Below are 116,619 nucleotides of genomic sequence, written 5' to 3' on the forward strand. Positions count from 1 at the left end.
GCCCCTTAAAAGTGTGGTGTAGCCCCCCCCCTTAAAAGTGTGTGGTGTGCAGCCGCCCCTTAAAAGTGTGGGGCAGAGTGTGTACCCTTCCTTAAAAGTGTGGGGCGGTGTGTGTGTGTGTGATCCAAGAAGTGTGGGGGGGGGGCGAGGAAGAGGAACAATTTCCCGGGGGTTGGCCCCGCGTGGGATCTTTCCCAACGCCCCCCCTTCCTTCCACACCCCCCGCCCGCGTCTCCCAATCCGGGCCCATCGCTCCACCTTCTCACCCCCCCTCGTCCAGCCTCCAGGATCTGGCCCCCCTTTTTTGGGGAGGGAGGGGCGGGAGCAGTTCGGGGAGGAGGAGCGACGCCCTGGTTCTGCCTCCGCGTTTGCTCCGGGGAGAAGCCACAGCTGGGCATGGTCGGAGTAGGGGAGTAGTTGGACAAGCGGAACCCCGGAGCAGCGGCGAAGGCCCCCCCAACTTCCCAGGCTCCCCCTCCCGATGCTGGTGAGTGAATTGCGGAGGGGGGGGTCCTTTCTCCCAAGAAAGAGACTTGGAATTTGAATGGGGGGGGGAGTTTTCTCTTGCTTCCTTTTGCAAAAAGTTCTCCTTAAAGGAACCGTCGCGTGGGTGGATTGGGGGGGGGGTCCACCCGGGTGGGGGGGTGGGTGAGTGAATTGCGGGGGGTGTTTGTTTCCTTTCTCCCAAGAGGGAGACTTGTAATTGCTTCCCAGGCTTTTAAATTGGGAAGGGGGAAGTCCGCGTGGATTGGGGTGCCCACGCGGGGAAGGCCCCGATCCCCGGGGAATGAATGGGGTGGGGGTCCTTTCTCCCAAGAAAGAGAGTTGGAATTTGAATTGGGGGGGGAGTTTTCTCTTGCTTCCTTTTGCAAAAAGTTCAAGGAACCGTCGCGTGGGTGGATTTAGGGGGGGGGGGGGGTCGGCGATCCCGTGTTTCTTCCCCCCCCGCAGGAAGTGATGACTCTTGGAGGAAGGATTTACTATCCTGTGGCGTGGGTGGAGGGTGGCTTTCCACGGGGCATAAATGTGGAGTGGGTGGGTGGGAGGGAAGCAAATCTCAACACCCCCCCCCCAAATTAAAAAACTTATTTTATTTATTAATTGGATTTGTATGACTTCTTGGAACAATTGTAGGTGGAAAAGTGGGTTGCGCCTTTTTTTGCACCCTATCCTAAGAAAGGAAGAAATCCAGAGCTTGTGTGTGTGTGTTATAGGGGGGTGCAAATTTTTCCCGGGAATATTTTTGGGCTGGGAAAAGTTTCAAGTTTCTTCCCCCTTTAAGGCTCAAGGCGGCTCACTGGCTGCGAAAGGTTTAATTAGCCCCCTTTAGGGGACTTTCTAATTAAAAACTCAGAGGCTGGCTGGGAAAAAAAAATTAAAAATCAAATCAAATCTCAAGCCAGAATGGCAGAACCTCCCACCACCACCTGGTTTATCCCAGTTTGGAAGTTTGTACTATTTTTACTATATGGTTTTTAATATTTTTACCACGGTATATAGTATTTTATATATTTACTATATAGTATATTTTTACTATAAAGTTTTTGTATAGGCTTTACTATATAGTATTTTATATTTTTACTATATAGAATTTTATGTTTTTACTTTGTACTTTTTCTATCTTTTACTATATAGTTTTGAATATTTTTACTATATAGTTCTTTATATTTTTTACTATATACTGTATACTGCTCAAAAAAATAAAGGGACCCCTCAAAGAACCCATCCTAGATGTGAATGAATGAAATATTCTCCATTGAATACTTTGTTCTGCACAAAGTTGAATGTGCTGACAACATGTGAAATTGTTTGTCAATCAGTGTTGCTTCCTAAGTGGACAGTTGGATTTCACAGAAGTTTGATTTACTTGGAGTTATATTGCGTTGTTTAAATGTTTCCTTTATTTTTTTGAGCAGTATATTTTTACTATATACTTTTAATATCCTTTACTATATCGGGTTTTATATTTTTACTTTATAGGGTTTTATATTTTTACTATATAGTATTTTATATTTTTATTATATAGCTTTTTATATTTTTACTATATAGTTATTTATATTTTTTACTATATACTGTAGTTCTTTACATTTGCTATATAGATTTAAAAAATACTGTATTACAGTATATATATGTTTGTCCGTGTTTTTCTGTATTTTTCATATACAGTATATATAATGTTTTTTCATTATCAGCAAAAATATGCTACATACATAGACAGGCAGACAGAGATAGGTAGGTAAGTAGGTATATAGAGAAAGATAGATAGGTAGGTAGGTAGGTAGATAGATTGACGAAAGATGGATAGATAGATAGATAGATAGATAGATAGATAGATAGATAGATAGAAATATTTATTGGCCCAGTGTGATTGGACACACTTGGAATTTGTCTTCTGTGCAGATGCTCTCAGTGTACATAAAAGAAAAGATGCATTTGTCAAGTATCATGAAATACAACACTTAATGATTGTCAAAGGATACAAATAAGCAATCAGGAAACAATATTAATATAAATGGTTAGGATACAAGCAACAAGTTACAGTCATAAGTGGGAGGAGATGGGTGAAGGGTTTTAAAAACAATGTTAAATACAAACCACACATTCAAAAACAACATAACGTAACATAAACACAACACCATATACTATGTATCTTCTATCTATCTTGCTGCAAAAATAATGATGAAATTGGATTTTTAAAAGAGAGGAGAGGTGGATTAAACAGAGGTTGGGGCGGAGGGGTTGCAATATTTTTTTTTCCTTTTAAAAAATTATCCAAACATGATTGATTTTGCTTTATCGACTGCAGAGTTGGCCAAGTCAACTGTTGGACTCTGTTGTCCTTACTTGGAGGGGGAAAAAAAATTATGGAACAAATGTGTAGCTTTCTTGTTCCCTCTCTTTCAGATGAGCTGGAATGGATAAAACCCCCTCCCTCTCTTCCTGTACTATCTATTTATATTTTAGGTGGCTTTTAAACCCTGCCAAATCTCTACTCTCCCTGCCTGTTTAAATGTGGAAGTTTTTTTCCGTGTACACAAAGCTCTCGTATTTTTCTTCCCGGCTTATCCTTCGCCAAGGCCCCAGCTGTAGGTAGCTTACTCGGCGGAGCAAAACAAACCCACCTTTTCCCCCAACCAGTAAAAACAAAATTAAAAAAAATACTGCAGTGTTTTCCTTTACAAGTGGAGTTGGGTGGGAGTAAAATAAAGAGAGGGTGACCCTTGGCTTTGAAGCTCCTGCCTCTTGTGGGTGTGGTGGTGGGGGTCTCACTTCATTCACGGTGGTCTTTAAACCTCTTTTGATGTTCCCAGGGGTGTGTGGAGGGAGGCAGGGGAACTTTGGAGTAGGGAAATCATAATAATGTTTGTTTGAATAACAGTTGTAACTTTTCCAGGCACCTAATGGAAGAGAACGTTAATAACTTTCGTGAACTTTAATGAGCTTTGTCTTGTTCAGACAAACCTCTATTAAAGAATAACAGAGTTGGAAGAGACCTTGGGGGTCTTATAATCATACCTCCTATAGCCGTGATGGTCTGCATGCCACAGATGGCACATGAAACATAGAAACATAGAAGATTGATGGCAGAAAAAGACCTCATGGTCCATCTAGTTTGCCCTTATACTATTTCCTGTATTTTATCTTAGGATGGATATATGTTTATCCCGGGCATGTTTAAATTCAGCTGCTGTGGATTTACCAACCATTTTATTTATTTATTTATTAATCAGATTTGTATGCCGCCCCTCTCCGCAGACTCGGGGCGGCTCACAGCAATAACAATACAATGTAAAACAAATCTAATATTTAAGTTAATTTAAAAAAACCCAATTTAAAACCAATCATACATACTAGCGTACCATGCATAAATTTTATAAGCCTAGGGGGAGGGAAAAAGTCAATTCCCCCATGCCTGATGACAGAGCTGGGTTTTAAAGAGTTTGTGAAAGGCTAGGAGGATGGGGGCAACTCTGAAATCTGGGGGGAGTTGGTTTCAAAGTGTCGGGGCCGCCACAGAGAAGGCTCTTCCCCTGGGTCCCGCCAAACGACATTGTTTAGTTGACGGGACCTGGAAAAGGCCAACTCTGTGGGACCTAACTGGTCGCTGGGATTCGTGCGGCAGAAGGCGGTCCTGGAGATATTCTGGTCCGGTGCCATGAAGGGCTTTATAGGTCATAACCAGCACTTTGTATTGTGACCGGAAACTGATCGGCAACCAATGCAGACTGCGGAGTGTTGGTGTAACATGGGCATGCCTTGGGAAGCCATGATTGCTCTCGCAGCTGCATTCTGCATGATCTGAAGTTTCCGAACACTTTTCAAAGGTAGCCCCATGTAGAGAGCATTACAGTAGTCGAGCCTCGAGGTGATGAGGGCACGAGTGACTGTGAGCAGTGAGTCCCGGTCCAGATAGGGCCGCAACTGGTGCACCAGGCGAACCTGGGCAAACGCCCCCCTCGCCACAGCTGAAAGATGTTTCTCTAATGTGAGCTGTGGATCGAGGAGGACGCCCAAGTTGCGAACCCTCTCTGAGGGGGTTAGTGACTCCCCCCCCAGGGTGATGGACGGACAGATGGAATTGTCCTTGGGAGGCAAAACCCACAGCCACTCCGTCTTATCCGGGTTGAGTTTGAGTCTGTTGACACCCATCAGCCTCCAGGCACCGGCACATCACTTCCACTGCTTCGCTGACTGGACAAGGGGTGGAGATGTGAAGCTGGGTATCATCTGCATATTGATGATACCTCACCCCATGCCCTTGGTTGATCTCGCCCAGCGGTTTCATGTAGATATTAAATAGCAGGGGGGAGAGGACCGACCCCTGAGGCACCCCGCAAGGGAGAAACCTAGAGGTCGACCTCTGACCCCCCACTAACACCGACTGCGACCGACCAGAGAGGTAGGAAGAGAACCACTGAAGGACAGTGCCTCCCACTCCCAACCCCTCCATGGTCGATGATATCGAAAGCCGCTGAGAGGTCAAGAAGCACCAGGACAGAGGATAAACCCCTGTCCCGGGCCCGCCAGAGATCATCCATCAGCATGACCAAAGCAAGCTGTTCCACCGAGGCTTGTTCTGAGTGATATTGCAACGAACTGTATTTTCAAATTGTGCTTTTTTCTCCTCCCAGTTCCGTTTGGGTTCAATCCATTCTAATAAGGGGCGTCCGTGGTGTGTTGCGTTGAACTTAAAATGGCATGCAGAGTTAGGCATTGCCATGGGTTAACCAGGATTGAGAGTTGGGTGTTGTGCCAACCAGCCCAGTTGTAGCCTGGGATGCAAACTGTGGCTTAGTTCATCGTATGATCCAGCTGTGGAGCGCTTCAGAAAGAGATATTTGTCCGCTGTGGGTTGGGTTTTTTTTTTAGTGCGTGTGTGAGAGAGCTGTGTGTTAGAGAAGACGGATTTAAAAAGATTTGACAATGGTTTCATTCTTTGTCTTTGGGTTTCCTGCCCAAAGAGCCTTCTTGTCTTTTCTCAAGTTGACCCCATAGCACAGGAACGGCGCAATTCCTTCCTTTATTCACCATTTATCCAAATTTACTGTCCAGACGGTGAAAAACAGTCATTTTATAAGTTGCGATTTGAAATGACTCGCAAATTCAAACATCTTTCTTTCTGTGCAAGAAACTGGCTCCTAAAAAGCCCAGGAATTCATTTTAGTAAAAATTAAAAAGGGTTGGAAGCTAGAAAAAAACAATATTTGTTTCCTTGTGCTAAATTTGCACAAGTGTGACTAGAACAAAAACTCACACTGCTCTAAAGATGGGATACTTGACCCATTCATCTTGTGTTGTGTTGACAACTCATTGAATATTATAGATGCATAAAATTAGATAGTTTCCTTGAGGGTTTGCTTGGATTTAGTGCAGGATTATTATCTCCATCACAATTCTGCTTATAAAATGCTACTAAGGTTTTAGATTAACTAGTTTTAAATTAATTGGATTGGGATAATTTGTAATCTTCGTTTGACAAATAAATGGCCAAATTCCTCATTCAGATTATGTCTTCTGCCACAAGTTTTCCTAATTAAAGGCACCACCAAATTATATTAATTAGGATGTCCTGGGTCCACTTGGTTTTCCATCTCTTTTGGATTACAACACCCGTTCACCGATTAAAATGAACAGGACTGAGGAGGAATTGTAGTCCGAAACAGCTGGAAAACCTCACACTGACAGCTGCAATTGTGATTTTACACATGTTCACTCTGTTAGTTACAGCAGGTGTCGAAAATGGATTATGGTATGTGTAGGACCGCATTTTTGGCTTTATTGCCCTTTTAATAAGTGTGGTACGAAGATTTGACGTAATGATTTTTAAAAATTTTGTTCTATTGTTTCATTGGAACACAGATAGCCCAACATTATTGTTTATGAAACATTTGTTGTTTCGTTGGATAAATCCAATTAATAAAAAATAAATAAATACATTTCTGCTGTTAAGTGAGACGGTTGTTAAGTGAGTTTTGCCCCATTTTACGACCGCTCTGCCCACCGTCGTTAAGGTAATCACCGCAGTTAAATTACTCACACGGTTCTTAAATGAATCTGACTTTGTCAGAAGGGGGCAAAAGGGAATTGGCAACCGTTGTAAATATGAACCATTTCATCAGGTGACCAGGGGGATAAATACTGCCATGGTTATAAGTGCAAAAAACGGTCATAAGTTGCTTTTTTCAGTTCTGTTATAACTTCGAATGGTCCCTGGGCAAAGTGTCGTAAGTTAAGTGTTAGTTATGACCTATAAAGCCCTACATGGCATCAGACCAGAATATCTCCGGGACCACCTTCTGCCGCACGAATCCCAGCGACCGATTAGCTCCCACAGAGTTGGCCTTCTCCGGGTCCCGTGGACAAAACAATGTCATCTGGCAGGTCCCAGGGGAAGAGTCTTCTCTGTGGTGGCCCCGACTCTCTGGAACCAGCTCCCCCCCCGGAGATTAGAACTGCCCCCACCCTCCTTGCCTTCCGTCAGGCAGGGGGGAATTGAGGCATTCCCCCCCCACTCTCCCACAGGCCTATACAATTTATGTATGGTATGTCCGTGTGTATGTCTGGTTTAATAATGGGGTTTTTAAATGTTTTTTTAAATCGTATTAGATTTGTCATGAATTGTTTTATTGTATGCTGTGAGCCGCCCCGAGTCTACGGAGAGGGGCGGCATACAAATCTAAATAATAATAATAATAATAATAATAATAATAATAATAATAATAATAATAATAATGACTTAGGTGTAAAGGACAAGAAATTGGGCTGAATAAAACTCAACAGGTCTAAGGTCTTAAAGAAAATGTGAGAGTCCTAACATTGTGACTTGCTCCATCCTTTTTCTTTTTTTTCTTTTTTTTCTTTTTAAAGCTTAGCATTTAAATTCATTCTTGTCCGAACAGCAAACTGTGATTCACCCATTAATGTTCCATGTCTCTTTTGGCTTAAAAAAAAAGATTACTGATTTTTTTTATAGCATCTATCCAGTAGAAAAATTTTGAATTTTTTTCCTGTTTTTCCCTTTTGGGCTTTGGGTATGTTTTTCCTATTGTAGTAAATCTATCTATCTATCTATCTATCTATCTATCTATCTATCTATCTATCTATCTATCTATCTATCTATCTATCTATCTATTCTATCTGATTGATTGATTGATTTTTATGCCACCCTTCTCCTTAGACTCAGGGCGGCTTAAACATGTTAGCAATAGCACTTTTCAACAGAGCCAGCCTATTGCCCCCACAATCTGGGTCCTCATTTGACCCACCTCGGAAGGATAGAAGGCTGAGTCAACCTTGAGCCGGTGATGAGATTTGAACGGCTGACCTTCAGATCTACAGCCAGCTTCAGTGGCCTGCATTACAGCACTCTACCTGCTGCGCCACCCGGGCTCAAATGAGGTTGGATGTGTATAATTTTAGAAGAGCTGTGCTTTATATAGTAGATAATATACTTTATACAGTAGATAATGTATATTTTTATGTGCTTGCGTGTAATATGTATGTACACATAGGGTATATATACATAGAATTAAACAGTACATTTTGGATGTTCGGTAATAGTAAATAGATAGGGAAATTGTATCCTAACCCTAACCCTTGATGTGAGTGACATCAAGTTGGCCACCTTTAAGCCAGTCACATGGCCTTTAAGCCATCCCCCAGTCACATGACCATCAAGCCACTCCTACCTGGTCACATGGCCAGCAAGCCAGGCCCACAAAATAAGCCGCAGCCACAGTGTGGTAGTAAAAAAAATTGCAGCCTTTCACTGCACGGATCAAGAGTCATCCAACTACTCTACTACTTGTGCCAAAGTGAGAGTACCGAGGAAAGGCTAGGCTCAGTGATGACGGAGTAGAAGGAGGTGGTGAATTAATGGACGTTTAACATTCTGGTCCAGGCAGTTAAATGTAGGTTAATGGTGCATCATTTGCAAACTTGCAACCTTCGCAGGGATTTCCATATGCATGAATGATGTCATTCTTTCGGGCTCCCTGAGCTTGGTGGGTTTTTTGAGGACCTTTCATTACCCAGCTAGGTAACATCATCAGCAGTATCGGGTTGCTACCAGAACGGGGGGGACGGCGTTCCGGTAGCAGAAATAGAGCTGTGCGCGCAGCTCCCGGTGATCGGTAGGCGGACGCATGTGTTGGAGCGAGATTTGGCATCTGCGTATGCACAGGAAGCAAAATCTTGTGAGATGATGCGTAGGTGCATGAAATTTCAGTGATTTTAGGGAATTTTTTGGTTCCGTACATGCACGGAAGCAAAAAAATAGCGGAAATCTCATGCGCCCGTGTGTCTTCTCACAAGATTTATAATAATAGTAATAGTAGTGTTGTGGTTAGCTCTGGCCCAGCTCCTGCCCCAAGGACTGTGGATGTGGGGGAGACATCCACATGCTGCAGGCCGGTTTTGCCCCTGGTGGAATCTGCTGATGAAGGCTCCTCTGACCAAGAAGACATGAGTGACAGGGAGGAGGAGAGTGTGGCAGACAGCTCAGAAGGAGATCAATTCTCTTGCTCCTCCTTGGATTCAGAACAAGAGTTAATGATACAGCCACGTATGCGGAGAGCGATGCATAGGCAGCAACAACTGAGAGATTATTATCAAAGAAAATGAGGCCACCTGTGGTTGGGGGGGCTGTGGTCATTAGTGAGGCTGCTATAAATAGCAGCCTGTGGATTTGGCCATTGTGGAGGAATATCTGATCGTTGTGTTTCGTGACTGCTTTACTGACTTTGACCTTTTGTGTGCTGATTTTTCCCCGCTTTGAAACTAAACCAGAGCAAAGTGTGTTTCACTTTGTGAAAGAAGAAGGACTGTGAATTGCCTCACAGCTGCAAGCTAAGTATCACAGAACTGATAAGGGACTTGTACAAATTACCAGTTTGTTTGGAGACCAGTGCTCTTTGCTATACCAAAAGAGGGCTTAGGTCAAGTGAATTTTCATTATAAAGAACATTGTGTTGAATTTTCAAACGTGTGTGTGTCTGAAATTTGTACCTGTGAATTTTTGGGAGGAGTCTACCAGAGAGCCCGACAGAACAAGTAGTAGTAGTAGTAACAGTAACAGTAACAGTAATAGTAATAGTAACAGTAATAATTTATTAGATTTGTATGCCACCCCTCTCCGCATGCGCAGAAGCCAAACCATGCTCCGATGCGCCATGCGCCTTTCTGTCCACCAGAGCTGTGCACGGCAAGCAGAAATCCCCGCCTGATTATTAATGTTAGGAGTGAGTGAGATGTACGAGGAGGAGGAGGAGGAGGAGGAGGGAAAGGAGGAAGAAGAGGAAGAGCAGGAAGTCTGAGGGGAGGGGAGGGCTTGGTGCTCGCTGAGCTTGGCTTATTTTCTTCAAGACATTTCATTACTAATCTAAGTAACACCATCAGTTCTAGAAGGGAGTGGGGTTTGTTCTTTTTATATACAATGGGGTTGTCTTGTCATAGTTGGTGGAAGTGGCCCTGGTAGTTTCTTCATTAGGCTGTGGTTTACTCTTAGCTGGGTTGCCTGAGTAGGTTGTTGTTTCATTAGGGTATTGTTTACTTCTTGATTGTTGGTCTCGAGTAAACCTGGATCTTAATTCTACCGCTTATCTGTGTGTTGATTGCTGGCCAGGAACTGCTTTGTTTCCTTTTGATTGTCTCTTTTGAATGGTGTGCGGATGTTGTTTATCTCTCTGTGTCCGTTGATGGCCGATTGGTCTGAACGCCGTGGCCTCCAGGAATTCTCTAGCATTTTTTGGACATAAAGGTGCTCATTTTGAAACTGGTGGAGTCTATCCCTGTACAGATAATCCTTGACTTAACCACGGTTCACTTAGTGACCAAAGTTACAACTGCATGGAAAATTGTTATTTCTTTTCCTTTTTTAAAAATGATTTTTATTTACATATAAACAATTGCACAGATAAACATTTACAGTGCCTTACTTACAGTACAGACAAAAAATTAAAAGATGAGTATGTAATATATCTCCTCTCCCCTGCTGAGGCTGGCTTAATTGACAGCCTCCTTAATTTAATTCTTAGCGGTATTGTGACCAGTGGTCAATAGTATATAGTATGCAATATTACATTCTTTGGGTTTTGTTTTACTATTTGAAATCTTATATTCCTTTAACTGAACATAGAAAAGAGTTATATTAAGGTTTAATTCTTAAGTTGTTTGTGTTTATTTGTAACGTTTATTGTCACGCAGCGCTACTAGTAGTTATTCTTTTATTCAACCATGTATAAAAGTCATTCCATATTTGATAGTATTTTGAGTTATCTTGTTCTTTTAGCTCCATTGTGAGCTTGTCTGATTCAGCACAGTCCAACATTTTTTTAAATTAAGTTGCTATTTGTTATTTCTGACATATTTTTCAGATACGACCTTTGTAGGTTGTGTAACTGCAAACTAGTTCACATACAGGAGGTGGACAAAAAGATGGAAACATTTTGCTTTTTGGCATCATAATGTTTGAACATGTTCAAATCAATCAAAACTTGACATATTTTAATGTTTTTAAAAAAATCTGTTATTATGTTTTTTAAGCAACCTTTTTTTTTAAACAGAAATTTAAGGAAATTGGTTATAACCTTCTAGAAATGGCATACCTGTCAGACTTTCAAAGAGGCCCAATTGTTGGTGCTCGAATGGCAGGCGCTAGTGTAACAGAAAGTGCCCGGATGTTTGGCGTTTCAAGAGGTCATGTCTCTGCTTTTGAAAGAGAAGGGAAAACGTCCTCAGCCAAGCACAGGTCTGGTCTAAAGTCGAAGTTGTCTGAGAGAGACCGTTCGGACTCTAAAGCGAATGGTTAGAGCAGATCGCAAGACCGCAGCTCCTAAAATCACTGCAGAGCTCAATAGAGACGTACAGAACCCGGTTTCCACAAAAACTGTTTGAAGGGAGCTTCACAAATCTGGATTCCACGGAAGAGCTGCAAGGTGTTTCCATTTTATTGTCCACCCCCTGTATATGACAGTTGCAGTGTCTTCTGTGTGTATGCGCGCGTGTGTGTGTTTGATGTGATCCCCTTTTGCAACCTTCTGACGAGCAAAGTCTATTGGGAAGCCACTAAACAACACGGTTACTCACTTATCAACCGCAGTGATCCACTTAATAACCATGGCCAGAAAGGTCGTAAAATGAGGCGGGCAAAACTCACTTAACAAATGTCTCGCTTAAAATCTAATTTGTATAACATTGGGTGAGAGGCGTGTATGATATGTATGCTATGATTGATCCATTACATTTAGGATTGTGGGGTGGGGTTGGAGAAGCGGAGAGGAAATTGCCAAAATCATCATTTTCCAAACGTTTTATATTCCGGCCACATGATTCCTCATCCTCACAATAAGCTTTCCGCTCCAAAAGGATGAAATTAATTTTTAAAGGCTCCCGTGATTTGATCATCAATTTTTGGATTGGAGACTCTATGGAAAATCGTTCGTTGGTTTGTGTAAATAGGATTTCTAAACCATCCGTCCCACCCAAGTATCTCTAGACCAGTGGTTCTCAATCTTTCTAATGCCGTGACCCCTTAATACACAGAAACACAGAAACATAGAAGACTGACGGCAGAAAAAGACCTCATGGTCCATCTAGTCTGCCCTTATACTATTTCCTGTATTTTATCTTAGGATGGATCTATGTTTATCCCAGGCATGTTTACATTCAGTTACTGTGGATTTACCAACCACGTCTGCTGGAAGTTTGTTCCAAGGATCTACTACTCTTTCAGTGAAATAATATTTTCTCATGTTGTTTTGATCTTTCCCACAACTAACTTCAGATTGTGTCCCCTTGTTCTTGTGTTCACTTGCCTATTAAAAACACTTCCCTCCTGAACCTTATTTAACCCTTTAACATATTTAAATGTTTCCATCATGTCCCCCCTTTTCCTTCTGTCCTCCAGACTATACAGATTGAGTTCATGAAGTCTTTCCTGATATGTTTTATGCTTAAGACCTTCCACCATTCTTGTAGCCCGTCTTTGGACCCGTTCAATTTTGTCAATATCTTTTTGTAGGTGTGGTCTCCAGAACTGAAGACAGTATTCCAAATGTGGTCTCACCAGCGCTCTATATAAGGGGTTCACAATCTCCCTCTTCCTGCTTGTTATACCTCTAGCTATGCAGCCAAGCATCCTACTTGCTTTTCCTACTGCCCGACCACACTGCTCACCCATTTTGAGTCAGAAATCACTACCCCTAAATCCTTTTCTTCTGAAGTTTTTGCTAACACAGAACTGCCAATGCAATACTCAGATTGAGGATTCCTTTTCCCCAAGTGCATTATTTTACATTTGGAAGCATTAAACTGCAGTTTCCATTGCTTTGACCATTTATCTAGTAAAGCTAAATCATTTGCCATATTACAGACCCCTCCAGGAATATCAACCCTATTGCACACTTTAGAGTCATCGGCAAATAGGCAAACCTTCCCTACCAAACCTTCCCCTATGTCACTCACAAATATATTAAAAAGAATAGGACCCAGAACAGATCCTTGTGGCACACCGCTTGTCACCTGACTCTGCTCAGAATACTCGCCATTAACAATAACTCTCTGATGTCTACGCTTCAGCCAGCTGCAAATCCATTGAACTATCCAGGGATTAAGTCCAATCTTCACTAATTTATCTATCAGCTCTTTATGTGGAACCGTATCAAAGGCTTTGCTGAAGTCCAGGTAGGCAATATCCACGGCACCACCTTGATCCAACACCTTTGTGACATAGTCAAAGAAATATAGTTCCTCATGTCTAGTGCCAATTCTCCCAACAGAGCTTTAAGCTGATTGGCAGGAAGGTCAAAGGGACGTCCCCACTGTAAACGCCTGATTGTAGGGGGTCAGATTGTAAAAATATGTTCCAAGGCACCAGAATAGTATCTTTAGTTCCTAACACCATGGGAATTTTGTCTTTTCCCGTGGTCTTAGGCGACCCCTGTGAAATGGTTATTTGACCCCCAAAGAGGTCCCGACCCCCAGGTTGAGAACCACTGCTCTAGACAGTTTACAACATCATAATAAAAACGTATAAATAAAGTAAATCGAAACGTAGGTAAAGAACCGGATGAAAAAAAAGAAATTCAAACTTAGGAGTAAAAAATAAAAAGGAGCTAAGATTAACGCCGCAGTCCTGCAGTTGGAAGGGCAACGTTGCTACCTATATTGTGTAAAAGATTAGTAGTAGTAATAATCCCTTGCAAGGTTGGGCCCCAAATTTTGTAAAATGTTAGTCCGTAGCTGTTGAGGTTAGTGTGTCGTTAGGAAGGGCTGTTATGGTACAAAAAAAATAAAATAATATTATGCATTTGAGAGGCAGAGTCATAAAACCGAAAGGATAAAACTCCCCACTTTGACTTTTTAAACACCAACCCTGAAAATATGGTGGTTTTTCTTAAAAAAAACAACTGGATAAGCTGCAGTACTTTGGCCTGGTTTCTACTCTATTCCCTAAGTAGCTTTTCTGATTTTTAAAGATGAACGTCAAACCCTTTTTTGAAAAAAAAAAACCCATGGAGAGGGAGCAGCTAATCCGAAGGAATCTCATATTTTAATTCAAAAAGAGATTTTAAGGTTTTTTTTAAAAAAAGCAGGCTGTTGGAATTGGGTTTTCTTTCGGCTTTGCTGGGGAGTTTGACAGTAAATTGGTTAGGAAAGCAGGTGGAAGAAGCAATGAAGCCAATTTTCGTGCTCCGCCCTGCGCATACTTGAGAATAAAGACATTTTGCCAAAGAGCTTTGCTATGCACCGGCATGTGTAAATGTCTATACAGTATTTTCTCTTTCTTTATGGGCATACCCTGCAGGAATAATTAAATAACTGTTTCCAATAGATTTCCATAACTTTGTGTTCCCGATATAATATTAAGCCTGAGTTTGAAAAGCAGGAAGTATGGAGTGCTGGGGGCTCACTGCGTTTGGTGGTTTTCATTACTCAAGTAGGTAACATCGTCAGCTTTAGAGGGGAGGAGGATGACGACGACTGTGAGGTCCTTGGTGCTCTCTAAGCTGGATAGTTTTCATGCCAGCATTTCATTATCTGACTAGGTAACATCATCAGTTCTAGAAGGGAGTGGGTTTTGCAAAGAGGAGGAGAAGGATGAGGAAGAAGAGGACCAGGAGAAGGAGGAGGAGGAGAGGGGGGAGGACTATGAGATGGAGGAGGGGAAGGAGGAGAAGGAGGAATAGGACCAGGAGAAGGAGGAGGAGAGGGAGGGGGAAGAGGAGGAGGAGGAGAACCAGGAGGAGGAGGAGGAGAGGGAGGGGGAAGAGGAGGAGGTGGAGATAGAGGAGAAAGGAGGAGGAGGAGGAAGAGGACCAGGAGAAGGAGGAGGAGAGGGAGGGGGAAGAGGAGGAGGAGGAGAACCAGGAGGAGGAGGAGGAGAGGGAGGGGGAAGAGGAGGAGGTGGAGATAGAGGAGAAAGGAGGAGAAGGAGGAAGAGGACCAGGAGGAGGAGAGGGAGGGGGAAGAGGAGGAGGAGGAGAACCAGGAGGAGGAGGAGGAGAGGGAGGGGGAAGAGGAGGAGGTGGAGATAGAGGAGAAAGGAGGAGAAGGAGGAAGAGGACCAGGAGAAGGAGGAGGAGAGGGAGGGGGAAGAGGAGGAGGAGGAGAACCAGGAGGAGGAGGAGGAGAGGGAGGGGGAAGAGGAGGAGGTGGAGATAGAGGAGAAAGGAGGAGGAGGAGGAAGAGGACCAGGAGAAGGAGGCGGAGATGGAGGAGGAGGAAGAGAACCAGGAGGAGGAGGAGGAGGAGAGGGTGGAGGACTATGAGATGGAGGAGGGGAAGGAGGAGAAGGAGATGGAGGAGGAGGAGGAGGAGGACCAGGAGAAGGAGGAGGAGAGGTAGGGGGAAGAGGAGGAGGAGGAGGAAGAGGACCAGGAGAAGGAGGCGGTGATGGAGGAGGAGGAAGAGAACCAGGAGGAGGAGAGGGAGGGGGAAGAGGACCAGGAGAAGGAGGCGGTGATGGAGGAGGAGGAAGAGAACCAGGAGGAGGAGAGGGAGGGGGAAGAGGAGGAGGAGGACTAGAGGAAGGAGGAGAAGGAGATGGAGGAGGAGGAGGAGGAGGAGGACCAGGAGGAGGAGGAGATGGAGGAAGAGAAGGAGGAAGAGAAGGAGGAGGAGGAGGAAGAGAAGGAGGAGGAGAGGAATCACCAGGAGGAGGAGGAGATGGAGGAAGAGAAGGAGGAGGAGGAAGAGAAGGAGGAGGAGGGGAATCACCAGGAGGAGGAGGAGGAAGAGGAAAACAACCGTGGGGTCCTTGGTGATCTCTGAGCTTGGTGGTTTTCTTGCAGACATTTCATTACCCAACTAGCTAACATCATCAGTGAGTGAGGTTGGCATTCTATCATCTGTAGGATAACATTAATCCAGATATCAGACCCTAAAAATGTTTAGATCCCACACAAAAGGGAACTTGTACCATTTCCGTGTGTAGAGAAAGGAGTCTTCCAACTCCTAGTAAACCCACCTTAATTGCAGCAAGAGTCTGTATCTGAGCTCATCTTTAACCTTTTTTCCAGAAGCCTTGTGGTATGTAAATATTCCTCAATGCTGTTGGCGTGTTGCCTTAGTTTTGGGGCCAAACTAGGATCGCAAATACGGCTTCTTGAAAGCAAACCAGCAGTCTTTTTGGCAAGGCTGGGCAGCCAATGGGTGGGACAGGCTTGGGAATTTGTTGATCGGGCTGCTTTAATGAGTGGGGACACAGCAGCTTCCCCCTTGTGCCTTTCTGGAATTGAGTCTGGAGGATTTGCCCAAACCCTGCTCCTTCTCGGAATTGAATCTGGAGGATTGGCACACCCCTGTTCCTCTCTGGAATCGGATCTGCAGGATTTGCAAAAATGTTTTCCTTCTCGGAATTGAATCTGGAGGATTTGCAAATCCCTGTTCCTCTCTGGAATTGAATTTGGAGGATTTGCACAACTCTGTTCCTTTCTGGAATTGGATTTACAGAATTTGCACAACCGTGTTCCTTTCTGGAATTGAACCTGGAGGATTTTCACAACTTTGTTCCTTTCTGGAATTGGATTTACAGAATTTGCACAACTTTGTTCCTTTCTGGAATTGGATCTGCAGGATTTGCACAACCTTGTTCCTTCTCAGAATTGAATCTGGAGGATTTGAACATCTTTGTTCCTTTCTGGAATTAAATCTGGAGAATTTGCACAACATTGTTTCTCTCTGGAATTTAATCTGGAGCATTCACACAATGTTGTTCCTTTCTGGAATTGAATCTGGAGGATTTGCACAACTTTGTTCCTTTCTGGAATTGAATCTGGAGGATTTGCACAACTTTGTTCCTTTCTTGAATTGAATCTGGAGGATTTGCAAAAATGTTTTCCTTCTCGGAATTGAATCTGGAGGATTTGCACAACTTTGTTCCTCTCTGGAATTGAACCTGGAGCATTCACACAACGTTGTTCCTTTCTGGAATTGAACCTGGAGTATTCGCACAACTTTGTTCCTTTCTGGAACTGAATCTGGAGGATTTGCACAACCACATTCCTTAAATGTTGCGCATGCTACAATGGGGCGCTTCTGCAAGGAATTTTCTAGCTGCTGTACTGAAGATAATATTTTGGGAAAGATGACTGTAAAATCAATGGTATCTACAGCAAATAGGAAGTGTCTCTGTTAGCCCAGCACTACTTAGGGCCACAAGTCTCAAGACATTTTTTTCTGGATCCTGTACTCTGGATAAGGAACCCTTGCTGTGCATGATAGCTTCGTAAACACCATCTAAACATCACCCTCTTGCTGCGCACGTCAAGCCACAGAAGTCCAGGCGCATGGACAACAAAATGCTTAGGGAACGGCCAAGGCAGCTGTTGAATTCTAGTTCACATCTAGAAATTGTGCAGCTTGGAAAGAACAGCACTAAGGAGAAGCAAAGCTCACAAAATTATGAGGGCTTCTTTGTTGATCTCGGAGTAGGAAAATTCCAAAACGGTTGGAAAGTTGGTGAGCTGAGAATAGAAAGAGGGTTGCACGCTTGGCGAACAAACAGGGAAACGTTGGAAGAGTTGCGGTTGAGTTGCATTAGGTAAGCTCTACCCTTCTTAAGAAAACACGGTGGAGAACTTACTCGGACGCACGAGTTCTTGTTGAAACGTCCACCTCCGATCCGAGATTTGAAACATAGAAACATAGAAGACTGACGGCAGAAAAAGACCTCCTGGTCCATCTAGTCTGCCCTTATACTATTTTCTGTATTTTATCTTAGGATGGATCTATGTTTATCCCAGGCATGTTTCAATTCAGTTACTGTGGATTTACCAACCACGTCTACTGGAAGTTTGTTCCAAGCATCTACTACTCTTTCAGTGAAATAATATTTTCTTATGTTGCTTTTGATCTTTCCCCCAACTAACTTCAGATTGTGTCCCCTTGTTCTTGTGTTCACTTTCCTATTAAAAACACTTCCCTCCTGAACCTTATTTAACCCTTTAACATATTTAAATGTTTCGATCATGTCCCCCCTTTCCCTTCTGTCCTCCAGACTCTACAGATGGAGTCCATGGAGTCTTTCCTGATACGTTTTATGCTTAAGACCTTCCACCATTCTTGTAGCCCGTCTTTGGACCCGTTCAATTTTGTCAATATCTTTTTGTAGGTGAGGTCTCCAGAACTGAACACAGTATTCCAAATGTGGTCTTACCAGCGCTCTATATAGCGGGATCCCAATCTCCCTCTTCCTGCTTGTTATACCTCTAGCTATGCAGCCAAGCATCCTACTTGCTTTTCCTACCGCCCGACCACACTGCTCACCCATTTTGAGACTGTCAGAAATCACGACCCCTAAATCCTTCTCTTCTGAAGTTTTTGCTAACACAGAACTGCCAATACAATACTCAGATTGATCTACATCCTTAACTGCTTTAAGCCTTGAGCGATGAGGGGTGAATCAAACCTTAGGGCAGGAATTTTGTAATGCAAGGGAAGGGAAAACACACGGATCATAAATCTCCGAAGACTCGGAGTGGCTCACAACATAATAAAAAGAACAGAATACAATATCAAACCTAGAATCCAGTTAATATAACTTAACTACGATTACTGCAACGCTCTCTACATGGGGCTACCTCTGAAAAGTGTTCGGAAACTTCCGATCGTGCAGAACGCAGCTGCGAGAGCCATCGTGGGGCTTCCAAGATTCGCCCACGTCTTTTCAACACTCCGTGGCCTGCATTGGCTGCCGATCAGTTTCCGGTCACAATTCAAGTGTTGGTCATGACCTTTAAAGCCCTACATGGCATTGGACCAGAATACCTCCGGAACCGCCTCCTACCGCACGAATCCCAGCGACCGATAAGGTCCCACAGAGTTGGCCTTCTCCGGGTCCCATCGACTAAACAATGTTGTTTGGTGGGCCCCAGGGGAAGAACCTTCTCTGTGGCGGCCCCGGCCCTCTGGAACCAACTCCCCCCGGAGATTAGAACTGCCCCCACCCTCCCTGTCTTTCATAAACTACTTAAGACTCATTTATACCGCCAGGCATGGGGCAGTTGAGATATTCCTTCCCCCTAGGCTATTACAAGTTATGCATGGTATGTTTGTGTGTATGTTTGGTTTTATAATAGGGGTTTTTAGTTGTTTTTTATTATTGGATTGTACATGTTGTGTTTATTATTGTTGTTAGCTGTCCCGAGTCTGCGGAGAGGGGCAGCATACAAATCCAATTAATGATAATAATAATAATAATAATAATAATAATAATAATAATAATAATCATAATAATTATTATTATTATTACTTTAAAGCCCCGAAACATTAAAATCATTCATTTACATTACATGCATCACATTTATTGGCCGGAAACTGGGGTCTAGGGACCTCAAGCCTGGCAGTATAGATGGGTTTTCAAGATCCTACGGAAGGCGTGGAGGGTGGGAGCAGTGCGAATCTCTGCGGGGAACTGATTCGAGAGGGCCGGGGCCCCCACAGAAAAGGCTCTTCCTCTAGGTCCCGCCAAGTGACATTGTCTAGTTGACGGGACCTGGAAAAGGCCGAATCTGTGGGACCTAACCGGTCGCTGAGACTCATGCGACAGGAGGTTGCTTCTAGGTTGTTTTTCTCCTTGATTAGTGGCAGCAGATTTGGACAGTTAGGAGATTGCGGGGAGGAACATGGGCCAGTCCTGGAGTCTGGGGAAGGCTTGGACGAGTGCTCTGCATTTGAGGCAGAGCCAGAGCCAGGGCTGTCTGACAGTTATAAGCTGCCTCGTGAATCAGACATCAGTGAGGCAGACGGACAGCTGGAGCCTGTTCTCAATATGCGCATGCACGGAGCTGCCAGATGAAGGGAACAGCTAAAGAAGGAGGGTCCACTTGGGGGTAAGGCCACAAGTGGATGGTAAATGGCCCCTCCCATAGTAAATAAAAGAAGAGCGAAAGGAGAGGGGTGTTTGCAGGAGAAAATCAGTTCGCTTAACTGGCTTGTGACTCTCCAAGTTTTGAAGATCTCTGCCTGGCAGCTCCTCCAAGCCAAATAAGGTCTACGACTCAATTCGCCCTTGGATGTAAATGAGAAGAATTCGTGGTAACTTTATATATATAAAAAGGGGTTTTGTCGGGACAAGGAGTATGCTTTGTGGTTTGACAGATTATTAAAGTTGCAAGGGACCTTCCCACCCAGTTGGAAGTTCACATCCCTTTGTCAACAACCCACAAACCTATCACATTGCCCACTCAGATTGTGCCAGTGTGTCCAGTCCTCCTCCTGCTTCCGCCCAGATGGCTGGATGTCCTTGAACCTCCCAAAAGGATGCTTTGTGGCTGCAAAATCACTCCTCCCAAGTTCCCATAAACATCAGGCCTTCTAATAGATAGTGTGGGAAGCCGTTAATTTATCATGTTAATTCTGCACCAGCTTGAGAGAGGAGAGAAAGAGAGAGAGAGAGAGAGGGAGAGAGAGAGAGTAGATAGAGAGAGAGAGAGAGAGAGAGTAGATAGATAGGGAGAGAGAGAGAGAGAGATATGATAGATAGAGAGATAGAGAGATAGAGAGATAGATAGAGATATGATGGATAGATAGATAGATAGAGAGATGATAGATAGATAGAGAGAGAGAGAGAGAGAGATAGATATGATAGATAGAGAGAGAGAGAGATAGCGAGCGAGCGAGAGAGAGAGAGAGAGATAGATAGAGATATGATGGATATATAGATAGATAGAGATATGATAGATAGAGAGAGAGATAGCGAGAGATAGATAGATAGATAGAGAGAGATATATATGATAGATAGATAGATAGATAGAGATATGATAGAGAGAGAGATAGATAGAGAGAGAGAGATATGATAGATAGATAAATAGAGAGAGATATATATGATAGATAGAGATAGTGAGAGATAGATAGAGAGAGATGATAGAGAGAAAGATAGAGATAGAGATATGATGGATAGATAGATAGATAGAGAGAGAGATATGATAGATAGATAGATAGATAGAGATATGATGGATAGATAGATAGATAGATAGAGAGAGATGATAGATAGATAGATAGAGAGAGAGAGAGATATGATAGAGAGAGAGAGAGATAGCGAGCGAGAGAGATATATATATATATATAGATAGATAGGGATATAGATAGAGAGAGAGAGATAGAGAGAGAGAGATATGATAGATAGATAGATAGATAGAGATATGATGGATAGATAGATAGAGAGATGATAGATAGAGAGAGAGATAGCGATATATATATATATATATATATATATATATATATATATATATATGATAGATAGATAGAGATATGAGAGAGAGATAGAGAGAGAGAGAGATATGATAGATAGATAAATAGAGAGAGATATATATGATAGATAGAGAGAGAGATAGATAGATAGAGAGAGATGATAGAGAGATAGAGATAGATAGATAGAGATATGATGGATAGATAGATAGAGAGATATGATAGATAGATAGATAGATAGATAGAGATATGATGGATAGATAGATAGATAGAGAGAGAGTAGATAGATAGATAGAGAGAGATGATAGATAGATAGAGAGAGAGATATGATAGATAGATAGATAGATAGATAGATAGATAGATAGGGATATAGATAGATGATAGATAGATAGATAGAGAGAGAGATATGATAGATAGAGAGATAGCGAGAGATAGATAGATAGATAGAGAGAGATATATATATATGATAGAGAGAGAGAGATGATAGAGAGAGAGAGGGAGAGGGAGAGGAGAAAGCCATGTCAAAAGATGGAAGGAAAAACCTTCCAGAAATCTCCCACCACCTCTGGAGTTGCTGACACCAGCCTCCTCCAAGTCGAATTGAAGAGTTTGCGGCTGCTTTAAGGAGAGACAATTGCACAGGCTGACCTCATTCTGTCTTGCGGTTTTATGAAACGGGGACATGAGGTTGTCCTTCTCCCCCCCCCAACACTTTCCTCCCATCCCTTGGAGAACAAGCCATGATTACTTCCAGGGTGACAAGTGGATGTCACCTGCTGTCTATCTCATGCTCGGTGGCGGGAATGCGCCAGAAGATGCTTTGCTTTGTTTGCGCTCTGCCAACACCTCCGTATCCGGTTTTGAGTGATGTAACAACCTGAGCGGGAGTTTTGTTGTTGTTGAACGTCTTAATGAATTGGGTGCTTTGTGTGTGTTCAGGCATGAGGATAAGGATGATGATAATAGCAACAACTCCATATAATATCTATTATATTATACGGTATATAATTGATGTAATATAATAATTGCATTAGTGATATCTGGCGTTTTGTCGATTGTCATTTGGAACCCAACACCTCAAGAAGTTGCAGCTTCCTGCAATAACACCAGTGGAAGGGTAAAAAAACTGCTTCCCTGTTGACTTTGCTTATAGGAAGATCGCAATATTATGTGATCCCGGGATACTACAAGCGTCATAAATACGGGTCATAGTTCAGTTCAATTCAATTTATTAGATTTGTATGCCACCCCTCTCCGAAGACTCGGGGCGGCTCACAACAACAATAAAAACAGTATAACAATGGAACAAATCTAATAATAAAATTACATTAAAAAACCCCAACAGTTTAAAAACCATACAACACATACATACCAAACATAAAATATAAGAAAGCTTGGGGGAGATGTCTTAATTCCCCCATGCCTGGCGATATAGGTGGGTCTTGAGTAACTTGTGAAAGACAAGGAGGGTGGGGACCGTTCTAATCTCCGGGGGGAGTTGATTCCAGAGGGCCGGGGCCGCCACAGAGAAGGCTCTTCCCCTGGGGCCCGCCAAACAACATTGTTTGGTCGACGGGACCCGGAGAAGGCCAATTCTGTGGGACCTTATCGGCCGCTGGGATTCGTGCGGTAGAAGGCGGTTCCGGAGGTATTCTGGTCCAATGCCATGAAGGGCTTTAAAGGTCATTACCAACACTTTGAATTGTGACCAGAAACCGATCGGCAGCCAGTGCAGACTGCAGAGTGTTGGAGTAACATGGGCATATTTGAGAAAGCCCATGATTGCTCTCGCAGCTGCATTCTGCACGATCTGAAGTTTCCGAACACTTTTCAAAGGGAGCCCCATGTATAGAGCATTACAGTAGTCGAATCTCGAGGTGATGAGGGCATGAGTGACTGTGAGCAATGACTCCCTGTCCAAATAGGGCCGCAACTGGTGCACCAGGCGAACCTGGGCAAACGCCCCCCTCGCCACAGCTGAAAGATGATGTTGCAATGTGAGCTGTGGATCGAGGAGGACGCCCAAGTTGCGGACCCTCTCTGAGGGGGTCAGTAATTCTCCCCCAGGGTGATGGGTGGACAGGTGGAATTGTCCTTGGGAGGCAAAACCCACAGCCACTCCGTCTTGTCTGGGTTGAGTCACTAAGTGAATTATTGTAAGAGGTGGGCTGCCTTTATGCCCATTTGATATTTCCTGAAATCTTAAATCTTGAACATGGTGGTAATATGTTTTTTTAAATTGCCTGAGCTGGGTTCCATTCTCCCCTGAACATCTCCCTAGTAAATGTCTTTCATTCCTTTACTGAGTTGAGGCCCTGCGGTGTTTGCCTAGCAATTTTTTCTTTCTAAATTCCTCCTCCTACGTCGCTGAGGACCTACAGTACTATGTCCACGTGGATTTTTTTCTTTGCCGTTGCTGCTTTTCAGTTTGGCCTGGAGAAGATCGGACGTGATGGATGTAGGCGAAGCGAATTCAAGCAGAAGTGATTCTATTCTGCTGGTGCGTGGAACAGAATCGGAAATAGTATCGGATCTGTTGAACTCTCGCCGCCCTTTGTCATAAGACACTTGGGAATAAAAACTTGAAATACATAATGCATAATAGACATATACACACACACAACGCACATGCACATTTTTGGTGTATGTATATACACACTGTATATACACGTTGTGCATGTATATACACACACACAACGCACATACACATTCCACCTTTTTTGACTGTAATATATGAGAATGCTGTGATTGTGTAGTAATGATTGTTTTTAATATTAATGGGTTTTTAATTCATTTTAGAAAAACTTATATTGGATTTGTACTTTGCATATTGTATTGTTGTTGTTGTTGTGAGCCGCCCCAAGTCTTCGGAGAGGGGCGGCATACAAATCTAATAAATTAAATAAAATATGTGTATACAGTATACTGTATGTATGTATGTATGCATGTATTCATGTATGCATGTATGCATGTGTGTGCGTTTGCTTATTTATTTAATATTTATGAAAAAATATTATTTGACTGAAAGAGTCGTAGATCCTTGGAACAAACTTCCAGCAGACATGGTTGGTAAATCCACAGGAACTGAATTGAAACATGCCTGGGATAAACATAGATCCATCCTAAGATAAAATACAGGCAATAGTATAAGGGCAGACTAGATGGACCAGGAGGTCTTTTTCTGCTGTCAATCTTCCGTCCTTCCTTCCTTCCTTCCTTCCTTCCTTCCTTCCTTCCTTCCTTCCTTCCTTCCTTCCTTCCTTCCTTCCTTCCTTCCTTCCTCCCTTTTACTCCCTCCCTCCCTCCTCCTTCCTTCCTTCCTTTCACTCCCTCCCTCCCACCCTCCCTCCCTTCCTTACTTCCTTCTTTCCTCCCTCTCTCTCTCTTTCTTTATCTATCCATCCATCCACCCGCCCAGCAGCGACATTTATTTCTAAATCAATCCATTTAGAACTATGGTTCTCTGTAAGTACATTCGGAAAGCCTATTTAAGTCTATGTTTGTTTGCTGGTTTGGATATTTTGTGATCCATTTTCCAAAGCTTTGAAAGACAACAACAGAATGGAAAAGTTGGTTAATTAAACTATACACACAGAAAGACAGCAAGCAGGGTTTTTTTTTTTTTAAAAAAACAGTCCATAAAGGAGGTTATGCTTTAAAAAAAACCCAGAACACGGAAAGCGATTTCCTGTGTATATTTAGGAAGGTATGTCTGAACTCAACGCCTCTTTGTTGCCGAAAACATAAACAAAGACTTTGAATTTTGGAAGCAATTTAATTTTTCCTCCAAGCTTTATCAGGGTAGAGTATTTTTCTAAGCATGGGGAGAAAACTGTAGGTCTCTTTTTCCAATAAAGCTCTGACTTTCTCCACTATACTTCCACACACACACAAACAAACAAACACACACAACCTAGGCAATTTGCTTTGTTGCTAATTAAATAAGGCCTGCCTGAACAATTCCCAGCGTGTCATGGTTGGCTAGGTGGTAGAGATTGTGCCTAATTTTTGGTTTCAGTTTTCTGAAAATGAAACTGATTGAAATAATAGGTTACCCATCTAAGCTGGAAGCTGGTGCTTTTGCAAAAAAATAAATGCTTTATTTTGCAGTAGCTTTTATAGTAATGAGATTTCCCCAAGCACAACAGCATATGGAAAGTTTCTCAGTTGATATAGATATATATACAGTATATCTACGGGGAACAAAAACACACACCCACGAAACAGGAATAATCAAAAGCCTTTGGAACATTTCTAACTGGTGAAATCGTAGCCAGAAACTGGAAAGAAATCTGTTTTAAGTCAGAAATTTTTTGGAGAAGGTATCGTCGTTCTAGTTCCCTCTAAGCTGAGCAGTGAGCAATCGCTCACTTAAAAATCATCATCAACTCAGAGTTTTCCAAACCTGCCCAGAAGCCGAGAGGGAAAGAGTGAGAGGGAAGGAGAGAGAGAGGAAGAGAGGAAGAGAGAGAAACAGACAGAAAAAAGAGAGGAAGGAAAAGAGAAAGAAAAAGAATGGGAGTAAGGAAGAGAGAAAGAAAATCAAAATCTAGTTTGAAACTAGCTCAACTATTTAAGTGGCATTTTGATATTGATAGAGTTGCCCTATTATGAGTTCACTGTTATAGACACACAGTACAGTGTTTTATTTTGAAATTCTCTGAGGCAAAACAGGGTGGGTTTTTTATTTATTTGTTTGTTTGCCGCTCAGACACTATACTTTTCCGCCCCCCCAAAAAAAAAATTAGAGGGAACACTGGTCGTTATTATTTATTTTTTTAAAAAATGCTGATTAAAATATACCCTGTTGCATTAAGGACCGGAAATTGAAATATTGACATGCAAAAGCGTGAGAGTATTGTGGTGCAGGGATGGATGAGTTAGCTACTTCTTTACTATCTTGGGGAAAAGGAATCCTCAATCTGAGTATTGCATTGGCAGTTCTGTGTTAGCAAAAACTTCAGAAGAGAAGGATTTAGGGATCGTGATTTCTGACAGTCTCAAAATGGGTGAGCAGTGTGGTTGGGCGGTAGGGAAAGCAAGTAGGATGCTTGGCTGCATAGCTAGAGGTATAACAAGCAGGAAGAGGGAGATTGTGATCCCACTGTATAGAGCGCTGGTGAGACCACATTTGGAGTAGTACTGTGTTCAGTTCTGGAGACCTCACCTACAAAAAGATATTGACAAAATTGAACGGGTCCAAAGACGGGCTACAAGAATGGTGGAAGGTCTTAAGCATAAAACGTATCAGGAAAGACTTCATGAACTCAATCTGTAGAGTCTGGAGGACAGAAGGAAAAGGGGGGACATGATCGAAACATTTAAATATGTCAAAAGGTTAAATAAGGTCCAGGAGGGAAGTGTTTTTAATAGGAAAGTGAACACAAGAACAAGGGGACACAATCTGAAGTTAGTTGGGGGAAAGATCAGAAGCAACATGAGAAAATATTATTTGACTGAAAGAGTAGTAGATCCTTGGAACAAACTTCCAGCAGACGTGGTTGGTAAATCCTCAGTAACTGAATGTAAACATGCCTGGGATAAACATATATCCATTGTAAGATAAAATACAGGAAATAGTATAAGGGCAGATGAGATGGACCATGAGGTCTTTTTCTGCCGTCAGTCTTCTAGGTTTCTATGTTTCTATCAAGTTTCTGGAAGCTACGTGGATTTATTTTCCTCGCTTAACCGGTTTTTCCTATTTCTGTCTTGTCGTTCTGGCAAGTTTACGGCATGTGAAGTTGCAGTTCCCTGGCAAAATTGTCGGGGGGGGAATCGTGAGTTTCTGGTTTTATCTGCTCGTGTATATCCGAAGAGAGCCCACTTAAGATGAAATGGAGAAAGAAGCCCACTTTCACAAGATCTTCTTGTAAATGGAACCTCTTCGTTTGTTTCTGAGACGGGCGTCGGTAGTTAAACCTGCTCATCTTGTTTGATTACAATGTGTAGTTAGAATTCTGAGAATCTTCCGTCCTGAAGAGGAGGAGTTGTGCAAATAACTGATCTTTTTTTGAAAAACAAAATCTAGGCTTGCAATCCTAGGTTTAGAAAGCTTAGAACTACGTCGCCTTAAACACGATCTAAGCATAGCCCATAAAATCATCTGCTACAACGTCCTTCCTGTCAACGACTACTCTACTTCAGCTTCAACCGCAGCAACACACGAGCACACAACAGATACAAACTTTAAAGTAAACCGCTCCAAACTCAACTGCAGGAAATACGACTTTAGTAACCGAGTAGTTGATGCATGGAACTCACTACCAGACTCTGTAGGATCACCTAACCCCCTCCCCAAACTTTGCCCTTAGACTATCTACTGTTGACCTCTCCATAAGTCCTCCTTACGTAAAATCGGTCCATTGTTTTTAAAAGGAGAAGGGATTTTAAGTTTCGCTCCACTGATAACATATTTTTCATGGGTGGTGCATAAAAAGAGGCTGTAGGAAGCTACCTCCCCTCCCCACATTGAAATATTCTTTATTCTTAATATTAAGAGAGGCAGGATAGAAGATTTCCCATTGTTCTTTTTTTAACTTTTTTATTTATTTATTAAATTAATAAAAAAGGGGAGTACAAACAGGAAGAGAAAAAGGGTAAGGGGAAAGGATGCAATATCAAGTGATTTAGGAAAATGATAGTATTATACATAGTAATACATATAAAAATTTTCTATAGATAATGTATTTCTCAGACTATGTAAGTAAAAGATATCCTTATTGTTACCATTTATATCTTATGTTATATTTGTAATTCATACATTTAATTTCCAATTTCTAATACGTATATTTATATATATATATTAGTAGAAAGTGATTTGTGAAAAGGGAAAATGAGTAAAGAAGAATATAGGTAAGGAAAGATAGTGTATTGATATTCAACTGGAATAGTTAAGGAAATTTAAAGTTTATTTAAAGAAAAAGTATTTAGGAAATATTGAGGGGGGTAAATCTGCGTGTGACGCATTGTTCTTAAAGGCAGAAAGCAGCCTCAGTCTTTCTTAACGTCCTCAATCAGAAACCTCAAGACTTTAGAGATGGATGCTTGGTACCTATTAAGAAAATTGACTATTGACTGGGACAATCTATTTGTAAACAAAACACACCCTATTGCACACTCTAAAGTGTGCAATAGGGTTGATATTCCTGGAGGCGTCTGTAATATGGTAAATGATTTAGCTTTACTAGATAAATGGTCAAAGCAATGGAAACTGCAGTTTAATGTTTCCAAATGTAAAATAATGCACTTGGGGAAAAGGAATCCTCAATCTGAGTATTGCATTGGCAGTTCTGTGTTAGCAAATACTTCAAAAGAAAAGGATTTAGGGGTAGTGATTTCTGACAGTCTCAAAATGGGTGAACAGTGCAGTCAGGCGGTAGGGAAAGCAAGTAGGATACTTGGCTGCATAGCTAGAGGTATAACAAGCAGGAAGAGGGAGATTATGATCCCGCTATATAGAGTGCTGGTGAGACCACATTTGGAATACTGTGTTCAGTTCTGGAGACCTCACCTACAAAAAGATATTGACAAAATTGAACGGGTCCAAAGACGGGCTACAAGAATGGTGGAAGGTCTTAAGCATAAAACGTATCAGGAAAGACTTCATGAACTCAATCTGTATAGTCTGGAGGACAGAAGGAAAAGGGGGGACATGATCGAAACATTTAAATATATTAAAGGGTTAAATAAGGTCCAGGAGGGAAGTGTTTTTAATAGGAAAGTGAACACAAGAACAAGGGGACACAATCTGAAGTTAGTTGGGGGAAAGATCAAAAGCAACATGAGAAAATATTATTTTACTGAAAGAATAGTAGATCCTTGGAACAAACTTCCAGCAGACATGGTAGATAAATCCACAGTAACTGAATTTAAACATGCCTGGGATAAACATATATCCATCCTAAGATAAAATACAGAAAATGGTATAAGGGCAGACTAGATGGACCATGAGGTCTTTTTCTGCCGTCAGACTTCTATGTTTCTATGTTTCTAAGGTTGGAGCTGACGGGATTAAAATCTACATACCCCCACCAAAATTCTAAGGACAGAACTGGACCTTTAGGACATAATAGGAATTACCCACCACCATTGAAATAGTAAAAGTCACAAGGCTCATTAGCTTGCACAACCCCCCTGGAGCATCTCAAACACAAAACCGTAGAACCCTATAAAAAAGCCATCTACACACTCAGCCATTTGCTCAGCCATCCCGGAAACTTTTGTTGCTGTCATTGAGGTTTCTTGGAAACCACATAAACCTTCTTTCCGAACCAGATCGGATTTCCCCCCCCCCCATAAAGACCATTGTTTGTTGCTTTGGAATAACAATTTGACACCGCGCACTGAAAAAATGTCAGTGGAAAGACAGACAGGTGAGATTGTCCTCACCCAGGCTTTCTAGCTTTTAACCAAGATCCTCTCAACTAACCAGTTTCTCCTTTAAAAAAAGAAGGAGCTTTTATAGCAATTAAAAAATAAAAGTCATTGCCCGGGAGAAGGGAGGAGCTATCAAGAAAATAGAGGCTTCTGTGCTAAAATTGCAAAAGTCTTTTCTATAATGTTAGGGCAGAGTATTTTTCCTGCGGGACAGATTGCAAAGGCGATTAAGAAGATATGGGTTTGCATCTTCAGAGTAGAGTTACATTTGCACTCAGAAGTTCCTAGTCTGTCTCTCTATCTCTCTGTCTCGCTCTCTGTGTCTCTGTCTCTCTCCATTTCTCTCTCTCTCTCTCTCCCTCTCTGTCTCTCTCCCTCTTTCTCTGTCTTTTTTTCTCTCTCTTGCAATTTTCCTAAAATTTTTCAAACCAGGCTCTCATTCATACCCAAGGAACCCCTCCTTATCCCCAGCGTTTGATATTCTGCAGCCCCCTAGTTTTTACGTAGAAAGGAGTGACCTCATCAGTTTTGACGTTGGCTCTTGAACGGTGTTTTGGGATTGATAACCTTGGGTTTAACATTTCAAGAGCTGCCCTGTTTTATTTCAAGCGGCTGAACGTCACCACCGAGTCCAAACTCGGCTTTTACACTGGGTTCCAAGAGCAGATTTGGGAAGTGACCGAATTATTATCCTGGTTTTGGAACGAGACACGATGAGAAAGCTATCTTTGTGGCTTGTCTAGACGGCCCCAACCCCAATGCCTCCCAATAAATCAGGCACTATTTCTTAGCTATGTTGACAGAGAATTTGGGGGCGGAGGAGTTTTAGCCCAGCACGTTGGTTGATTGAATGTCTTCCAAGGGTTTAGCGGAGTTTATAATTACATTACGAGTGTTTCAGGCTTGCAAAAAACAAGTGTTTTTGCCAGTAAATTCCCTGGCATCTCATGTTTGGCTTTGCTACGGGTCAGAAATTTGGACGCCCCTCATCCAAAGGAGGGCGAATACATTCCTAGATTGCAGGAACAGATGGATAGTTTTAAGATCACGAGAAGCGATAATGCCGTTTTATTCCATGCTTGGAAGACTGGGTCTACCGTATTTTTCGGTGTATAAGATGCACCTTTTCCCTCTCTGTTCTGTCGGGCTCTCTGGTAGAATCCTCCCAAAAATTCACAGGTACAAATTTCAGACACACACACACACACGTTTGAAAATTCAAAACAATGTTCTTTATAATGAAAATTCACTTAAACTAAGCCCTCTTTTGGTATAGCAAAGAGCACTCGTCTCCAAACAAACTGGTAATTTGTACAAGCCCCTTATCAGTTCTGTGATACTTAGCTTGCAGTTGTGAGGCAATTCACAGTCCTTCTTTCACAAAGTGAAACACACTTTGCTCTGGTTTAGTTTCAAAGCAGGGAAAAAGCACACAAAAGGTCAAAGTCAGTAAAGCAGTCATGAAACACAACGATCAGATAATCCTCCACAATGGCCAAACCCACAGGCTGCTATTTATAGCAGCCTCACTAATGACCACAGCCCCACCCAACCACAGGTGGCCTCATTTTCTCTGATAATAATCTCTCAGTTGTTGTTGCCTATGCATCGCTCTCCGCATGCGTGGCTGTATCATTAACGCTTGTTCTGAATCCAAGGAGGAGCTAGAGAATTGATCTCCTTCTGAGCTGTCTGCCACACCCTCCTCCTCCCTGTCACTCATGTCTTCTTGGTCAGAGGAGCCTTCATCATCAGATTCCACCGGGGGCAAAAGAGGCCTGCAGCATGTGGATGTCTCCCCCACATCCACAGTCCTTGGGGCAGGAGCTGGGCCAGAGCTAACCACAACACTCTCTAAGAGATGCTGATAATTTGGGTGCATCTTATACTTTATATAACTTTATATAGCTTCCCCCCGCCCAGTCCTAACTAGTTGCTAACGATCTTCCCAGCTCTTACCTTGCAGGCTGTTTCATTGTTTCTCTCTGTGAAGAATCTTTTCCAAGCCCTAAGTCATTGCAGGGGGTTTTTTCCATTACTTTAACTTGCTCTGAGTAAGTTTCTTTCCAGCCCTAACCAGGTGCCAATGATGTTCCCAGCTCTTACCGGCTTGCAAGCTCTTTCATTGTTACTCTCTGCACAGAATGTTTTCCAAACCCTGTCTTTGTAGGGGGTTTTTTCATTGTTTTACTTGCTCCGAATAAGATTCTTTCCAGGTGCTAATAATGTTTCCAGCTCTTATTGGTTTGCAAGTTCTTTCATTGTTACTCTCTCTGAATAAAGTTTTTTTAAAAAGCCCTTAACCAGGGGATAAAATAATCTGCTGAATCTGACCAGACTAAGGACGCTGGCCAGATGAATACCTGGTAAACAGATTCTTTTTCCTATTTTCCTCCCAAAAAACTAAAGTGTGTCTTATACTCTGAAAAATATGGTAATTATGGTCACCAATGGTACAAAAAATGTGTTGAGATCCTACAAAGTCTGCAGAGAAAACCCAAGGGTGCCATTTTTCAAGACACAATTGGATTTCTTGATTTTTCCTTGAAGACATTTCGCTTCTCATCCAATCAGCTTCTTCAGCTCTTCTCTGTGTCTTTGGTATAAATTCCATGACCTGTTCCAATACTTGCTGTGGGTAGAAGCGATTTGAGGCTCTTTTTAGGTCTAATTTAAGTCTAGTTTTGTGGAAAACAGTGTTGAGTTTGTGCACAGCGGGTGCATTTGAAGTGCAAGGTTTTTTTTTTTTTTTAAAGTGCTTAAAACAGTATAATTTATCACACTTCCTTGCCATATTCTATTTGGGGAATTTTTTTTTAATTAGTTGGCAAGCCGGCATTAAGTTTGCTACAACTGTGGGCCCTGTAAACACAATTTAAAATTAAAATCTGACACTTCCTGGAATAGCTGATTAGACGTGTTGGACAATATAATTGCTATCCAATAGTTAGTTGATTATTTATTTTAATTTATTTGGTTGGTAAAACTTATAGGAGAAAACAATTATAAGTATGAACATACATTAAAAGATCAAGTACAGTGATCCCTCGTTTTTCACGGGGATGCGTTCCAAGACCACCCGTGAAAATTCCGTGAAGTAGAAGAAAGATATTTTTTTTATGTATTTAACAAGTATTTGGACTTTTAAAACCCACCCTTTGCATTAAACAGTCATTCTATAATGTTTCTCAGCTGGAACTACATGTGATATCCTACCAGTTTCTTTAATAGAGTACAGTAGTACTGTAGAAGAATGCTATGAATTTTTAATGGATTTAATGGATTTAAGCCCCCTTTGAAAACCCGTGAAATAGCGAATCTGTGAAAGATGAACCGTGAAGTAGCGAGGGATTACTGTATATGCATAAGAAATGAGTACGAATAATGGGAACAGTAGGACCGGGACGGTAGGCACAATGGTACGCTTACCGTGTTTCCCCGAAAATAAGACACTGTCTTATATTAATTTTTGCTCCAAAAGTTGTGCTACGTCTTATTTTCGGGGGGTGCCTTATATTTCTCAAATAAGACAAATTCCCAGGCATAAAAGCTGATACCCCCAAAGAAAGTGTACCGTAGGGTACACTGATTATGGTACGGTACCTGTCAGTATGGCACACACACACACAAGCGACGGCACTTATATGGCACAACAGTATACTCCCGCTATTGCAGCTTCCGGGCACCAGAGGAGCTACAGTCTACGCACTGTAGTGGAGACTGTAATGGCGGTGAGACAGCAGCAGACTGTGTCTGCTGTACTGGACGGTACAAAGCGATGGAAGGGGCCAGCAGGGGACGCCACTTTATTACGGTACCGCTATGAACAGCTTTGAATGGTACCATATGTTTTTCCACCGTACCTTATGTAAACTTGACTACGCCTTATTTTCGGGGGGTGCCTTATATTAGCAAATTCTGCAAAACCTCTGACATGCCTTACTTTTGGGGTACGTCTTATTTTCGGGGAAACAGGGTACATATGCCCCTTACAGACCTCTTAGGAATGGGGTGAGGTCGACAGTAGACAGTCTAAGATTAAAGTTTTGGGGGTATGGGGATGAAACCACAGGATCAGGTAGTGCATTCCAGGCATTGACCACTTTGCTGCTAAAGTTGTAGTTTTTGCAATTGAGTTTGGAGCAGGTTACTTTGAGTTTGTATCTATTGTTCACACGTTTATTATTGTGATTGAAGCTGAAGTAGTCATAAACAGGTAGGATGTTGTACGAGGGTCGCCCAGAAAGTAATGCACCACATTTTTTTCCTTCAACAATTATTTATTGAACACAGTGAAATTTGCACACAAGAAAGAATGATGTTTCTTCTACACTCCCTATTTTTCCACGTAATCTCCGTCCCGTTCTATGGCCTTGTTGTTACTAGTCAACGAAGCAGTGGAAGTGATGTGCCGGTGCCTGGAGGCTGTTGGGGTCTGGATGGGTGTCAACAGACTCAAACTCAACCCAGATAAGACGGAGTGGCTGTGGGTTCTGCCTCCCAGAGACAATTCCATCTGTCCGTCCATCACCCTGGGGGGGGAACTGTTGACCCCCTCAGAGAGGGTCCGCAACTTGGGCGTCCTCCTCGATCCACAGCTCACATTAGAGAAACATCTTTCAGCTGTGACGAGGGGGACATTTGCCCAGGTTCGCCTGGTGCACCAGTTGCGGCCCTATCTGGACCGGGACTCACTACACATAGACACTCATGCCCTCATCACCTGGAGGTTCGACTACTGTAACGCTCTCTACATGGGGCTACCTTTGAAAAGTGTTTGGAAACTTCAGATCGTGCAGAATGCAGCCGCGAGAGCAGTCATGGGCTTCCCAAGGTATGCCCATGTTACTCCAACACTCTGCAGTCTGCATTGGTTTCCAGTCACAATTCAAAGTGTTGGTTATGACCTATAAAGCCCTTCATGGCATCGGACCAGAATATCTCCGAGACCGCCTTTTGCTGCACGAATCCCAGCGACCGATTAGGTCCCACAGAGTTGGCCTTCTCCGGGTCCCATCGACTAAACAATGTTGGTTGGTGGGCCCCAGGGGAAGAGCCTTCTCTGTGGCGGCCCCGACTCTCTGGAACTAGCTCCCCCCAGAGTTTAGAACTGCCCCCACCCTCCTTGCCTTTGTCGTCAGGTTTGGGGGAACTGAGATATCTCCCCCGGGCCTATACAATTTATGTCTGGTATGTTTGTACGTATGTCTGCTAATGAGGTTTTAAAAATATTTTAAATTATTAATTATTAGATTTGTTATGAACTGTTTTATCGTGTTGTGAGCCGCCCCGGGTCTACGGAGAGGGGCGGCATACAAATCTAATAAATAAATAAAATAAATAAACGTGGTTGCATTCTGTCCCAGGGTTGAGCCACCCCAGAAATGGGATGCACACCACCGACACTGTTGGACATTTTTGTACGGGAGCTTTTTAAATTCTGCTGTTGTTCAGACTCTTTGCTTTTTTTTTGTGGTCTGCCTTCTGGGAACCATTTATTTGCCAATTATGTGCTTTTCTTAAAAACTGTGATTTAGAAGGCAGCCTTTAAACCCCCACAATCATGTATTGTGTCAAGGTGCACAGAAATAAAAATAGCCACCTTGTGTTATATAAGCAGGTCGGGATGGAAGAGTGACGGAGAAATCTGAATTTCATTAAAGGACATAAACTCCTAGATCCATATATTGTGCTTAAAAACTGTTGTGGTTAGCTCTGTCCCAGCTCCTGCCCCAAGGACTGTGGATGTGGGGGAGACATCCACATGCTGCAGGCCTGTTTTGCGCCCGGTGGAATCTGATGATGAAGGCTCCTCTGACCAAGAAGACATGAGTGACAGGGAGGAGGAGAGTGTGGCAGACAGCTCAGAAGGAGATCAATTATCTAGCTCCTCCTTGGATTCAGAACAAGAGTTAATGATACAGCCACGCATGCGGAGAGCGATGCATAGGCAGCAACAACTGAGAGATTTTTATCAAAGAAAATGAGGCCACCTGTGGTTGGGTGGAGCTGTGGTCATTAGTGAGGCTGCTATAAAGAGCAGCCTGTGGGTTTGGCCATTGTGGAGGATTATCTGATCATGGTGTTTCGTGACTGCTTTACTGACTTTGACTTTTTGTGTGCCGATTTTTCCCCGCTTTGAAACTAAACCAGAGCAAAGTGTGTTTCACTTTGTGAAAGAAGAAGGACTGTGAATTGCCTCACAGCTGCAAGCTAAGTATCACAGAACTGATAAGGGACTTGTACAAATTACCAGTTTGTTTGGAGACGAGTGCTCTTTGCTATACCAAAAGAGGGCTTGGTTTAAGTGAATTCTCATTATAAAGAACATTGTTTTGAATTTTCAAACGTGTGTGTGTCTGAAATTTGTACCTGTGAATTTTTGGGAGGAGTCTACCAGAGAGCCCGACAGAACAAAAACAATGGCATTTTTTAGAAAAAATGGTTTTTGATTTCTGTGACTTTTATTTTTATACTGACGGGCAGTGTTGAAACTCCAAAGCATGAATTATTCCTTCAGAACTGGGTGTTACAGGGGTGGGGTTAGAAAAGGAATACAGTGAACCCTCGAGTTTCGCGTGTTCGCTATTTCGCGAGTTTTCAACCAGGAAGTAAACTCCACCATCTGCGCATGCGTGCCCTTCCACGCATGCATAGATGGTGGAGTTTCCCCGCCGGGCAGAGGCTTCCCTGGGTCTTCCCCCTCTTGCCCCCGTAAGACCCCAGCGGCGGCGCGAGCAACGGCGTGGGCGGGCGGGCGGCACGCGCTTGGGGACATCCCAGCTCCGCTCCCCAGCTGGGGAAAGCGCACGCGTTTGGGGACTCCCTAGATCCGCTCCCCAGCTGGGGAGCGGATCTAGGGAGTCCCCAAACGTGCGCGCTTTCCCCAGCAACGCGCGCGCGATGGGGACTCCCTAGATCCGCTCCCCAGCTGGGGAGCGGATCTAGGGAGTCCCCAAACGCGCGCGCTTTCCCCAGCAACGCGCGCGCGGTGGGGACTCCCTAGATCCGCTCCCCAGCTGGGGAGCGGATCTAGGGAGTCCCCAAACGCGCGCGCTTTCCCCAGCAACGCGCGCGCTTTCCCCAGCAACGCGCGCGGGGTGGGGACTCCCTAGATCCGCTCCCCAGCTGGGGAGCGGATCTAGGGAGTCCCCAAACGCGCGCGCTTTCCCCAGCAACGCGCGCGCGGTGGGGACTCCCTAGATCCGCTCCCCAGCTGGGGAGCGGATCTAGGGAGTCCCCAAACGCGCGCGCTTTCCCCAGCAACGCGCGCGCTTTCCCCAGCAACGCGCGCGGGGTGGGGACTCCCTAGATCCGCTCCCCAGCTGGGGAGCGGATCTAGGGAGTCCCCAAACGCGCGCGCTTTCCCCAGCAACTATTTTTTCAGTACAAATCCAACTATTTTTTCCGTAAAGTACGTAAAATACTAGAATACAGGTGTAGACAAATATCTTTATAGCATATGGATAAGAAGAAATTAGTTGGATGTCAACTTACTTACTAAGCCCCTGGATTTTGATCACGTAACATGTAACACCTCCTTTTCCTTCCCTTCCTCCTCTTCCCACCTTCATACAAGGGTCAACAATTTCATAATCTCTTAGTTTAGGAACTGTTCTGTCGGGCTCTCTGGTAGACTTCTCTCAAAAATTCACAGGTACAAATTTCAGACACACACACGTTTGAAAATTCAAAACAATGTTCTTTATAATGAAAAGTCACTTAAACTAAGCCCTCTTTTGGTATAGCAAAGAGCCCTCGTCTCCAAACAAACTGGTAATTTGTACAAGTCCCTTATCAGTTCTGTGATACTTAGCTTGCAGCTGTGAGGTAATTCACAGTCCTTCTTCTTTCACAAAGTGAAACACACTTTGCTCTGGTTTAGTTTCAAAGCGGGGAAAAATCAGCACACAAAAAGTCAAAGTTAGTAAAGCAGTCACGAAACACAAGGATCAGATAATCCTCCACAATGGCCAAACCCACAGGCTGCTCTTTATAGCAGCCTCACTAATGACCACAGCCCCACCCAACCACAGGTGGCCTCATTTTCTTTGATAATAATCTCTCAGTTGTTGCCTATGCATCACTCTCCGCAAGCGTGGCTGTATCATTAAGTCTTGTTCTGAATCCAAGGAGGAGCTAGAGAATTGATCTCCTTCTGAGCTGTCTGCCCCACTCTCCTCCTCCCTGTCACTCATGTCTTCTGGGTCAGAGGAGCCTTCATCACCAGATTCCACCAGGGGCAAAACAGGCCTGCAGCATGTGGATGTCTCCCCCACATCCACAGTCCTTGGGGCAGGAGCTGAGCCAGAGCTGACCACAACAGGAATAGACAACTCTCCCTTCTCTAACCCACTTCTTAACAGCAGGCAAATCAAATAAGGAAACATCTCCCCCAATCTTGGTGGCAGAAATCTTTCTCTTCTGAAATATCGGCGTTGATCAACACCATCCTTCCTATTTTTTAATATTTCCTTCCGGTCGAGGAGAAGGCAATCCCAATAGACCTGTGATTTACGGTTTCTTCCCTCTAACCTCGGATGGTTTCGGGAAAGAAATGTTCTCTTGTGGTCAGTCTCTTCTTGGACGCTGTTATTAAAGCCCTATAATGAATGTCTGAAATGGGCAGATGGAGGAAATGAGAAACGCCAGACCTTCTTGGGGGCGGTTGAAGATCAAAAGGGAATCTCGCTAAAGGCAAACTGTTTATCGAGGCCAAAGCTCATCCCAGCTACATAACTTTGGTCAGCGCCAAGTCAATGAAAATATTGCTTCGTAATAATCTTCAAAGAGAATCAAAGCCAACGGGAAACTGCTGGGCAGCGCCCTGTGGCTACAGATGTTGGGGCCGTGAAACTGACACTAAATTTCCTTATTGAAAAAATTATGATTCCCACCTCGGCAGGGTGGAATCAGTGATGGGCTGCCAAATATTTTACTGCCACACTGTGGGCGTGGCTTATTTTGTGGGCGTGGCTTGATGATGATAATAATAATGTAATAACAACAACAATAACAATGATAATAATAATAATAATAATAATAATAATAATAATAATAATAATAAATTATTAGATTTGTATGCCGCCCCTCTCCTGAAGCCCTGGAGTGCAAAAAACAGCCAATGGATAAACCAGAAGTGTGTTTTCTGAACTTCTGCTTTGGCCATTGTGCTGATTTTTGTACTTGCATATTTCAGGAAGCTGCCTTCCCCCCTTCCTTCTCTTTACCCTTTTCCCTTGTCTCTCTCACCCCCACTGCTTCCTCCCTCCCTGCCTCCTTCCTTCGTTTGTTCATTCGTTCATTCCTTCCTTCCTTCCTTCCTCCCTTCCTTCTTTCTCTTTACCTTTTTTCCTTGTCTGCCTCTCACACTCACTGCCTCCTTCCTTCCTTCCTTCCTTCCTTCTTTCCTTCCCTTTACCTTTTTTCCTTGCCTGCCTATCACCCCCTCTGCCTCCTCCCTCCCTGCCTCCTTCCTTCGTTCCTTCGTTTGTTCCTTCGTTCGTTCGTTCGTTCGTTCCTTCTTTCTCTTTACCTTTTTTCCTTGTCTGCCTCTCACACTCACTGCCTCCTTCCTTCCTTCCTTCCTTCCTTCCTTCCTTCCTTCCTTCCTTCCTTCCTTCCTTCCTTCTTTCCTTCCCTTTACCTTTTTTCCTTGCCTGCCTATCACCCCCTCTGCCTCCTCCCTCCCTGCCTCCTTCCTTCCTTCCCTTTACCTTTTTTCCTTGTCTGCCTATCACACTCCCTGCCTCCTTCCTTCCTTCCTTCCTTCCTTCCTTCCCTTTACCTTTTTTCCTTGTCTGCCTCTCACACTCCCTGCCTCCTTCCTTCGTTCCTTCCTTCCTTCGTTCCTTCCTTCCTTCTTTCCTTCCCTTTACCTTTTTTCCTTGCCTGCCTCTCACACTCCCTGCCTCCTTCCTTCCTTCCTTCCTTCCTTCCTTCCTTCCTTCCTTCCTTCCTTCCTTCCCTTTACCTTTTTTCCTTGTCTGCCTCTCAAACTCCCTGCCTCCTTCCTTCCTTCCTTCCTTCTTTCCTTCCCTTTACCTTTTTTCCTTGCCTGCCTCTCACACTCCCTGCCTCCTTCCTTCCTTCCTTCCTTCCTTCCTTCCTTCCTTCCTTCCTTCCTTCCTTCCTTCCTTCCTTCCTTCCTTCCTTCCTCCCCTTTACCTTTTTTCCTTGCCTGCCTATCACCCCCTCTGCCTCCTCCCTCCCTGCCTCCTTCCTTCCTTCCTTCCCTTTACCTTTTTTCCTTGTCTGCCTATCACACTCCCTGCCTCCTTCCTTCCTTCCTTCCTTCCTTCCTTCCTTCCTTCCTTCCTTCCTTCCTTCCTTCCTTCCTTCCTTCTTTCTTTCTCTTTACCTTTTTTCCTTGTCTGTCTCTCACACTCCCTGCCTCCTTCCTCTGTCCCTTCCTTCCTCCATCCCTTCCTCTCTTCCTTCCTTCCTCCCTCCCTTCCTTCCTCTACCTTTTTTCCTTGTCTTCCTCCCTCCCTCCCATCTTTGTGAAAGCCAAAAACTCTTGTTGACCTCATGGATTGAGAAATCTTGATTTCTAAGTTCTGATGACTTGTTTTTCCCTCATTTGGGAGTTTTATGGATATCTCTCTGAAGTTAACGTTACTTATTTTAGGACCCGAGGGATTGCATTGTGGTTGATGATGATGCTTAGGGGTTTCTTCTCCTTGGTTGTTAAGTCCCCTTGTTTCTGCTTTGCGTTCATTCATTTATTCAAGTCTTCAGAACTAATCTGTTCCGTGCATGACACAACCAGGGGTTGTGTACATCAGCTGGCTGTCACAGAGGCTGACACTGATTTGAGCAGAGAGGGGAATGGCTGTCCCAAGGTCACCAGATGGCTTCCAAGCCTAAGGCAGAACCTCCTTCTCTGCTTTCTCTGAAAATTGTATGCTTAGCCCGATTCACATCTAACTTTCTGTTTTATTTTTTACTAGTAGCTGGATATACGTGCTACGAAACTGGGCTTGATAAATTGACAGTTAAAGCTTGAAAATTAATGAGTAGTTACAATGGGACATCAATATATTGACTCTTAAAGCTTGAAAATTTATGTAGAAGGTGTAATTCCTTAGTATCAGAGCGTGTTCATATAAGGCAGCTGGCAGTTGGAACAGAGTTCTTTTCCGGTGGGGAGGGGGAGTATAACGTCTAACTTCTTAGCATCACAGCGTGTTCATATAAGGCAACTGGCAGCTGGAACAGAGTTCTTTTCAGGTGGGGGTGGGGAGTAGAACATCTAACTACTTAACATCAGAGTGTGTTAACATAATAATACCGTGTATATATATATATATATATATATATATATATATATATATATATATATATATATGTTTTATTTATTAGATTTGTATGCCGTCTCTCTCGTAGATCCTGGGCGGCTAACAACAATAGTGAAACAACATATAACAAATCTAATATTTAAAATAGTTTAAAAGACCCTAATTTAAAAACCAAACATACACACAAACATACCATGCATAAATTGTATAGGCCTAGGGGGAAGAGAATATCTCAGTTCCCCCATGCCTGACGTTCCTCTTGGCTTCTAGGTTCTCGCTAAGAAAGGATTTTTAAAAAAATGACCAGTTAGCAACCAGTTAGGTTCCACGGAGTTGGCCTTCTCCAGGTCCCGTCAACTAAACAATGTCGTTTGGCGGGACCCAGGGAAAGAGCCTTCTCTGTGGCGGCCCCGACCCTCTGGAACCAACTCCCCCCAGAGATCAGAATTCATCTGACTAGCATCCTTAGCCTGCACATTATTTTATCCCCTGGTTAGGGCTTTAAAAAAACTTTATTCGGAGAGAGTAACCATGAAAGAACTTGCAAACCAGTAAGAGCTGGGAACATCATTAGCACCAGGAAAGAAACATTTGGAGCAAGTAGAACAATGGAAAAAACCTTGCAAAGACTTTTAGGGCTTGGAAAACATTCTTTGCAGAGAGAGTAACAATGAAAGAGCTTGCAAACCAGTAAGAGCTGGGAACATCATTAGCACCGGGAAAGAAACATTTGGAGCAAGTAGAACAATGGAAAAAACCTTGCAAAGACTTTTAGGGCTTGGAAAACATTCTTTGCAGAGAGAGTAACAATGAAAGAGCTTGCAAACCAGTAAGAGCTGGGAACATGATTAGCACCAGGAAAGAAACATTTGGAGCAAGTAGAACAATGGAAAAAACCTTGCAAAGACTCTTAGGGCTTGGAAAACATTCTTCGCAGAGAGTAATAATGCTTGCGAGCTAGTAAGAGCAGGGAACAATTTTAGTACCTGGTTAGGGCTGGAAAGAAACATTCAGATGAAGTAAAGAAATGAAAAAACCTACAAAGTCTTAGGGCTTGGAAAACATTATATGCAGAGAGTAACAATGAAAGAGCTCGCAAGCCAGTAAGAGCTGGGAATATCGTTGGCACCTGTTAGGGTTGGAAAGAAACTTATTCAGAGCAAGTTAGAGCAAGCTGGTAAGAACTGAGAACCTTGTTAGTAGCTGGTTAGGGCTGGAAAGAAACATTCAGCAATGAAAAAACCCTGCAAAGGGCTTGGAAAACGTTCTTCGCAGAGAGAAACAAGGGAAGAGCTTGCAAGGTGGGAAGATTGTTAGCCGATCGTTAGGGCTGAGGGAAAAAAAGCTACAGCCTTTTTTAGGGGAGGGAAAAGGTGCGTGTTATACAGTGATACCTCGTCTTACAAACGCCTCATCATACAAACTTTTCGAGATCCAAACCCGGGGTTTAAGATTTTTTTGCCTCATCTTACAAACTATTTTCACCTTACAAACCCACTGCTGCCGCTGGGATGCCCCGCCTCCAGACCTCTGTTGCCAGCGAGGCACCCGTTTTTGCACTGCTGGGATTCCACTAAGGCTCCCCTCCATGGGGAACCCCGTCTCCAGACTTCCGTGCTTTTGTGATGCTGCAGGAGAATCCCAGCAGTGCAAAAACGGGTGCTTTGCTGGCAACGGAAGTCCGGAGGTGGGGTTTCCCAGCGAGGGAAGCCTCAGTGAAATTACAGCATCACAAAAACACAGAAATCCGGAGGTGGGGTTTCCCATGGAGGGAGCCTCAGGGGAATCCCAGCAGCGCAAAAGCGGGTGCTTCAGTTGGCAAAAGGGGTGAATTTTGGGCTTGCACACATTAATCGCTTTTCCATTGATTCCTATGGAAAACATTGTTTCGTCTTACAAACTTTTCACCTTAAGAACCTCGTCCCGGAACCAATTAAGTTTGTAAGACAAGGTATCACTGTACTCCGAAAATTATGGTAGGCTGCCCCCACTTTTATTTGCTTCACTGAGACTAATTTGCCTCTGCAGCCAGTTGTCATTGTTTCGTTCTGAGGAGGGAGCGAGGAAGAAAAAACCCACCAGTGTGGTAATTTTAACCATGGAAACCAAAGCGGAGATAATTTTAGGACTAAATATAAACATCGCATGAAAAACAATGATTCTATTTCGAATATGAATCTTCAAGAACCCCGTCTCTAAAGATACAGACTAGTATGGATTTATTAGCGTCGGAGGGAACCTTGTGGGTCGTCACCATGTGCCGCTTTCTGTTGCACGAATCCCAGTGACCAGTTAGGTCCCACAGAGTGGGCCTTCTCCGGGTCCCGTCAACTAAGCAATGTCGCCTGGCGGGACCCAGGGGAAGAGCCTTCTCTGTGGCGGCCCCAGCCCTCTGGAACCAACTCCCCCCAGAGATTAGAACTGCCCCCACCCTCCTTGCCTTTCGTAAACAACTTAAAACCCACCTCTGCCGCCAGGCATGGGGGAATTAAGATCCTCTTTCCCCCTAGGCCTTTACAATTCTATGCATGGTATGTATGTATGTATGTTTGGTTTTTATATTAATGGATTTTTAATCATTTCTAATACCAAATTACTATTGTATCCTGTTTTATTGTCGCTGTTAGCCGCCCCGAGTTTCCGGAGAGGGGCGGCATACAAGTCCAATAAATAAATAAATAAATAAATAAATAAATAAATAAATAAGCAAGCAACCAACCCACCAACCTACCCACCCAGCCACCCACCAACCCAGCCACCCACCAACCAACCAACCAACCAACCCAACAACCAACCAACCCACCCACCCACCCACCCACCCACCAACCAAGCAACCAAACTAGGGGTGGATTCCACTTAGGTCCATTACCGGTGTGCTTCCCGGAGAGCTCTGTGACCCCGGCACGTTCCCGCATGCGTCTGAACGAGATTTAGCCTCTGCACATGCACAGGAAGCAAAGTCTCGTGAGGGGGTGCGCGTGAGAGATTTTGGCGGGGGTTCTTTTGCTTCTGTGCATGTGCAAAAAAAAAATATTGCTGAAATCTTGCTTGTGCACACAGTCCCCTCACGAGATTTTGTTTCCTGCGCATGTACAGAAGCAAAAATCTCGCTTGGACATGCATGCTCGTGCGCCGGGGACACAGAGCGTTGGCTTCTGTGCATGCGTGGGAAGCTGAACCTTGCTCCCGGATGCACCCGCCGCTAGGAGCGCAACAGTATTGCCAGCGGTGGGCAGCTCTTTGCTGATGGGCATGTGCATGCCCAGTGCTGAAAACCCAGCTTCTGCACATGCGCAGAAGCAAGAAACAGCTTCTGCACATGCGCAGAAGCGGAAAACAAGATGGCGCCACCTGTGGCGCTGCTGAGAGAGCAGGTTAGGGGGCGTGTCCAAACCAGCTATCGCTGGTTGATCCCCTCTTCTTGGTGACAGCCCCTCAAATATTGGAACACTATTGGAATCCTGCAAAAGGTTGTAAGTGTGAAAAAAGGTCCCGTGGCTCTCTTTTTTCAGGACCCTATCTCTGAATGGTCACTAAATGAGTCGTCGTAAGTCAAGAACCGCCTGTTTGGGAAAGCTGTGAAAGTTATAACACGCGGCGACAGCTGAGGCTAAAATGTTTCGCATTTGTAGCCTTCTGTGAAGCTCTTAAACTGTTGATACTTGAACCACTTGGCCTTTGGAACTCGGTGGTACAAAGAGGTTTGATAAGGATTTTCCGGTCCTGCTTTGTGTAAACCGACCTCTGATCTCATTTTGCACGCAGGAGGTTGATGGTTCTTGTCACCCTTTCATCTCTTCCTTTTTCTTTTTGGCAATTCATTTTTATTTTTTCAACAATCCATACATTAATCCATGTACCTTTAAATGGTACAATATTGTAAACCCATGCTTATACAGTAATACCTCGTCTTACGAACCTAATTGGCTCCGGAAGTAGGTTCGTAAGGCGAAACGTTCGTAAGACGAAACATTGTTTTCCATAGGAAACAATGTAAAAGCGATTAATCCATGCAGAAAAAAAAATCGCAAAATGGCGCTCTGCTGCCGCCGCCGCCCGGCTGCCACCTTCTGAAACAGCTGGGGGGCTTCTCGGTGTTCTCCCGAACCTGAACCTGAACCCGAACTTTCGTCTTCATGACGTCAAAGCTCCGCCTATGGAATTCCCTTTTGGGATTCCCCACCTTCTTTCTAGCCTCCAGATTGGCCGAAAACGCCGCCGCCAATTGCAAAAACGGCGCCGCCCAGCTGTAACCTTCTGAAACAGCCAGGCGCTTCTCGGCGGTCTCCGGAACCCGAACCTGAACTTCCGGGTTCGGCATTTGGGAGAACGCCGAGAAGCCCCCGGGCTGTTTCAGAAGGTGACAGCCGGGCGGCGGCGCCCAGCGGAATGCCATTTTGCGATCTGCGGTGGGTTCGTAAGTAGAAAAAAGTTCGTAAGAAGAGGCAAAAAATTTCCGAACCCCGGGTTTGTATCATGAGGTACCACTGTATTTATTTTTTAATCAATCATTCATATATTCTTGATATGTAAACCAATTTATTTCAGGTATATTTTCATGAAATTATTGTGTTTCTAAAAAAAAGAAAAAATAAATAAATCTAGTTTTGTCTTCCGGGCTATCTACCAATTGATTTCAAACAATCCCCCTCCCCAAATTAACCGCTATTAGCTGCAGGAGGCCGCCTAGGTCGAAAATACGGTCCTCGGCCTCCTCATGCCCTGTTTTGGCTGCCAGAGGCACTACGGCCCTGTCGTTTGCTATTTCCAGGTCAGACCCCACGGCCCAGATTTAAGTACCCTGCGGGCCGGGTCTGGCCCATGGGCCTTGATTTTGACAACCCTAATCTAGGATGACCCGCAATTATTACACACTAAGCTCAGTCCGTTGTAATGATTGTGAAAGGGGCAAGGAGAATTTTTTTGTGTGACCAAGAGGCACCTTCAAAGCTTTCCAGCAACATCTCGATCACTTTTCCACACACACTTCACCCCAAGCAATTTTGGTCCACAAAAGCCACCTGATTAAAAAATGTACTAATTTATATACTTGAGACAAATTGTAGAAACATAAAAACATAGATAGATGTAGATAAAAATAGATACAGTGATACCTTGTCTTAAAAACTTAATTGGTTCCAGGAGGAGGTTCACAAGGCGAAAAGTCCACGTTTCGGCCGGTCAGGAAGGACGTCTCCATGACGTCAAAGTTCCACCCGTGGAATTCCCTATTGGAATGCCCCTCCTCCGTTTGAGCCTCCCGACCTGCTGACAGCTCCGTGGCTTTTTTGAAAAGGTGACAGCCGGGCGGCGGCGCTTCTCGACGGCCTCCCGAACGCCGAACCCAAATTTTTGTCGAACTTCCGCGTTCAGCATTCAGGGGAACGCCGAGAAGCCCCCCGGCTGTTTCAAAAGGTGACAGCTGGCCAGCGGCGCTTCTCGGCGGCCTTATGAACCCGAACGGCCAACCCGGATTTTTGCTGAACTTCCGGGTTCGCCGTTTGAGGCGGCGGGTTCATAAGGCGAAAAAAGTTTGTAAGAAGAGGCACAAAAATCCCAAACGCTGGGTTCGTATCTCAAAAAGTTCGTAAGACGAGGGGTTCTTATCACGAGGTACTACTGTATAGTCTGGTGTATAATTAATATAATATAAATATAGTGACTTTAATGCTAATATAGCGCTAATATCTTTACAATTAATTTAATTTTCTTTCATTTTCCTCTGTACTTACTATTGTGTTTTCTTTTTTTAAAAGTGGAAAATTAATAAAAATATTTTAAAGAGAAAAAAATATTTCCCAACTCCTCTTTTTTAACCATAGATTCCTTGCTTGGAAACGAACTCTTAATTGAAGTGTTTAATTAATTAAAAGTTCAGCTTTTTGGGAAAGGATGGTAATTTTGGCGCCAATAAATAATCGTAGCACCCCACATTCGAACACCGGGAGAATTTAGGTTTGATTGTAGCCCTCTGCTTCTAAGTCTTGTGGCGGGCGGAGAATCACCCCCTTCCCAGTCGTCTGCTATTTTTTAAAAAATGAAGGTGGTTGTGGTTTTTTTATTTTTTTCCCCCTCTCGACAACTTCGGAAAATAGCACTGAGCCGTAGCAACAAGATTGCATAGAAACCAGGGCAGAAGTGGCATTTTCAAAATGTGTGCATGACAAAATCCGTCTCGCGTCGCGCAGTTAAGACATCAGCCGATATAAGGTGAGCTGGGTGGAAAATTGGGGGAAATTAACTGCGGTTTGGCATCGGCTGTGATTGTTTATAGCTTTGATTACAACTACGTTTACAACCAGGAGTGAAATGCTACCGGTCCGGTAGCAGAATTACAACAAATAATACCGATAGCGGCCGCCGCTGGTGGTTCGGAGAACCGGTGGCGGCAGCACAAAGCTCCACCCACCCGCCTGGATGTCGCCATTTTCTTTGTTTTAACCCTCTGCGTATACGCAGAAGGCCTTGAAAAAGCAAGCGTGAAGTTGGCGCACGAGCGAAGTGAGGGTCTGCGTGCAAATAGTGCGCTTCCGAACCTGTAGGAGAAGGTAAGTAGATTTCACCTCCGCTTACAACTATGTGTACACCAGACATTCCCCTGGGCAGTTTGGAAAATATAACATATGGGAGTAAAATTTCTGCAAAATGTCCTTTCGGGCGTTTTCGAATAAAGCTGGTGAGCCGTGAACCAAAATGCCCCCTCGATAGACCGGAGGGCGAGACGCGGCGCATGAAAAGTTTTCCTGCTGCCATCGTGCCCTTCTCTATTTGTATTTTTGTGTATGTGTGTGTGGTTTTCTATTTATATATCTGGGAGCATGTTTTTCTCCTTCTGCTTCTAGGTTGGGGTTGTTTTTTTTGGCGTTGAAAATAGCGTAGGCTTATTTGGATTCTTTTAACCCTCCCTCCCTCTCTGTCCTCCGGCCGCAAGAATGAAAATTCACATTTGTGTCTACGTGTGTGAGAGATATATCATCATCTGGTCCTTCTCCTCCTTTTCCTCCTCCTCTTCTTCCTTCTCCTCCTCCCCTCCTCCTCTTCTCCTCCTCCTTCTTCCTCTTCCTCTTTTACTCCTCCTCTTCTTCCTCCTTCTCCCCCAACTCCCCTTTTTTCTCTTTTTCTTCCTCTTCCTCCTCCTCCTCCTCTTCTTCTTCCTCTTCTTCTTCTTCCTCTTCTTTTCTTCCTGCTACGCTTCCTCTTCCTCCTTTTCCTCCCCTCTTCTTTTCCTTTTTGTTCTCCTCCTCCTCCCTCTTCCTTTCCTCCTCTTCCTCTTTCTCCTCCCCCTCCTCCCCTTCTTCTTCTTTTCCTCCTCTTCCTCCTTCCTCTTCTTCCTTTTCCCCTCCTCCTCCTCCTCCTTGAAAGATGGCGTTGAAGGGGGGACTTGATCGAAGGGTATAAAATCCTGCATGGGATGGAAAAGGTGGATAGAGAAAAAATATTTTCTCTATCCCACAATCCTAGGACGAGGGGTCCCTCCCTGAAGCTCATGGGTAAGAAAGTGAGGACAAATCAAGGGAAATATTTCTTCACCCAGAGGGTCCTTGGTTGATGGAAATCCCTTCCAGAAGAGGTCGTGACACCTGTCAGTCTGGAGAGTTTCAAGGCAGGATTAGACAGATTCATGGATGCCAAGTGTATCATAGGTGGTTATTGAAATGGATATCCATGTGCCGCCTCTATGTTGGTTGAGGCAGGCAGGGTTCCCTTGAGTACCACTTGTTGGGGGTGAAGGGAAAGGGAGGGTCTTGCCTTCTCTTTCTGCTCAAGATCCCCATGGACAATTGGTGGGACACCGTGGGACACAGCATGCTGGACTCGATGGGCTTTGGCCTGATTCAGCAGGGCTCTTCTTCGGTCCTTAGGTTCTTAACCGTCTCGCTTAGCAAGAGGAATTTGGGGCTGAACTGCATTCATAAACCGAGGATTACCTTTAATCGGCAGATAGATGTCGGTTTTAAATTCTTGGCTGTTTTCCCTGTACAGAATCTCTCTCCGCCTCGTAGAGTCCAAGTGCAATATTTTGTCTACCTGGAGAAAGTTCTGACCATCTCTTTCTGGGTATGAAGCTCCTTGAACGGAATGTGCAGTTTGTGGTTTGCTTTCGTGCGGTGCCAGGTAGAAGAGCAATTTGTGTTTGGAGTGGATTAGCGCTTTCTGTATAATTAAAATGGTTGACGCTGGAAATGTGCAAAGCCAGGCAGAGTTGGAATGGGCTGGTCTCAGAAGGCTTGGGGAAGAGCTGCAACCTGACCATTAGTCTTCCAACACCCAGCAAAAAAGTTTTCAAACAATTCCCTTCCCTCTTCTCCAGCCCCGGTCATAAGTAGGTTACCAACAACTTATATATATCCTTTCCTTCCTTTTTCTTTCCCTTTTTCCTTTTCTTTCCCTTTTCTTCCTTTCCTTTCCTTCCTTTCCCTTCCTTTTCCTTTTACCTTTCCCTTTCCTTTCTTTTTTCCTCCTTCCCTTCCCATCCTTTCCCCATTCCTTTCCTTCCTTTTCCTTTTCACTTTCCTTTCCTGTCCTCCCCTTCCTTTCCCTCCCTTTCCCTCCCCTTCCCTTCCTTTTTCTACCTTCCCCTTCCTTCCTTCCCTCCTTCCCTTTTCCTTTTCCTTTCCCTTCTTTTTTCCTCCTTCCCTTCTTTTCCCTTTCTTTCCTCCCTTTTCCTTTTCGCTTTCCTTTCCTGTCCTCCCCTTCCTTTCCCTCCCCTCCCCTTCCTTTTTCCACCTTCCTTCCTTCCTTCCTTCCTTCCTTCCCTTTTCCTTTTACCTTTCCTTTCCCTTTTCCTCCTTCCCTTCCTTTCTTCCCTTCCCTTCCCTTCCCTTTCTTTCATTTCCTTCCCTTTCCTTCCTTCTTTCCTTCCTTCCTTTCCTTCCTTTTCCTTTTCACTTTCCTTTCCCTTTCTCTCCTTCCCTTCCCTCTTCTCCATCCCTGGTCATAAGTAGGTTACCAACAACTTATATATTATTCTATAAAGCTTTCCTCCCTCATGTTATTAAAATGTTACGTTATTATTATGAATTAACCATGTCCATTCTTGATGCCTGGAGCTCATGAGATCCCTGCCAGCATTTTGTAACACCTTGAAGATGTTGGCTTGTGCGTGGGGGCTGGAAGTCGTCACATGCTGGTTCGTTCTTGGATGATGCCCGTGACATGCTATTTATAATTTGAGCTATATTGTGTTTATTTTAGGTTTGGCTAACCATCCAGAGCCATGTATTTTTAGACGAGGGGCAGAATTAAGTTTATTAAAAAACAATAATCAAAATAGTTAGGTCAGCCTTGTCTCTGAGTTTGTTTGTCTTACGATTTAAGACGGGTTTTCATTACTCAAAGGTGATTTCTCTCTTTTTTCTTTTTTAACCCTATGTGTGCTGCCAGAGTTGTGTCTGTGAAGTGTTTGTGTGTATATATACTGCTCAAAACAAATAAAGGTGTTGTGATTCAGCCTGAGGCTCCTCAGGGACCGGCTGGATCTCTGCCGGATCCATGCCCAGAGGAGGAGGACAGTGAACAGGAGGGGGAGGACCAGGCAGACGGGGGAGAGGAATGTCAGGAAGAGGAGGAGGGAGAGCAGCCTGAGACCCTGGGGGAGGGGGGGCTCTCCCCAGCTAGTAGCCTGGATTCATTGGATGAAGACGCACAGGCTATAATAGACATGAGGCAGAGACGTGCAGCTCAAAGATGGGGCCAATTAGAAAGGTATTTCCATCCCTGAATTGGCAACAGCTGGGTTTGGGTGTGGTTCTCCTCAGCAGGGTTGAAAAGGCAGGCCCGCCCTTACAGTCTTGTGGAGAGTTATCAACTAGGAGTCCTGTGACCTTGCTTCGATTCTCTGCATCTCTGATCTTTGCTTGTGGCCTAGAAGCCTGGAAGACTTGGGGGAGGCGTGGGTTTTATTATCTCCAGTGTTGTTTTTGCCAGCAAGAATCCTGTTTTATTGCCTGGCCTTCGTGAAACCTCTGTGAAGCTTCATCGTGTTCCTGTCTGTAAGAACAGTTTTTGTTACCTGTGTTTGCTTTGAATTATATAAACTGCCTTTGCTTTTTACCAGTGTGTCTGGCTACTCTTTTTGGTTGGTGTTGGCGTCTGGGGGGACCCAGACAGAACAAAAGGGAACCTTCAAAGAACCCATCCTAGATCTGAATGAATGAAATATTCTTATGGAATACTTTGTTCTATACAAAGTTATTATTATTAATAATATTATATTATTATTAATAAATATATTATTATTATTGTTGTTGTTGTTGTTGTTATACGCTGAAAGGCATACCTCTGATCCATGCTGGGTTCCTGGTCCTTTTTTTCCTTTTGCCTTTGTTTGCCAGTGTTTCAAAAATCTTATTTAGAAATGGAGAGCACTGAATTGAGAAGACTCGCCTCAGGTGGCTCTTCAGATCGGTGGCAACACGGTTATTCACTGACATTTACACTGATGGGCTTACGTGTCCGTGAAATACGCATGTGAACAAAATGTAGCGTAAAATATCAGATTTATTTCTGGGCAAATTCATGTTTTGAGAAATCGTAAGGAGTTGGCCTTTCCTCAGATGACCAAAGGAGATTGGGGAGTGGGTGGGTGGATTCATTTATTACACTTACTTATTTAATTAAAATCTATCTATCTATCTATCTATCTATCTATCTATCTATCTATCTATCTATCTATCTATCATCATTCTGTCTGTCTGTCTGTCTGTCTGTCTACCTACCTAATCTACCTATACCTACCTACCTACCTACCTACCTTAGAGTCTCAATTATCCGTCCTTCGGTTATCCAACATTTATTTGTTTGTTTGTTTGTTTATTTATTGGATTTGTATGCTGCCCCTCTCCGCAGACTCGGGGCGGCTAACAACAGCAATAAAACAGCGTATAATAATAATCCAATACTAAAAACAGTTAAAAATCCTTATTATAAAACCAAACATACGTACAGACATACCATGCATAAAATTGTAAAGGCCTAGGGGGAAAGAGTATCTCAATTCCCCCATGCCTGGCGGCAGAGGTAGGTTTTAAGTAGCTTACGAAAGGCAAGGAGGGTGGGGGCAATTCTAATCTCTGGGGGGAGTTGGTTCCAGAGGGCCGGGGCCGCCACAGAGAAGGCTCTTCCCCTGGGTCCCGCCAAGCGACATTGTTTAGTTGACGGGACCCGGAGAAGACCCACTCTGGGACCTAACTGGTCGCTGGGATTCGTGCAGCAGAAGGCGGTCCCTGAGATAACATTTTGGATTATCCAACGCTGCTTGGGAGCCGCGATGGGGAAGGTGACATACAGGCCCCCAAACATCATAATGAAAAGGAAGAAGGTTGTTGTATCAATGGAGTAGAAACTTGTAATAAAACTTCAATACGTTTGCAATTCATAGTGATTTCAAGGCTTTTTTAAGACTCCGGATTATCCAACATTTTCGGCTATCCAACTATCAGCCCGTCCGTTTATGTCGGATAATCGAGATTCTACTGTTAATTTATTTAAATTTGTATGCCGCTCATTCCTGAAGGACTGAGGCCGGATTACAACAATAGAATGAATTGGAAACTAATGACCTACTATATTAACTACAGGATGACCAGCAAACCTGAGAAATCTGGGAATTATCAGGGAAATTTGGCGATTTGGGAAATATCAGGGAATTCGTGAAAAAAACAGAATAAATCAGGGAAAAAAGCCCAAACAGTGTTAAAATGTTTAAAAGTCAGGGAACAATCATATATATAAAAAACCCCAATGGATCGCGCTGCCTGGCAGAGTCTAGCAAAAATGAGCATAACTGGCAACAACTTGCTTCCTCAGCTACCAATATTTCTCCACGGCTTAGCCGTTTGTTATGACGTCATCTACAACTGCGCCTTAACTAGATCGCAAGTTACAGAGAAATGCCAGGGAAATATCAGGGAATTTCAAAATGCCTTTCCTCGTCGACACCCTGTAATTAAAAACTAATAAAACTTGCAACAGTAGAATTAACTGCAATCTAATTACATCTGGACTTTATTGAAAAGGTAGACCGAGTGAGGGTCTTGAGAGGAGGGGGATCAGGTGTGTGTCCATCAGAGGAGGTCATATCAGGTGAGATAAACAGAGAGCGATAGGAAAAAAAACCCTTGCTCTTTCTGGTGAAGATGATTGAAGGTGAGGAAAGCGAGCTCTCTGTTTTCTCACCTTCAATCACCTTCATTTTTATTTCATTAGAAAGAACATGTTTTTGTCTATCCTGTGTGTTGTTTTTGTGATGGTTTCTGTTCAAATAAGGCTGCAAAAATCAATCAAGTGGACACCCGGTCCACTTGACAAAGAATGACCCCTACTTCAGTGAGCTGAGGTTGCCCAGCGTGGATTCTAAATCCGTTGTTATCTCCTCCAAAGTTCCAAAATGGAACTTATTTATTTTATTTTATTTTATTTATTCATTCATTTGTCCAATACACAAATACATAGGAAGAAAAATAGACATGAAGTAATATATATAAGGGTAAAAGTGAACTTAGAGGAGAGGATATATGAAAGGAAGAGAATATATATGATAAGTGAAAGAAAGGAAAGACCATTGGACAGGGGACGAAAGGCACACCAGTGCACTTATGGACGCCCCTTACTGGCCTCTTAGGAACCTGGAGAGGTCAATCGTGGAGAGTCTAAGGGAGAAGTGATGGGGGTTAGGGGTTGACACAATTGAATCCGGTAATGAGTTCCACGTTTTGACAACTCGATAGTTGAAATCATATTTTTTTCAGTCAAGTTTGGAGCGGTTTGTATTAAGTTTGAATCTGTTGCGTGCTCTTGTGTTGTTGCGGTTGAAGCTGAAGTAGTCATTGACCGGTAGGACGTTGCAGCATATGATCTTGTGGGCAATACTCAGATCGTGTCTTAGGCGCCGTAGTTCTAGGCTTTCTAGGCCCAGGATTGTTAGTCTATTTTCGTAGGATATTCTGTTTCGAGTGGAGGAGTGAAGGGCTCTTCTGGTGAAATATCTTTGGACGTTTTCAAGGGTGTTAATGTCTGAGAGATGGTATGGGTTCCAGACAGATGAGCAGTAGTCTAGGATGGGTCTGGCAAAAGTTTTGTAGGCTCTGGTGAGTAGTGTGAGATTGCCTGAGCAGAAGCTGCGTAGGATCAGGTTAACAACTCTAAAATGAGCAGGACTCTCTTAAAAACAGCATTTGTGAAGCTCCCGCTCACTATGTTGGAAGAGGCTGGTTCCTTTTAATGAAGCGCTTTCAGTCTCGCGAGGATTATTTCGACATCTGCTCGTTCTGGAAAGAAACAGATGTTCTGCAAAGCAGACAGATGATGAGCTCTGCGGGAGTTTTTTTCGGAAAATAAGTTTCCCAGCAGGAATGCAAATCCCTTTTTGACATACATACGCGCCACCCCACTGCCCTGATTACTGCGATTGTTACAGCCCAAGCTATTATCTATATCCGTCTGTCTGTCTATCCATTCATATCTCTCACCTGCCTGTCTGTCTACCCTGTTTCCCCCAAAATAAGACCTCCCCTGATTTTGGGCTTTTGAGTGCATGGCAATAAAGCCAACCGCTTATTTCAAGGTTCAAAAATATATAAGACAGGGTCTTATTTTGGGGGAAGCTTTCTCTCCCTCCCTCTCTCTCTCTCCATCACTATTGCCTTATCTATCTATCCATTCATCCATCCATCCATCCACCCCCCCTGTCCGTCTGTCTATCTATCTATCTATCTATCTATCTATCTATCTATCTATCTATCTATCTATCTATCTATCTATCTATCTATCCGTCTATCTATCATATCACTATCTCTATATCTATCTATCTATCTATCTATCTATCTATCTATCTATCTATCATCTATCTATCTATCTATCTATCTATCTATCTATCTATCTATCTATCTATCATCCATCTATCTCTGTCTCTGTCCATCCATATCTATCCCATCTCTGTCCGTCCATCCATTTGTCCATCTTCTCTTCCCTTTCTCTCTCTCCATCCACATCTATTGTCTGTCTGTCTGTCTGTCTGTCTGTCTGTCTGTCTGTCTGTCTGTCTGTCTATCTATCTATCATCCATCTCTCTCTGTCTCTGTCCATCCATATATATGCCATCTCTGTCCGTCCGTCCGTCCGTCCATCGATTTGTCCATCTACTCTTCTCTCTCTCTCTCTCTCCATCCATGTCTGTCTGTCTGTCTATCTTCTATCCATCCATCTCCTCTCTTCTCTCTTCTCTCCCTCCCTCCTTTCCTCTAAATCTAAATAGAGCTGGAAGTGACCCTGGAGATCTTCTTGACTACTCTAGTTCTAGAGCAGCCACAACATCTGGAGTCAAGCTGTGTTAAGTGTCCTCCCTCTTAGGAGCTTTCTCATAACTCCCTTCTCCTGAAATGCTTTTCTCCTCGATTAGTTTCCACCTATGGTTCCTTGCTTTGCCTTCCGGTGTTGGATAGCAAGAGCAAGGCTGGATAATATGCGTTTTGTGAAAAGGGGTCTCTTAACCCAAGACACAAGACACCCCGGTATTCGGCGAACACGGAGGTGAATTTGCAGATTGTTCCAGATTGGCTTCTGAAATAGACAACTCCGACGTAACTCTTTGTTGCTTCCTTGTTTCAGGTATTAGCGGTGACTACCCTACAGAAGGATGACCATGATGGGAGACGCAAGTGAGATGCTGGCTGCAGCCTTGGAACAGATGGATGGCATTATTGCAGGTAGACTGTCCATCACATGCTTCCTTATCTCTTACGTTTTGGGATTCAAATATATTGTAACAATCAGTTCTTTGCCCAAATGACCGGCTGTGTGGGCATGGTCATGGTAAGTGTGGCCAGGGTGTATGACATGCGGCACTTGGACTTCTGCACCCCTCTGGGAGCAAAAATGGGATGCGGGGGAATGCTCCATTTTGGGCCTAGCAGGCCTCCCTGCAACCTCCTGGGAGCAAAAACGGGCTGTAGGGGGAGAGACGTCATCCACTGTGCTCCGGTTTGGGCCTAGTAGGCCTCCCTGCAACCTCCTGGGAGCAAAAACGGGCTGTAGGGGGAGAGACGTCATCCATTGTGCTCCGGTTTGGGCCTAGTAGGCCTCCCTGCAGCCTCCTAGGAGCAAAAACGGGCTGTAGGGGAGAGACTCATCCACTGTGCTCCGGTTTGGGCCTAGCAGGCCTCCCTGCAACCTCCTGGGAGCAAAAACGGGCTGTAGGGGGAGAGACGTCATCCACTGTGCTCCGGTTTGGGCCTAGTAGGCCTCCCTGCAGCCTCCTAGGAGCAAAAACGGGCTGTAGGGGGAGAGACGTCATCCACTGTGCTCCGGTTTGGGCCTAGTAGGCCTCCCTGCAACCTCCTGGGAGCAAAAACGGGCTGTAGGGGGAGAGACGTCATCCACTGTGCTCCGGTTTGGGGCCTAGTAGGCCTCCCTGCAGCCTCCTGGGAGCAAAAACGGGCTGTAGGGGGAGAGACGTCATCCACTGTGCTCCGGTTTGGGCCTAGCAGGCCTCCCTGCAACCTCCTGGAGCAAAAACGGGCTGTAGGGGGAGAGACGTCATCCACTGTGCTCCGGTTTGGGCCTAGTAGGCCTCCCTGCAGCCTCCTAGGAGCAAAAACGGGCTGTAGGGGGAGAGGCGTCATCCACTGCGCTCCGGTTTGGGCCTAGTAGGCCTCCCTGCAACCTCCTGGGAGCAAAAACAGGCTGTGGAAAGCACCGCACCTGTGCCCCGTTTTGGGCCTCGTAGGCCTCCCTGCAGCCTCCTGGGAGCAAAAACGGGGACCCCCTTGAGAATTTGAGCTTCAGCCTGCAGGTTTAATGGTCTTATTCTCACCCAGGGTCGAAAGCGCTGGAATACTCCAATGGCTTGTTTGATTGCCAGTCCCCAACGTCGCCGTTCATGGAAGTTTGCGTGTTCTACACCTGGTGGAGGACCTCCGGGGTCTGTTGGAGATGATGGAAATAGATGAGAAAGAAGGACTGCGGTGTCAGGTGCCCGATTCGACCGCCGAGATTTGATGGAATGGCTGCAAAACCAAATGGTGAGACCGAGCGGGGTGGGCGATTGTACATAGTGGGGAGACAATAACACCGGGCTTGGCTAAAAACAACAACAACAACGACAGGATTTTGAACATATGTACTTGTGAATGGAAGGAAGGAAGGGAAAAAAAGAAAAGAGAGAGAGGAAGAAAGGAAGGAAGGAAAAAAGAGGGAGAGACAAAGAGACAGGGAGGGAAGAGAAAGGAAGGAAGGAAGGAAAAGAAAGAAAGGGAAGGAAGGGAAAAGGAAAGAATGAGGAAGGATAAAAGTGAGAATGAAGATGGAAGGAAGGAAGGAAGGAAGGAAAAGAAAGAAAAGAGAGAGAGAAAGAAGAAAGCAAGGAAGGAAAAAAGAGGGAGAGACGGGAAAGACAGAGAGAGGGAGGGAAGAGGAAGGAAGGAAGGAAGGAAGAACGAATGAATTTTCCCATTTTCCAGATTAATGGACATTTGCCCTCTAATGGAGATGTCTACCAGGAACGGCTGACCCGGCTAGAAAGCGATAAGGAATCCCTGGTTCTGCAAGTGAGTATGAAGAAAGCACATTCTCTGGTTGGCATGCTCAGAGACCGGGAGTGGCAACATTTACTTTCATTATCCTTCCTTCCTTCCTTCCTTCCTTCCTTCCTTCCTTCCTTCCTTCCTTCCTTCCTTCCTTCCTTCCTTCCCTCCCTCCCTCCCTCCTTCCTTCTTTCCCTCCCTCCTTCCTTCCTTCCTTCTTTCCCTCCCTCCCTCCTTCCTAACTTCTTTCCTTCCTTCCTTCCTTCCTTCCTTCTTTCCCTCCCTCCCTCCTTCCTTCCTTCTTTCCCTCCCTCCCTCCTTCCTTCTTCTTTCCCTCCCTCCCTCCTTCCTAACTTCCTTCCTTCCTTCCTTCTTTCCCTCCCCTCCTTCCTTCCTTCTTTCCCTCCCTCCTTCCTTCCTTCCCTCCCTCCCCTCCTTCCTAACTTCTTTCTTTCTTTCCTTCCTTCCTTCCTTCTTTCCCTCCCTCCTTCCTTCCTTCCTTCCCTCCCTCCCTCCCTCCTTCCTTCCTTCCTTCTCTCCCTCCCTCCCTCCTTCCTAACTTCTTTCTTTCTTTCCTTCCTTCCTTCCTCCCTTCCTTCCTTCCTTCCTATTCCCTCCTCCCTCCTTCTCTCTCTCTCTGTCTTTCTTTCTTTCTTTCTTTCTTTCTTTCTCTCTTTCTTTTCTTTCTTTCTTTCACAGGTGAGTGTCCTCACTGACCAAGTGGATGCCCAGGGAGAGAAGATCCGAGATCTGGAGTTGTGCCTGGAGGAAAACAGAGAGAAGCTGAATTCAACGGAAGAAATGCTACAACAGGTACCACCCTCTTCTCCGCCTGTGAATTTAAAGGGTTTCCTTGGGTTGATTCTCCTCTGTTTTTGACGTGTTACTTGCCCACCTATCCACACCGAGGGGTCCCCAGAGGTCTCTCAGCTTGGTGGTTTTCTTGAAGACATTTTATGACCCAACTAGGTAACATTTTCAGTGCTAGAAGGGAGTGGGATTTCTGGAAAGGAGGAGGAGAAGGACTTGGTGCTACCAGGGCTTGGTTGCTTTCTTGCAGATGTTTCATGAACATTGATAATGTTACCTAATTGGGTCATGAAACATCTGCAAGAAGACTACCAGGCTCAAAGAGCACCAAGGACCCCACAGTTGTTCTCCTCTTCCTCCCCCCTCCTCCTTTTCTCCTCCTCTTCCTCCTTCTCCTTCTCTTCTTCTCCTCTTCTTCTTCCTCCTCCTCCTCCTTTTCTTCTCCTTTTCTTCTCCTCCTCTTCCCCTTCTCTTCTTCTCCTTCTCCTACGCCTTCTCCTGCTCTTCTTCTCCTCCTCTTCCTCCCCCCTCCTCCTTTTCTCCTCCTCTTCCTCCTTCTCCTTCTCCTTCTCTTCTTCTCTTCTTCTTCCTCCTCCTCCTCCTCCTTTTCTTCTCCTTTTCTTCTTCTCCTCTCCTCCTCTTCCTCTTCCCTTCTCTTCTTCTCCTCCTCCTACGCCTTCTGCTCTTCTCCTCCTCTTCTTCCTCCTTCTTTTCTCTTCTCCTCCTCCTCTTCCCTTCTCCTCCTCTTCTCCTCCTCCTCTTCCTCCTCCATTCTTGATAGAACTTTCAGAGACAAAAGCCTCCATTCTCTCCTCGTCTTTTTCCCGCAGGAGCTCCTAAGCAGAACATCTCTCGAAACCCAGAAGTTAGATCTCATGGCCGAGGTCTCCAACCTGAAGCTGAAGTTGGCTGCAGTGGAAAAGGACAGGATGGATTACGAAGACCGGTTCGGAGATGCAGATGTGAGTCAAACAAGTGGGGAAAATGTTTTTGGGGAAATGCCATGGACAATTTCTCCAGTATTTTGCTAAGCATGGCATTCAACATCCATGTTGAAGTCAAGATAGCAGTAGCAGTAACACTTAGCGGTGGCATTATAGCATTTAGATTTATATACAGTGAAGGGCTACAGCCCTCTCTAAGAGGTTTACAGAGAGTCCCCAACAATCTGGGTCCTCATTTTACCACACTTGGAAGGATGGAAGGCTTCAATTCAATTCAAGGATTGAACTCCTGGAAGAGAGAGGAAGGAAGGAAGGAAGGAAGGAAGGGGAGGGGAAGGGAAGGCAAGGAGGGAGGGAGGGAAGGAAGGAAGGAAAGGAAGGAAGGGGAAGGTAAGGGAAGGTGGGAGGGAAGGAAGGGAAGGAGGGAGGGAAGGAAGGAAGGGAAAGGAAGGGAAGGGAAGGTGGGAGGGAGGGAAGGGAAGGAGGGAAGGGAAGGAAGGAAGGAAGGAGTCAGCCTATTTCTCCCAACAAACTGGGTCCTCATTTTACCCCACTCGGAAGTACGAAAGGCTTCAATTCAATTCAAAGATTGAATTCCTGGAAGAGGAAGGAAGGAAGGAAAGTGGGAAGGGAGGGAAGGAAGGAAGGAAGAAAGAAAGAAAGAAAGAAGGGTAGAAGGCTGAGTCAACCTTGAGCCGGTCAGAATCAAACTCCTGGCAGTGAGCAGAGTCAATGCAACGCAGTCGTTTTAAAATTGCGTTGCGTTGACAGAAGAAGGCGGCTGGCTCAGGTGTCCCACGCATTTTTCTCCTCATTTTCTTGACTTTCAAATCTTTTGGTGTTCACGTCTTTTCTTTCAAAACAGGATTTGACGCAGGAAGTGAAGGATTTGCGCTTGAAAGTAGGAGAAATGGACAGGGAAAGACTCCAGTATGAGAAAAAGCTCAAGTCTACCAAAGTAAGTCCATGTTACAGATAAGGAAATACTTCTTTGGCCGCCTTTATCTTATGACTTATGTATCTATATTCACGTCTCTCTTTCTCTCTTCTTCTTTTTACCTAAGATCGATCCATAGCTATGGCAGCCAGGATTGCCTTAAACCTGGATTTAAGTTGGTACATCCAGATGTTGAATAGAAGCTGTTTCTATGAAACTGTCTTTAGGAATGGCTAGTATATACCGTACTATTTTTCAGAGTATAAGATGCACCAGAGTATAAGACGCAGCTTAGTTTTTGGGGAGGAAAATAGGGGGAAAAATCTGCCTACCAAATATTCATCTGACCAGCGTCCTTAGTCTGGTCAGCTTCAGCACATTATTTTATCCCCTGGTTTGTGCTTTAAAAAAAACCCTTATTTGGAGAGAGTAACAATGAAAGAGCTTGCAAGCTGGTAAGAGCTCGGAACATCATTAGCACCTGGAGGGAAACATCGGAGCAAGAAGAGTAATTTTTAAAAAATCTGCAAAGACTTGAGGCTTGGAAAACATTTTTTGCAAAGAGTAACAATGAAAGAGTTTGCAAGCTGTTAAGATCTGGGAAATTGTTAGCACCTGGTTAGAGCTGGAAAGAAATATTTGGAGCAAGTAGAGCAATAAAAAACATTGGAAAACATTAATGACAGAGAGTAACAATGAAAGAGCTTGCAAGTGGCTAAGACCTGGGAATATTGTTAGCACCTGGTTAGGGCTGGAAAGAAACATTTGGAGCAAGAAGAGTAATTTTAAAAAATCTGCAAAGACTTGAGGCTTGGAAAACATTCTTTGCAAAGAGTAACAATGAAAGAGTTTGCAAGCTGCTAAGATCTGGGAAATTGTTAGCACCTGCTTAGAGCTGGAAAGAAATATTTGGAGCAAGTAGAGCAATAAAAAACATTGGAAAACATTAATGACAGAGAGTAACAATGAAAGAGTTTGCAAGTGGCTAAGATCTGGGAATATTGTTAGCACCTGGTTAGGGCTGGAAATAAATATTTGGAGCAAGTAGAGCAATAAAAATCATTGGAAAACATTAATGACAGAGAGTAACTATGAAAGAGCTTGCAAGTGGCTAAGACCTGGGAATATTGTTAGCACCTGGTTAGGGCTGGAAAGAAACATTTGGAGCAAGTAGAGCAATGGAAAAAAAACTGCAAAGACTTAGGGCTTGGAAAACATTATTTGCAGAGAGTAATAATGAAAGAGCTTGTAAAGTAAGAGCTGGGAAGATTGTTAGCTAGTTAGGGCTGAAAAAAATGCTTCGGAAAAAAAGCTACATTCAGAGTATAAGAGGCACCCGAATTTATAGCCTCGTTTAGAGAGGAAAAAGGTTTGTCTTATACTCTGAAAAATAGGGTAAATGTTTCCTTCTTCACATCACTAATGGAAAATTGAGGAACTGTAGAAAGCTAGCTAGACTTTAAGCTAGAAACACTGCTTCCCCTTCCTGTGCTTATAGCCCTTAAGGGTGTAATTCACAGAACGTAAGAGCAAAATATCACACTTGCCAAGGAGAAATTAGCGTGTGCTTAATTTAAAATGCCTAATTATCTTGCTGCTGCAGAAAAAGAAGATGGTGGCTAGATAACTTTTCTTTGAAAGAGAAAGTTACATAGTTGGGTATATAATTTCACGCTAATCAGAAGACCACATTAGAGAATGACATGGAAAGTTAGTTTCTAGAACTGTTTAAGAAGACCAACGATAGAGTCGAGAATCACTTAAAATTTGACGAGCCCAAACAGTACAGTAATACCTCGTCTTACGAACTTAATTGGTTCCGGAAGTAGGTTCGTAAGGCGAAAAGTTCATAAGATGAAACATTGTTTAAAAGGTGACAGCCGGGCAGCGGCGCCCAGCGGAGCGCCATTTTGCGATCTGCGGTGGGTTCGTAAGCCGAAAAAAGTTTGTAAGAAGAAGCAAAAAAAATTTCCGAACCCCGAGTTCGTATCACGAGGGGTTTGTGTCACGAGGGGTTCGTATCGTGAGGTACCACTGGATCTGTCTACAGCAGTGGGGAACAATGGCCACTTTATGACTTGTGGACTTCAACTCCCAGAATTCCAGAGCCAGCCATGATTCAGGAATTCTGGGAGTTGAAGTCCACAAGTCATAAAAGGGGCGCCATCAGTGATGGGCTACTGCTTATATGCTCCGGTGCTCCGTCCTGGTGGGAATGCGCTCGTTCAAGTGAGATTTCCACCGATATTTTTGCTTCTGAGGATGCGCGGAAGAAAAAATATTGGCGAAAATTGCCAAATTCTTGCTCTCATGCACGTCGTCACACAAGACTTCGCTTGCTGTGCATGCGCATCGTCACATCTCATGCTGACGGGCGCACGCATGCCCGCATCGGTCTTGGAAACCATACCGCTAGCGCCGAAGAAGAGCGGCTCTTCACTAAGCGCTATTGTTCCCCACTTTGGGTCTACAGATTATGAAGGCAGCCACATCATTTCCCAAGCTTGCAACCTACCAATCTTTTCTTACAGTCCAAAGCCAAAGATTTGAAACTATAACTAAAATCAGTGTAAAAATGATTAAAAGCAGAATTGATATAAAAATTATTGTGATCATTGATATAAAAGGCACATCACAGCTGTGGTAGAACTTTTTATCAATTCATGCTTCATTTTTTTTACCGCCGCTGTTCAATTTTGGCCCATAATCTAATTGATTTGCCATCTGCAAAAAAAGTTTGAACCTACAAGATTGATGTAAGAGGGGCAGGTTATGGGAATTACAAATATCTTTATAGAAGCTTTAGTAAAGTACAGTGGTACCTCTACCTAAGAACGGCTCTACTTACAAACTTTTCTAGATAAGAAGCGGGTGTCCAAGATTTTTTTGCCTCTTCTCAAGAACCATTTTCCACTTACAAACCCAAGCCTCTGAAACTGTAACCAGAAAAGGCAGGGAGAAGCCTCCGTGGGGCCTCTCTAGGAATATCCTAGGATGAAACAGGGACGGAAAAGGCGGGGAGAAGCCTCCGTGGGGCCTCTTTAGGAATCTCCTGGGAGGACACAGGGCCGGAAAAGGTGGGGAGAAGCCTCCATGGGGCCTCTCTAGGAATCTCCTAGGATGAAACAGGGCCGGAGAAGGCGGGGAGAAGCTTCCGTGGGGCCTCTCTAGGAATCTCCTGGAAGGAAAAATGGCCGGAAAAGGCGAGGCGAAGCCTCCATGGGACCTCTCTAGGAATCTCCTGGGAGGACACAGGGCCGGAAAAGGTGGGGAGAAGCCTCCATGGGGCCTAACTAGGAATCTTCTAGGATGAAACAGGGACGGAGAAGGCGGGGAGAAGCTTCTGTAGGGCCTCTCTAGGAATCTCCTGGGAGGAAACAAGGCCGGAAAAGGCATGGAGAAGCCTCTGTGGGGCCTCTCTAGGAGTCTCCTGGCAGGAAACAAGGCCAGAAAAGGCATGGAGAAGCCTCTGTGGGGCCTCTCTAGGAGTCTCCTGGGAGGAAACAAGGCCGGAAAAGGCATGGAGAAGCCTCTGTGGGGCCTCTCTAGGAATCTCCTGAGAGGAAACAGGGCCTCCCCCCTCCCTGTGGTTTCCCCAATCGCACGCATTATTTGCTTTTACAATGACACCTATGGGAAAAATTGCTTCTACTTACAAACTTTTCTACTTAAGAACCTGGTCACGGAACGAATTAAGTTCGTAAGTACAGGTATCACTGTAGACCCGTCCTTCAAAACAGCTAACGTAAGGTCTTCTGCTTCAAAGAGTTGGTGTCTTTTGATAGGCGTTATCTTTCACCGATGGTCAGCTGTCCTGGTTTTATTACTCTCGTTATTTCGCCTTTTCTCTTCCGACCTCTTCACTTCTCTTTTCCCACCCTCTGTCCCTCTCGCCAGTCTTTAATGGCCAAGCTTTCTAGCATGAAAATCAAAGTGAGCCAGATGCAGTACGAAAAGCAGCGGATGGAGCAAAAATGTCAGATGTTGAAGGTCTGGTAGATTGGTGGATTTCCGTGGCTTTTTGTAAAACCCTCTTTTTACCATCTTGTTTGTCTGTATTTTAAAGCTTTTTTTCTTTTCTTTCTATTTGGCGTGGTGCATGTATGGATTTCCCCCCTCCTCTCCTGTTCCAATGTCAATACCTCCAAAGTGCATCTCCAACTACAGTAGTACCTCTAGATACGAGCTGCTCCACATGCGAGTATTCCAAGATACGAGCCACGAGGGGAGAGAAATTTCTTTTCGAGACCCGAGCTCAAATTCGGGATACGAGCCGAGCGTCCACTAGGTGGCGCAAGAATCCTTGCTTCTGGTTATCTCGGAGGGGAAAACAAAGTCTAAAGCCATTTGTTCCAGATACGAGTTGTTCGACATACAAGCTCCCTTCTGGAACGAATTAAACTCGTATCTAGAGGTACTACTGTAATGCGAAATATCTGTATGCGTTTACTATTTTTTAAACATTTTGATTTTGATTTAGCCTAACGCAGAAAACTATCGCCTACTGCTATCTTCCTTGAAATGCGTTAAGCGGAGCTTTAAAAACACATACACACCCATCCTGGGGCGGATTGCCATTACCGCCAGGGAAGGCCTGCTGTCTTCGGTGCTACCAGTGCCCCCTCCGATGCTGTCATGGGCACGCAAGGAACCAGCGTGCGTGCGTGCCCATCGGCACAATATTTCGCTTCTGTGCATGCACAGCAAGCGACATCTCTTGTGAAGACGTCACGCGAGCGAAATTTTGGCGATTTTCGCCAATATTTTTGCTACCGCGCATGCGCAGAAGGAAAAAATAAGTGAAAATCGCCAAAATCTCGCTCGCATGAGCGTCTTCACACAGGATTTTGCTTGCTACACATGTTCAGAAGTGAAATTTTATGTGGGGCGTGTGTGAGCGCATTGGCAGCCTGCAGCTGCGCCCGCAGACCCAAAATCGCTACCAGAATGGAGCACCTTACTGTTCCAGGAGCAGGCCTTCAAAGCTTTGGTTCTCTTGGCGTGCGCGCCTCTGATATATGTGCGTCCCAGTGTGTTTCTGCTTTTGCGCATGTGCCAGAAGCAAAAACACATTGAAATCTCAGGGGATGCGCGTGAGTGATACATCGGTGACTTTTTTGCTTTCGCGTATGCGCAGAAACAAAAGTCAAAATCTTTCTCACACACACATGCGCTCCCCTAACAAAATTTTGCTTCTGTGCATGCGCAGGAAGCAAAAATACAAAAAAAGGATGGCAGCACCCATAAGGATACATCATAGTGGTTCCGCGCAAATTGCGCCCTCTGGTGGCCACTACCAGTACACAGTCCCCTGCCGTACAGGTAACAACCCATCCCAAATTTCCTTATTGTAAACCAACATTCCATATAATTCTTTTGGCTCTTACGTCGATTAAAAATTTTAAAAAGTTAAACTGGATTACTCGATCCTTCTGGCATTTTTAATTTGAAAAAGGGAGGATCCCAATTAACTCCTTCTCCGAAGAACTGAAAAAGCTTATTGGAGGAGAAGCAAAATGTCTTCTAGGAAAAAAAAAAATCAAAAACTTTTTCCAAGTTTTGAAAAAGCACCTTTGGGTTTATCCTAATTCAACCTTTTATCCGTGTCTCTATTTGTATTTATTTATTTATTAAATTTGTATGCCGTCCCTCTCTGTAGACTCAGGGCGGCTCACAGCAGTAATAGAAAAACAATATACTGTACAAATCTAATAATTAAAACTAAAAACCCATAATTTAAAAAACATGCACACAACATACCATATAGGCCTGGGGAAGTTATCTCAGTTCCCCCATGCCTGACGACAGAGGTGGGTTTTAAGGAGCTTACGAAAGGCGAGGAGGGTGGGGGCAATTCTGATCTCTGGGGGGGAGTTGATTCCAGAGAGTCGGGGCCGCCACAGAGAAGGCTCTTCCCCTGGGTCCCGCCAAACGACATTGTTTAGTCGACGGGACCTAACTGGTCGCTGGGATTCATGCGGCAGAAGGCGGTCCCGGAGATATTCTGGTCCGAATATTCCCTATGAATAAATGTACAGGGCACAGTTACGTTCCTATCTATACATGATTCATTTTTATGATTTTAAGCATCAAAGCATGCTGAAGCGTTTTGTGTTGGTGAAAGACTTTGTTGTAAAAACTTTCGGCCTGGACTCACTGCCACTGAAAGCAGCGAGTGTGGAATTGTGCTGTCACGTACTGTATACTTTTACCGTATTTTCCGGAGTATAAGATGCACCAGAGTATAAGAAGCACCTTACTTTTTGGGGAGGAAAATAAGGAAAAGAATCTGCTTACTGGATATTCATCTGGCTAGTGGCCTTAGTCTGGTCAGTTTCAGCATATTATTGTATCCCCCGGTTAGGGATTTTAAAAAACCTTATTTGGAGAGAGTAACAACCAAAGAGCTGGCAAACCAGTAAGAGCTGGGAACATTGTTAGCCCCTGGAAAGAAACATTTGGAACAAGTTAGAGCAATGAAAAAAATACCTGCAAAGACTTAGGGCTTGGAAAACATTCTTAGCAGAGAGTAACAGTGAAAAAGCTTGCAAGCCGGTAAAAGCTGGGAACATCATTATAACCTGGTTAGGGCTGGAAAGAAACTTACTCAGGGCAAGTTAGAGCAATGAAAAAAACCCTGCAATGACTTAGGGCTTGGAAAACATTCTTAGCAGAGAGTAACAATGAAAGAACCTGCAATGTAAGAGCTGGGGAGATTGTTAGCACCTAGTTAGGGCTGGGGGGAAAAAGCTCCGAAAAAAAGCTGCAATCAGAGTGTAAGATGCACCTGAATTTTCAACCTCTTAGGGAGGAAAAAGGTGTGTATTATACTCCAAAAATACGGTAATGTTTGGTGAAAATGTGTCGTGCATGACCAAACGGTAACCAAGATCCTTTTAGGATATCGCGTTTCAGTTCAACGCAGGATATTGAATGTTTAAATCAGAGATGAAGGGCTTTTTGGCTTGAAAGCAGGTTTATTTTTATATTTGCCACGGGTAAACTTCAACTTTATAACCATTTGTTTGATGGCCATTTCCATTGCAGCATCCTTGTGGTTGTGTGATCCAAATTCATACAGTTGGCAACTGATTCGTCTTTATGACGGTTGCAGCTCTTGTGGATTCATTTAACAACCGAGCAAGTCGCTCAACAGCTGCAGTGGTTTGCTTAAATCTGGCGAAAAAATGTTTCGTAAAAAGATCAGCTGCGGCTCACTTGACCAGCGCTTTGTTTATCCTTAGACATCCTGGTCCCAATTATTGGGTTAGGTTGAGGACCGCTTGTGATATAATTGATGGTTGCATACGATTAATTTCAAAATAAATGAACACCATCTCTGCTTTAAACAGCCAACGTTGGTTTAAACCTATCCCTTTTAAAAAAGCGAAAACCAAAATAACATTGATTCTTCTTCTTCTTCTTCTTCTTCTTCTTCTTCTTCTTCTTCTTCTTCTCCTTCTCCTTCTCCTTCTCCTCCTCCTCCTTCTCCTTCTTCCTCCTCCTTCTTTTCCTCCTCTTCTTCTTTCTCTTCCTCCTCTTCTTCTTCTTCCTCCTCCTCTTCTTCTTCCTTCTTCCTCCTCTTCTTCTTCCTTCTTCCTCCTCCTCTTCTTCTTCTTCCTCCTCCTCTTCCTCTTTCTTCTTCTTCTTCCTCCTCCTCTTCTTCTCCTCCTCTTCTTCTTCTCCTCCTCCTCCTCCTTCTCTTCTTCTTCATCTCCTCCTCCTCTTCTTCTTCTTCTTCTTCTCCTTCTCCTCCTTCTCCTTCTCCTCCTCCTTCTCCTTCTTCCTCCTCCTTCTTTTCCTCCTCTTCTTCTTCTTCTTTCTCTTCCTCCTCTTCTTCTTCCTCCTCCTCTTCCTCTTCCTCCTCCTCTTCTTCTTCCTCCTCCTCCTCCTCCTCTTCTTCTTCTTCTTCCTTCTTCCTCCTCCTCTTCTTCTTCTTCCTCCTCCTCCTCCTCCTCTTCTTCTTTCTTCTTCTTCCTCCTCATCTTCTTCTTCTTCTCCTCCTCTTCTCCTCCTCCTCCTCCTTCTCTTCTTCTTCATCTCCTTCTCTTCTTCTTCATCTCCTCCTCCTCTTCTTCTCCTCCTCTTCCTTCTTCATCTCCTCCTCTTCCTCCCCACCTCTTCCACCACCACCACTACTACTACTACTATTACCTGCCCCAGGAAGAACTATCGTCTTTAAAAGAGAAGTTAGAACAGAAAGAATCGGAGATCAAACGATTGCATGAGAAACTGATCCTGCAGGTGAAAGAAGACATGGACATCAATGACAAAGGTGAGAGGTGAAAAATTGTCAATGCCGTTTTTGTGATGCTGGCTGCGGGGCATTCTGGGAGTCGAAGTCCGTACACTCAAAGCTGAAGTCCACAGATCTTAAAGCTGCTTAGGTTGAGAAATTCGGGGCTAGATCGTTAATATATATTTTTTAAACAAGTCAGAAACCAGTCGGTTGTTAGTTAGTTAGTTAGTTTATTAGATTTGTATGCCGCCCCTCTCCAAAGAGCCTAGCCGTAATACAATACATTACAAACCTAATAATAAAAAAATAAATCCATTTAAAAAGACATTAATAACATAATAAAACCCCTAACTATGCAGCCACACACATTCAACCTAATCTATCATGCAGTAAGTCCAAAAATATAATAAAAAGGGGGAAAGATGGTAATTATCCCCACGCCTGGCGACAAAAGTGGGTCTTCAGCATTTTATGGAAGGCTACTCGAATCTCTGGAGGGAGTTGATTCCAGAGGGCCGGGGCCGCCACAGAGAAGGCTCTTCCCCTGGGTCCCGCCAGCCGACGTCCTCCTCCTCCTCTAAGTCAGACTCTACTGTCATTGGTATATCTGCTACCTCTGGTGCTTCTTCAGGTTCATCCCGGTCTGTTTCTCCCTCGCTCTCACACTCAGCAGGAAAAACCACGTCATGTCATGTTTGGGGAGTTGGGTCAGAACAATTTGTAAATAAATGTAGTCACAAAGGTGCTACAGGGGGTTTGACTTTAATCTGTCTTGCAATCTCATTTTTTTCCCATCTCGTGGGTCTTTCTGCACAGACGACAATTGTAAAAAGAAGCTGAAAGACAAAAGTAAGGGTGTGGTTTTTTTGGTGTCCTCTCCCCGACACATTGCTCGCATCGTGTTCCTGCATGCATCACGTTGAAACCATATTAACAAAACCCTCAACGCCTCATCTTCACCTTTTGTCTCTAGTTCAGCGAGAGAAACCTTAGTTTTTAAATGCTCTACAGATGGTCCTTGAACTCGCTACCACAATCGATGTTGTTAAGTATCGTATTTTTCAGAGTATAAGACGTTTGGAGTATAAGACGCACCTTAGTTTTCGGGGAGGAAAATAGAAAAAAAAGTCTGCTTATCAGGTATTCATCTAGCTAGTGTCCTTAGTCTGGTCAGTTTCATTATTTTATCCCCTGGTTAGGGCTTTAAAAAAACATTATTTGGAGAGAGTAACACTGAAAGATCTTGCAAGCTGGTAAGACCTGGGAACCTTATTAGCACCTGGTTAGGGCTGGACAGAAACATTTGGAGCAAGTAGAACAATAAAAAAACCTACAGTGATAGGGTTTGGAAAACATTATTCCCAGAGAGTAATACTGAAAGACCTTGCAAGTGGGTAAGAGCTGGGAACCTTGTTAGCACCTGGTTAGGGCTGGACAGAAACATTTGGAGCAAGTAGAACAATAAAAAAACCTACAGTGATAGGGTTTGGAAAACATTATTCCCAGAGAGTAACACTGAAAGACCTTGCAAGTGGGTAAGAGCTGGGAACCTTGTTAGCACCTGGTTAGGGCTGGACAGAAACATTTGGAGCAAGTAGAACAATAAAAAAACCTACAGTGATAGGGTTTGGAAAACATTATTCCCAGAGAGTAACACTGAAAGACCTTGCAAGTGGGTAAGAGCTGGGAACCTTGTTAGCACCTGGTTAGGGCTGGAAAGAAACATTTGGAGCAAGTAGAACAATAAAAAAACCTACAGTGATAGGGTTTGGAAAACATTATTCCCAGAGAGTAACACTGAAAGACCTTGCAAGTGGGTAAGAGCTGGGAACCTTGTTAGCACCTGGTTAGGGCTGGAAAGAAACATTTGGAGCAAGTAGAACAATAAAAAAACCTACAGTGACAGGGTTTGGAAAACATTATTTACAGAGAGTAACAGTGAAAGAGCTTGCAAGAGCTGGGAACATCCTTAGCACCTGGTTAGGGCTGGAAAGAAACATTTGGAGCAAGTAGAACAATAAAAAAACCTACAGTGACAGCATTTGGAAAAACATTATTTACAGAGAGTAACAGCGAAAGAGCTTGCAAGAGCTGGGAACATCCTTAGCACCTGGTTAGGGCTGGAAAGAAACTTACTTGGAGCAAGTTAGAGCAATGAAAAAAAAATCTGCAGAGACAGGGCTTGGAAAACATTCTGCGCTCTAACCACCGTTCCACCAGGAAGGGAAGGAAGGAAAGAAGGAAGGAAAGAAGGAAGGAAGAGGAAAGGAAAGGAAGAGCAATCACACTTCGATTTATATACTGCTTTATAGAGCTTTCCAACTCTATAAGTGGCTTAGAGAGTCAGCCTACTGCCCCCAACAATCTGAGTCCTCATTTTACTGACCTCGGAAGGTCGGAGTCAACCTGGAGCCAGTCAGGATCGAACTGCTAGCGGCGGGCAGAGTCAACCTGCAATACTGCATTCTAACCACTGCGCCACCACATATTGGCACGACTTTTTATTGCAGTAGAGATAGCCACCTTCTTATCACCAACCTCTCATTTCACAACCGCTTCTAAACATTCGACACTGTCCCTTATTGTTGTTATTTGTACGTTTCTTCATCTGTTCAGTTTCCTTCTTGTTTTGGTTTGGTGTGTGTGGGCGTGTGTGTTGATGTTACAGTCATTTGTTATTTCATCATTATCTGGGACTGTTTTAATCTCCGGAAGCTTGTAAAGTTAATGATGAATGAATGAGATTGAGCCTTGCAAGTTGTATTTTGCAGAGCTACAATTGCGTGGTGGCTTAGAGCAATGTTTCCCAACCTTGGCAACTTGAAGATATTTGGAATTCTGGGTGTTGAAGTCCAAATATCTTCAAGTAGCCAAGGTTGGGAAACACTGACTTAGAAACATAGAAACATAGAAGATTGACGGCAGAAAAAGACCTCCTGGTCCATCTAGTCTGCCCTTATGCTATTTCCTGTATTTTATCTTAGGATGGATATATATAATTTAATAATAATAATAATGATAATAATATAAATAATAATAATAATAATAATAATAATAATAATAATAATAATAATAATTTATTAGATTTGTATGCCGCCCCTCTCCGAAGACTCGGGGCGGCTCACAACAATAACAAAAACAATAAAAAAGTAATACAAAAAAAAATGGGTGAGCAGTGTGGTCGGACAGTAGGAAAAGCAAGTAGGATGCTTGGTTGCATAGCTAGAGGTATAACAAGCAGGAAGAGGGAGATTGTGATCCCCTTCCATAGAGCGCTGGTGAGACCACATTTGGAATACTGTGTTCAGTTCTGGAGACCTCACCTACAAAAAGATATTGACAAAATTGAACGGGTCCAAAGACGGGCTACAAGAATGGTGGAAGGTCTTAAGCATAAAACATATCAGGAAAGACTTCATGAACTCCATCTGTGTAGTCTGGAGGACAGAAGGAAAAGAGGGGACATCATCGAAACATTTAAATATGTTAAAGGGTTAAATAAGGTTCAGGAGGGAAGTGTTTTTAATAGGAAAGTGAACACAAGAACAAGGGGACACAATCTGAAGTTAGTTGGGGGAAAGATCAAAAGCAATGTGAGAAAATATTATTTCACTGGTTGGTCAATCCACAGTAACTGAATTGAAACATGCCTGGGATAAACACAGATCCATCCTAAGATAAAATACAGGAAATAGTATAAGGGCAGACTAGATGGACCGTTAGGTCTTTTTCTGCCGTCAGTCTTCTATGTTTCTATACAAATCTAATATTAAAAAAAAGTATATATAAAACCCCAACAATTAAAACCATACAACACATGCATACCAAACATAAAATATAAAAGCCTGGGGGGTGGGGGTGGGGTGTCTCAGTATATACTTCGAGCGAGTCAAAAAATCAGAAATCCATCTTTTTTAAGATTTCCCATTTCACCTCGATTTTGGATCCTTCACACATTTTGTCCTCCCTGGCTTAAAATTTGTCACTTTGGTTAGCGCTGTGGCTTTGTGTCGACTTCAACTCACACATTGGCTTGCGGTGTTTTTCAAGGCTGTCAGGGCTGTGATGGATGAGAAATGTGAAAGGAATGACGGTTATTAATCTTGAACGTGCATGATCATCACCGGCTCCTCTCTCCATTTAAAAAAACTAATTTGATTTTTTTAAATTCCTGTTTAAATTTGGGGGTTTGCTGAAAGGAATCTAGCTGTACTTCTCCTGGTTTGTGCTAAAGTGTAGAGTGGGTCAAGATTGGTTTTCTTTCTAACCTTGCACTGGGAATGTAAGTGGTAGTTTTTTATCTTTTAGGTGTTGAGGTTCAAAAGATGAAAAAGGCTGTGGAGTCTCTACTGGCAGCCAATGAAGGAAAGGTAGGTAGCAAAGGGAGGGAGGTATTATTTTTTGTGAAAATATTTTTTATTAAATATATTAAAAAAGAACATTTAAGAGATTGAAATACAAACTTTAAAGAATAGAATAGAATAGAATTCTTTATTGGCTGATTATGATTGGAGACACAAGGAATTTGTCTTTGGTGCATAAAAGAAAATACAGTGACACCTCGTCTTACAAACGCCTCGTCATACAAACTTTTCGAGATACAAACCCAGGGTTTAAGATTTTCCCCCCTCTTCTTACAAACTATTTTCACCTTACAAAGCCACCACCGCTGCTGGGATGCCCTGCCAGCGAAGCGCCCGTTTTTGCGCTGCTGGGATTGCCCTGAGGCTCCCCTCCATGGGAAACCCCACCTCCAGACTTCCGTGTTTTTGTGATGCTGCAGGGGAATCCCAGCAGCGCAAAAACGGGCATTTCGCTGGCAACAGAAGTCGGGAGGTGGGGTTTCCCAGCGAGGGGAGCCTCAATGAAATCGCAGCATCGCAAAAACACAGATGTCCGGAAGTGGGGTTTCGAGGACTTCGGTGTTTTTGCGATGCTGCAATTTCACTGATGCTCCCTTCGCTGGGAATCCCCACCCCCGGACTTCTGTTGCCAGCGAAGCGCTCGTTTTTGTGCTGCTGGGAATTCCCCTGCTGGGATTCCCCTGCAGCATCACAAAAACACAGAAGTCCGGAGGTGGGGTTTCCCATGGAGGGGAGCCTCAGGGGAATCCCAGCAGCGCAAAAATGGGCGCTTCGGCTGGCAAAAGGGGTGAATTTTGGGCTTGCGCGCATTAATTGCTTTTTCATTGATTCCTATGGGAAACATTGTTTCGTCTTACAAACATTTTACCTTAAGAACCTCGTCCCGGAACCAATTAAGTTTGTAAGACAAGGTATCACTGTACCACATTTTTCAGAGGATAAGATGCGCTGGAGTATAAGACACATCATAGTTTTTGGGGAGGAAAATAGGGAAAAGAATCTGCTTGCCAGGTATTCATCTGGCTAGTGTCCTTAGCCAGCATATTATTTTATCCCCTGGTTAGGGCTTTAAAAAAAACTATTCGGAGAGAGTAACAATGAAAGAGCTTGCAAGCCAGTAACGGCTGGGAACATCATTAGCACCTGGAAAGAAACATTTGGAGCAAGTAGAGCAATGAAAACAAACCTGAAAGACTTAGGGCTTGGAAAACATTCTTCTTTGCAGAGAGTAACAAGGAAAGAGCTTGCAAGCCGGTAAGAGCTGGGAACATCGTTAGCACCTGGTTAGGGCTGGAAAGAAGCTTACTCAGAGCAAGTTAAAGTAATGAAACCCCCTCTGCAAAGATTTAGAGCTTGGAAAACATTCTTCGCAGAGAGTAACAATGAAAGAACCTGCAAGGTAACCTGCTGGGAAGACCATTAGCAGCTTAGTTAGGGCTGAAAAAACAAAACCAAACCCTACATTTAGGGTATAAGACGCACCCAAATTATCAGCCTCTTTTAGGGAGGAAAAAGGTACGTCTTATACTCCGAAAAATACGGTATTTTATTCCAGAATTTCTTTATTATCTGGCTGGTCCAAAGGGAGATATGAAGTTGGTGGGGTCAAGGGGCCAACGCTGGGATTTATGAATCCTGCTGGGATTTTTAAGATCAGTAAAGGAGAATACTTATAGCTCCGAGTTGTGATGTTGTTTTCTAGCAGATGTTTCGTGACCCAGCTAGGTAACATCATCAGGGGAGGAGGAGGAGGAGGAGGAAAAAAAGGAGAATGGAAGGTGAATGCAAAAGAGGTGGCAGATGGAAAGAAGGAGGATGAAGAAGGAGATGGAGAAGGAGAAAGAGAGGGATGGAAGGGAAGAGGAAGGAAGAAAGAGAGAGAGAGAAATGAAGAAAGAAGGAAGGAAGGAAGAGGAAGAAAGAAGGAAGGAAGGAAGAGGAAAGGAGGAAGGAAGGAAGCAAGGGAGAGGAAAATGAAGAAAGAAGGAAGGAAGGAAAGAAGGAAGGAAGAGGAAGAAGGAAGGAAGGAAGGAAGGAAAGAAGGAAGAGGAAGAAGGAAGGAAGAGGAAGAAGGAAGGAAGAGGAAGAAGGAAGGAAGAGGAAGAAGGAAGGAAGGAAGAGGAAGAAGGAAGGAAGGAAGAGGAAGAGGAAGAAGGAAGGAAGGAAGAGGAAGAAGGAAGGAAGGAAGAGGAAGAAGGGAGGAAGGAAGAGGAAGAAGGGAGGAAGGAAGAGGAAGAAGGGAGGAAGGAAGAGGAAGAAGGAAGAAGGAAGGAAGGAAGGTCCGTCCTTGGTTCTCTCTCAGCTTGGTTCTTTTCTTGCATACATTTCATTACCCAAATTAGGTAACATCAAACACTTTCACTTAATGATGCTACCTAATTTGGGTCATGAAATGTGTGCCAGAGACCAGATGGAGGCATTTTGCTTCCCACTCAACCCTGGATGCCTTCAGGCATTTTGATTTCTAAATCAGTTTGATGCTCAGCTAGGATCTCCTGCTTTTGGCCAAGGGGGCTGGACTAGAAGACCTCCAAGGACCCTTTTGAACTCTCTTATTCTGTGGCTCAAGTGATTCCAACAGAGGGATTTCTTTCTTTTAGGATCGGAAGATCGAGGAGCTTCGCCAGTCCCTCAATCGCTACAAGAAGGTGCAGGATATGGTCATTTTGGCTCAAGGGAAGAAAGGTATAGAATGCCATGCCATGCTTTCCATTCCATTCCACGTGATTCCATTCCATATTTTCCATTCAATTTCATTCCATATGTTCCATTCCATATTTTGCATTCCATTCCATATTTTCCATTCCATTTCACATTTTCCATTCCACATGATTCCATTTCATATGTTCCATTCCATTCCACGTGATTTCATTCCATATTTTCCATTCCATTTCATTCCACATGTTCCATTCCATTCCATAATTCTCTTCCATTCCATATTTTATCCCATTCCATATTTTCCATTCCATTTCACATTTTCCATTCCACATGATTCCATTTCATATGTTCCATTCCATTCCATGTGATTCCATTCCATATTTTCCATTCCATTCCATTTCACATGTTTTATTCCATTCCATATGTTCCATTCCATATTTTTCCTTCCATTCCATATTTATTATTTTTTATTAATTGGATTTGTATGCCGCCCCTCTCTGAGTACTTGGGGTGGCTTACAATATATAAAAGGGAACAATAAAATACAATGGCTAAATCCAATTAATTAAAGCTAGCTGAACTAATCTATTCCATTCCATATTTTTCATTCCCTTCCATATTTTCCATCTATGTTCCATTCCATTCCATTCCATGTGTTCTATTCCAGTCCATATTTTCCTTTCCATTCCAGTCCATATTTTCCATTCCATTCCATATTTTCCATTCCATTCCATATTTTCCTTTCCACTCCATTCCACTCCCCTCTACTTGCAGAACGACAAAGCGTGATCTCAAATAAGATATTTGATCTATAAATTTCCGATTTTCCGCTCTTAGGCAAGGATGACGAAAGCGAGGAATCTGGGAGCCCAGCATCGGTTTCCTCAATTTTATTAGAACCACAGAACTTAAGCGAAGGGGAGAAAAGTCCCTCTTCTTCTTCTCCGCTTTCAAGTTCTCTAAACTATGAAGACTTGAGGACAACAGATTCCGAAGAGGTATGTCCATTATCTCCTCCATTAGCTTTCCTTCTGAGATCTTCTGGGTGTCCTGGCCCCCAATTACGAACGTCCCAAAACACACTGTTTGAACAAACTTAATTTAATCAGTAACTGGCTTAGCAGTGGAGATGCACACACAAATCAAAAAGCAATCCTTTCTTGCAAAAAGGTCAGCTGCTAATTAACCTTTTTTATTATTTATTATTTATTAGATTTGTATGCCGCCCCTCTCCGCAGACTCTTATTTTAGCAGCTGGTATAAGTTCAAATGGTCTTAAACTCAAAGCAGCCCAATTAGTTCTGCTATCTCATATAGCACAATCTGAGGTTAGTTGGGGGAAAGATCAGAAGCAACATGAGAAAGTATTATTTTACTGAAAGAGTCGTAGATGCTTGGAACAAACTTCCAGCAGAGGTGGTTGGTAAATCCACAGTCACTGAATTTAAACATGCCTGGGATAAACATCCATCCATTCTAAGATAAAATAGAGTAAATAGTATAAGGGCAGTCTAGATGGACCATGAGGTCTTTTTCTGCCGTCAATCTTCTATGTTTCTACATATAGATATTAAACCAATTCAGGTTTCTCCCTATCAACGCTACAGCTCACAGTTAACAATCATTGTAAAGTTGCTTTGCATTTTGTAAATCTCTGGTCCAATCAGATTGCAGTTTACACCCAATGACTCAGCATTCAACATACTTACAACCTTTCTTTTACCTTATATGGTAATATAATGGAATATCACCTAGGATTGAGCAAATCCATGACAGTCTGTACTAGGGACCTTAAATTTTATATTATTTATTATTATTATTATTATTATTATTATTATTATTATTATTATTATTATTATTATGTCAGTACAACACAGCAAACGAGATCATTATGCTGGATTTCGTATTTCATCACCAGTTGGGCGCTTCCCAAGCACCTAGGACTGCGTGATGTAGCGGCGAATTATGTTTGCCGATCCCAGTCAAGCGGCCTTTTGCAATTGACAGGTGGAGATGTTGTCAATTCCGATGGTTTTCAAATATCTGCTGAGATCCTTTGGCCCTGCGCCCAGCGTGCCAAGCACCACTGGGACCACTTTCACGGGCTTATGCCAGAGTCGTTGCAGCTCGGTTTTTAGATCTTCGTATTTCACTAATTTCTCTAGCTGCTTCTCCTCAATTCTGCTGTCTCCTGATTATTATTATTATTATTATTATTATTATTATTATTATTATTATTATTTATTAGATTTGTATGCTGCCTCTCTCCGCAGACTCGGGGCGGCTCACAGCAATGATAAAAACAATATACAGTAACAAATCTAATATTAAAGTTTAAAATAACAATTTTACATTAAAAAGCCTAAAAAAACCCAATATATAAAAAAGCATACACACAAACATATCATACATACAGCTACATAGGCAAGGGGTGGGGGGGATGTCTCAGTTCCCCCATGCCTGACGACAGAGGTGGGTTTTAAGAAGTTTAGGAAAGGCAAGGAGGGTGGGGGCAGTCCTGATCCCTGGGGGGAGCTGGTTCCAGAGGGTCGGGGCCGCCACAGAGAAGGCTCTTCCCCTGGGTCCCACCAGGCGACATTGTTTCATCGACGGGACCTGGAGAAGGCCAACTCTGTGGGACCTAATTGGTCGCTGGGATTCGTACGGCAGAAGGCGGTCCCAGAGATAATCTGGTCCGGTGCCATGAAGGGCTTTATAGGTCATAACCAACACTTTGAATTGTGACCGGAAACTGATCGGCAACCAAGGCAGACTGCGGAGTGTTGGTGTGACATGGGCATATTTGGGAAAGCCCATGATTGCTCTCGCAGCTGCATTCTGCACAATCTGAAGTTTCCGAACACTTTTCAAAGGTCGCCCCATGTAGAGAGCGTTACAGTAGTCGAGCCTCAAGGTGATGAGGGAGGATACTTGAAGGTTTCAGGTTATGGAGCTTCTGTTATGCTTCCTTTATTTGATTAATAAATACAGTAAGTATCTGTTGTCGCTTAATGCAACATACAATGTGTTTTCTTTTTGTAGAATTCCATCCAGTTCCACACCAGCGTCCTGCAAGTTTCCATCCCTTCTTTTCCACAGTTGCTCAGAGGTCCAGAAGAACAGACCGAAAGAGGAAACAGTCCATCCACGATGGAAATTGAAAGCGAAAGCAGGTAAGGCCTTAAGTTTTCCATGAAGAACAAAAGTCATTAGCTGAGATGAGACAGAGATGAGAACGTTCCTACAATATTTTTGTGGACTGCTCATAATTTCTCTTAAAAATTCCTCTGGAAATTTTGTTCCAATTCAACTCGCAGATTGCCGTCCAAATTAATTTTAGAAGAATGACCCCTAACTATGTTTGTTCATGTATGAGCAGAGTAATCCTTGTTTACCAAGGTTGTGCACGCACAGGAATGTTTAGATTGAGATTAATTGTGAAAAACTACTCAGCCACATACAGTTACACTAACTTGAATTGAAGTTTACTTTGAGAAATAACAAATCCAGATAAACAGTCTAACGTCATATGCATAATAAGTCAGAATAACAACCCGAATATTACCAAGTACTGTGGTACCTCCACCTAAGAACGCCTCTACTTGGGAACTTTTCTAGATAAGAAGATATTTTTGCCTCTTCTCAAGAACCATTTTCCACTTACAAACCCGAGCTTCTGAAACTGTAACCGGAAAAAGCAGGGAGAAGCCTCCGTGGGGCCTCTCCAGGAATCTCCTGGGAGGAAACAGGGCCGGAAAAGGTGGGAGAAGCCTCCATGTGGGCCTTTCTAGGAATCTTCTGGGAGGAAACAGGAGGAAAAGGCAGGAAGAAACTACCATGGGGCCTCTGTAGGAATCTCCTGGGAGGAAACAGGGCCAAAAAGGTGGGAAAAGCCTCCGTGGGGCCTCTCTAGGAATCTCCTGGGAGGAAACAGGGCCAGAAAACGCATGGAGAAGTCTCCATGGGGCCTCTCTAGGAATCTCCTGGGAGGAAACGGGGCCGGAAAAGGGGGGAGAAGCCTCTGTGGGGCCTCTCTAGGAATCTCCTGGGAGGAAACAGGGCCGGAAAAGGTGGGAGAAGCCTCCATGTGGGCCTTTCTAGGAATCTTCTGGGAGGAAACAGGAGGAAAAGGCAGGAAGAAACTACCATGGGGCCTCTGTAGGAATCTCCTGGGAGGAAACAGGGCCAAAAAGGTGGGAAAAGCCTCCGTGGGGCCTCTCTAGGAATCTCCTGGGAGGAAACAGGGCCAGAAAACGCATGGAGAAGTCTCCATGGGGCCTCTCTAGGAATCTCCTGGGAGGAAACGGGGCCGGAAAAGGCGGGAGAAGCCTCCGTGGGGCCTCTCTAGGAATCTCCTGGGAGGAAACAGGGCCGGAAAAGGTGGGAGAAGCCTCCATGTGGGCCTTTCTAGGAATCTTCTGGGAGGAAACAGGGCCGGAAAAGGCAGGAAGAAACCACCATGGGGCCTCTATAGGAATCTCCTGGGAGGAAACAGGGTCTCCACCCTCCCTGTGGTTTCCCCAATCGCACACATTATTTGCTTTTACATTGATTCCTATGGGAAAAATAGCTTCTTCTTATAAACTTTTCTACTTAAGAACCTGGTCAGGGAATGAATTAAATTCGTAAGTAGAGGGACCACTGTACATAGTCTTTTTTACCAGTTGTTTTTGTCCTAATCAGCAAACAAAGATATGAAGCCTAAACACATTTTATTTATTTATTATTTATTTATTACTTAGATTTGTATGCCGCCCCTCTCCGAAGACTTTTAGCTATAATACATGACTACAATACAGAGAGATTGCAGAGCTAACCTAGCAGTGAGTAGCCAGACAAAGAGGGTGACTCAGAGAAATAAGCTATAAACTCTAACTCCCTCTAACTCCCTCCGAATCTTCGGAGAGGGGCGGCATACAAATCTAATTAATAATAATAATAATAATAATAATAATAATAATAATAATAATAATAATAATAATAATATTACTCACCCAACAGTTATGGTCAGAGTTCTAACAATGTTTCTTTCCTTTCTAGGACAAATAAATATTTTATGAGAAATAATGTCTTTATTGGTAAAAAAAATACTATTTATTAGATGAGGCGGGATTAATTAAGTCTCTATTTTCTTTTAACTTTTTGTTTTGCAGCGAGAATCGCCCAGCGATGGTTTCGATAGAAACCCAGCTAAGTGATTCAAAAATGTAAGTATCCCATTGAAATCGAAATCTCGACTCAGCTAAACCCAAAAACTAATTAAATTCTTCGACATCAATGCCGTTGTGTTGTTGATAGGAGGCTGGACTCAAAAGGATGGTGGCCATTTTGACTTTTCTGCCCCTTCCGGGGGTCTGCTTCTCGATTCTTTTCATGCTCTTGTTTTCCTTCTGCTCTTCCAGTTATTCTAGTTTAGTTTCCCTTTTCTGTTACAGCATGAAACATCTCCAAGCAAGCTGCATAGCGCCGGGGATTTATCGAATTTTGTAATATATATATATATATTCTCAAAACGATTTCTAGCTAGTTTTTTTCCTGCAAGGCAAAAAAAAAAAAAGTGATTGAATTCAGGCACCCCTAAATTAATCCTTAGCACTTGTGCTTCAATTAACAAAGTTATTACATACACTGCTCAAAAAAAATAAAGGGAGCACTAAAACAACACAATGTAACTCCAAGTAAATCAAACGTCTGCAGAATCGAACTGTCCACTTAGGAAGCAACACTGATTGATCATCAATTTCACATGCTGTTGTACCAATTCAACTTTGGACAGAACAAATGAGAATATTTCATTCATTCAAATATAGAATGTGTAACTTATTTTTTTTTTGAGCAGTATAGTTTTTGCTGGACCGAGATGCGTATTTTTGCAGTCGTTTCTAACCCAATAATTATTTCATAGTGAGTATATGACACAATATTCTCCCCACAAGTTTAATTGAAGAGAAATGGCAGGCTGAGAAGGGGATATCACACTAAATTCTGAACTCTCCATGGCACTCAGTGGTTAATATATAGAGCCTACAAGGCAGAGGCTGCTGGATCAAATCCCAGTGAGGGTATGGCTAGCTGATGAGGCCAAAATAAGGCCGAAATAGATCTATCCTAGTCTCCCTTAATTTTAAAAATTCAGCAAAAAAACGTGATACATACATACATATACATACATACATACATACATATAAATATATATCACATATTTTGCTGAATATTTAAAATTAATTAATTAAAATTAATATATACAGTCATACCTCGTCTTACGAACCTAATTGGTTCCAGGGGGAGGTTCGTAAGACGAAAGGTTCGTAAGTCAATTAATCCGTGCAACCAAACCCCCCCCCCCCCGCAAAAAACCCGCTGCCATCTGGCTGTGACCTTTTAAAACAGCCACGCGGCTTCCCAGCCGTCTCCCGAAGCCGAACGCCAAACCCAAACTTCCGCGTTTGGCGTTCGGAGGCTGCTTGAAAGCCGCACGGCTGTTTTAAAAGGTGACAGCCGGGCTGGGGGGCTTCCCAGCAGCCTCCGAACGCCAAACGCGGAGGTTCGGGTTTGGCGTTCGTAACACGAAAAAAGTTCGTAAGAAGAGGCAAATTTTTTCTGAACCCCGGGTTCGTATCTTGTGTTGTTCGTAAGACGAGGGGTTCGTATCTTGAGGTACCACTGTATATTAATTATACATGTGTGTCACATGTTTTTGCCGAATTTGAAAATTAAGGGAGACTAGGATAGATCTATTTCGGCCTTATTCTGGCCTCATCAGCTAGCCATACCCTCACTGGGACTTGAACCTGCAACCTTGGCCTTGTAAGGCAGAGAATGAACCTGTAGGCTACGGTATCCAATCCCTTCAGCTCTGTACCAGGGAAGGGTTACATGTTTTTGTGTCAAATCACCCTGGTGCATTGAAGGAACATCACAGCCGACATATATATATATATATGTATGTATGTTTTTTCTGTTGGATCAGTAAAACATGTGATACATACATATATATATTTGATTGATTTCTAGGCCGCCCTTCTCAAGACGATTCAGGGTGGTGTGATGGCGAACCTTTTCTGATTTGCGTACATGCCCACACCCATTTCCTCCCCCCACTCGTGCGTCCCCCGCGCTTACCCTGCGCATGCCCACAATTCCCCTGTCCTCGCGCACTCATTGAAGCCTGGGATGGTGAAAAACCGGCCAAACGGGCAAACAGGAAGTTCAGAAAAACAGACTTCCGGTTTGCCTGTTGTGCTGTTTTTCGCACTCTGGAGCCTTCAAGGAAGCTTCCTGAAACTCTGTAGTACAAAAAACCCAGCACATTTGGCAAAACGGAAGTGCGTTTTTGTACTTCCGGTTTGCTCGTTGGGACGTTTTTTTCACTCTGGGGTTTCAGAAAGCTTCCCTGAAGACTCTGGAGGGCAAAATAGCCTTCCCCAAGGCCGAAAACTGGCATGTGAGCTGGAGCTGACATAGGGCAGTGCCTCGCGTACCCTTCAATATGGCTCTATGTACCATAGATTCGCCATCATGGGTATAGGTCAGGGATGGCAAACCTACGGCACGGGGGCCACAGGTGGCACACAGAGCCATATCTGCTGGTACATGAGTCATTGCCCTAGACCAGGGGTAGGCAGAGTTGACTCTTCTAGGACTTGTGGATTTCAACTCCCAGAATTCCTGAGCCAATCATGCTAGCTCAGGAATTCTGGGAGTTGAAGTCCACATGTCACAGAAGAGACAACCTTGCCTATCCCTGCCCTAGATCAGCTCCAATATGCGTGTGTATGCCGGCCAGCTGATTTTTGGCTTGCACAGAGGCTCTGGGAGGGCGTTTTAGGCTGGCAGAGAGCCTCCGGAGGGATGTGGGGAGCATTTTTACCTTCTTTCAGCTCCAGGGAAGCCTTTGGAGCCTGGGGAGGGCAAAATACAAGTCTACTGGGCCCACCAGAAGTTGGGAAACAGGCCATTTTCAGCCTCTGGGGTGCAGGGGAAGCTGTTTTCAACCCCCCCCCCCCCACGGTTTGAATGATGGGTGTGGGCACTTGTGAATGCGCGATAGTGCGCTCATATACTCTTTCAGCACCTGAGGGAATAAAGTTTAGTTTAGTTTAGTTTATTTAGATTTGTACGCCGCCCCTCTCCGAAGTTTCGGGACGGCTAACAACAATAAAAAACAATGTAACAAATCTAATATTAAAAAAGTAATCTAAAAAACCCCAATTTAACAGACCAATCATACCAACAAACATACCATGTTTGGTATAAGTAGTTCTCAACTTACGACAGTTCGTTTAGTGACATTTCAAAATTACAAGGGCACCGAAAAGATTAAAGTCTTCGGAGAGGTGCGGCATACAAATCTAATAAATAATAATAATAATAATTAACCTCAGCAAAGGGTTTCATTATCTTAAAGTCTCTTTTGCACAGATAACCATTCTAGGAGCGCTTATTTCTCTGTGGACGCATGGCTTTTCAAGCAACTGGTCCTTTATCTGTGTGGCAAATCAGTTCGGAAATTAAATCTGAAAATTGAGCTTAAATGAAAGAGAGCATGCTCATTTTGTGCACGACTGGCGCATTGAATCGGTTTATTCGTTACATATTGTCATTTAAATCTCACACGCAAAAAAAAAGGCATGCGGTTTGATCTCCTGTGTGTCTGGCTTTGGAAACTTAGTTTGAAAAATTGCAGGAGAATGAATTTTGACAGCTGATGCGCATTTGCAAAGTTTTCGGTTGTGGCAGCTTGAGTATAATTGATTCAGATGTGTGATTCATGTTCATGAACACATTCATTGAACATATTCACGGCCTTTTCAAATTTTTAGTCCCATAATCTCAAATTAGTTTTAGAGGAAAAAAAATCTTCAGGAACAATTAAATTGGAGTTTATCAGGTGATTCCTTGCCCTATTTAATCTTTATTATTTATTTATTACAGTGGTACCTCTACCTAAGAATGCCTCTACTTAAGAACTTTTCTAGATAAGAACCGGGTGTTCAAGATTTTTTTGCCTCTTCTCAAGAACCATTTTCTACTTAAGAACCCGAGCCCTGAAAAATTCCCCAGGAAATTTGAGAGCGGCACGAAGGCCCAGCCGGTTTCCTGCCATTCCCCCTGGGTTTCTCTCTCTGGCGCACTGTATGGGAGACAGCCTCGCGCCGGGTGTATGGGAGGCACATGCTCCTTCTTGGCGGCTCAGAGTCCCTCTTTTTTTTTTAAGCCTTAAAGTTTTGGATTTTTTTTATTCCCCTCCCCTCCCCTTCTTCCTTCGGCAGTGACTGTCCTCCTCCTCTTCTTCCTCCTCCTCCTCCTCCTCCTCCTCCCACCCAAATTCCGAGCTTTTATTTCTTTCCTAATGGGTTTGCACGCATTATTTGCTTTTACATTGATTCCCATGGGAAAAATAGCTTCTACTTACAAACTTTTCTACTTAAGAACCTGGACACGGAACAAATTAAGTTTGTAAGTAGAGGGACCACTGTACTTCGATTTATAGGTCACTCTTCTCCTCGTGGGCTCGTGCGGCTTACAAGAATAAAATTCAATCCAACAATAAAAATAATTAATTATGAATAATTAGAAAATTTAAAAGGTAAAAACCCTGTGTAACACAATCAATCATCCATCCTTCTTGTTTCAACTAATGTAATAAAAAGCACCAGGAGAAATATTTCTCTTGTTCTGTTGACTCTGAAATGTATTGACCGACCCATGTCTCCTTGGGTTCCTCAGAGCTCTCTGGGTTTGCTGGTTTTGTGGTAGTTCCAGATGTGGGTTCGGACCAGTTCTATAGAACTGGTAGTGGAAATTTGTCCCCGCTCCCCAAACTGGTAGCGATGGCCGACTGGCCACGCCCCCAAACTAGAGCGTTTAGTGCTGCCATCTTGTTTTTCACTCCTGCGCATGCACAGAAGCAGCATTTTGCACTAGCTCCGAAGTCTCCGAACGTTCTTCAAGGGTAGCCCCATGTGGAGTGCATTGCAATAGTCAAGGGAGTATTTTAGTAGTACGTTCAATAGCTCCACCAGTTTGAAGATTGATTCATGTCTATGGGTTCTTTCTTTCTTTCTTTCTTTCTTTCTTTCTTTCTTTCTTTCTTTCTATCTTTCTATCTTTCTCTCTCTCTTTCCTTCTTTCTTTCTCTCTTTCCTTCTTTCTTTCTATCTTTCTCTTTTTCCTTTTTTCTATCTATCTTTCTTTCTTTCTCTCTTTCTTTCTTTCTCTCTTTCCTTCTTTCTATATTTCTTTATCTCTTTCTCTCTTTCTTTCTTTCTATCTCTCTTTCTTTCTCTCTCTCCTTCTTTCTTTCTTTCTTTCTTTCCTTCTTTCTTTCTATCTATCTCTCTCTCTTTCTTTCTCTCTTTCCTTCTATCTTTCTTTCTTTCTATTTCTTTCTTCCTTCCTTCCTTCCTTCCTTTCTTGTCATACAAATATAGTATTTTATTGTAGTCTGTTTAACATAAGTATAAAGTAGAGATATAAAAGATAAAAAGACATTAGGACAGGAACCCCGTGCATATCAGAGCTTTCCTTTAATTAGTGCAACCAATTTTGTTTTTCTGAATTGGGGAAAAAAAGACACTTATGGGCTAAGTTTTCAAAGAATAAGATTTGGAAAACTATTGTGTTTTCTCCCGCTTCCTGGTTCTTTCGGATATCAGTTAGAGAACTTCCTCTACTAAGTTTTACATTGTTTGTGCTTCATGTCATCCTGGCTTAAAAGATGATGTAATCTGTTCTAATTTTTACCTTGCTAATTGAATATCTGAGCCCCAAATTTGAAGTTCTGATTGCTTATTTTTCTTATAATTTGTTCCCAAAGTTCAGCTCTACAAAAATCTAGCAGTCTTGGAAACTTGAAGAAAGACACATCAGAGGTGGGTCATCTTACTTATTTTTAATTTCTTTTTAAATATTCTTATGAATGATTGACGTGCTATTATTAACTCATACTGTTCTTTTCAGTCCTGTATTTTATGGTTTTGGATTGCCTGTGAATGTTAATTACTTAAAAGTAATTTACGTGCTGGAAGCTTCATTTGTATGATAGCAAATCAGAGAAGGTTTAAACCTTTCTGATCAAACACATTCTAGCTAGACTTATTTCTAAAAAAAGAATGGTTGCAATTACCTATATTAGAAACAAGGTTTTCATTGTCTTTTTAAAACAAATATGTAAAGGCTCTAAACATAATAAAAGTTTGTTTTATAAGATATAATCGGGATTTTTTATTCAGTTGTCTGTCATAGATGACCTGAACATATTTTAGTTACAATTAAACGAAGAGTGAGTCAATGAAGTAGCAATTTACGTGACATATTTAATATGTCCAATTCTTCTCCACAGGATAAAGGGTCCAGAGACAAGCTAGAAGAGGTAATGGGATATAATATAGAGCTGGTTGTTTTTTCTATCTAACCTATTCCTTTCTTTTTAACCAATGTTATCCTCTTTCGTGATTAGAAACATAAAAGATTGATGGCAGAAAAAGACCTCGTGGTCCATCTAATCTGCCCTTATACTATTTCCTTTATTTTATCTTAGAATGGATATATGTTTATCCCAGGCAGGTTTAAATTCAGTTGCTGTGGATTTACCAACCACATCTGCTGGAAGTTTGTTCCAAGCGTCTACTATTTACAGGCCAATTATGTGCACGCAGTACAAAATTCAGAGAAATGTAAAAACTGAATGAGAATTGTCTTGGGGATAAAAAATATAGTGCCATTGTAACATTGTCGTTTCAGAAAGTTTGTAGTCTTTTAAAAGTTCTTCATTTATAGTCTTTTAGAATAGAACAGAACAGAATAGAATAGAATTTTATTGGCCAAGTGTGATTGGACACGCAAGGAATTTGTCTTGGTGCATATGCTCTCAGCGTACATAAAATAAAGCTAATCTTTTTAAAGCTAATTTTAATCTAATCCAATCCAGTTCACCAGGTTCCCCAAAAATACAGCCTAAGCCAGTCTTTATCAGTCCAAATAGCATTGTTTTTGAGTTTCTTTTCAACTCCAAAATAATACTTTCTGTTCAAGGTTAGTCTCAGCTGTCAACCTGAATAGGTTCCCACAGTCTGATGCAATTATTCTTCCAACCTGTAGATGGCATTATCTATTCCAAAGAACACAGCTCCATTTTTTCCCTTACAAAATATATTCTTGGTATATTAAAATTCACCACTGAAACTTTGAACGGTTACTAAACGAATTGTTGTCATCCAACGACTATTTGGAAAAGTGTCCATGTACATTTTGAGCATGCCATCTTCATTTGACCTTTGATCTTTCTGACTTCAATGTTCTTGTGTCCAGTGATGTCACTGACCGTGACTGCAAAGTTGACTTTTTCCCCCTTTGGTTTTTTCCTCCAACCAATCAGACGAAATCACCGGTGGATAATAGCAAATACGTCACCCTCCCTTGCAAGTCTCCGGGCGAAGAAGACGCTTTTGGATCTCGCAAAGCCAGGTCGTCCTTCGGCCGAGGTTTTTTCAAGATCAAAAGCAACAAAAGGACGGCGAGTGCACCTAATTTGGGTAGGTCCAGACGTGGCATTCAACTTTTCAACACTTGTAATTAACAGCTGGGAGAGGAGGGGAACTACTCCACTCTTACTATAAGTATGTTTCCATTTGCAAAATGCAGGAATTTGTCTTTGGCGCAGATGCTCTCAATGTGCATAAAAGAAAAGTGACATTTGTCAAGAATCTGGATAGTCAGAGGCTACAAATAAGCAATCAAATCATATTAGGAATGGAGTAGAGTAGGGTAGAGTAGTGCAGAGTAGAGTTAGAGAAGATTAGAGAATAGAATTCTTTATTGGCCAAGTGTGATTGGACACACAAGGAATTTGTCTTTGGTGCAGAGGCTCTCAGTGTACATAAAATAAAAGATATGTTTATCAAGAATCGTAAGGTACAACACTTAATGTAGAGACTAGAGTCGAGTCGAATAGAATAGTATAGAATAGAATAGAATTCTTTATTGGCCAAGTGTGATGGGACACACAAGGAATTTGTCTTTGGTGCAGAGGCTCTCAGTGTACATAAAATAAAAGATAGGTTCATCAAGAATCGTAAGGTACAACACTTAATGTAGAGACTCGAGTTGAATAGAATAGTATAGAATAGAATAGAATTCTCTATTGGCCAAGTGTGATGGGACACACAAGGAATTTGTCTTTGGTGCAGAGGCTCTCAGTGTACATAAAATAAAAGATATGTTCATCAAGAATCGTAAGGTACAACACTTAATGTAGAGACTCGAGTCGAATAGAATAGTATAGAATAGAATAGAATTCTTTATTGGCCAAGTGTGATGGGATACACAAGGAATTTGTCTTTGGTGCAGATGCTCTCAGTGTGCATAAAAGAAAATATATGTTCATCAAGAATCGTAAGGTACAATATTTAATGTAGAGACTAGACTAGAATTGAATAGAGCAGAACAGAATAGAATAGAATCCTTTTATTGGCCAAGTGCGATTGGACACACAAGGAATTTGTCTTTGGTGCAGATGCTCTCAGTGTACATAAATAAAAGATACATTTGTCAAGAATCCTAAGTTATGTGGAGGGCTGCCTCATTTAGGAGACCCTACTCACTTTAAATCCACGTAATAGCAACTGTTTTTTCTTGGTTGTGAGCAAGTGAATGTTTGAACCTTCTAATATAAATGCACCAGCATGCACTGAGGGTTTTTTTATTTTATTTTGGCCTTCCTGTCTGACTTGAAAGTGTTTAAGTTTTCCTATGTCTTATCTTGTTGCCCTTGGCCTATATTCTTGTGCGCCTGGTTTTTTGCGTTGTTTGGATGCCTGAAGACCGCAGTCGAAGTGCCAGTGCGCCCGTCTTAGGTACAGTAGAACACGCATGCCTTACCTGTGCCCCGTTTGAAGAGCCGCTAATAACTCCCAGCCGTCAGTCATGCATGGCCCTCCCTTGACCACGCCTTCTCCTGGCCTACAGCCTTCATCCTTCTCCCTTGTCGTTGAGCCCTCCCGCTTGGATTACTTTATGGAGATTCTTTATAGAAGCGCGCGGAATATTTTGAAGTTGGAACAGCCTGACTTTTGAGATGTTCTCCTCAGTGCTTTCTTGGCAAGGCTGAATTTCAAAGAGACACCAGAAATAATAATAATAATAATAATAATAATAATAATAATAATAATAATAATAATAATAATTTATTGGATTTGTATGCCGCCCCTCTCCGTAGACTCGGGGCGGCTAACAACAATGATAAAAAACAGCATGTGACAATCCAATAATAAAACAGCTAAAAACCCTTATTTATAAAAACCAAACATACACACAAACATACCATGCATAACTTGTAATGGCCTAGGGGGAAGAAATATCTCAACTCCCCCATGCCTGGCGGTATAAATGGGTCTTGAGTAATTTACGAAAGACAGGGAGGGTGGGGGCAATTCTAATCTCTGGGGGGAGTTGGTTCCAGAGGGCTGGGGCCGCCACAGAGACGGCTCTTCCCCTGGGGCCCGCCAAACGACATTGTTTAGTTGACGGGACCCGGAGAAGGCCAACTCTGTGGGACCTTATTGGTCGCTGGGATTCGTGCGGTAGCAGGTGGTTATGGAGGTAATCTGGTCCAATTCCATGTAGGGCCTTAAAGGTCATGACCAACACTTTGAATTGTGACCGGAAACTGATCGGCAGCCAATGCAAGAAAGGCATCTATGGAGTGGTGCCGTGTCTTAGAGGAGGCTATGGGTTCAATCCTACGTAGAGACAGATATTTTTCTCTTCTGGGCACGCTGAGATTGTATCTGCTGGACAAAACAAAGCCGCCCCGAGTCTTTGGAGAAGGGCGGCCTACAAGTCTAATAAAAATAATAATAATAATAATAAAACTCCGCATTGGCAACAGGAAAGGCAATGGGCCACTAAACAGTCAGCTCCATCCAGTTGCCCAGTTCCCACACTACAAGGGATCATGGAGTTGTTGAAATAATGATTATTTCAACAATGCGCGTTGTGGCAAGGTGCGTTTTTCGTCCATAGAAGAGATCCAAGCAGCCGTGACGAAGACCTTGCGAGACGTCGCTGAAGACGCCCACCAGGGCGCGTGCTGGTCATGGCACAGTCTCTGGAAAAAATGTGTAGAGGCCCAAGGACAGTACAGTGGTACCTCGAGATACGAGTTTAATTCGTTCCGGACCTGGGCTCTTAAGTCGAGCAGCTCTTATCTCGAACGACTTTTCCCCATAGGAATTAATGTAAATAATTTTAATTGGTTCCAGCCCTCAAAAAACTCACAAAGTTAGTCTAAATTATGCAGAAAGACATGTTTTTAATGAAGAAATGTACATGTACATATAAATGAATAATGAAGTTTCTTTCACTTAACTTGTAAACTTTCTTAAACTTTTAAATTTACATATGTTCAACTTCTCTGCCACCCAATCCTGTAGGACAGAGGTCCCCAACCCTTTTTGCACCAGGGACCGGCTTTAAGCGATCAAGAGAGGAATGGGTGAATGAATGGACGGAGGGTGGGAAGGAAGGAAGGAAAGAGGGAAGGGACAGGAACAGAGGAAGGAAGCAAGGAAACTTATGAAAGGGGAGAGTAAGAGAGGAATGAGTGAAGGGAGGGAGGGAGGGAAGAAGGTGGGAAGGAGAAAGAAAAGAAGAAATAGAGGAAGGGAAGGTAAAAGAGAGAAAGAAAAAGAGCAAGAAAGAAAGAAAGAAAGAAAGAAAGGGGGAAGGGACAGGAACAGAGGCAGGAAGCAAGGAAACTTATGAAAGGGGAGAGTAAGAGAGGAATGAGTGAAAGGAGGGAGGGAGGGAAGAAGGTGGGAAGGAGAAAGAAAAGAAGAAATAGAGGAAGGGAAGGTAAAAGAGAGAAAGAAAAAGAGCAAGAAAGAAAGCTGCAAGCACCCCCCCGAGCCCCCCAGGCCGGCTGCAACCTTTTAAAACACGCGCGCCGCTTCGCAGCTGTCTCCTGAAGCCGAACGCGGAAGTTAGCGTTTGGCTTCAGGAGACAGCTCCTTGGCGCTTGTATCTCGAATTTGGGCTTGTAAGTAGAACAAAAATATCTCTCCCCTCCCAGCTCTTATCTCGAGTTGCTCTTAAGTAGAGCAGCTCTTATGTCGGGGTTCCACTGTACTTTGAAGAATTTTAATTGTTTGTGCAAATCTGTTCAATAAATTCCTTTTTTTTTTAAAAAAAAAAATTGCATTACTTTTGGAACACGCACCCTGTAGGTCAAATAAATTAAACTCAATGAAATTTCATTCCATGGTTCTTTCACGCTTGGTCTTCAAGGACCGTCGTTTATCCACCTTATCTCCCTGCAAAGAATGGAATGTTTCCTCGCTCCTCTTCCAAGCTCACCCCTTGTTGCTTTGGGCTGTTTGTGAAAATACCTGAATGCGTTGGCTGCTTAGATAAGACACACCTGCATGGCATTTTGTGGAAAAGTCGCTTGGCATGTCTGATAATTTGTCTTGTGCAAAGTGTCCTTCCTGTATTGTGGGGGCGGGCAACAAATGTCTTAGGGAGTCATCACTCCCCCACCCAAAAAAATATTGCCTGAGCTGTTTCCCCCCCCCTTTACTTAAGCAAGGGTACCTATGGGAGGTGTGTGAAGTGTTTCAAACATTTTGTATGTATGGTTTAGGTAGGTAAGTAGGAAGGGAGGAAAAAATTGATAAAGGATGGAGGAGAAGGAAGGAAGGAAGGAAGAAAGGATGGGAGGAAAGAGGGATGGAGAGAGAGAGGAAGGAAGGACACTGATGAGTAAAAGGAAGGAAGGAAGGAAAGAAAGAAAAAGAAAGAAAGAAAACATTGATAAGGGAGGGAGAAAGAAGGAGGGAGGGAAGTAGGAGCAAGGAAGAAAGATCATTGATGAGGAAGGAAGGAATGAAAGAAGGAAGGAAGGAAAAACACTGATCAGGGAAAGAAGGAAGGAAAGAAAGACACTGGTGGAAAGGGAGGGAGAGAAAGAAGAAGGACGGAGGGAAGGAAAGATGGAAAAACTGATAGGGGGAGAAGGAAGGAAGGAGGAAAAACATTGATAAGGGGGGATGGAGAAGGAGGGAAGGAAGAAAAAGTAAGAAAGGACACAAGGAAGGGAGGAAGGGAGGAAGGAAGAAAAAATGATAAGGGAAGGAAGGAAAGGGCAGGACACTGATAAGGGAGGGAAGGAAGGTAGGAAAAATAATAAGGGAAGGTATGAAAGGAAAGAACACTGCTCAGGAAGGAAGGAAGGAAGGAAGGAAAAATTGATAAGGGAAGGAAGGAAAGGGAAGGACACTGATCAGGAAGGGGAAGGAAGGAAGGAAGGAAGGAAGGAAGGAAGGAAGGAAGGGCAAATAATGTAACTGGTCATTGGGCTTCAATGAATTATCCAAAATTGCACTTTGCAACCAAGTTTGTGGAAATGGCAAAAACGTAGCTCATTTCTTTCTACCCCAGCGATGGTGCAAAATACACAGAGGTTACTTAGAGGCAACATAGGGTTAAAGCAATTGATCTGAAGACAAGAGACCCTTCAGGGCCTCCATTAACCTTCTCTCTGGACATTCGTCAAAGATACGATTACTACCAACAACTATGGAATAATAAGTTCTAACTGGTTCTTGTTCCAAGCTTGCTCAATCTTTACTCCATACGTTGATAATTAAACAGAATCGGGGCTGGCGGAAATCGAGACGTAATACAGAGAATCGGTTGTGCGGCTTTTTAAAAACGGAGCAATGGTTAATTAATGGCTTCAAAGGAAAATTCTTTTGTCGATCGTGGTCAACTTGCCATGATAGAACCGGCCTTTCGCAAAAGTGACCTCTCTCCCAGTTCAAGGAAAGAGACTTGACATAAAGTGGTACTTAAGTTGAGATTTGCTTTTATTTAATAGCAGAGTCGGAGAAGGACTCTCCCGATCACTTGGATCTGGCCGGCTTCCCTCGTCCATCCAAAGGCGCAGAAGGTGGACCTCTCACCCCGCCTTCTCCGGACTCCAAGAAGAAGGCGAGAGGGATCAAGAAGTTGTTTGGCAGGTAATAAGTTCAGGAGGGAAAGAGTTTTTAATAGGAAAGTGAACCCAATAACAAGGGGACACAATCTGAAGTTAGTTGGGGGAAAGATCAGAAGCAACGTGAGAAAATATGATTTGACTGAAAGAGTAGTAGATCCTTGGAACAAACTTCCAGCAGAAGTGGTTGGTAAATCCACAGTAACTGAATTGAAACATGCCTGGGATAAACATATATCCATCCTAAGATAAAAGACAGGAAATAGTATAAGGGCAGACTAGATGGACCATGAGGTCTTTTTCTGCGGTCAGTCTTCTATGTTTCTATGCCATTCTGCAAAACTTCATCCATGGAGCTCACCAGACATACCTCAATCTGAGTATTGTATTGGCAGTTCTGTGTTAGCAAAAACTTCAGAAGAGAAGGATTTAGGGGTAGTGGTTTCTGACCGTCTCCAAATGGGTGGACGGTGCAGTCAGGCGGTAGGGAAAGCGAGTCGAATGCTTGGCTGCATAGCTAGAGGTACAACAAGCAGGAAGAGGGAGATTGTGATCCCGCTGTATAGAGCGCTGGTGAGACCCCATTTGGAATAATACTGTGTCCAATTCCGGAGACCTCACCTACAAAAAGAGATTGACAAAATTGAAGGGGTCCAAAGACGGGCTACAAGAATGGTGGAAGGTCTTAAGCATCAAACGTATCAGGAAAGACTTCATGAACTCAATCTGTATAGTCTGGAGGACAGAAGGAAAAGGAGGGACATGATCGAAACATTTAAATGTGTTAAAGGGTTAAATAAGGTCCAGGAGGGAAGTGTTTTTAATAGGAAAGTGAACCCAAGAACAAGGGGGCACAATCTGAGGTCAGTTGGGGGAAAGATCAGAAGCCACGTGAGAAAATATTATTTGACTGAAAGTAGTAGATGCTTGGAACAAACTTCCAGCAGACGTGGTTGGTCAATCCACAGTAACTGAATTTAAACATGCCATATATTTAAACATATTTCAAATTCATGAATTCTTGTATTAAGCAATTCTTATATATGAATACAATTGTCAACAATTGACCCCCTTTCATTCTTTTTTATTCTCTGTTTTCTCTATCGATACGAACATTTAATTCAGTTAAATCAAAAATTTAATTAAATTTAATCCCATTAATCACTTAGAAACATAGAAGACTGACGGCAGAAAAAGACCTCACGATCCATCGAGTCTGCCCTTATACTATTTTTTGTCTTTTATCTTAGGATGGATCTATGTTAGCAACCTAATCCTTAGCAAACTGATATGAAATTATTGACCTATAAACAAAACCTTTTAACTTAATAATTTGATTACTTGTACCCAAGTTGTTGGTATAAAGGTAGAAGAAAGAGAAAGAAGAAGCGAAGAAAACAGGGGTGGAAGAGATACACGTATAATATATTTTCGTATAATAATATACGAAAATAGACTATCCTGGGTCTTGAAAGCTTAGAACTGCGGCGCCTAAAACACGATTTAAGTATTGCCCACAAGATCATATGCTGCAACGTCCTTCCGGTCAACGACTACTTCAGCTTCAACCGCAACAACACAAGAGCACACAACAGATTCAAACTTAATATTAACCGCTCCAAACTTGACTGTAAAAAATATGACTTTAACAATCGAGTTGTCGAAGCGTGGAACTCATTACCGGACTCAATAGTGTCAACTCCCAACCCCCAACATTTCTCCCTTAGACTCTCCACAATTGACCTCTCCAGGTTCCTAAGAGGCCAGTAAGGGGCGTACATAAGTGCACTGATGTGCCTATCGTCCCCTGTCCAATTGTCTTTCCTTATCTCATATATTATATATATTATCTCCTTATCTATATCTATATCTATATCTATATCTATATCTATATCTATCTATCTATCTATCTATCTATCTATCTATCTATCTATCTATCTATCTATATATATATATATATATATGTAGATTGTTCTGAGTTCGGGTTTTGCCCTGTGTAATGTTTTGCATGTCTATGCGACGTTTCGGTAAAATCACATTTACCATCATCAGGCTGGAGTTCCAATCTCTGTGTTTTTGCAAATGAATATATATATATTATATATATCATATATATTCTCCCCCTATCTCTTATATCATATATATTCTCTCCCTCCCATCTACTTCTCTTCTTTTTTACTTTCTATCTTTATATATATTACTTAATGTCTATTCTCTTCCATATGTATTGTATATTGGACAAAGAATAAATAAAAAATAAAAAATAAGGGAACAGTGGAAAAACTAAAAGAAAATGGATGATTGATTTCGCTCCTGTGTAACGTCTGGCGGGCACTAAGCAAACCGTTGTAGGTTGAGGGCTACCTATATGCAGGAAGAGTTCACCACAACATGAGGAACTGTATTAAAGGGGTCGCAGCATTAGAAAGGTTGAGAACCACTGCTCTAGGTATTGCTATCTCTGATGTTCTCCTCAATGCCACAATTCCCCCCCGTTCTTCAAATTTGGATTATTTTTTCCGTCCTTAGACTAAGAAGAAGCCAATCCACCACATTCAATCCTGACGATATGACGGAGACCGAGTTCAAAAGAGGCGGAACGAGAGCGACGGCTGGTCCGAGGCTGGGCTGGTCCAGAGACCTCGGGCAATCGAATAAGTAAGACACAGAAGTAATACAGAATTTTATTATTATTATTTATTAGATTTGTATGCCGCCCCTCTCCGTAGATTTGGGGCGGCTCACAGCAATAATAAAAACAGTGTACAATAACAAATCTAATATTTAAAAATATCTAAAAACCCATTATTTTAAAAAAACATACACACAAGCATACCATACATAAATAATAATAATAATAATTATTATTATTATTATTATTTTTTATTATTTTTTATTTTTTTAATTGGATTCATATGCCGCCCCTCTCCGCAGACTCGGGGCGGCTAACAACAATGATAAAAAACAACATGTAACAATCCAATTTAATAAAACAACTAAAAACCCTTATTATTAAATCCAAACATACACACAAACATACCATACATAACTTGTAATGGCCATGGGGAAGGAATATCCTAACTCCCCCATGCCTGGGGGAGATGTCTCAATTCCCCCATGCCTGACAGCAGAGGTGGGCTTTCAGGAGTTTATGAAAGGCAAGGAGGGTGGGGGCAATCCTAATCTCCGGGGGGAGCTGGTTCCAAAGGGTCGGGGCTGCCACAGAGAAGGCTCTTCCCCTGGGTCCCGCCAGACGACATTGTTTCGTCTATGGGACCCAGAGAAGGCCAACTCTGTGGGATTCGTGCGGCAGGAGGCGGTCTCGGAGATATTCTGGTCCGATGCCATGAAGGGCTTTATAAGTCATAATCAACACTTTGAATTGTGACCGGAAACTGATCGGCGACCAATGCAGACTGCGGAGTGTTGGTGCAACATGGGCATACTTTGGGAAGCCCATGATTTCTCTCGCAGCTGCATTCTGCACGATCTGAAGTTTCTGAACACTCTTCAAAGGTAGCCCCATGTAGAGAACGTTGCAGTAGTCAAACCTTGAGGTGATGAGGGCATGAGTGACTGTGAGCAGTGACTCCCGGTCCAGGTAGAACCGCAACTGGTGCACCAGGCGAACCTGGGCAAACGCCCCCCTTGCCACAGCTGAAAGATGGTTCTCTAATGAGAGCTGTTGATCGAGGAGGACGCCCAAGTTGCGGACCCTCTCCGAGGGGGTCAGTAATCCCCCCCCCCAGGGTGATGGACGGACAGATGGAATTGTTTCTTTTTTCACTTTTTCTTATGATGCTTGAATGCAGCTGGACGAGAAATCGTTTTTAAACAGAGATGTGTTTAGTTTGGATTTTCTGCCCGTGGGTGCTGCTTTGTTCCGATCCGATTAGGCCCGAAGCAGAACAGACTCCAACTCAAAACAATGGCTTCCGCCTGACGGTCCGTCTTTATTCCTTTAGCGATCTGGACATGCCGTTTGCCAAGTGGAGGAAAGAACAGGTTTGCAGCTGGCTTCAGGACCAGGGCCTGGGTTTTTACATCGGGAATGGGAAACACTGGATCTTATCCGGCCAGACCCTCCTGCAAGCATCCCAGAGTGATTTGGAGAAGGTAACACACTTATATTTTGTCCCCCAAGTTGACTTGAGAGTTGTGCGGTCCTTGGTGCTGTGTTACATAGAAACCTAGAAGATTGACAGCAGAAAAAGACCTCTTGGTCCATCTAGTCCACTGTTTCCCAACCTTGGCAATTTGAAGATATCTGGACTTCAACTCCCATCATTCCCCAGCCAGCAGTCTAGTGTTTCCCAACCTTGGCAACTTGAAGGTATTTGGACTTCAACTCCCAGAATTCCCCAGCCAGCAAATGCTGGCTGGGGAATTCTGGGAGTTGAAGTCCAGATATCTTCAAATTGCCAAGGTTGAGAAACACTGATCTAGTCTGCCCTTATATTATTTCCTGTGTTTTATCTTAAGGATGGATCTATGTTTATCCCAGGCATGTTTCAATTCAGTCACTGTGGATTTACCAACCACGTCTGCTGGAAGTTTGTTCCAAGCATCTACTCCTCTTTCCGTCAAATAATATTTTCTCACGTTGCTTCTGATCTTTCCCCCCAACTAACCTCAGATTGTGTCCCCTTGTTCTTGTGTTCACTTATCTGTTAAACACTTCCCTCCTGAACCTTATTTAACCCTTTAACATATTTAAATGTTTCGATCCTGTCCCCCCTTTTCCTTCTGTCCTCCAGACTATACAGATGGAGTTCATGAAGTCTTTCCTGATAGGTTTTATGCTTCAGACCTTCCACCATTCTTGCAGCCCATCTTTGGACCCGTTCAATTTTGTCAATATCTTTTTGTAGGTGAGGTCTCCAGAACTGGACACAGTATTATTCCAAATGTGGCCTCACCTGCACTCTATACAGCGGGATCACAATCTCCCTCTTTCTGCTTGTTATACCTCTAGCTATGCAGCCAAGCATTCTACTTGCTTTCCCTACCTGCTGACCGCACTGTCCACCCATTTTGTGTTGAGGTGGGTTGTCTTCTGGTAGACGTCTCGTGATCCAGCTAGGGAACATCATCAGTGCTGATGTACTGATGGTTTTATACCTACTGATGGTTTTATGCCCTTCACTCCTCCACTCGAAACAGAATATCCTATGAAAATAGACTAGCAATCCTGGGCCTAGAAAGCCTAGAACTACGGCGCCTAAAACATGATTTAAGTATTGCCCACAAGATCATATGCTGCAACGTCCTACCGGTCAATGACTACTTCAGCTTCAACCGCAACAACACAAGAGCACGCAACAGATTCAAACTTAATACGAAGTGCTCCAAACTTGACTGTAAAAAATATGATTTCAACAATCGAGTTATCGAAGCGTGGAACTCATTGCCGGACTCAATTGTGTCAACCCCTAACCCCCAACATTTCTCCCTTAGACTCTCCACGATTGACCTCTCCAGGTTCCTAAGAGGCCAGTAAGGGGCGTCCATAAGTGCACTGGTGTGCCTTTCGTCCCCTGTCCAATTGTCTTTCCTTTCTCTCACTTATCATATATATATTTTCTTTCTTTCATATATCCTCTCCTCTAAGTTCACTTTTACCCTTATATATATTACTACATGTCTATTTTTCTTCCTATGTATTTGTGTATTGGACAAATGAATAAATAAATAAAAATAAATAAATAATCAGCTGGTTAAACATCTGTCAGAAGACAACCCACCTCAACACAGCACCAAGGACCCCACAGTTCAACCGAGAGCTGGAAATTCTGTCTTCTGATGGCGACTTGAGAGTTGCAACGAAGCTCCGCTAAGTAGCAATTCAACTACTGCCACGTAGTTGAATTGCTAACAAAGGCTGCCATCTTGTGTCCATAAGATATATATATATATGTATGTATTTATGTATGCATGTATGTATGTGTGTGTATACACACTCAAACCCATACACATCAACTTGCGACCACAATTAAGCTCAGCGATTTCACTATAATATTGTTTCGGAGAGGGGCGGCATACAAATCTAATAAATTGAATTGAATTAAAGTTGGTATGCTAATTTAAATAATAATAATTAATAATAATAATTTATTGGATTTGTATGCCGTCCCTCTCCGCAGACTCGGGGCGGCTAACAACAATAATAAACACAACATGTACAATCCAATAATAAAAAACAACAACTAAAAACCCCTATTATAAAACCAAACATAAACACAAACATACCATGTAGTAAATGTAGTAAATGTAGTAAAAGTAGCAAGTTTAAATAACTATATAGCAAATACAAACAAAACACAAAATAAATTTCATTGTGTATTTCATTGTGTATGTGTGTGTGTGTGTGTGTTTATACAACTTATGCAACTTTCAACCGCAATTGAGTTCAGCTACTTAAAATTAGTATCGCATTTAGGAGTCTTGACAGCTCACAGATTAAAAACAGTTCTTCAGCCTGTTTGTTTCAATAACTACATAGCAAATAGAAGGGGAAAAAAATTAAAACACAAAAGCAATTACAGTGATCCCTCGATTAGCGCGGGGGTTACGTTCCAAGACCTCCCGCGCTAATCGATTTTCCGTGTTATAGTGGTGCGGAAGTAAAAACACCATCTGCGCATGCGCGCCCTTTTTTTCCCATGGCCGCATATGCGCAGATGGTGGAGTTTGCGTGTGGGCAGCGGGGAAGACCCAGGGAAGGTTCCTTTGGCCGCCCAACAGCTGATCTGCTCCACAGCGCGGAAGCAGCGAGGAGCCGAAGATGGAGTTTCCCCGTTGCCCAGGCAAAGGGGAAACCCCATCTTCGGCTCCTCGCTGCTGCCGCGCTGCGGAGCAGATCAGCTGTTGGCCGGCCAAAGGAACCTTCCTTGGGTCTTCCTGCTGCCCAGGCAAAGGGGAAACCCCAAGAGAGCCAAAAGAGCACCGGGCCGGTTGGTTCCCAACCAAAAGAGTTTACCCCGATTGTCCTCGGTGGGGGAAAACAGCACGTCGCCAGGCTCCCCATCTTCAAGAGAGGCGCGACGGCTAGCCAGGATCCACGCAGGGGAGAAAAGGCGCGCGCTCCCAGCCGCTGCGCCCCGCTTGGAGAGCAGCGGCGAGCAGAGCACAGAAGACGACGAGGCTTTCGAGGGCTCCAAGGCGGGCGGCGGCACGTCCTTCGAGCACGCCGGCGGCGACCCCAAGCTGAAGGCGGCCACCACACACACACACGCCGCCGCCGCCATCCACCCAGCCGGGTTCCCCGCTTGCTACCTCTTCGCCTTCTCCCGCCTCCGAGGCCGACCAGCCCAAGCCGCAACAGACACACACACACATACACGCACTCCCTCTCTCGCGCTCACACAGACGCACTCAGACAGAAAAGAAAAAAAAATCCCCAAAAGAGGGGGACAAGAGGCAGGCACAAAGCGGGGGCACAAGGGGAGCTGCCCGGCAGAGGTTGCTTTTTTTCTTCTCGTGGGCAAGTGGAGGGGGGGAGAGAGAAGGAAAGAGAGAGAAGGAAAGAAAGAGATGAGAGAGGGAGGAAGAGAGTGTGAGAGAGGAAGAAAGAGAGAGAAATGATAAAAAAAAGGGGAGAAAAAAAGAGAAATGAGAAAATGATTGAAGCAGAGAATGACAGGAAAGAAAGAGAAAGAGATAGAGAAGTGACTCTTGGTGATGACGTATGACGTCATCGGGTGGGAAAAACCGTGGTATAGCAAAAAAAAACGTGGAGTATTTTTTAATTAATATTTTTTGAAAAACCGTGTTGTAGCGTTTCGCACTAATCGAGACCGTGCTAATCGAGGGATCACTGTATATATCAAAGCAAAAAAACCCAAACCCACCCTGAACTGCTAATAAACTCCCAACACTTTTTATAATGGAAAAACGATATAAAAACACACAATCTGAACGAATAATAAGCCTCTTATTTATGGATCTGTGTCACAAACTTGCCCCCGCCTGCGTGTATCGGATGCCTCGAACAGAAAGATTAATGCTGATCCAAAGACGTCATTTTGTGTCCCCTGCGTAGGAACTTGGCATAAAACATCCGCTACACCGGAAAAAGCTACAACTCGCACTTCAAGCTTTGGGCTCCGAAGAAGAAAACAATTACGGGAAGCTGGATTTTAACTGGGTTACAAGTATGTTCCCTTCCCTTATTTTATTTTATTTTTTTAAAATTTGCCCCTTTTTTGCTCTGTTTTAGAGTGGATTTTAAGATGCGTCCACCTCGTTCTATCACAAAAGTATTTGTGTACTGTATATTGAACATCATGTGGGTCACATCCAGTATTGGGTTGCTACATGGATTGGGGGAGGGGCGGGTTAGGTGGTTCCGGTAGCAAAAAATTAGCTGCGCGCACAGCTCCAGCTGACCAGCGGATGGACGCACGCATCGGAGCGAGATCTTTCTCCTTCTCCTCCTCTTCCTCCTCCCTTCCACTCCTTCTCTTTCTCTTTCTCCTTCTCTTTGTTCTCGATCTCCTTCTTCCTCCTCTTATCATCCTCCTTTCTATCTGCCTCCTCCTTTGCTTTCACCCCGTCTTCCCTCCTCCTCCTCCTGCCCTCTAACACTGATGATGTTACTTAACTGGGTCATGAAACATCTGAAAGAGCACCAAGGACCCCATAATCCTCCTCCTTCTCTTCCTCCTCGCCGTCTCCTCTTCCTCTTCCACTCTGCAAACCTCCCTCCTTACTGTTGTGGTTGGCTTCAGGCCAGCTCTTGTAGCTGGGGATTTTGATGTAGAACAGTGGGAGTCATCGGTTTACAGAAGACCAGTCTGGTTGCAGCCAGATGCCTCAGACAGCGAAGCAGAATCAGAGGGAGAGAAAGGCCGTGAGCAGGAAGAGACAGACAGGGGGGATGGGTTCAGCCAGCTCACCAGCTAGAGGCTCCTCGGACTCAGAAGAGGAAGATGTCATGAGTAATCCTATCCCGAATCCCCGTGTCAGGAGGATCTTGGGAAGGCGGGAGCAGCTGCGCAAGCGTAGAAACAAATGATAGAGCCACAGCTGTTAAGAGTTAATGACGCTGCTGAAACCCTGATAAAAAAGGGAGGGTCGGAGTGCTTGCATGGGTGATTATCATTTGTCTTTTGAAGAAAGAAACATTGTTGCAGTATGATTGCATTTTGGTTTGGATTCCTGTGAAGTCTCTTCACAGGAAAGGCTGTGCCGATTTGAGTGTGGAATTCTGACTTTATGGAGTCATAAATCAACATTGCTCTGGCACAAGCTTAAACGTATTGGGTGGACTTTAAGTGAGTAACCCTGACCTTCTGGACTCATAAATCAGTATTGGTCTTGCATTCAAGCAGGCGTTTGGCCTTTGTACATAAGAGAGACCTTCTTGATTTATTGCTCTCCTGTAATGTGTTTGACTTATTTCTCTGCTCGTGGGTGGCTAGTAGTAGCCAGGCAGAACACTTACTTGCGCTGATGACGTTACCTAGCTGGGCAACGAAACGTCTGCAAGAAAATAACAGAGCTCAGAGACCACCGAGGCCTCTCTCACAGAAGATATTTATCAGCCCCGATGTCTCACTGGTGTGTCTGCATTTGTAGGGAAGCCATTTCACATTTTTTGTTTCTTCTGTTTCCAGGGTGGCTGGACGACATTGGGCTGCCCCAGTATAAGACCCAGTTTGACGAGGGGAAAGTGGACGGCCGAATGCTTCACTACATGACCATTGTAAGCAACTCCGTTGTTGTGCCGTTGACGGACGGTCCTCCACTTGCGACCATCATTTTAGCCCACAATTTCAGTCGCTAAGCGAGACAGATTAAATTTATTTATTTATTTTATTTATTTTATTTATTTTATTTATTTTATTTATTTTATTTATTTTATTTATTTTATTTATTTTATTTATTTTATTTATTTTATTTATTTTATTTATTTTATTTATTTTATTTATTTTATTTATTTTATTTATTTTATTTATTTTATTTATTTTATTTATTTTATTTTATTTATTTTATTTATTTTATTTATTTACTTACTTCTTATTTATTTACTTACTTACTTATTTAATTTTATTTATTTACTTACTTGCTTACTTATTCACTTACTTATTTACTTACTTATTTATTTAATTTTATTTATTTACTTACTTCTTATTTTTTTATTTATTTACTTGCTTGCTTACTTATTTACTTACTCATTTACTCATTTATTTATTTATTTAATTTTATTTACTTACTTATTTACTTACTTACTTATTTACTTACTTACTTACTTACTTACTTACTTACTTACTTACTTACTTACTTACTTACTTACTTATTTTGTATGCCGCCCCTCTCCGTAGACTTGGGGCGGCTCACAACAGTAAAATTTTGTTCCACCTTACGGCCTTTATTATGAATTGCCACAGCTATTGAGTTCGTCGCTCGGTTGTTAAATGAATTTGGATTCCCCTTTAATTTTGCTTGTCGGAAGGTTGGAAAAGGGAACCATGTAACACTGTTCACCGTCACAAATATGAAGCAGTTGTCACACCTCTGTCAATCACGTGACCATGCCATGGTCGTAAGTGTGAAAAATGATCACTAAGTCACATTAGTGGGATGCCCTGCCTCCGGACTTCTGTTGCCAGTCGAAGCGCCGGGATGAGGCTCCCCTCGCTGGGATTCAAAGCAGCGCTGGCAAAAATGAAGGGGAATCCCAGTGCTTCGGCTGGCAATGGATGTCCGGAGGCGGGGATTCCCAGCGAGGGGAGCCTCAGGAGAATCCCCGTGCTTTGGCTGACATTGGAAGTCCAGAGGTGGGGTTTCCCAGTGAGGGGAGCCTCAGGAGAATCCCCGTGCTTTGGCTGACATTGGAAGTCCAGAGGTGGGGTTTCCCAGTGAGGGGAGCCTCAGGGGAATCCCCGCGCTTCGGCTGGCAACGGAAGTCCGGAGGCGGGGATTCCCAGTGGTGCAAGGCAAAAGGGGTGACTTTTGGGAGGGGGTTACACGCCTTATTTGCTTTTACATTGATCCCTATGGGGAAAATTGCTTCGTCTTACGAACTTTTCATCTTACGAACCTTGTCACGGAACGAATTAAGTTCATAAGACGAGGTATCACCGTATAAGGGTTTTTGTTTTTAAAGAAAAATGTGTAAGAAGTGGAATAAGGCACGGCGGCTTATATAGATTTGTAAGATGAGAAGCATAATGAGTTAACATTGTTAAAAGGAATTTAATTAGAAGAAAATTGGTTATTTAGATGCCAGAATTAGAGGTTGAGGGTCAAGGTTTGGGAGTTTGATATGTACTGAAAGTAAATAATTTGGAATTGAATTTTTGGAGATTATACATGACTAACTAATGAAATAATGTTTTAATTGTAACACGAATAGAAGGTATTTTGTAGTGTACTGAAAAAGTTTCTATGGGGGAAAAAATTAAATAATTTATACCGTAAGTCTATGGACCACCTGTAGGACATTCATGCAATTTTTCCCTCCAATACCTGATTGTGGCTTTGTTGTCGTCGGTTTCTTCTCGGTGCCCATGTCTGCAGGATGACTTGCTGTCTTTGAAAGTTCTGAGTGTCCTCCACCATTTGAGCATCAAAAGAGCCATCCAGGTCCTCCGAATGAACAGCTTCGAACCCAACTGTCTGCGCAGGAGACCATCCGACGAGGTATCCGCCCGTAATATTCAAATACGAAATTTATCCATTGTAAGATAAAATACAGGAAATAGTATCAGGGCAGACTAGATGGACCATGAGGTCTTTTTCTGCCGTCAGACTTCTATATTTCTATGTTTCAAATGAATGTTCTAATTTGTTGTATTTTTGGTTGCCAGAATAACATCACCCCATCGGAAGTTTCTCAGTGGACCAATCATCGAGTAATGGAGTGGTTGCGTTCGGTGGATCTGGCTGAATATGCTCCGAATCTAAGAGGAAGCGGAGTTCACGGTGGTTTAATGGTCATTATTCCATTTATATATCTTTTTTTTTTAAGTTGATGGCTTGGAACTTACTATTCTACCCCAGCTACAGACCAGAGAAAACGTAACACATTCTCCGTTTGTTCAAACCTATGTTTCATTGATTAACCACTCCTAACAAACTGGCTTAGTAGTGTTTGCACGTATACACCTGTTCTGTCGGGCTCTCTGGTAGACTCCTCCCAAAAATTCATAGGTACAAATTTCAGACACACACACGTTTGAAAATTCAAAACAATGTTCTTTATAATGAAAATTCACTTAAACCAAGCCCTCTTTTGGTATAGCCAAGAGCCCTCGTCTCCAAACAACCTGGTAATTTATACAAGTCCCTTATCAGTTCTGTGATACTTAGCTTGCAGCTGGGAGGCAATTCACAGTCCTTCTTCTTTCACAAAGTGAAACACACTTTGCTCTGGTTTAGTTTCAAAGCGGGGAAAAATCAGCACACAAAAGGTCAAAGTCAGTAAAGCAGTCACGAAACACAAGGATCAGATAATCCTCCACGATGGCCAAACCCACAGGCTGCTCTTTATAGCAGCCTCACTAATGACCACAGCCCCACCCAACCACAGGTGGCCTCATTTTCTTTGATAATAATCTCTCAGTTGTTGCTGCCTATGCATCGCTTTCCGCATGCGTGGCTGTATCATTAACTCTTGTTCTGAATCCAAGGAGGAGCTAGATCATTGATCTCCTTCTGAGCTGTCTGCCCCACTCTCCTCCTCCCTGTCACTCATGTCTTCTTGCCTTCATCAGCAGATTCCACCGGGGGCAAAACAGGCATGCGGCATGTGGATGTCTCCCCCACATCCACAGTCCTTGGGGCAGGAGCTGGGCCAGAGCTAACCACAACAGAGTGCGACCGGAACAGTCTGGAATTAAATACACTTAAAAGCATAGAAATGGTGGTAGACTTTAGGAGAAACCCTCCCATACTTCCACCTCTTACAATACTAGGCATCACGGTAGAGACCTTCAAATTTCTAGGTTCTACCCTATCACACGATCTAAAATGGACCCCTAAAAAAATGTCATCTAAAAAGCACAACAACGAACGTTCTTTCTGCTGTGTTCGCCCTCCCTGGGCATTGAATTATGGCTGTGGCCATTCTCGCATGCCCGATAGTGTCCGTCCTCCTCGAGCCACAGCTGACATTGGAACATCATCTTTCAGCTGTGGCGAGGGGGGCGTTTGCCCAGGTTCGCCTGGTGCACCAGTTGCGGCCCTATCTGGACCGGGACTCATTACTCACAGTCGCTCATGCCCTCATCACCTCAAGGTTCAATTACTGCAACACTCTCTACATGGGGCTACCTCTGAAAAGTGTTCGGAAACTTCAGATCGTGCAGAATGCAGCTGCGAGAACAATCAGGGGCTTCCAAGATTCGCCCACGTTTCTGCAACACTCCGCAGTCTGCATTGGCTGCCGATCAGTTTCCGGTCACAATTCAAAGTGTTGGTCATGACCTATAAAGCCCTACATGGCAATGGACCAGATTACCTCCGGAACCGCCTGCTACCGCACGAATCCCAGCGACTGATAAGGTCCCACAGAATTGGCCTTCTCCGGGTCCCGTCGACTAAACAATGTCGTTTGGCGGGCCCCAGGGGAAGAGCCTTCTCTGTGGCGGCCCCGGCCCTCTGGAACCAACTCCCCCCGGAGATTAGAATTGCCCCCACCCTCCCTGTCTTTCGTAAACTACTCAAGACTCATTTATACCGCCAGGCATGGGGGAGTTGAGATAGCTCTTCCCCCTAGGCCGTTACAATTCTACGCATGGTATGTCTGTATGTATGTTTGGTTTTTATATTAATGGATTTTTAATAATTTCTAATACCAAATTACTATTGTACACTGTTTTATTGTCGCTGTTAGCCGCCCCGAGTTTTTGGAGAGGGGCGGCATACAAATCCAATAAATAAGTAAGTAAGTAAGTAAGTAGTAAGTAAGTAAGTAAGTAAGTAAGTAAGTAAATAAGTAAATAAGTAAATAAGTAAATAAATAAGTATGTATGTAAGTAAGTAAGTAAGTAAGTAAGTAAGTAAGTAAGTAAGTAAGTAAGTAAGTAAGTAAGTAAATAAATAAATAAATAAATAAATAAATAGATTTCCTTCTTGAGTTTTTTGCAAACCGACTGACGTTTGTTGACGGGAATCTACCGGATGCCCGAGTTCTGAAATCTGGTTTTCGTGTCGCAGGTCCTGGAGCCTCGTTTTAACGTGGAGACCTTGGCGCAGCTGCTTAACATCCCGCCCAGCAAGACGCTCCTGCGGCGGCACTTGGCCACTCATTTCAATTTGCTGGTGGGCAGCGAAGCTCAACAGGGAAAGCGCGAAGCCATGGAAGGGCCCGATTACGTCCTCCTGACAGCCACCGCCAAAGTGAAGGTATCGGAAGAAGGGTCTTGGTTTTTCTGGCTTATTTCGGTTTGGGGAAATCGACGCCGGAGGCGACTAGGCCGAGGTTGAGGGTGGGGTCAAAGGTGTCATCAGTTTGGAATCACTAAGAAGAGTTCGGGTGAGTTCTGTTGATTCTCATCGAATGCCAATTGGCCTTGATCGTTAGTCGGTTAGATTCTTGTCCGTAGGTAGCATGAAATAAACTTGGTTTCTTGTGGCTAACAGTGAGCCCTGCCTGGCACGGTGGTTAGAATGTAGTATTGCAGGCAAAGTCACTGCTCACTGCCAGAAGTTCGATCCTGACCGGCTCAAGGTTGACTCAGCCTTCCGTCCTTCCAAGGTGGGTCAAATGAGGACCCAGATGGTTGGGGGCAAGAGGCGGATTCTGTAAACTTAGAGAGGGCTGTAAAACCACTGGGAAGCAGTATATAAATCTAAGCACTATTGCTATCCTTTTCTTTCTTTCTTTCTTTCTTTCTTTCTACCTTCCCTCCTTTCTTTCTTCCCTCCTTTCTTTCTTCCTTCCTACCTTCCCTCCGTCCCTCCTACCTTCCCTCCTACCTTCCCTCCTTTCTTTCTTCCTACCTTCCCTCCTTTCTTTCTTCCTACCTTCCCTCCTTTCTTTCTTCCTACCTTCCCTCCTTTCTTTCTTTCTTTCTTTCTTTCTTCCCACCTTTCTTTCTTCCCTTCTTTCTTTCTTCCTTCCTACCTTCCCTCTGTCCCTCCTTTCTTCCTTCCTTCCTTCCTTCCTTCCTACCTTCCCTCCTTTCTTTCTTCCTACCTTCCCTCCTTTCTTTCTTTCTTTCTTCCTTCCTTCCCACCTTTCTTTCTTCCCTCCTTTCTTTGTTCCTTCCTAACTTCCCTCCTTCCTTCCTTTCTTTCTTTGTTCCTTCCTACCTTCCCTCCTTTCTTTCTTCCTCCCTTCCCTCCTTTCTTCCTCTCTTTCTTTCTTTCTTTCTTTCTTTCTTTCTTCTTTCCTTTCTTCCTCCCTCCCTCCCTTCCTTCCTCCCTTCCTTCCTTCCTCCCTTCCTCCCTTATTCCCTCCCTCAATCTCCTTCCTAGTGGCACAGTGGTTAGAATACAGCATGGCAGGCAAACTCTGACCACTGCCAGCAGTTCAATCTTGACCAGCTCAGGGTTGACTCAGCCTTCCATCCTTCCAAGGTGGGTCAAATGAGGACCTACATTGTTGGGGGAAAGAGGCTGACTCTGTAAACTGCTAAGAGAGGGCTGTAAAAGGACTATGAAATGTTTAGCGAGTCTAAGGTTTTTTTGGTATTGCTAGTTAGGGCTGAACAGAGAATAAATAAAGTTTTCTAGAGAATATACACTGTTCAGAGAAATAAAGGGAACACTCAAAAAACACATCCAAAATCTGAAAGAATGAAATATTCTCACTGAATATTTTGTTCTGTACAAAGTTGAATGTGCACAACAGCAGGTGAAATTGATGGTCAATCAGTGTCGCTTCCTAAGTTTGATTTCACAAGATGTTTGATTGACTTGGAGTTATATTGTGTTGCTTAAGTGTTCCCTTTATTTTTTTGAGCAGTGTAGGAATGCGAGGATGGTACCTATCTGGATACTGTTGTGGTTTACCCACCCTCTGGGATCATATTAGGAGAAGGGTGGCTTATAAATTGAATTAATAAATAGTTTAAGTAATATGCTTAAGTAATATGCTCCAAATTTATTTATTTATTTATTAGATTTGTATGCTGCCCCTCTCCATAGACTCGGGGCGGCTCACAGCATACAATAAAACAATTCATGACAAATCTAATAAATTTAAAAAACATTTAAAAATGTTAAACCAGATATACACACAGACATACCATACATAAATTGTATAGGCCTGGGGGGGGGGGAGGCCTCAATTCCCCCATGTCTGACGGCTGAGGTGAGTTTTAAGGAGTTTATGGAAGGCAAGGAGGGTGGGGGCAGTTCTAATCTCCGGGGGGAGCTGGTTCCAGAGGGCCAGGGCCGCCCCTGGGCCCCGCCAACCGACATTGTTTAGTTGACGGGACCCGGAGAAGGCCAACTCTGCGGGACCTAATCGGTCGCTAGGATTCGTGCAGCAGAAGGCGGTTCCGGAGATATCCTGGTCCGATGCCATGAAAAAAAAATCCATCTCTCATTCCGGGTCAATTGCAGTCGTAACCCGAGGACCAGCTGTGCTCAAGGACTTTGCTGGACTTTTTCTCTTTTCAGCCAAAGAAACTCACCTTCAGTAACTTTGGGAATTTGAGGAAGAAGAAGCAAGACGACGGAGGAGAAGAGTATGTGTGCCCCATGGATTTGGGTCACGCGGCAGGAACCGGATCCAAGAAAGGGTTTAAACCGGGTTTGGATAACAGAGTTTATGACGACGATGATCTGGACAGATTGGAAGAGGTATTTCGGGTTAAAACGGAACGATGTGTGGTCTGTCTTGCCTCTTCCTCTCTCTTTTTTAAATTTTATTTTTATTTATATGTTTTTCCTTAACATATTTAGCCAAATGCATTTTTTTAGGTATTTAGTAAATAGTGTATCGTCTGGGTCATTTACCTGCGCAGTAATCCCTCGCTACTTCGCGGTTCATCTTTCGCGGATTCGCTACTTGGTGTTGTACATACTCCTGATCAGTTGGAGGATGATGAAGATATTGAGGACTCGGATTCAGATAGTGTTTATGAAGTAGTGGGGGGGCCGGGGTTACAGGTAGTAGAACAGCTGGGAGGCCAGCCACAGGATGGGGCTATGAGTTCAGGATCTAGTGAGGGAGAATCAGATGCTCGCTGGGTTAATCCTAAACTCAGAAGGGTCCAGAAAAGTAGAGAACAGAGGTCTGGAAGAAGATATTAAGAAGAATGGGTTAAATATTGTAGTGATGTATTTGACGTCAGGGGGTCAGTGGAGAAGAAGGGTGGAGTTTCAACGTTGCCGAAAAGAATATTGGAGGTGTTTTTGCCACGCTAAAGTAAGCCAAAGTATTTGTGAAGTTAGAAAAAGCAAACTTTATGTTGGAGAATCTTCTCCATGTCTGTAGAGATTCTCCATTACCCAGTTTATGGTGGAACCCAAAGGCCACTGGACTTTTCTTGGCGGTTGTGCCTTAAAAATGTTTAGCTTCCTGCGCAAGAATCTTCCGTGCGTTTCTGGATGTGTGAAAAGTTCCTTCGATCCAAGCGTTTCTATTTCTCTCCCGTCTTGTTTGAGCATTGGCTAAACTTCAAAGAATAGATGGGTCCAGTGTAGCATTGAGTAGGTCAGTGAAGACGGTTCTATGATGTGGGATTTATAGGAATCTCTCACCTTCTTCTTCTTCCTTCCTTCCTTGGAAGATGGAAGATTCGGAAGGGACCGTGAGGCAGATTGGAGCTTTTTCCGAAGGCATCAACAACTTGACCGTAAGTCATTGTTTAATTGACACATCCCCCTAGTCTTTCTTTCTTTCTCTCTTTCCTTTCTTTTCCCCCTCCCTCCCTCTCCTTCCTTCCATCCTTCCTTCCTTTTTCTTTCTTCCTTTATTTTTCCTGTCTTTCTTTCCCTCTCTCCCTCCTTCCTTCCTTTTCTATCTTTCCAATCTTTCTTTATCTCTCTCTCACTCACTCAATCAATCTGTCTCCCTCCTTTGTTTCTTTCTTTTTCCTTTTCTTTTTTCTTTCTTTCTGTTTCACTGTCTTTCCCCCTCTCCCTCCTTCCTTACCTCTTCTTTCTTTCTTCCTTCCTTTTTCTTTCTTCCCTCCACCCTCCCTCTTCTTTCTTCTTCCTTCCTTTATTTTTCCTATCTTTCTCTTTCCCTCTCTCCCTCCCTCCTTCCTTACCTTCCTTCTTTCTTTCTTTCTCTTTCACCCTGAGTTTGCGGAGAGGGGCGGCATATAAATCCAATAAATCTAATCTAATCTCTTTCCTTTCTTTCTTTCCTTCTTTTTCTTTCTCTCTCTCTCTGTCTCTCTCTTTCCCTCCCTCCCTCCCTCCTTACTTCTTTCTTTCTCTCTCTCTCTTTCCCTCTCCGTCCTTACCTTTTTTTTTCTTTCTCTCTCTCTCTCTCTCCATCTCTCTCTTTCCCTCCCTCTCTCCCTCCCTCCTTCCTTCTTTCCTTCCTTCCTATGGGATTTCCCCCCGCCAGTTAACTCTTCCCCGCCTTCTCTTTGCAGCACATGCTGAAGGAAGACGACATGTTCAGGGACTTGGCCACCCAGTCTCCCAGTGCCAGTATCACAGACGAGGACTCCAATGTGTGACCGGGGCAGTTGGAGGTGGGGGGGACAGACCCATTTTGGAGCATGGCTGCCGTGCATGATGGACCCTGCACCTCCTGGGAGAAAGCCCTTTTGACCAGCGTTTGCAAGAACTGATGGCGGGGAGGGGAGCGATCGTAAGAAGTCTAATCGTCCAGGTTTTCTAGTAAATTGATGAGATGGGAAGAAAAAAGGACCCCCTAACCCCCTTTTCCCTCCTCCCGCGTAGCAATTTGTGCCATTCTTCTTCTAAATAAGACGCTGAGGTCTTCAAACTTGGCAACTTTTAAGACTTTGTGGACTTCAACTCCCAGAATTCTGCAGCCGGTGTAGCTTAAAGTTGCCAAGTTTGGGGAACCCTGTTCTACACCATAATGTTTTATGTACAATGTGCCATAATGTACCCTTATAATTTTTCTTTTCACTCCAGTAATGCAAAAAAACCCCCCAAACCCCTGGGAGGAATAATCCTTTGCAAACCTCTGATATTGGCATCCATTGCCAAGGTTAAAAACCAACTTCCTCTTCTGATTTGCCTCTTCGAATCGGCCACGTGTTGAAAACTTTGTGTGGTTTTTTTTTTTAAATGCAGTTTTTATGGGGTAAAAAAATGTATTGAGTACATAATGGGCCAGAGGTTTTATACTGTGATGTGTTTTAAAAGCCTAAAAACCCAGCTGGATCCTGGAGAAACCAGTTCACCTTGACCATTGCTTGCAAGAAATGAGATCCCTGAAAATTTCTCTGAACCTACAGGGTGAAAATTGTCCCCGTCCCCTTTTTATAAAATAACAGTTTTTACAATCTTTTAAAACTTAGCAGTTGCAGCTGAAAATCTGGAGTCCAGACCTTTTTTAAACCCCTGGATTGCAACGTTTTTATCTTCGAATGCCGAGGAATTTTAGCCAATCCACGTTATTTTACAGTATTAAATTCAGATACGAAATCTTGCCTTTGAACGACTGTTTACGATAACCTATTGAATGTTTATACATCTTCAAGATAAAGCATGCCTTTCTTACTGGGTATTTCTTTTTTTAAAAAATAATCAGACTCGTCCAATTTGGATGGAAAACCTTGGCCAGCCCCCCTTCACCCCCCCCTCTCTTTTCCTACTCCAATATCAACTTTTCAAATTTTTAAATTTTAATTTCCCTTTTCTCTTTGGGACGTAAAGATTTGGAATTTCTGGATGCTGTAGAGATAGTGTGGACCTCAACATTGGAATTGGTGATCCAAAGATTTTTATTTTATTTTTGTAAGAAGAGCTACTTAGGTTTTTGGCATGTAGACAAAAAATAGTATAGTGGTTATCAGTGGATTCCCTTCTATTGAATCTCACCGTTCAGTTTTTGGGAAAGTAGCGTTTCCGATTGGAGAAAGACTTCCAACATTGCATCTCAAATCTTTCGTTTCCTGAAATTTTTCGACGTGTTTTTCCTTTTCTGCTTGCGACGAGTTTCATTTTGAGATGTGTCTCATTGGGTGGAAATGGAATTCTTTGCCAATTGGTGCTAATTCTAAGAATTTTGCCACATGCACATTCATTTAGAGATGGACTCATGATTGCTCTATAAAATTATTGGGTTTTGCCTTCTTAAAGTCTCGAAAAGCTTCCCCAATACAGCGATAAGGAGAATAATTTTAAAATTGATTTCTGCATTAAAATCAATTTCTAAATCGATTCACCACTGTTTTGTTTCGCTGGGTTCCTGAGTTTGTTTGAACGAAAGGAAAGACAACGTTTGTAAATAAAGGTAATTTATGAATTGAATTTTTTTTTTTTCATTAAAAGCAAAACCCTTCCCTTACCAACAGCCTATTTCGGTTCCTTGTTAAAATTCAACGAATACGAAATTATATCTTCTGCTCTCTTAAAAACCAGATTTTTGCACTATTTGGATAAAATATACCCAGAAAAATCAAGCTCAGATGCAAAAATAAGTAAATCCAAAGAATGAAAATGCAATACAGCCATTAAAAAACCCCTGTTATGCATTATATGAAGAGAACCAGATATATTAATTTTTACTTATGATGAACATGGCTGTCTTTTTTTTTTTTCTGGTTAGGAAAATAGTTCTTATTACTACGGGTCTGGGGAGAGTAATATAAGGCTCTTAATTAAGCCAAGGGGTTTATATAAATGCACACAAGATGAACTATCATTATTGGATATTTTTGGGGGATGTTTTGTGTACAACGAGGTCAGTTGAAATATATGTATTGCTGTGTTCAAGAAATAAAAAACCTACTGAGAAATAAAATGAATCCTGGTTTATTTACATTAAATTGTTAAAGATTAACTCAATGTACCTAATTTTGCTTTCTCCTCCTATTTCCCCCACAACAACCCTGGTAGGTATGTTGGGCCCAAAGTCACCCAGCCGGCTTTCATCCCTAAGGCAGGAGTAGAATTCACAGGACACCCTCCCCTCCCAAATCTATCAATCATCTGTCTAATCTCTCTCACACTCTAATCTGTCCGTCTCCGTCTGTCTGTCTATCATCCATCCACCCACTTACCCACCCATCTATCTATCATCTATCTATCTGTCTGTCTGTCTGTCTATCAATCATCCATCCATCATCGTCTGTCTGTCTGTCTATCTATATCTATCTAACATCTATCTGTTTGTCTTATCATCTATCATCCATCCATCTATCTGTCTGTCTATCATCTATCTATCAATCATCCATCTATCTGTCTATCTATCTGTGTATCTATGTATCTATCATCTATCTATGTATCTTTCTATCTATCGTCTATCTATCTGTCTGTCTGTCTGTCTATCATCCATCCATCTATCTATCTTTCTATCTATTATCTATCAATCATCTATCTATCTATCTATATCTATCTATCTGTCTGTCTGTCATCCATCCATCTTTCTATCATCTATCTATCATCTATCTCTCTCTCTCTATCATCTATCTTTCTATCTATCTATCATCTCTCTCTCTTTCAGTAGTCTAGGTGTTGTCTAATAAAGGTTTTATAGAGTCGACTATGGCTATATGACCTGGAAAGGTACACGTTTTATTCTGAAATGCAGGTAGAGAAAAGGTCCTTTGGTCGTTCTCCATTTAATAAGTACAGGACTGTAAATAAATTGAGGGACTTAGCAAACACCACTTTGGTGAGAAAGTAATAAAGGAAAAAACGTTTCTTTTTTAAAAGATGCATGGACCGTTTCCTTTGCTGTGAATTCTTTCCACTAAGAGCCAGTGATTGTCAACACCCTGATCCGGATTCTTTGTGTGTTGTGTGTGCCACTCTGGCTTACCAAATTAACCACACTGCAGCTGTGATTCATACATTCCCTAAGAATGTTGTGAGTAAGAGTTGAGTTACTCTCTCCAAACGACTCATCGGATTGAAATGGGGAGGAAAGAGGGAAAAAATTAAACCAGGTTATTAATTTTTAACTTGCAAGAAGCGGGTGGTTTTTTGGATCCAGATTAGCTGGAAAGTTGGAGTCATTTTGGTTGGAAAATAGGACTGGAAAAAAGGAGGGCAAAATATTCCGAAGCCATATTATTATTATTATTATTATTATTATTATTATTATTATTATTATTATTAATTAGATTTGTATGCTGCCCCTCTCCGCAGACTCGGGGCAGCTCACAACAGTGCATGTTTTTAAATTATGGGTTTTTAGTTTAAATTATTAGATTTGTATTACATTGTTTTGCCACTATTGTTGTGAGTCGCCCCGAGTCTACGGAGAGAGTCGGCATACAAATTTAATAAATAATAATAATAATAATAATAATAATAATAATAATAATAATAATAATACAATATACAGTGACAAATCTAACATTAAAAATCTAAAAGCCCCATTATTTAAAAATCATACACACATACCATACATAAAATAGGCAAGGGGAGATGTCTCAATTTTCCCATGCCTGACGGCAGAGGTGGGTTTTAAGGAGTTTACGAAAGGCCAGGAGGGTGGGGGCAGTCCTAATCTCTGGGGGGAGCTGGTTCCAGAGGGTTGGGGCCGCCACAGAGAAGGCTCTTCCCCTGGGTCCCGCCAGACGACATTGTTTAGTCGACGGGACCCGGAGAAGGCCAGAATGGGCAAATCCTTATTGGTGTGTGTGGGATATAATTTGTTTCATCAATAGCGTTAAAAACCAAGCCAACGGGACCCACTCTGAAAGAAAAAATTAAAAACAAAACTTGTCTTTAAGCAGTTTAATTTCAAAGAAAATTATTCAAATCCTTACCATCAATTCACTTCCCCCTTTTATTTCTTGGTCCATAGGAGTCATGGTAAAACCTTTATTCCCTCAGGTGATGAGTGCGCACATATGCACATGCGCTATTGCACGTGCGTGTGGTCACACCCACAATACGCCTCCCACGCTCCGTCCTGTGCATGTGTGCACAATCCCCACTGCTCCACTCCTACATGTGCGCATGATCCCTCCCTCTAGGCGGTTTTTTTATTTACTGCTGCTATATAGGCCAACCTTCTTCCTGGTTTGTTTGCAAAACTCAAAACGTCTTTGCTGCACATGATTCAGTGTTGCTTCTACCTCTTGAACTGTTAGCATAGACGATGGTTGGTGTAATAAATTGATTTGATGCAAAACTTTAGAGCCTTTTTCTGTCTAATAGTGTCTATACACTGCTCAAAAAATAAATAAATAAAGGGAACACCTAAACAACAGAATAT

General features: G+C 43.2%; 1 protein-coding gene across 1 annotated transcript; it reads left to right on the forward strand.

The window, feature by feature from the left end:
- Positions 1 to 397: 397 nt before the first annotated feature.
- On the forward strand, positions 398 to 114,192 carry PPFIBP1 (PPFIA binding protein 1). The gene is given in 31 exon segments (XM_070755086.1): positions 398 to 487; positions 55,476 to 55,573; positions 56,684 to 56,743; positions 56,746 to 56,856; positions 56,859 to 56,887; positions 57,326 to 57,412; positions 58,088 to 58,201; positions 59,029 to 59,160; positions 60,008 to 60,100; positions 68,243 to 68,354; positions 69,135 to 69,167; positions 72,627 to 72,688; positions 75,283 to 75,367; positions 76,178 to 76,338; positions 78,395 to 78,513; positions 80,494 to 80,547; positions 86,160 to 86,214; positions 86,685 to 86,714; positions 87,720 to 87,876; positions 89,164 to 89,196; positions 93,219 to 93,360; positions 95,865 to 95,993; positions 97,301 to 97,451; positions 101,377 to 101,488; positions 102,953 to 103,041; positions 104,859 to 104,981; positions 105,149 to 105,274; positions 107,499 to 107,687; positions 109,911 to 110,093; positions 111,026 to 111,091; positions 111,842 to 114,192. Coding segments are annotated over 30 exon segments (2,994 nt in total). The 5' UTR covers positions 398 to 487; positions 55,476 to 55,503; the 3' UTR covers positions 111,929 to 114,192.
- Positions 114,193 to 116,619: the final 2,427 nt, after the last annotated feature.

This window comes from Erythrolamprus reginae, chromosome 6, assembly GCF_031021105.1.
Source record: "Erythrolamprus reginae isolate rEryReg1 chromosome 6, rEryReg1.hap1, whole genome shotgun sequence".
Taxonomy (NCBI): Eukaryota; Metazoa; Chordata; class Lepidosauria; order Squamata; family Dipsadidae; genus Erythrolamprus; species Erythrolamprus reginae.